Genomic DNA, 121,896 nt, shown 5'->3' with positions numbered 1-121,896 from the left:
TGTGAGAAGACACTTCAGTGCTTTGAGTTGGAAAAGAAGTGCGGTTATCCAGAAGATCTTACCAAGAAGAAAATGCGCAAATCAAAAAAGCTGCTGGTGTTCTCAGGAAAATGGACAGGCCAACCCAGAGCCCCAAATCACTGAATATGTTCTGATTATCTGGATCGTGAGAAGCAGGAAATGCAACCAACTTCTCAGACTGAACTTTGGAGGCGTAGAAATGTAGCTTTCTTTCTTCATCAGAAAAAAAAATTCTTTCTTTCTACTGTGAGAAAACTAGGGATCTGAAAGGATGTGCAACCAACTTCTAAGACTGAACTTTGGAGATTCAAAGCAAATGTCCTGCAAATAATGGACACCGCACTGGACAAACCGAATGCAAAAATTCTTTGTAATGTTTTTGCCTATTTTTGATGCTGAAAAATGTACTTAACAGCCATTTTACAAGAACATAAATAAATGAAGGGTGATCTCAGACATTGCACAGTACTGCTTGTGTTACTGAATAGCTATTTTCTTTCAGTATTTACTTGCCTATAAGATGATTTCATGGTTTTGTTAAAAGCAAAAGTGTTAACCTGTGTTTACAAGGACTGACAATGCAACAAAATTTTTAAATAAATGGACATTAACATTAATCTAAAGGTGGTACTGTCCAAAAAATCAGCTCTAGTACTTAAACGTGTGATTTGGTTCACCTTAAAATAAACCTGCTTAGTGTTTAATATGTTTTGTTTTAGGTTACTGAGCAAAGGTATATAAGGACTCTCTTTGTATAGTCCTTGTCCTTTGGTTACAATGCGCAATTATGCCAGATTAAACATGAACGGTGGTTAATGGCCTGCTGATGTCATAATCTGATGTTCTTTTCCAGTAAAACTGTATGTGCATAAATTCTATGTAAAAAAATACATCAAAATCTTTTCTGTCCATTTACTTACTTTTGGCAGTAACTGTTTGTGTAATGTATGTTCCAGTCATGTGGAACTCATGAACCCTATTTGAATAAAGCAAATGCAGCACCCAGTTTTGTTTGTGTGCTTCTCATGACTACAACCATTATAATGAAAGGCTGATTTGCGATTCTGCTGTAGGCACCTTTCCTTGTCGTCATAAGAACACAATCATACAGTGCTAATTAATCTAGCAGTCACGTTCATGGAAAAAAAAACACACACTATATTGCCAAATGTTTGGCTTGTCTGCCTTCACGTGCAGGTGAACTTGAGTGAAATATCACTCTTAATCCATAGGGTTTAATATGATGTTGACCCACCCTTTGCAGCTATAACAGCTTTAACTCTTCTGGGAAGGCTTTCCACAAGGTTTACAAGTGTGTTTACGGAAATGTTTGACCGTTCTTCCGGAAGCGCATTTGTGAGGTCAGACACTGATGTTGGACGAGAAGGCCTGGCTCGCAGTCTCCGCTCTAATTCCTCCCAAAGGTGTTCTATCGGGTTGAGGTCAGTCCAGTTAAATTCTTCCACACCAAACTCACTCATCCATGTCTTTATGGACCTGCTTTGTGCACGGGTGCGCAGTGATGTTGGAACAGGAAGGGGCCGTCCCCAAACTGTTCCCACAAAGTTGGGAGCATGAAATTGTCCAAAATCTCTTGGTCTGCTGAAACATTAAGAGTTCCTTTCACTGGAACTAAGGGGCCGAGCCCAACTCCTGAAAAACAACCCCACACCATGATCCCCCCTCCACCAAACTTTACACTTGGCACATTGCAGTCAGACAAGTACCATCTCCTGGCAACAGCCAAACCCAGACTCGTCCATCAGATTGCCAGATGGAGAAGCATGATTCCTCCCTCCAGAGAACACGTCTCCACTGCTCTAGAGTCAAGTGGAGGTGCTTTACACCACTGCATTCGCCTCCTCCACTTTGTTGTAATACCATTGACAGTTGACTATGGAATATTTAGTAACGAGGGAAATTCACGACTGGACTTGTTGCACAGGTGCAAGCCTAACCTCACGTTTCAGCACCAGTTTTAGCTAACCCTCTTCAACTTCAACTTCAAACTTTACTCATTTCCCCTCAAGGGAATCCCCAGCTCTGTTTTAAGGGCCGTTTATTTGCACTTACCAGAGTGCAAATAAAGTTTGGTGGAGGAGGGGTAATTGTCTGGGACTGTTTTTCAGGGTTTGGGCTCAGTCTCTTAGTTCCAGTGAAGGGTAAAGTTAATGCTATAACATGCAAAGACATTTTAGACAATTATATACTTCCAACTTTGTGCCAACAGTTTGGTGAAGGCCCTTTTCTGTTCCTAAAGAGAGATTCATAAAGACCAGAGAATGTGAGGGGTGTGGATTGGGACTGGAGTGACATGATTTTGCTTGGAGCATGGAGCGGCTTTTCAGAAACTTGCAGCATCAGTAATCTCTCTCACTTCAAAATCGCTCCAGGATTGCTCCAGTATTGCTTTTCTTGCAGGCCAGTCTTTTTTTTGTCTACAGTGACATCCCATAGACATTACACAGACTTAGTCTTGTGTCGTCCACTTTGCTGTGTAAATGATAAGGAAGATGGTGTGAAGAGCATGTGCATTTGTTTACCCTCACCGGGTTTCTAGCTTGTGAAGCCTATACCTTCTGAAAAAAGCCTGTGTGAATCCTTCTTCATACAGAAGAGTTTATACATTAACTCACAGTAACAGGCCCAAAAGACTACTGGCTCACCAGGAACCCTGTCTCTGCCAATAACCTGCTAAATTGCCTAGTCTGAGCTTGTGTCAGCCTGTTCATCAGCCTACTGTTGTAATATTGTGTTGCTCAAGACAGAAACAGCTGTTTTAGGAAATAACAGATGTTCATAGATTACAGTAACCTAATATTAGATCTTTCATTTTGACCTTTCAGTTTGGATGATGTGTGTGATTTTTAGAGAAGGACAGTGGAAGGAACAGTAGTTCCTATTTTAGAACAATTTCACCTTTAGCAGCATCAAATGCACATAAAATTGCATAAAATATGTTAAAATTACCAGTTAAAGCAGTAACTTGGTATCATTACTCATATATAAAGTTTGATTCTCAAATGCAATCATTAGGACTAGATGCTTCTATATCAATTTGCCCAACCAGTAAATAGTACTTGCCAAAAAAATTAGTACATTACATATATTTATTGCTAGAATGTAAGAAATATGTAACTCTTGCACTAAAAGGTAAACGTGTCTTGGAAAGACAGAAGACAACTGTTATTTGTTTAGATTTTTTTTTCTTCTCACAGCCACTAAAAGCTGGAAGTTGACATGGGATTTTGGGTGTGCTTTGTAGCAGGTAACCTATCTCCAGCAGCATCTACCTGATGCCCAAATTAGATATGATAAAAGAGCTAGAATAATCAGGTAATGGTTTGGCATCACTTGGTGAAAGCGATTTGCCTTAGGCTTTCCTCTTACCTTATGGTTGATTAGTGTAGTGGTTAACACCTTTGCCTTCTACGCTGTAGACTGGGGTTCAAGCACCCTACACTATACCAATAAGGGTCCTTGGGCAAGACTCCTAACACCACCTTGGCCTACCTGTGTAAAATGATCAAATTGTAAGTCGCTCTGGATAAGAGCGTCAGCCAAATGCCGTAAATGTAAATGTGTGAGTCATACCAAGTAACACCTTCTTTTACAGAACCCTTAAGCTCTAGGTATTAACCAGGAAAGTACTTAAGAATTTATTTCAAAGTGTCTATTGCCTGGGGTTTATTCATTTCCATTTAGGGCATTTAGCAGACGCTCTTATCCAGCTGACATGCAAGCGGAAACCTGAGCGTCAGGAGGTAGGAAGAATGAATTAGCTGCGTTTTATCAGCATAGCATTGATATAAAAACCATGAGAGGATTACATCTCCAAGAGAGTGAGTGTAAAAAGAAAATAGAAGAGGACCCAATATTAAGCCTTGGGGGACACCGGTAAAAAGTCTGCATGGAACGGATGTGGATCCTCTTTGTGTTACCTAATAACAGTGCTCCTCTAGGCAGAACTCCATGCACAGCCAGTGATACCAAGGTTACAGAGGATGGCAGGAGGGTCTCTCCTCTTCAACTTGTCCAACTTTATCCTTAAATTTAGTTCACTATGAAAATGTTACAATTCCACAAAACTTTAAGCAATAAGGACAGCTAGTTACATAAGTTTGTATTGGCTTTTTACTCTATATGACTAGTTGATACTCTACTGCTTGAGCCTGCAAACTTACAAACGTACATTTAGACAGAATTAAAGACAGAATGTTAATACCACAATAATTATTAATTTATGAGATATTTACCCTGTCCTTTTTGATCTTTATAGATAGAACATTTCAGTACTATTCAGCTACATTTACTTATCTTTAAGATATTTACTAGTGTTTTAGCTAAATAGTATCTATAAAAAACCTAATTGTAGTATAATGCATTAAATGCCTAGTATAGACATTACAGTGCAACTAGTTTTGCATTGGACATCTAAATTAGGGGGTCTCAGATTCTGCATGGAAGTGGTTTGAATTTTGCCTAGAGGGCTGGTCTTATTAGGTACCATGAAGAGAATGTAGATCCACTCCATGCAGACTTTTCACTGGTGTCCCACAAGGCTCAATGCTGGGCCCTTTTTTCTTTTTACACTCGCTTTCTTGGAAGTGTAACAGCTTTGTTGCATATCGCTGTGTAATTTAATTAGACTATTTTGGAACTTGCCATTATAGAAAACAAAATAATTGCTTATTACCTCACACATACCTCATTAATAGCTAGAACTTATGAAACTGTAAAAGAAAGCACCACCTCATAGTCTCAATCTTCACTGTCCGTCTTCAGCTGTTGTTTGGCATAGCATAAAAGGGCTGTATTCTGACCATTTACAGAAGCATCGTCTCTTGAAGCATGCATTCAAAAATGTTGATGCAGGTATTTTATTATTACATTAATCATTCCTTTTAATGAATTACATTATCCAAGGTAAAACCCATTCAGATTTCATTTGCTGTCACTGACATCCTGTTTAACAGTGAGTCTGTGCTGAGATTTGAGTGGATGATTCTCAAAGCTCTTTCTGATCTACAGAGCTTGTCATGGATTATGACTGCTGTCAGTTAAATCATGTTAGGGATCTGCATGTAGATATTCTGATATCACAGTGTAAACTAAATAAAGTCTACACTAGAGCTTTGATGTTGAACTGCAGCAAATTGCCACGGATTTCCTCCAGGCATTTCTAAAGCTGAGCTGTATGAGCTAAAAATACATGTATGTAATGATAAATTCCATCATCGTCAGCATTTCAGAATTTAGAAGTGAATATTTTAAGCCAGTTTAGGAAGTTCATTATGTGCAGTTGGAGGAAACGGGAGAAATGCTAATCCATATCTGTGCATGGGTTTATCGTTCACAGAATGATGAAGATTAAACCTGTAGGAAATGAATTAGAACAGCAGTTAGTTCCACCAGTCGAACCCACTATGCACTTTTAGTAAATATTAGAAAATCTGTTTAATTTAGTGTAGAATTAAATTCTACTATTCTCTCTGAATTTAAGATTTGTTTGTTGTGTCTATGTTGTCATCTGTGATTATTTTAATCATTTTCTCAATTATCATTTATTCTACTTCACTTATTGTCTTTTATTAATGTTACTGAACTTTATTACATATGTGAGCGGATGCCTGTATGAAAGTAATATATAAATAAAGTGTACTGTTATTGTTATTATTATCAGTAGTAGTAAAAACTGTAGTAGAAATAATTTTCTTTCATTTAGTGTGACGCCCCCAACCTGATGTAAAAAGCCCCCCTTCATCAATGTGTCATCGTTTTACAGAATGTATCATTTATATGTCATATGAGTACTGAATTCAATATTGAATATATGATATATATGCCATGAAAAAAAAAAAAAAAAAAAAAAAAAAAAAATATATATATATATATATATATAGATAGTGAAAAAATTCATTTAAGTAAGCTAGGACATTATTATTAGAATTATTATTAATATTATTATTAACAATAATAACAACAACAATACAAACAAAGTAGTGGCGTTCAATGCTTAACTGGTAAGATCAAATAATTATTTCTCACAATAAAACAGACGTGGGTGTAACTCTGCCGAGCTCTAAAACACAACTTAATCTCTATATAATTATAAGAAATGATCATTATAGCTAGTATATAATACTAATGCTAACAAATCAGTGATCAAATTTCAAACTTTATTCTGTATCGCCCCGTGTCTGGGGGATGTCTTACTCTGAAAGTCTCACTTTTCATGTTTGTTTGTTTCTCAAACCCAAATATACAGATATACAGGGGGCAGTCGTGGGCTGGAGGTTAGGGATCTGGCCCTGTGACCGGAAGGTTGCCGGTTCGATCCCCAGGGCCGACAGTCCATGACTGAGGTGTCCTTGAGCAAGACACCTAACCCCCAATTGCTCCCCGGGCGCCGTGGATAGGGCTGCCCACCGCTCCAGGCAAGTGTGCTCACTGCCCCCTAGTGTGTGTGTGTGCTCACTAGTGTGTTCACTAGTGTGTATGTGGTGTTTCACTTGCATGGATGGGTTAAATGCGGAGATGGAATTTCCCCGTTTGTGGGATCAAAACAGTATCAATTAAATTAACTTAAATATACAGATCTCTTGGTTTCTCTTAAACATTTCTGAATGTTTCAAAAGCACTGTGATATCAGATATTCAAGAGGGGACTCCCTATTCCACCCGTACTTTAACATGTCTGCAATATTAAACCACTGATCTGGCCAGCCGCTGAGTGGTTTAATGTAAAGTTCTCTATTGCAGAGAAACGTAGGCCCAATCCCATTTCTAATTTTCACCCCTACCCCTTGTTTTCGAGTGTCACCCTAACCCCTTGGACCTGAGTTACAAGGGGTAGTGGTTGAAATCTTGCCCTACAAAAAGGGACCCTCAAATAAAGAAGACCATTGCTGCATTACCAGCTACTAGCGGCGCTCTGTAGGCGACCCGGCCTGCTGGGCTTTAGTTACATTTAGGGCATCATATGCTTTCAGAGAGGGGATATAGGACAATTATTTACTGTCACCCACCACTAATTCTTTGGTGATATGAAGCTGAAGTCAGATATTCACCAGCTTCTTATTCGAATTTTCCTGTTCCACCTTAAATGCAGCAGCATTCTGGCGCTTCAGAATGGCAGTTAGCTAGCTAGCTATCAAGACATTAGCATGCTACTAGTGATTTTTTATGCATGTTATGAAGAAAACAACCATAATGCACTGAAATGACATTAAACTAAGGTAATACGGTCGTTATTGTTATTGAAAATATTCATATTTGCGGGTTTTTCTTTTCTGCTCATAACACTCCATTTGGAGTGAGTCTCTGAGAAATCTCAGTTTGGAGGACCGTGTAGCCCTAAAACGTCGCCCTACCCCTCCCTCTCAACAAAAAAATCCCCTAACCCTAGACATGAACAAAACAGAGGGCTAAGAGCTAAGCGGTAAGGCCAAGGGGTGAAATGGGCTTGGGCCTAAGTCATTGTTGTCAGTGATGGTGATAGGAACCAGACGTCTGAAGAGTTTAATGCTTCTAAAAGCTCCCTCACAAAAAAATGATGATATGAAATAGTTATGAATATGCAGTTTGACGTCTGAGGCATTGTTTTACGATTGTTTTGCGCTAAGGTTTTGGCCTAAAATCTCTTTTTTTTAATCTGTTCATGGTGGAGAGGTACATGCAGGGCATTGTTCCTGATAGCAAGACAACAGTGGACCCTCTGATGGCAAGGCTAGCAGCCTACTGGCATTTTGCTCAGCATTTTCTGTGCGGTCCACAGGTGTTGAAGCAGATTATCAGTCAAAATTCCTCATTTAGTCATATTTCCTCATTTTCCACTCACAGTCCAATTTCCTTCATTTCCCCTTCCTTCTTTTCTTGAGCTATACTATATGAAAAAAGTTCAGTGCATGAATTTAGTCTAGCACAGGGTCAGCGATATTTCCTATACAGTCATTTTATATGAGAGCAAGTCATTGTTCTTTTTAACTCTCAGTGGTTTGTAATGTTTTTCTTAGTTTATTTTCTTAAATAAAAGTTTTGTGGATTTAAAATCGGCTTGAGGAGATTAAAAACTAGTTAGAGCTTGTATGCAGGACAGTAATTTGGGTGGTCCAAGGGCGGACCAGCGGTGGCAACCAGTCGGTGGGGTGCTGACATTATCAAGCCAGTGGACAGATATAGGCTTGCGAACTGGGATATGTGAAAATAATCACAGTAAATCACTATTTTACCATCATCAGTATTACATATAAAAACTGGTGGTTTTGCATGATTAAAAAAACTGCAGACGTCTGGTTCCATTCACGACTATTACTAATGAATTGATACAGTGAACCATCATTTAACACACAGCATAGCAAGAAATGTCTTCTCATCTTAAAATGATGAGGATAGCTTTCCTGCCCAGTAACCAATGCTTTACATTTCCTATGGAAAAAGGCCTTTCTCTTACACACAGCTGGACGTGGCACAAGACCTGTATCTCGTCTAGCTGTCATCATGTTTGCACAGCTGCTTCTAGCATAAAACAGGGTGCCACGCACTCTGTCAGTCAAATCCTCCTCTATAGATAACAGCTACGTCATTCTTCCCCTCTAATGGGCTTCAGACTAGTACAAAACAACCATTACACGGTCTATTGTCTGTCATGTTTTGCACTACAGTTCTCTTAATAATGAACTCATATAAGTGCATAAGCAGCCGGATTCAATCCAAAAGCTGTCACTCAGTTCTGTCCTATCAGCGAATGAGGTTACGCACAAAAAAGTGGACCCAGAAGTGTCATCATTAAAGAACGACATGTTACGAGAGACCTAAAATTGGATGTTCTCAGTTGGATAAGGCTGTGCGGAAGTGAAGGGCTTAGATTATCTGAACAGAGAGCCTGTCAAGAGACTACAAGCGGCCAGCGGTGCTATTTCCATTCGGCTAGGCAAACTCTGCTGCCCCCTTGTGGTCAAAGTGGCAACTTACACCTTATACAGAAGTCCTCATCATTCATCAGAGTCAGCGATGATAGATTACACCACTAGTAACAGCATGTACTTTCAGATAATCCAACGATAATAGGAGCAGCGAGTTTAGGAAGGATGTGCATACAACATCTGGAATATAGCGTACCATATGAGGCTCATTTATCAATGCTTTGCTAGAGCTCCCAGTATGACCGATAAAAAATTCTTTGTATTGTCCATAAAATTTGCCCTCTGGGAAGTAGAAAGTAGGAAGTGTCCCACAGACTACCTAACTAGTTGTACAGGGATTGTACTAGGATTAACACTCCAGCATTTTGGGGGCCTTAAACGGGATTTCTTAAGAGATATATCCAGCTAGGCATTCCCCCAGATATGCATCTTGCAAACAACTTAAAATGGTAGAGAATCATTTTTCCCTGAGGCCTCAAGCTATTGTTTTGAAAGTTAGTTGATGTGTTCTATTTGTGCTTTAGCTGTGTAGCTACACATATAAATGTCCTTCACAAAAGGTATTCAGACCTGATGTTTACATCCATCCATCCATCCATGTTCTAATCCGCTTCTCCGTCAGGGTCGTGGGGGGGAGCTGGAGCCTATCCCAGCAGTCTTCGGGCGGAAGGCAGGATACACCCTGGACAGGTCGCCAGTCCATCGCAGGGCACTGATGTTTACAAGGCATATATTTAAAAAGGTTAACAGAGATAGTACTAAGCTAAATATATACAAAACTGTCATTTATAGGCTACTTTCTATTGGGAGGTGTCATTCCAAAACCTTAGCCCTTAAATTTATACTTTTTTTTTTCATTGATATTTTCAAATGATTTTAAAATGAAGTTGAAAGATTTGTCATGAGATTAACTTTTAAACAAAAAGCTTTATAAAATCCAGTTTTATCACTACTGAGAGTATTAGCATGTGGGTGGAGCCTGGGAATCCTAACTTTGTTTAAATAACATTAGCAAACCAGCTTGTTATCTGATGTACTTTGAAATTAGAAGCTAACAATGATCAACACTGACTGTGTTCACATGCAAAGATCTTTGCCAATCCAATTCCGTTTACAGTTGAAGACGGAGGTAAATCAACGATTGACTCACTACAAGTAATCCAGTCCAAATGATGCACGTGTGTGGAGAACTGCTTAGAGTAGACGTTACCATGACAGCGAACATCACGTGAGGTCCAGTCAGACTGAGATGAGTTCTCAGTAGGTCGCTTGTGTCTTTAATTACTTTAAAAAGACTCAGAAAAACGTGCTTAATACCTACTTATTAATGAAGGCTGAGAGGAGGACATTGTGTTCTGAGACACACAAGCTGGACGTCCGTCCCACCGCCGTCTTTTAAAGCTCAGAGCATAAACCTCGTCTCCTCTGCAGACCCGTTTCTGCTCCGCCGTGTTGAACGTTGTAAACTTTTGCCAGAGTCGGTTTATGAGTTCTCTGCTGTTGCTGTGATGCCATTGCACTTGCGCAGAACGTACTTACACGTTCCGATAGGGAATGTAATCGGATACAGGCGTTTACATGGCTATTATTCTTCTATCTATTCTAACAGGTTATTTACAGGATTACCCATCTCGTTCAATCAGATAGAAATCGCATTCTGAATGGCCTCAATCAGACAAGACTATTCCGACTTGGACGTATTCTATTCCGATTGAGCTATTAGTCGGATTACTAATGGATTATTATGCTGCATGTAAACATGGCTACTTACCTCCACAAGTAGTGGGAAAAAATGTGCATTGCTTGTGACTGGATAAGAGTATATGGGTGGCGCGGAGTGAGATCGGAGCGGGAATGGAGTGACATGATTTTGCTCGGTGTGTGGAACAGCTTTTCAGACAGCTGGAATGTCTGTTCTCTTTCACTCCGAAATCATTCCATCATGAGCCAGACAGTCCTTTTTTTTCCACACTGACTACCTCTTTGTGAAACGAGTGATGCAGTAGTGAAGGACCGCTGGATGGTCATAACAGTGCCTGCACTATGGAGCTGGTCAGCAGACCTGCACTTCAAATTCTAATAGTAACCAAGTTCTACAGATATTACACAGTCAGGCTCCTGTTGTGGGTTTTGCTGTGTGAATGATAAACAAGGCAGTTGTTTACCCTCGGCAGTTTTCTAGCTTGTGATTGGGTCTAATCAAATCAAATCAAATTTATTTGTATAGCGCTTTATACAATTGGTGTTGTCACAAAGCAGCTTCACAGAATTCCAGTAAAGACAGTTTTAACATGAATGTAAAAACCCCCAGATGAGCAAGCCAGTGGTGACGGTGGCAAGGAAAAACTCCCTCAGAGCTGAGAAAGAAACCTTGGGCGGAACCAAGGCTCACAAGGGGGTACACATCCTACTCTGGTCAAACTACCTACAAAGTTTTATACTACTAATATTAATAGTAGTAGTATTAGTAGTAGTAATAGCTAGGAGTCTATGAAAACTTCAATGTAGGATTGGGCAGCTAGTCCAAGGCAGGTGGCAGTAGCTGGGGCATGGGCAGCTGGTCTGAAGCGGGAGCTCTAGTTTGCCTAATTTATTGTAATGGCCACATATCATATAATTAAAGAAATAGTGTGCAGTTTCTTGGCCATTAAATATAAAAATGAAGCATATGTGGTGGACACAAAGCAGGGTTTCTCTGATGTGTGCGCGAGGAGCAGGAAACGGAAAACCCAGAGCAGAGCTGGACTGATTAGAGCGCTTTGAGCAAGGAGAGGAAATGTCTTTTGCTCTACTTACACAGTCTGGATTGGATGCTAATGAATGGCTGTCACTGGTGATTGGATGTTAATGAATGCCCATTTGGGGTTCTATTAAGTTATAATTCAATCACAGAAAGCCATCACATCATTCTCCGCCCAGAGTGACTTCTTCTTCTGGATTTTTCCCCTTCATTCCAGTATCTTATTTTGGCACAGGCATGGTCTAGAGGTTAGGGAACCAGCCTCGTGACCAGAAGGTCACCGGTTCCGTCCCCTTGGCTGACAGCATGTGAGTGAAGTGCCCTTGAGCAAGATACCTAACCTCCAACTGCTCCCTGGGCGCTGGTGTTTTGGGACTGATTCCTCATACATTTGATCATTTCCTAATGACCTCTAATGGCAATCATCAAGCCAATTCCCGTTGGGAAGCAAAACCATTAGGTTTTACTTCTAACGGCCCTGCATACACAGTTGTGACAACGTGCTGTTTTGGTGCCACAGCATCGTCTGCAGTGTAATTCCTAAGTTATGAATGTTGTCCGCCAACTTTCTAGGAGGTTGTGACAACGTCCTAGAATCCTTAATAACCCGACATTCATGTGTTAACGTTGTGGTAGGTTTTATTTTGAAAGTTTCTATATTTAATTACCTTATTAACAATATGGCAATGGTTAATATAAATTTAGGGTAGCTCGTTGCCCAGCAGTACATGGTTCAATGTGTTCCTCATAAAAACAACAAAAACACTGTCATGGCACAGCGTGCACTGATGTCACCAGTAGGCTGGAGGGCATGCCAGGCTCTGAGAGTACTCTATTGGATCTACCCTACCATTTTTTTCTATATATTTCATTCAAAGAAACTGACTGAACACAGGCATCACAGGGTTTGCAGTTGTTTTTATTTAGTCATTTTTGTACAAAAAGAGGTATGATATTACATAGCCAGCAAAGAATAGGCCACATCTTTACCATAAACAAACATAAAAAAGGAAAAAAAAAGAAAATAAAATTATCAAATGACATTACATTTGCAGATGTGATTGATTCATTAGTGCTGACCCAGTTCAACTGCATTAAGATGCCACCAAGAAACCTAAAGTAGTACCGATTTTCATTAACAGCAAAAATAAGATGCAGACATCAAACAAGAAGTATGCTTTTTGCACTATTGTCACAGAAAACTTCTGAATTTAGATGGTAACCCTTTTAAAAGCCTGCCATCGATCCCGCTGCATCTCTCCTAGACAACAGTAAGTGGAAAGATTTACCTCTAAGCAGTGTCTTTTATAAAATGCTGTTAAAAGTTCCTTTGCAATGCCATCCTTTCCCAGCTGGAAGGGTGTTCGCCAGCTGGTAATCTTGAGCACCATGTATGTTCACTTAATTGCGTATTGACACTTTTTTTTATACAATACAAACACATGTTAATTGTTATTTATATGGAATTATATAGTAATTAGTCAGTTTATAGTATATATTAGCTATTCATTACACATTAATTAAATAAATCCGTTTAAAACTGGTAACATTTTACTGTACGGCAGTGTTCATAACGCTGCACGACATTTGGTGACAGGACACTTTTGTGGGTAAATGGGAAATTATACATTGTCTATTGTCAAACAACACTGATGACAAATGATGCCCATTGGCATAAGTGTTTATGTAGATCTGTCAGTTATGTAGGTGTCATGTAGCCTTATGAACATGTCCTACAGTTAATCCTGTTAGCATGTAGTGTAGGCTCCAGTCATGCAACACTAACATGCATTAATCTTATTCAGAAGCACAGATTCTTTTAACGCCTGTTAATGCCAAGAGTGTCTTTTGCGAGGAGTCAATTGGTGATCATTACAGTACTCCACAATCTGGTTAGCAGCAAAGGAGGATGGGAGATGGCTCAGTTAGACCTGCACCTGCCTGTGCGTTTGTTAATACTGCTTAAAAAAACAAAACAAAACAAAAAACAAAACAAACAAACAAACAAAAAAAAAACACTGGTTTTTGGTGGATAGCAAGTTGAGACTCAAAATGGACTGAGCTAGTTATCTAGGACCACACTTCAGGGTTGCATATTGATGATATGACCAAGAAGAATTTTATTCTGCGGGTTGAAATGTGAAGCAAACTGAAGATGATGAGCTGAGAAGTTCAGCACCTTCAATATAGACTGACGCAAGTTCCCCAAGAGTTCTCGTATTAAAGGAATACTGCAGCATTTTTCAACTTCCCATACAGTCGATAAGCATGAAAATGAATTTGGACATGTTTTCTTCTTAAAACTTACATATAATAAAAGCTTTCTGGAATTTCTGGAAAATTCCCTTGATTTTTTTCTGATGTAAACAAATTTGTTATTTGTTGGTTTAATGGGAAATGAGTCAGAATTGTTCCCAGTGGTGGTGACAGGAACCAGACGTCTGCCTCTAAAAGCTACCTCACTGACTGTTATTACATGAAATCGTTAAGAATGTGCTGCTAGCTGTTACTTCACAATAATTTAGGAATAAAGTTAGTGTTATTTAATCGCCTGAGGTGTACACCTAGGGTGCAAGGCAATTTTATAGTATTCCAATTATTTCTTTTTTTCTTTACAGATTAAGCACAATCATCAAAATGACATATTAAAAATGAGAAGGAACGTGTAGGTCCACTTCTGGTGTAAATAAAATGGCTATATTTGGATTGCAGACCTCGCCACAAATGGTTCCCATCACCACCGGTGTAAAAAAATCTGATACGGCAAGTTTCTACAACCAATCATTTCACATCAAACCACTCCGAATGACTGTTTACATCTCAACAACTGAATTAAGCGGATATTTTGAAAAGTTGGTGGAATTAAAGTCCAAATCTATCACTGTTACTCTTACACAACACGTCTTATAATGAAAGCAGCTTCTATTCTATAAAGTATGGAGTCACAGACTCCATTTCTGCTGGTTTCTGCTGACCAAGCTAGGAAAATGTGTTAATGTTGTCAATTAACAGCTGCATGCTAAAGATGGAAAACACTACAGTATTCCTTCAGGATCATCCAAATGCCTCCTTGCACTCCTCAAACGTCCCTATGCTGAACTATACACACTCTGCAAGAACTCCTTCATATTACCAGGATGAGATATGGACGTGTAAACATATGGGGAAATGCAAACTCTGACATGTCACAGGTCATAAACGTTAACGTAGCATAACGAAGGCTCCATTTCAAGCCACAGCGAGTCCAAGGCCAGTACGCTAGATCATGAAGAAAAAAAAAAAACCCTAATTGTTTTAACAAACACAGGTGTCAAAACATTGAAATAGACCCGAAGATCTGATATGAAATGGTCAGATTTCTGTAACTGCAACCTACTGCATAATCATAGAACCTAAGTTATGAACACTGAATATTCGATATGCATACATACATATACATACTATATACACACATACAGGGTTGTCCTTCACTAGAAGTTTAGTACATTGATCTGTACAATAAACCCAAAAGGGAACTGCTGAGCAAAACACCGTCTTGCCTATACAGTAAATACTATGTTTTATAGTACAAGTTCAAAATAAAACAAAATAAAGAAAACAAAAACAAAAAAAAAAAAAATGTTGTGTGAACCTGGAAAGGCCACAAAGTGCATATATATGGTCAGAAGCCACTGTTTTGGGGTGGACCCACAAGGACACACCCCTTCTGTATATGGACTGCCACAACATGTTCATGACTGCCATTAAATCGCATGGTAAGTATATGGCGATACAACCTAGAGGCCTTCCTTGGATCCACTTTCCAGTCTTGGATATTTTTAATCCCTGGTAGTTTGACCTGTTGAAGCCATCCAGCGTCAGCGATTGCAAAATCCAGGACCGGAAACTGGGATCGAGATCTGGATTTGCAGACCTCTTGTATTCTGTTGTATTCCTACTGTATTAGCAGTGGACTTCTTTTGCCCAAAGAACAAAACTCAGTCCCAGCAAATGGACAATGACAAACCAGCGTCTCCTGCTATCTACCATCACATGGGCTATACTAGGAATATATTAGGAAACAGGGTCTGCTCATTACAAACACTCGAATGAGAAGAATGCTTAAAGATTAAAACAGAAAACAAACAAACAAACAAAAAAACCCACTTCATTTTGAAGTATGAGAAGGAACACCGATCAGATCATTTTGACCATGAATGAAAAACTCCAGCAAAAATGGACTCGTGTGCGTGGAGAGCCAACTAGCAACAGTGTGGGACTCTGCCCTCTAGAGGGGAATGTTTGAAATAACAGCTGACAAAAAGCAGAGCCATGTGAGAGATATTCTGGCTCGATTTTTGCGACACAGCCTCAGAGATATCTGAGATACTGAGGCATACAGCAGATCATGCCAGATGTCACAGGCAAATCTGAAAATTCTTTAAAATGTCGGTCACTTTTCAGATCAAACACGGTCTTTTCTGAGAAATGAGGAAAAACTAAAACTAGAAATGAAAACTGCTAGCAGCATGGAAAAAAAAAAACCTCTCATTGTGAATGAATTCAGTAATCGATATCGCTTGATATCCTTTGTTTTCAAGCATTCCCCCCTCGACAGTCCTTTAATAAAAGGACTTCTTCACATTAAAGATTCAGAAGAGAAATAGACAGACTGACTGGTCACTTTCCTTTCCTTTCCCCCTCTCTCTCCCTCTTCCTCTCTCTCTCCTTTTGATTGTTTAGTTTCAAAACAATCAAGTCTCAGCATCTCCTTACCAATTCCTTGCCAACAGCGCCTTCTGAAGGCCTGGGGCAAATAGTGCTTTTTCTGGCTCTCTCTGCTTCCTTTGGTCTCATAAATGGGACAATCTCTCTCTGTCTTGTCCATTCTCTGTCTATCTCCACCTCTCCTCTATCTCTCTCTCCTCCCCACCACCTCTTCCATAACCATGTTTAACCATTGAGCAGGTAGACTACCAGCTCATAGGTGCACATCATGATGGCGGTGTTGGGGATCTGTCGGACCAGGTGGGTAGTCAGGCCGCGGTACAGCGCCCTGTAGCCCTCCTCTCTGAACACCATGCTCAGCGTCTGGAAGAACGAGCGGTACTTGCTGCCCTCCTCCCGTAGCCTGGTACGGATCACCTCTGAAAGAACATCCGGAGCAAGATTTAGATTTAGTTGCAAAGCACGCTGCATTTACTTGCTGGTTTTCAAGTGAACAGCCAGTAAACTCCACTGGTTTACACTGCCTTGTTAAGTAAAACAATGAGGAAGATCATTTTCTCATTTACTTTAAGAGAACAGCTGAAATAAAGCAATAAGTGTTCGATGACTGAACACTTTTTTTGCCAATTTCTAATGGAAGCTGTTTCAAAATCCTACATGAACCTATTGAGAAGGATTAGATAAGTTTATCAGAGGAACATCTGTAATTTTTACTCTTCACTGATTAAACTCTTGTACCTGCACTTTAACAACATTACTGCGAGTTTCTAGTAGGAATGACTTTTTATTTATTTTATTTATTTATTTTTTTAAATAAAATGCAATTTTCAAATCTTAAGAACTGCAATTTCATAATATAGCAATATTATAAACTATATAGTGAAAAAACTGGCAATCTGGGGGGGGTGCTGGAGCCTATCCCAGCAGTCATCGGGCGGAAGGCGGGACACACCCTTGACAGGTCGCCTGTTTGTGTATAATCACCTGTAACTATGAATTGTGTTTTTGTTAGCTTAGAATGAGCCCTTCATATCTACATAGAGAGCGGGACCATTTCCAACAGAGGCCACAATGTAGCCCAGAATGGACAAACCAAACATTGGCTCTAGAGAGTGTCTGTGTTTTAACAGTGGAGCTGCTGCTGTTGTGGGCTAACCATTTTCCAATGTGATAAGCTTGAGAACCCTAATTTTGAGAAACAGAGGACCATACGAGAAAAAGTAAGGGAGGGGGAAATCCCTCATTGTCAAAGAAGCAAAAACATAAGGAAGCAAAACAAAATCGGGACAGGCAACGGCAGAAAACCTGAGGACCACCGTAGGTGCTACTACGCACTTTGAAAGGGAGGGGTATTTAGTTGTTTACAACTTTTAACATCACCGCTACTAAACCTTGCATACTGCACCTTTAATCTTGTCCAAATAGGGCTAATAATAAAAATGGTAGTAAAGGCAATTACAAAAAAAACAAACAAATAAATAAACAGTGGCTTACCGTGAGGATACGCAATGGATGTAGCGCAGGTTTTGGATGTTGCAGCGGCCAACATCATTCCAACAAAGTCAGAAGCGTCCTTAACTGATTCATCCTCATCGTCCATGTTGGCATTGGCTTTGGACTCCAGGAGCTTGCGTTTGATGCTCTCATAGATGACAAAGTGGATGACAGTCTCTGAAATGCCTGCGTAGGAGGCAGACATGCCCCTATAAAAGCCCCGCAGTCCGTCTGCCTGATAGACCCGCCGTACACACTCAAACGCACTCATACGTCTCTCACCACGGTTTCTGGGGGACAAAAGGAGAAAAATACTTCAGATAAAGTTCTTTGTTTTTAGCGTTTTTGTCTTTCAAATGTGATTACAGATTGAAATACATCTAAATAGAGGTTACAAAGTGCCAACAAACTATATGATATCTAGTTTAACTGATGAGATTTTCCCAGATCATTAGTTTTCTGTAAAGTACTCTTCATAGTCAAAGCCCTTCATGTTAACACGTTTTTAAATTCTTTACAAACTTCTAATTTAAAGGAGGATTACACAGGGAGGATTTACACCAAGTTTCTGTGTAATTCAATCATTTACATGTGAGCAAAGTTGTTCAAAGTGGTTTGATGTGAAATTGTAAACTGTAGGGAAACTTGGTGGTGACAGGAACCTGGGGTACAACACAAAGAGATATTTTATTTACCTTTAAAATAGCTTTTAGAATATAAAAAAATGATTACAGGTCCAAAAGTGAGAACACAATGAATATCTGGTATTTCTTCATTCAAACCTGTAACTACATAACAATTTAAGAGTAAAATGAAGAAGGAATATTTCTGTATTTCTGGGTCTCTATTCAAATTGAAGCAACTTTGTGAAACTGACCATGTCGAGGCCTTTGCAGTTCAGTCATGTTTAGTCTCATCATTTCCACAGAGGTTTGTCGTCAGATGACTTTCAGGTGGATTTGATTTACTGATCAGAGGACTTGTGCAAAAACTTGTAGAGTCTAAATTGATATTGATAGTTAAATTGATAGTTAAACTGATAATGCCATTTGTAATGAAAACCAAAAACAGATTTTGTTTTGTTAATTTAATTCAGCAGAAATCTGGACTTTTTTAATGTATCTAGGCCTAACCTGTATGAAAATGTCACAGATACTGATGATTTTATGTTTCAATTTTACTGACTCTCCAGGAGAATCAGCAGAAGCAACACAAGTTAAAGAGACACTCTGGGCAAAATGAGCAACGAGAAATCGCTCGCATGCTACAGAGACATGGCAGTAGCCCCTAGAGTGAGATTTACCCATTTAAAGACTAGAAAATGATGATGTAGCTTGAAGGTGGGAGGAACTATTGAAAAACTACAAGTGCTTTGGAACAGAACTTAGAAGTTTCGTTTAGTTTGTCTCGTTAGCTGGTGAATGTAGATAATCAAGGTTACTGCTAGAAAGCCACATATCTTTTAGCAGCCGAATAACTGTGGCAACTGTCTTCACATCATCACAGTGGAAAGAATGTATTACTCAAATGACAGAAATGACGACAACAAGCTAAAGTCAGCAAGGTAGCTACCTTGCAATGTAGACACCTTAACTTAGTTTGTCTCCTTTTATCTGGTTGAAAGGGTAAAAAGAAACTTGTCCCCAACACTTTGGTGCTGAAGACGGATGTAATTTCTGTTTTCTTTATGATTTTGTTATGTAAGAGTGCTAGCTAATGCTAGCTTGGTCGCATTGACATCAAAGGCTAGGCTAGCAGTCAGGACTGGATGACACTACTGGGATTCCCAATGACTATGACTCACTTATAATATAGTATAACATGTGAAACATGTGGTCTGCAGTTCGAGTTCACACAAACTTCTTAACCCCAAAACAGGCCAACTGAGAACGTCAAACAACTCTATTAAACAGTTGACATCCAGTGTCCAAGATGTAGTACATGGCTCCTGTGTTGCAATATGATTCTCTCTGGGCAAGAGGTGAATCAATGCTGTCTACTCACCAAACATTACTGGAACAAAATTAAGCAACACCCCTATAAATAGAGCAACACATATCAGCTTTGCTTACCTGGCATCCAGCTGCAGTCGAGTCTTTATGAGCCAGATAGGATTGGTCGCCGTGATCGCAGTGAACCCTGAGAAAAAGCAATGGCAGGGTAAGACAAGAAAGTGACACGGTCAAGCCACATAGGCAAGGATATAAGCAAACTTCTACACCTCCAAAAAAAAAAAAAAGTAAAAAAAAAAAAAGAATAAAGTAAATAAAATAAAAAAACAGACAAACTCGCCTACAGTCATTCACACTCCAGAGAAGCACTGTGGACTTCTGTAAGATGTGTTTATGGTCTGTTACTGTTTTTGAGAGCCAGATAAATCCTTATCTGCCATATTTGAAATCGGGCCATAGCGCACCCGTATCAGTGAGCATTTATTTGACATGGTTGAGTGGAAAACAGGACGATCAATAACAGCAAGTCGCGGTGAACTTTCCTTTAATATAGGCTAGATAAATAAGTTTATTCTTAATATAAGACAATCCCCCCCCCCTCCTCCCCCCAGAAAACATCTCTATTCAACACCACAAACACATCTTAGAGTAGTTGGCCACAAAAGCGAATAAGGCCTTGTAAATAAAGCAATAAAAAAGTGTGACCAATTCCAGCTAAACTATGATGTCTGTTCCTGTATTGCTGTTTCATTATATAAAAACCTCCCTTCAAATGGTCTCAAAAGTGTGATGTAAAAGTATGATAGAACTGAGATGAACGCACTCAAAGTTTGAACTATGTTCATTTGAATCAAAGGCTATGGTTATGTCATGGTGCAATGTGTAATTATATATTACTGACTTCTGTTTTTCCCACACAGTGGCATTCCCAAAAGTCATGCCATGTGACCTAAATGAAGCAAGGTGTGTGATATTAGTCACAAATATTGGCCCTGCAAAGTCTGCAAGGTGGGCCTATTTGGTATTAGACCATACACAGAGTTGTCAGCTTATTGAGTACACCCCCAAGTTTCATGCACATTTATGTTCCAGCAAGTCATTTGTGACTGTGGTTTAGTGTACAAGTCAGACAGGCTCCCAAACAGTTGATGTACTGGAGTAACTTATATCAGTTGTTTCAAGGGTTTACCAGCAGTGGTGCTGAAAGCAAAAAACGACAGAAGTTCAATAGTGCAGTTGACAAAAACGTGTCGATCAGAGGTCTCAAAAAAGAATGGATAGACCTGTGCAAGCAAAACCAGGCAAAAGGCATCTGAAATAAAACACTGCTTTGAAGGACAACATTTGAAAATGCATCACTGGACTGTCTTGAATGGCCTACAGCCAAAGACCATATCACTTGCTGAGGTCTTCAGTGAAGACCAAGAATAGCAACACCAAAACCGGACTGATGGGTGGGAAAAAAGAGGTTGGATGAATCCAGGTTACTTTCCCATCAATATGATGAAAGGATCAGAATTTGAAGCAGTATCATGGAGCCCTATTGTCTAATATCAATAGTACAGACTTATGGTGAGTTTTTCTGGACTATCTTGAGCCAAAGACCAAATCGTTTGCTGATGTCTTCAGTGAAGAACAAGAACAAAAGGTCACAGGACCACCAAAACTGGACTAATGGAGGGGGTGGCTTTAGGTGAATCCAAGTTTCTTTCTCATCATGATGATGAAAGGATCCGAATTTTTCTCAATTAACATTTCCAGGAACATGACAAGTTTTCATTGCTTCAGTGGCCTGTACAGTGGCAAATGCTAAACTTGGATCTTTATGGAACATCTTGAGGATGATGGCAAGGGCTGCTCATAGTAAGCCTGTGAGACGTCACTGCATCCTGTAGAATCCACGCTCAGGATAGTTTATACTGTTCTAAAGGCTCAAGAGGTTTGCAAGTAGTCAGGTGTAGCTTATAAACTGGCAACTCAGTGTATGACTACATACATGCAAGCTAAAAGTTCTGTAGTTCATGTAGCACTGTATGTGGTAAGGGCAACAGGTTCAGCTCCATGTGCTAAATATTATAGAAGATGGTGCCACAAACCATAAGGTGATTTTTTTCTGGAAGCTGCTAGAAATCCCCCCATTTAAGCGAATGAAAACAGTGTTACAGATGAATGTTGGATACTCATATTGACATACAGTGTAATACACAACTGTGGTAGAATCTAGTGGACTATATACTAAATGGAAAAACATTCTTAGATCTAGCAAACCAAAAAAGGAGGTCTACTGACCTACAGTAGGGGGGTGGGGGGCTCTAGACAGGGTAAGAAGCCTAGGGCAACTGGGTGAAGGAGGATGAGAGAGAGAGAGAGAGAGAGAGAGAGTGTGTCTCTTGGCGAGTACTCACAGGGGAGGGGCAAAGCTCCTCCTCACAGCTGCAGGACGAAGCCTGCAGATATGGGGGGGCGGAGCAGGCTGGCTCACAGACCCTCTCGCAGGGTGCAAAGCTACAGTACAGGCCTAAAATAGACACAGGCTTTTCTGTACCACAATCACAAGCAGCAGCAGTCCACGCACACCTCTGTGCCATGGCAGGCACATGAGGGGGTGGAGCACCCCAACAAACCCCGCCCCACATCCCCTACCCCAAGTCCCACCCTCAAATCACATGCCGTAACCCTCTACCCAATTTTCCCACCCTACAAGCATACAAACTTGTGCTTTTCAGTTCTTTTTTCCTTTCCATTTTATAAGACAAGAGATAGAGAGAGCGAGCGAGATAAAGAGAGACTGGAGGGGGCAGAGAGAGAGAGAGAGAGAGAGAGAGAGAGAGAGAGAGAGAGAGAGAGAGAGAGAGAGAGAGAATAGGAGAGTAAGGAGAATCTTAAAGAGAAGGAGGGGGAGAGAGACAGAGAGATTGACACACAGAGAGAGAGAGAGAGAGAGAGAGAGAGAGAGAGAGAGAGAGAGAGAGAGAGAGAGAGAGAGAGAAAATAGGAGAGTAAGGAGAATCTTAAAGAGAAGGAGGGGGAGAGAGACAGAGAGATTGACACAGAGAGAGAGAGAGAGAGAGAGAATAGGAGAGTAAGGAGAATCTTAAAGAGAAGGAGGGGGGGAGAGAGAGAGAGAGAGAGAGAGAGAGAGAGAGAGAGAGAGAGAGAGAGAGAGAGATTGACACAGAGAGAGAGAGAGAGAGAGAGAGAATAGGAGAGTAAGGAGAATCTTAAAGAGAAGGAGGGGAGAGAGAGAGAGAGAGAGAGAGAGAGAGAGAGAGAGAGAGAGAGAGAGAGAGAGAGAGATGTTTTGTCTCTTGAGTTTCAAAGGACATCATTAAACCAGTGCTTTTATTATGTCTGGAATACAAGAAGTCAGATGGGTACACAATAGCCTTGCTGGTTCTTACAGAGCAGCAAAACCATTAGCCCCATCGTTATTATCATAATGGGTTAACCATAATGTCAGTGATAAAGGGAGTCATCAAAATTAAACTGGGGACAAAGTCTACATAAACAACAGTAAAAGAAGGTCAAGCAGTGCAAGTAAGAAAATGCAAATGCTAACCTTGTCAAGCCTGTCAAAAATTCACTAGATAACAGAATGTACTGTCTACATGAAAACATTCCAAGAGAATCCAGAAGTACTTTGTTATATTGGTCAAGGTAGGACATTGGATCTGTGTGAAGGCATGCAAGTGTTACTACTGTGGCTCTTAAATGAGTAACTACTCTTGGAGAGCTTAATATGATTAGATTAGATTGACATTTGTATCAAATACTACTGTAGCGCAGACTTTCTCTGTACATCCAAAAAACAATCTGAGGGGGGCTACGCAGACGTCATGAAGGAACTTGAATCAATCACGAACTAATATACTAAAACAAGGCTAACGAGAGGATAACAACATGGTGACGAGAAACTTGCTTACAGCGACAGAACCAGAGCCTGTTTATGAGGAGCCTGGCCACTTCCTATTCCCCTTATTATATCAAAAACAGGACCGCTAAACAGCCCCCTGCTCGTCCTGTCAAATCAAGTGTGTGGAGCTTTTCTAGCGTTTTACTGTAGCTTCACATGCTACAACTTCATCACAGCACAAGTTCACTACAGCTCACTGCAGCCTCACTCGTGCAATTTTAGATCTAAAGCTGTGTATTTGTGTGGAGCTGTTAGCTTAAGCTATTTTTAATTCTGATCCTCCTAGCACAAGAGGTTAGTGCTAGTTTAGCAATAAGGTCTAGACTTTATATACAACCACACATGATCAATTCTAGCTTACTGAAGTCGGTGATCCAAGTTTAGAGACTAAAATTGGAGTATTTATTGTGTGTGGAGCTGTTAGCTTGAGCTTTGTTTAATTCATATCCTTGTTGCACAAGAGGCTAGAGCTAGCTTAGCAATAAAGCCAAAGCTTTATATACATCCAGCTCATTGAAGCCCCACTGAGGCACTTTAAAGAATAAAGATTGAGTGAGTGAACCTGTGTATTTGTGTGTGGAGCCGTTAGCTTAAGCTGCTTTTGCTTCAATGTCCTTGCTAGCGCTAAAAGCTGGTGCTAGCATAAGGAGAAGGACTAAAGAGCTTTACACACAACCCTACAGGTTCAATTCAAGCCTACTAAAGCCCCAGTGATGCAAGTTTAAAAAATAAAGACTCAAATCTGAGGGGTAAATCTGCATATTTATGAGCTGAGGCTAGTGCTAGCTTAGCAAGAAGGGCTAAGCTTTACACATAACCACACAGGTCAAACTACAGCTCGGTTAATCCCCACTGATGCACCTTTAGAGAAGGAACAGGGCATTTGTGTGTGGAGCCGGTAGGTTAAGCTGTGTTTAGATTATATCCATGTGGCACAAGAGGCCAGTGCTAGCTTAGGAATAAGGCCTAGGCTTTGTACACAACCACAGAGGTTCAATTTAGAGGATAAAAGATTTAAATCTGAGTGAGTAAACCTGTGTATTTGTACATGGAGCTGTTAGCTTAAACTGCTTTTGTTTCAATATCCTCGCTAGCACTAAAAGCTGGCATTAGCTTAGGAAACAGAAAGTTGCAAGATAGCCAGAGCAGCTACATTAATATTATAACCATGTGAGTCTATAGCACCAGCAATTCCGGCTCAGCGACATTAAACTGAGGCAAGTTTAGAAGACAAAGACTAAAACATGGTGGCAAGAGGCTTTACATTGGGCATAAGCATGCACATTAATAGATGCTCATAGACTTGAGATTAAATGGATATTCAAAAATTTTAAGATTTAGATTGTGGATGCTCCTATGACATTCGTAGTAGTTTCTTGGACATAATTGATAAAGACATTTAACAACTTATCATTCAACATAAACAGCTGTTTTGGGTCTTGTGCACAATTTTAGGCTCTTTCTGTAGAAGTAGCTCTTCTCTTTTTCGGGTAACTTTTGCAAATATTGCCATATGTTCTCACAATATAGTGCACTGGGCAGTCTAGAGGGCATTGATGAGTACTGTTTGTTCGAGTTTGTGGGGTCTGTCAGTAATTAGGATCTTCTGAGAACTGACCGCTAGAGAGTAAGATGGCTAATAGAGCGATTTAGACGCTTTAGATTTCTTTAATAATTCCACATAGTGTAAAAAAATAAAACCAATTATTTAGATAGATAGATAGATAGATAGATAGATAGATAGATGGATGGATAAATAGATAGATACTTTATTGATCCCGAAGGAAATTTAGGAAATTTATGTGGCAATTTATCGTCAGCTGAAATCTCATGACTGGCCTAATTATACGATTAAGGGCAATCCCTGCATTGTTCTTAACTGGTGCCACAATAATGCCCGCTTTGGAAAGTAGGCCAATGTAACATGCTCCATAGTCCAATGAGAGAGAGAGAGAGGGCGATCGACCTACATTTCCTCAGGAAGCATGGTTTAGATTTACACACAGCGTCTGTGGCCTGTGAACGTATCGCAGCTTTACACGTTTATGAGTGTGGCCAAGTTTTAAAAGGTAAAGGGCAAGGAAATGTAGGCAAGCGTGAAACAGAATTAAGAGTGAGTCTATAGAATCATTTTTCAGTGTATGTACATTATATGGCCAAAAGTATGTGGACACCCGACTATGGCACCCTTATGAGTTCGATGGACATCTCATCCCAAAACCATGAGCATTAATATGGAAATGCTTGCATTCTGGAGTATTAACATTACCCTTCACTGGAACTAAGGAGTCTAAACCAAACCCTGGAAAACAGCCAAAGACTATTATCCCTCCTCCACCAAACTTTACTGTTGGCGCTATGCATTCCAGTAGGTAGCATTCTGCCCAGCCATGGAAACACTTTCACAAAGCTTGTGACACAGTTCTCAAGCTGATGTTGCTTCGAATATGGTCTTGATGGAGTTGTTGATGCTTCCCTTTCACAATAACACTAACGGTTGTCAGGGGCAGATCAAGCAGCGAGGAAATTTCACAAAATGCCTCTTGGCAAAGGTGGAATGCTGTAACAGTGCTACATTTAAAGTCACTGAGCTCTACTGCCAATGTTTATTTAGTTCAGCTGCTTAGCCACACCCATAGCAAAGAGGTGTATAAAACCAAGCACATAGCCATACAATCTCAATAAACTACTAGGAACACACTTTTGGCCATATAGTGTATATAGGTTATGTAAGAAATACATGTTACAGATGAAATCCGTAGCATAGTTCATCATCTAAAACACTTCAGTCCCAGATTGTTTGACATGTGACTACCTACTGACAATGGCACTTGCAATAATTCAAGGCATATACACTATAGTTTAAAGACAAGGTTAGCATTTGCAGTGGCTGACTACATACAAAAAAAGATGCATGAGCTTTTTCTAGTTACCTTCCCATGGGTTACAGGCTGGTTAGAGGCCAAGTCTCAAGACTGTGCAAGTACAAGGAGGTTAAAAGGAAAAAAAAAAAAAAGCTGCAAGCTAGCTAGTGTAGCTACATCAATATTATAACCATTATCATCATTTATCATTAGGAGAATCGTAATCATACCAGTGAGATGAGATGTGACTACCTGAGGCGTCCCGATTCCGCCCGTGTCACTCGCGAGGACCGCTGCCCACCGCGCATGGCGCCCTATATGTTAGCGTAGCGCCCTGCTAGCGGCCGCTACTACACACAGCACAGACAGCGTGTGAAGCCAGACTGTTTAGTAGCACACTGGTATGTAATGATTTATGTCCTCCAGCCCTCAAAAGGTAGAAGAAGAAAACAAAAAGGAAAAAAAAGTGGGAAAGGAAAGCACAACCCAAACTTTGAGGACCTGTTCACTTTCATCTCTTTCCTACTTTTTCCTATTTGTGGATGCATTGCTTCATTATTACCGATTATTCCGAATGTTCTGTTTGCTCGTAGCAGTAGACTGCATATAAACAGCCTCATAAATACAGCCTGTCTTGTTTACATATAAACAAACGCTTTGGCCCTTATTCATCAAAGTTGAGTGCAGATTTAAATATTTCCAGTATTTAATGAAGTCTTCATTGCAGCTTCCATTCTTTTTAGAAAACTTGCTTTCAGTTTTTCCAAAGAAATCCGCAGGGATATTTTTCCAGACCTCCAAAGTTCAGTCTTAGAAGTTGGTTGCATTGTTTGTTTCTCATGAACCAATAATCAGTCAGTGATGTTGAGGTCAGTCCATTGTTCTCAGAGCAGCAGCAACATCTTTCATTTGCAAAGGTTCTTCTTTTATGCCCGTCTTCTTCGGTGCTTGACTTTCTGCCACAGATAAAAGCTTTTACTGCTTGATACTGTTTATCTGATGTTTTGGTGGTCTACCAAGTCTTAAAATCATTTTATGAACTCTTGACTTAGAAACCTAGGGAGTGCACTGCTGCCACTACTGGCTAGAGCTTAAACATTTCTCAGTAGCCATAAAATGCAACACCCTCCTCTTCTGAAGGTCCCTCAGTTGAAGTACATAATATTTATTTTCTTCAAGCAAACTTTTGTTTTCTTTGTGTGTTTAGATGCTATTTTACTGGGGCATTAGAAAAAAGCCACAGTTGAGCTGTCTAATCTCGGCACGGCAGTCCTCCTTGTTCACTAGCAGCTCAATGTAGTCTCAACATCTCACTCATAGGGAGCCAATAGTGCTCTATTTAATATGATAACAGTTACATGACAAATGTTTTATTTGACTATTTTAATTTTAAATATTAAAATAATATTTAAATATTAGTTCATAGTTCATTCAGGCCTGCAAAAATAGGTTAAAATAGCTTTATAGTGTCAAAGTTATGACTGAAAATAAACAAAACACAAAATAAACAACTTGTATTAGGTTTATGTGAGATGGTAGAATGATGCGATCATTATACTAAAACATTGGCTGCTTGAGCTTTTATTGCAAAACATACTGCAAGCTGTGTTTTGTGGTTTTTTGGGCAGTAGTTATTTACTGTATTAGTAATCGAAAGGAAAAGAATGTGCTGTGTGTCTTTAAATAGCATATTACATAAGTATATCCACTTTGTGTGCATAATTATTAGTATCAATAGCATTTTTCAGGTTGCTCAAATATTATACAAAGCTACTACCAGACGTGATCATACAAATACGCCAATGATGAACCTGTCAACCAACAAAACTGGCGTGCACTCATTGTACGGTCAGATTTGACCAGATTTGGTCAACTTGATGAATAAGGGCCATTGTGCTCAATTTTGGCCTTTTGCATCATCATCTTTCATGAAAAATCTTCATTTCCATGAATCAGATAAAGTAATTCTTTACCCCAAACCTGCCCATTGGCAGGTTGTGTACTGACCAATCATTACTTCTGATTCAATTGTGCTAACTCACTGTTTATAATGAGGCAAAAACTGCTGAATATTTGGCTTCACAAGCTGTGTATTTTTATTTTTTTATTTTTTTTAAATGGGTCCAGAAGTTAAGACATTTTGATCCTGAAAGTCTTCAATTGTGCTTTCGGACTAGATGCTAACAAAACGTCCAATACACGTGCCATATGCCTTAGGCTAACCATTCTCCATTTGTACAAGATGATGTTCAATGACACACCAAATGTAAGTAAGTAAATAAATAAACAAACAAACAACTAGCTCTCTAGACCGGAGTTGTCTACACTATGCTACTTTACTGTGCTTAACAACAAGAACCATTTTCAAAACACTGGTTATAAAACATCTCCCAAGATACTAATTTAGTACTGTGACTACTAAGAGGTGAGTACCATTTTAGTTCAAAGGGTGACACACAAACCAAAGAAACCAATGCAAAGGTTTAGTATCTAAAATCAAAATGCTTCTAAAAACCATTAAAAAAAAAATGAAAGTGTCGTGGCTGGGACCCTTACCCGCAAGGCCGGCAGACACCATGTGGACCTGCGTGGAGTCAGGCTCGAGCACGGCATTTAGCTTCTCTTTGGTTGTGGAGTAAGCCGCAAAGTAGATCGCTCTGTGGACAAAGATCAAGACAGCCGATAAATCCTGGCTTCTTATTTGAAACATCTGATGGGATTCAAGCAGCACCCATGTTAAGTTTGCTGTACAGAAATAACTATTTGTGTTTTGTTACAATTAAATACACTCACCAGCCACTTTATTAGGTACTAGTAAGAGGTTGGACCCCCTTTTGCCTTCAGAAGTGCCTTAATTTTTCGTGCCATATTTTCAACAAGGTGTTGGAAACGTTCCTCAGAGATTTTGGTTGGTTATTTGAGTTCCTGTTACCTTTCTATCATCTGGAACCAGTCTGCTCATTCTCCTCTGACCTCTCACATCAACAAGGCATTTTCGTCCACACAACTGACCGCTCACTGGATATTTCCTCTTTTTGGACCATTCTCTGTAAACCCTAGAGATGGTTCTGCGTGAAAATCCAAGTAGATCAGCGGTTTCTGAAATACTCAGACCAGCCCGTCTGGCACCAACAACCACGCCACGTTCAAAGTCACTTAAATCCTCTTTCTTCCCCCCATTCTGATGCTTGGCCTGCACTTCAGCAAGTTGTGTTGACCACCTCTACATGCCTAAATGCATTGTGGCCATGTGATTGGCTGATTAGCTATTTGTGTAGAGCAATTGAACAGGTGTACCTAATAGTGGCCAGTGAGTGCATACATAACATACAGTACAACAATGAACTGCATCGCTGCCAAAGAGGAATTCCATCAATTTTACAACATTTCTACATAATTAAATTGTCATTATGTAACCAAAGGCATTCAGACGGGTCTAATATGAAATGCAAGTCAGAACTCTTCACAGTGGTGCTGATGGGAATCAGACGTCTAAAGCGTTTAATGACACTAAAAACTCCCCCTCAGAGAGATAGAATATAAAATGGATATGACTAAACTGCCTGATGCCTGGGACATCATTTTGTAATTGTGTTACCAGTGTTTATAAATGATATAATTTTTTTTAAAATACATGCATGGCAGAGTTGTTAATGTGTGGCAAAGCGGTACCCAAAGAAATCATGTTTTCAAATTTTCCACCATTTTGGTTCCTATTAATAGTGGGCAGTATACTTTTTGAAGTCAGTCCTTAGTTATGTCAATTTTTATACCAGTAATAAGCACTTTTTACTGGTATAAAGGTTATGACAAAACTCATAACCCAACGTAGAAACCATGCTAAAGTGAGTCACTTTAACTGAATGGATGTTTTCAAGTTTACAATGAAAGTGAAAACGCAGCAGACCCTCCATCACCTCCCACTAGCTAGTCCTATTCATCTGGCATAGCCCACTTTACTTTAAAGACAGGAGGCATTAGCCTGAGTTAGCCTCAGCCTAACATGGACTCCAGAACGATGAGGTCTGGCTGAGGAGCGGTCAGCTGCATTAGATGGAGTTGTGGTCTCCAGACCTTGAAGCTATAGTCCCCCCACCCCCAAAACCTCCCATTCCACCTTAAATAGTGTCATGTCAGGGTCAAGTCAGTTACATTCAGGTACCTGTGCAGCTGCTAGAATGTAATGGCTCCTCAATTTAAGGTGGAACAGAAAATTTGAACAAAAAGCAGAAGAAGATGCATCTCGTAGGAATGGAGAAAAACATTTAGCACCATTTGAGTCTGCGGCGCAATGTTTGTTAGAAAGAAATTTTGACATGGTTTTACCTAAATATTGTTTAGTATTGGGTTTTTACGATTTTGCACAATAAAAATTATGATGTTTATATCGGCTGTTAAAAAGAAACTTGGCAAATCTAATTTCTTTACAACGTGCCATTTCACACCAAACCACTCATCTCAACACTGAATCAGAAAACGTGAAAAATCTTTATATTTTGGAAAAAAAACTGAAAATGATGCCACTGTTTCATCGCAGCTGTGTCACTTCTGTTTTGCAATGCAAATTGTGCTTCCCTTGTCTCAACACAAGCATGTGCCAGATGTTCAAACAAGGTGGAACAGCAGATCGACACGGTAGAATTCATGGACCTTCCAGATGCCAAAGATATTAAGTTGCTAAAGCCTCTTAAAACTACAGTGACTGTAGTGCGTGATGAAAAGATTCCCACTATGTCTTTCATCACAGCAATAAAAATCACACCCACTCCACTACTACAAGTACTTTGCTTGTAGGTGTAACATGTTACTGAACTGTGATCAAGTCTGTTTAAATGTCAAGTATATAACCACCTCTTTGCCAAACTCTCGAGCAAACAGCTAGATGAAAGTGCCTGTGATCTGACAATCTCTGCAAGAAATGGCAGCAACACTGGGCCTGAGAAAGCAACTTTTAAATCAACACAAAATACTGAGAATTACTCAAAACATCCGTGAGTGATCCCAAAGGCCGCACTGTTCCCAAAAGGCAAAGCAGGGTTCTTCCAGCAAGGCCAATCAAATCAATAAAACAAAGACTTAAATCAATATATCCCATGTGTTTCTGCCAGTGAAAACACCAAGTATCATTAGAATAAAGAAATCAACATAAACAGAATAAAAAAGTATTGAGAATTTACTCTGAGTAGTTGATATCTTGTAAACGTATGAGAAGAACCAGTTGGGTTCTGGATTTATCCATGTTGCCCCCAGCTATCACAAAGATTAGTTACATTTCATCACCAGCACATCTGATTAAACATAATGAAACACTGACTGATGATAACTAGTAAAACTAGATGAATAGTAGTGATGTTACTCCCATTTATTTTAATATTAACTTTTTTTCTGAGCATCTTCAATTCTAATGTACTGTATGTAATACATAGTAGTGTGTGGATACACAGTCACACACACACACACACACACACACACACACACACACACACACATATATATATATATATATATATATATATATATGAACATATGACAAGGCAGCAATGTCTAATGGAGTACAGTGGACAGCGAGTGGACACAACTCCAGTGGCACTGCTGTGTCTGATCCACTCAGACCAGCACAGCACACACCAACACACTACTACCACCACCACATCAGCGTTACTGCAGTGCTAAGAATGACGCTCTGTGAGGGTCCACGCATACATAGAATAGCAACATGTATAGAAACACACAATAATGTCAATAATAAAATCATCAGCAACAAAGCTCATCAGCTACTTTGCTTGAAAATGTTGGTGCTCTCCACCTGACAGAAAGGGTGGTTATACAGACAGCAGAGACTACAGTACAGGACCATTTCAAAAATATGGGAACACTTCACTTGACCCAATTAGCTGATTAAACGGAGTCATAATGAATGAAAGAACTGATCATGGAAATCATGTTCCAGGTCATATTAAGCATGATTCATCATACCTCATCATTTAAAAAGACATTTTTAGATGAATGCCTCTAAGATGTCTTGATTACAAGAAAAATCATATTAATCAGTAATATCATGTCTCACCTCCCCCTCCTACCATCAAGAGAAAATGCCAAGTTATCTCACAGACCCTCCAATAACACAATCACATACAGTGGCCTCATGGACCTTCTGTTGCCACGTTCATGCTGTGATATGAACCAAACTGTCTTGTGAATATAGTGATGCCAATTGTGAGCTAATGCAGGAAAAGCACCAGAGCCCTGATGCACAGTATTCCATTTTTAGAAGATAGTGTAAGTAAGGGTAAGCCTCGCCTCGACTGGATCACAAGTATTAGAACTGGTTTTTTTTCTCTGTACTAGGCAATTTAGCCCAGAGCCACCCACTCACAAAACAGGATTACGGCAAATCAAAATTTCCCTTCTAGCTTTAAGCCCCTGTGCCGCGTGTGTAGCCTCCTAGCTTACGTAACCATCACACACAGGCAGATTTTTACTTCTGCCATTCTGAACGTGTGCCAGATGAAGCGCCGACTGCCTGAGCAGCCATTAGATTACAGCAGAGATGCTTAATTCCACGGCTGAGGGAGCCAGTACATTTCCACAAGCTAAGCCACCTCCTTTTCCCCCCCGTGTGCAGCCAATCCGTGCCAATCATACGTCTGGCCAATCCCATGCCAGCTTCCACATCTGTCTCATTCCCACCAATCCGACGTGAGGAAGCCATCCCAGATTTCAGTCAGGGTTTATTTTAAGCAACTGGACAAAAAAAAAAAAAAAAAGATGAAGCCAGAGGAATTCAGAGCACTGCGGTAGCTCAGATTAAGACAGAATGAGTCGGGCTCATTCACAGCGTCGAGGCACACTGTCGTGTAAGTCAGCACTCTTGCAGACAGCACAGCATGCAAACCGGTGCATGTACGCCAGTTTTGGCTGCTTTCCAACAGATCTGAGAGAGGCCTTTACATAACAGTGCGCTGGTCATGAGGCAGCCGTTCCAGCTGTGAAACCCAAAAGAATTAAGGACAGTGATGCACAAAAATGTGGCTGTATGGTCACACGTCATATGCAAGTTAGCAGTAGGTATTACTAGCATAACTTAGCCAAATAAAGTTAGGCCATCAACAATTCACATTAAAAAAAATGTGAAAACCTGCTAAAGCACTCTAGCTTGTATAACATTATAGTGTTAGGGGCAGTGTCATGCTAAGGGTGGCTCCAGTGCATTTTTTAAACATGATGATTTCAGGCCCGCACAAAAAATGAACAAATAAAATCACAGAAAAAAAAGATAATTTAACAGTCAAACAGTTCAGCCTTCTAACGTTTTCAGCAATTATTAACTAACATGTATTAAGAGCGGTGTCCTCGAAAGCTCAAATGATGAGGATTCAGATTTAGAAAGAGGCCAGCCTAATTAATTGTAGCAGACTTTAATAACAGGCTATGGTGCCAAGTGCTAACATTAATACTATAGGCTTGTAAAACCGCTGTTTTTTTACATTGTCTAAAAAAATGTCTGGCACATTGCTCTACTGACACCAAATGCAATGACGGAGCAAATGAATAGATTACAGCCTAATGACATTATCAATTAATGGTTTAAAAAGGATGAGACTGAACTTATGCCCATCGTAAAAACTCTGCACTCCCCAATGGTCTAATTGCAAGACTTGTTATTGTCGCTGTGGTCTCCAGAAAAACTTTAGTAAATTCATGAGGGAACATTCTACTCACTGAGGTCAACAGAAGATTGTCGTAGGCAGTGGCAGAATTTGGTGACATTACTGCTGCACTGAAAACACTGGAATGTCTGGTTTGCTGTTGTCTCTCTACCACCAACACGTAAACACAGCATCGCTGTGCATGTTTCATAAGCAGATTCTTTACCAACTCAGTGAACTCACCTAGTTCTAGGAGTCTGATGTAATTATCATGGCCCAAGTGAAGGGTATTATGAAGACAAAGGTACTTAAGAGTTCATTTGTAATTTACTTAGGTTGTAAACATTCATAAACTGCCAATCAGAGAAGAGCACTGGGGTAAATTGCAACTCAGGGTGTATATATATGCTGTCGGACAGAAAACTTAGGCTTCAAGTCATTGACCCAGTTACATACATATCAGGTTCAGATAAGGAAATTATAGGCCTAGATGTATGGACCTGGGAAGACCCTCTCGGAGCAGAGCTGTCTAATCTTAATTACTACTCCATATCACACAAGTTGGAAAATGCTGAAAAACACTCAACAACTTGACCTCAATACATGAACTCAGCTCATTCATTTTGTTCAAGGAGAGTGACATAAACCAGAGGACACAAAGTCTACAACTCCAATACATCCATCCATCCATCATCTTCCGCTTCTCCGGGGTTCGGGTTGCGGGGGCAGCATCCTAAGCAATGAGGCCCAGACCTCCCTTTCCCCAGCCACTTCCACTAGCTCTGCAAGGGGGATTCTGAGGCGCTCCCAGGCCAGCTGGGCGATATAGTCACGCCAGCGTGTCCTGGGTCTTCCCCGGGGTCTCCTCCCAGGTGGACTTGCCTGTGACACCTCCCGAGGGAGGCAACCAGGAGGCATCCTAACCAGATGCCCGAACCACCTCAGCTGGCTCCTCTCGACGTGAAGAAGCAGCGGCTCTACTCCGAGTCCCTCCTGGATGACCGAACTTCTCACCCTATCTCTAAGGGAGAGTCCAGACACCCTGCGGAGGAAACTCATTTCGGCCGCTTGTATTCGCGATCTTATTCTTTCGGTCATTACCCAAAGCTCATGACCATAGGTGAGGGTGGGAACGTAGTTCAACCAGTAAATCGAGAGCCTTGCCTTATGGCTCAGCCCTTTCTTTACCACAACAGACCGGTAAAGAGCCCGCATCACTGCTGACCCAGCACCAATCCGCCTGTCTCCCGCTCCCTTTTACCATCACTCGTGAACAAGACCCCAAGATACTTGAACTCCTCCACTTGAAGCAAGAGCCTTTCCCCGACCCTGAGAGGGCTCTCCGCCCTTTTCCGCCTGAGAACCATGGTCTCGGATTTAGAGGTACTGATTCTCATCCCGGCCGCTTCACACTCGGCTGCAAACCTTCTCCAGATCCACAAAGCACATGTGGACTGGTTGGGCAAACTCCCATGAACCAATCCAGTGGCACCGCCCCTGATGTCCACACAATGTTGAAAAGGCGTGTGAGCCAAGACAGCCCCACAACATCCAGAGCCTTGAGGAACTCAGGGCGGATCTCATCCACCCCTGGAGCCTTGCCACCAAGGAGCTTCTTAACTACCTTAGCGACTACGGCCTCAGTAATGGACAAGCCTATTCCCATGTCCCCAGTCCTCCTCACTGGAGAACGTGTCGGTGGAATTGAGAAGGTCCTCAAAGTATTCCTTCCACCGCCCAATGACGTCTTCAGTCGAAGTCAGCAGGACACCACCTCCACTATATACAGTGCTAGTGGCACACTGCTTTCCCTTCCCGTCGCCTGACGGTTTGCCAGAATCTTTTTGGAACCGACTTAAAGTCACTTTCCAAGGCCTCACCAAACTCCTCCCACACATGGGTTTTTGCCTTGGTGACGACTGAAGCCGCAGATCGCTTAGCCTGTCGATACATGCCAGCTGCCTCTGGTGTCCCACAGGGCAACCATGCCCGGTAGGACTCCTTCTTCAGCTTGACGACATCTCTCACCTGGGGTGTCCACCACCGGGTTCGAGGATTACCGCCCCGACAGGCACCAACTACCTTACGGCCACAGCTACAGTCAGCCGCTTCAATAATGGAGGAGTGGAACATGGCCCATTCTGAGTCAATGTCCCCCACCTCCCCCAATATCTGGTCAAAGTTCTGACGGAGGTGTGAGTTGAAGATCAATCTGACAGGTTCTTCTGCCAGACGTTCCCAGCAAACCCTCACTATACGTTTGGGCTTGCCTGGTCTGAGCGGCATCTTCCCCCACCACCTGATCCAACTCACAAGGTGATGATCAGTTGACAGCTCAGCTCCTCTCTTTACCCGAGTGTCCAAAACGCATGGAAGCAAGATGACACGACTACAAAGTCAATCATTGAACTGCGGCCTAGAGTGTCCTGGTGCCATGTGCATTTATGGACATCCGTTTGTTCAAACATGGTGTTCGTGATGGACAAACTGTGGTTTGCACAGAAGTCCAAAAACTGAACAGCACTCTGGTTCAGATCAGAGAGGCCATTCCTCCCCATCACACCCCTCCAGGTCTCACTGTCATTGCCCACGTGAGCGTTAAAGTTCCCCAGTAGGACAATAGAGTCTCCAGGAGGAGGACTTTCAAGCACCCTTTCCAAGGGCTCTAAGAAGGCTGGGTACTCTGAACTGCTGTTCGGTGCATAAGCACAGACAGCAGTCAGGACCCGTTCCCCAACCCGAAGGCGTAGGAAAGCTACCCTCTCGTCCACCGGAGAAAACCCCAACATACAGGCATCGAGTCGAGGGGCTATGAGAAAGCCCACACCAGCCCGCCGCCTCTCACCATGGGCAACTCCAGAAAAGAATAAAGTCCAGCCCCTTTCAAGGAGATTGGACCCAGAGCCCAAGCTGTGTGTTGAGGTGAGCCCGACTATATCTAGCCGGTATCTCTCAACTTCGCGCACCAACTCAGGCTCCTTCCCTGCCAGTGAGGTAATGTTCCAAGTTCCAAAAGCCAGTTTCAGCAACCGAGGATCAGAACGCCAAGGCCCAAGCCTTCGGACACTGCCCGATCTACAAAGCACCGAACCCCTACTACTGCCCCTCCCATTGGTGGTGGGTCGATGGGAGGGGGGAACTCATGTAACTCCTTCGGGCTGGGCCCGGCCGGGCACCATGAGTAAATGCCCGGCCACCAGACGCTCGCTGGCGTGCCCGTCCCCCAGGCCTGGCTCCAGGATGGGGTCCCGGTAACCCTGTTCCGGGCAGGGTACACAAGTCCTGTTTTAGTCTTTTCATAGGGGTTATTAACACCAATACAACTTATCGTATTTACTATGTTTCCACATACGTATTTTTTATATATGCAATGACAAAGTGTTAAAAACAAAAAAAGTCTTCTTTCAACACTATTCTGTCCTGCATGTACCCGTGTGCCATAAATGATTTTACATCATTAGACAGCATGCTACTCTGATCAATCATCAACAGGGCATTTTTCTTTACATCTTACTCTTTTAATTATGTAAAAAGGTGAAAAATCTGTGGAATTCCCTTTCAAGGAAGTGAGATATGATTAATACGCAGTTATGCAATGGTTCAGAAAGGAAAATGTTTCATCTCTAGCTCCAGTAATGGAGAAAATCCCAGTAGAAAACACACTGCTAGATGGAATTATAAGACCTATTCATCACAGTACAGTTCACACAAGAAACCCATGAGTCTGCAGCAAAGTCAATCTGATATGATTAGAGAACTAGGTGCTGGGAAAAGGTGCAAAGTCTCTTTTTTTCGGACAGCGAAAATGCAGCACTATTTTATCTGCCCTCTGTACAATTTTTGCCAATTTTTGCTGTGACACGAACTTCCTGACCAAAGACAGTCTTCTTTGGTGTTGGCATGGCAACAACCAAGAGATTGAATTGGCTGTTTTAGCAATCGGAACGTTTTTTGCAAATGCTAAAAGGATCAGAATCTCCAAAAGCAGCTCAGCTGCAGTTGTTAGGAGACCCATTTACTTTTAATCATTTTCTGAACTCCACTGTTAGATACTGTTTTTTTCCCATTAACTGTTCCCTTCCTTGTGCAAGTGGGTTATCTTATATCTAATCTCCCCCATAACATTTCTTGAAATTGTTATGAGTCTGTTTCTTCAACATGATGCAATGCCAGCTAAAAGCACTTCTGAAGTTGTGGACTATGAAATGACTGCTGCTGCCAAATCGTTACAGTAAAGCCTTCCTTCAAAACAAGCTTTATAAGAGAGTTTTCATTGTTTATCCTAGTAAACATGAGCACTTCATTGCGTTTAGCACTGACATGTTAGCTTTTTTAAATGTAGTTGTTGTTGGGACCATAACAAACGGTATTGTCAGTATTTGGGTGGTCCTGAAAACTGTACCATTTATAAAGTGTGTTAAACACCAACGTCAACAAAAGACTGGAAATGTGCCAATAAATTCTAGACAATGTGGTAGATAGCAGTGCATAGAAGTTCACTTCTTTCAGGACAGTAATATCAAAGTGTGTGTCTGAATGTCATTTATCTACCCAGGAGACGTACCTTGATGGAGCCACTCCCACTAGGTTAGGTCCCAGTCCTCGAAAGAGTGAACGAGGACCTTCTCTCTCTAATATCAACCTAAGACAAACAGAGAGGACAGATAGATTAGCATCAGTGCAGCAAATTGAGGGCACAATTTAAATGGCTTGAATGGGGTGCTGAAAAGGAGCACACATACTATTGTATTTTAGTGTTTTATTGCACAGCGTAACCCAGAAGGATAAGCGGTTTAGAAAGTGTGTGTGTATACATACATACATACATATATACATATATAGAGATACATAAATAAACAAGAGTAAGACCAGAAATAGTGCAGAATCATAAATATTTCTCTCTCATTTCAATCCAAAGAGGTTTAGCTTAATTTTCTGCATTTGTATTGTTATTGGCCAATATGTACAGCCATTTAAGTATAATGGTGTAGAAGATCAGCCACAGCCACATTTCTACAAGCACATCATCCTTACAGTAAATATGTTACTGATACAGGAAACTCAGTATGTTTAAACTGTAAGATAAATTGTGATGAACACAATGTGTGGCATGGAAATAGCAGCAGTGTCTTGCAATAGTTTGCACAATGTCATTATAATAAATTAATGACTTCATTTGTTAACGCTCCAAGGACCTGTTACCATGTTTACTCGGTTAACTGAGACTGGCTACAGGTCTAATAAGCAGGGCTCAGAAAATGAAAATTAAAATCAATTAGTTTGCTCTGAGCTGAACCAATGCTTTGTTTCTATTCTTGCATTCTAACCCCAACACAGAGGCTCCTAAAATGGTATGAACAAAAAAATGATTGGTCACAGAATCATGGAATTTTACTGTTAATTTGCTCCAATATATAGCCATGAAATTTGCTCCAGTATAGCTATGAAACGACAATTCTAAACCTGCTGTAATAAAAAAGAAATCCATTCCTGCCAGCAGCCACCTGAACTTGAGTGCACTAAGAAATGGACCAAAACCTGTTTTTTGGGGGGACCAAGGTTCCACTGTTTGGAGGACGTCCAAGTCAAAATGGATTAGCTTAAAGAAAAGATCCACACAATTTTAGGCCAACTGACCAGTGCTAAGGAGAAGGTACTGTGCATCAGGCCTTTTTAAATTGAATTCATGGTGATTTTGATCAGATTCACATTGAATCCCAGAGCATGCAGACATCATAAGCTCCATGTCTAGTCTGGGAGGAAAAAAAAAGGACCCGCTGCTGAAATCTAGGAATGAAAGCTTGGTTCTATTAACAGCTGAACGGGATGACGCGAGCCAGCCATCAGCAAGACTTAATAATGGAAACACTGATGTGACTTCTTGTTGCCATGGCATCAGGCATTTGCTCTGCTGTCCTCAGTATGGCATCAATAGTCCAACTGAAGCACCTAAACCTACATGCAAGCATTCCTTGGAAATTCCTTATGAGGAATTTCTTGGAAAATTGACTGAAGGAGTATTGTTACATTCAAAAAACCCAAAGACTGCTTAAAACGGCTGTTCCAAGTGTACAGATACACCAAAAGCCAAGACAAATGTGGTTAAACACCCACTACAAAAGAATTTCTGGCATATAATATTGCATTTGGACAAACTGTGGCATTTCAGAAGGTCTCTCCATCTCCAGCTTGCTCTTAGACATCATGCTTTTGCTTCATGCTTCCTGCAGGCAGCACATTGACATTAATTATGTATATGGTTATAAAAAAAGGTCTGAGGGAGGGACACAAAAACACAAGCTACGTAAAGCCCTTTCCTCTTTCCCTCAAAAGCCTCCAAAATGTGCTGAGTCACAAGCACAGGCCCTCTGTGCACAACACTGACTTTCTGCTACTTCATCTGCCTCAGTTAGGAATTCTCTGCTGACCTACTTTTCCATGTTTTCCTTTTTTTTTCCCCTCAGATGTGATACAACGCATTTGGATTGCCACATTACTTCCCAGCAGACCAAAAAGAAAACCCAGTCAGAAAAAGTCTGCAGCAGCACATGGCTCTGCTAAATGTGGAAATACTCTAGCAGAGAGAAAGCCAAAGAGGAATGCCCATCTATCAACACAGAGGGGAGCCATGGAAGTGAATCACAATTTCAGCTGACAATCAAATAAGCTGGTCTGAAAAAGCAAACTTGGCCTTCATATTTATTTTCTTACAATCAAGTTGCAACACTACTACAGATTTGAGCTAAAACCATGAAAATTAAGTTAAGAATGTTTTTTTCTTCTCCTGTGAGTTTACTGGTCTGTGTTTTTTTTCCTGACAGCAGTGTTGCATAATAGCAACACCTAGCAGCACCTTAGCAACCACCTGGGATACCCCAGCAACAAATATTAGCTAAATGGATAGTAAATCTTTTTTTTCCACTTCAAGGTTTGATAAATTAGAACAGGAAAAAGTCAGTAGTGCCACACTGGAAAAATCCCCTCCAAAACTATGCATGTTTCGTGTTCCAGATCACAGGACGGTTCAACGGGATGACATAAGGCATTGGCTATCTGTTGATTTGCTCTACTGTGCTTAAAAAAAAATTTAGAGGTCAAAGTCTCATGTCTGGTGTGTGTGTAGATATTAGGCCGTTAGCAGTTAGCCACTCTTCTGCGTAGTTTTGTTCAATGTTTTCTGATTCTGATTTAGCAGCACAGCAGCAGAAACCATGAACGGTCTCACAAGTCAGCACCCGTGCGGAACGGCACGATACAGCCCTGGGAACCACTCGGCTTGTGTTGCTTTGTAACATTAAATATTCATATGGTAAACATTCCAATCTCCAACAATGACCTATTTAAGCATCACAGAGTGTGTTTAGATGCACTTAATCATCATCATCGTCATTAATTGATTTGGGTCTGGTTATTTAACGTCTTACATGAGATTAATAGAGCAATGTAGAGCGACAGTATGAAGGAGTTAAATATTCGTCATCTAGATAATATGCACTCACAATTTTTGCTAAGTCATTTGATAATTTATGTTATATTTACATCACAATTTCTTCTACGAGTTTATTGCTTGGCTGCAAAGCAGAAATCAGATTACTGCTTGACTCGTGACTCTGAACAGACAAAACCTCAGATCTTCTGCTATCATCAAACTATTAAGTGTATGTAAATGCACTCACTGAATCTCAAGATTACGGAGATATTTTCCGTACATTTACACTACATGTGCTACATGCCAGCATGTCCACTGGGTTCAAAACGAGAGGCGGTAACTATTAAGGCAGCCCAATGATATAACACCCTATTACTGTGGGCACATGCTGACAATGACAGTTATGAATCATCTGTGATTGGCATTTAACTGCAGGCAGGTAGAGGCAGTGGAACAGGGGCAAAGGCCATGGAGAACATTCTGTCCAATTACTAAGGAATGGAACCTGCCATCAAAACAAGCTCTACAGCCAAAATTACACAATGAACCAGCACCAGAAAAGAGGGTGTAAATATGAACTACTATTATCTGCACTCCAGTGGTTGTACAAAGAGTGCAGCTTTATCATCCTAAGGAAAAAAACAAAACAAAACAAGACATCTGCATACCTTAGGTCATTGTGGGCAGCACGGTCACTTTTTGCTTAAAGGGGCATATTGGCCTAAACTAGCAAAGCAAAGAAAGCAAAGATTTTGTATGCTTTTTGTGTCAGTGTTGTTTTACTACAGTACCCAGCATGCATTGAACAAATAGATCAACCCCACCTTCCATTACGTTGAAGAAATCCTGACAAGCCATTCAAGTACAGGCTAAAAAAATGCACATGATATTCCTAATATATTAACCTAGCAATTCCTAGTAATGTTCTCTGCACAAGCCATCAAGCAGAAAAAAAGCAAACATTCAAACAGCCCACCCTCACGTATCCCCCCGAACCGCTTCCTCCCACCTTCAAAATACACCATCAGCAGACTTTCAACCAGAAAACGAGGAGCAGTATCCATATATTTGAAATCACCACACAGTGTGAACTGGGACATAATGGAAGTACTCACTTGAGACAGTGCAGGGGTCCAGGAGGGGACATGCGGGCCACGCTGGCGCCATTGACGGTGCTCAACTGCACCTCAGAGATGTAGAGCGTTACCGAGGACGACTGCAGCCTTGTCTTCACCACCTCCAGTGGACACGTCAAAATGGCACCAACGGTGCCCCCACAGCTACACAGAAAGGCCAAGACAGAAAGAGAGGTTATGAGAGGAATTTCATAGCATGCTAACAAGAACATAAAGACCTGACGAGTGGGAAGAAAATCTATACAAAGCTATTCTGACCCTGAAAGCTTAATCTTCAAAAAAGAAAAAAACTGAAATTAGTGACGTACACAAATCCCGATGTTCAGTGCAAAAATCAGCGGAAACCCTTCATTTATTTAATTTCCTGTCAAAACGGGAAACGACACGCCAAAACTGTCACCACGAGATAAACAATAGCTAAAGCTTTCATCCCTTAGAGAGAGGAGAAAATCAAGCTCCACTCTCATTTAAACCCACAGGTGTTTTTGTCCATCCTACCACAGGAAGAAGACAACTCAACGCTGAAATGCTGAGTCTAAAAAATTGTCAAGATATTGTTTATTAGAGAAAGACAAAGATAATCTGCATATCAAATCAAACAAAGCAGCTGCTGATCTCAGAACAATGTCCTGACCAGCCCAGGGTCCAGACCTCAACATCACAATGTGTTTGGGACAGCTTGCACTGCAAGAAGCAGAAAATGCAACCAACTTCTAAGAGTGAACTTTCCTTTTTTTTAGCTGTGAGAAATATCCCTGCAGATTCTTTTGCAAACAAAAAGTCTCCTGAAAAGAATGGAAGCTGTAATAAAGGCAAAGTGTTGATATTATATTGAGTTGGTCAGGTGTCTGATAAATGTTAGGGAGCCTTTAAACGCATTAAACTCTTCAGACGTCTGGTTCCTATCACCACCACTGTGAGCAATTCTGACTCAGTAAGTTTCTCCAGAATGAAGAATGTCAATTCCAACCACTATAAGTGTATAAGAATAAGTGTTAGCTCCTTAGCAACTGAACTAAGCAGAAAATTGGAAAAATGTTATGGAATTCCCCTTCAATCAAAACGAGTGTACTGCTGTACACGCAGCTGTGTTTATCTTGGAATTGACAGCTAGTCAAGTGTACGTGAATACTATAGTCATACAGTCATGCTATTAGGTAAAAGGGACAGCTGGATGTGGGTCAAGTTCACCGAGAGCATGTGTTGCCCCCGTGTGTGCGCCAATGTGAGTATGCGGTGGGTACGAAGGTGAGCGTAGACGGCGTTATGGTGAACACGTGTACAGAACGCTGAGGCCTCCAGGCCACCTTCAGGGTCGTCTTGAAGCGAACCACATTACCTCATCTGTTTAAACGTACAGATTAAACTCAACCTCGACCGTATCTCACTTGTCCATCATCTGGACATTGTTAGTGGCTGAAGTTTGCTTCTTTAGTTCTGCACTGGAATTACAAGGCTAATTTAACAAGTAGTGATCTTACACATTAATTAGCACTGGGAAAACTGCCCGAATCATTACATACTTACCTCTGTGTTAATCTCAGACTTGCTTATGTGGTTTCAATACCGTGAGACAAAGTTATCTCTAAAAACCTCTGGTCACACTTTCAGAAACCACTTCTATTTGAGGTTAGTTACCTCGCTGTGGACTGAGGCAACCAGTTTGCATGATTCCCATCACTGTGCAAAAGCCACAGACCTCACTACACTGATTTAATCGCCAGTCAAAACAGCCAATAAGCGCCATATTCTTTTTTAGCATCAGGGAAAAAACAGAAAACAACAGAAAATGATTCAACTACTTTCTTTAACACATGATTCAGTATTTACTGTGTCCACCCTTTGCTTTTGCTCAATCTTCTATGCTTTTCAGGTTAGCAGCTTTCAGTTTTTCAAAGAAATCTGCAAATTTCCAAACCTCCAAAGTTCAGTCTTAGAACGTGGTTGCATTTTCTGACTAATAGCTCAATCGGAATAGAATACGTCCATGTAAACACCCCAATCGGAATAGACTAATCCGTTTGAGGCCAATTGGAATACAATTTCTATCCGATTGAACGAGGTGGATAATCCTCTGAATTAATACGTTAAATACGGCGGTGGGACGGACGTCCAGCTTCTGTGTCTTCCTTTATAAATACATGTGAAGGACATTTTTCTGAGCCTGACATCAGTTAAAACCATTAAAAACACAAGCGTGCCGACTGGACGTCACGTGAGGTTTGCCGTCATGGTAACGTTTACTCTAAGCGGCACTCCACGCATGAGCGTCATTTTGTATTGGATTATTTGTGGCAGGACGTAAACGAAGATTTTCATCAGATTGTTGAGCAGAGTGAGAAGCACCTCAGTCTGAATCCGTAATCCGATTGTTTTCAATCGGACTGGCAAAAATCTCTGCATGTAAACACAGCCAGAGATAGCCCCAGTCCCATTTTTTATATTTACCCCTAACCCTTGTTTTCAAGTATCTTGTTGCCCCTTGGAACAGATTTACAATGGGTGGGGTTTGAAATCTTCCCTACAAAATGGGGCCCTCAAATAATAAAGAGCAGAACTTAATTAACAGACCACTTGCACTGCACTGTAGGCGACCCTGCCAGGCTGCAGTGATAGCAGGAGGGTAAAGTTCAGCTCCTCACTGCTGGGCTTTAGGTAAATTTAGGGAATCATATGCTTTCAAAAAAGGGGGTCAATTATTTATTAAATCAACCACTCCAAATTCTTCAGTGATATAAAGCTGAAGTCAGCTATTTGCCCCGTTCCACCGTAAATGGAGCAGCAGCTCTGAAGCCTGAGGCCCCAGCATGGTGGAAATGGTGGAATTCAGCTAGTAAGCTACAGAGACATCAACACATTACTAGCAACGTTATGCTTGTTATGACAAAAAGGCCCATAATATATGGAAATGACATAAACCTGAGATAACACAATGCTTATCGCATTTTTAAACGGAGAAAATATTCACATTTGTGTGTTTCTTGGTCGCATGTGCAGCCGTCTTGAGTGGGCCTCTGAAAAACTGTAGCCCTAACACTTCACCCTACCCCTCTATCTCAAAAAGAATCAGGACACCCCACCCCTAAGACGTGAACGCGACGTCTTTTTCCTTTGATTTTCATTTCCTTATGCAAAGAGACTACCTTACATCTAATTTCCCCAGAAATATCTCCTAAAAAATCAGTAACAGGGACTCAACGGTGGCTTAGATTGGAAATTAAATAAAGGGCCGCCTCAGACTTCATAGCTTCATGGGTTCAGTGCAACAGTTACAAACGCAAACTATGAACTTCTCACGTTTCAGCTTTCACCGTCTACTCCCTTCATCGATCCCTCAACCTGGTGTCAGAGTTACCAAGACCCCATTTTTGATGACCTCACTGTTACATGCTTGCCAGCAAGCTGAGACCTTTTTACGTAACGTGCCAGACCGTGCCACCTTCGCTCTAATGTGGAAAACGGTGCGCGCTGATTAATGTGCCACTCGTCCTGACCGAAGCAGCAGACTGTGAATCGTCCTCTCTCTCTCTCTCCGAAAACCTATTTTTACCCCGCCTTTCAAAAAGGCCGACCCACATACAGGCAGCCGTGACCTTCGCCCCAGATACAGTGGCCTCCCGTTTGTTACTGCTGGAGTTTACTCACTCGCTCGTTCGCTGGCGGCTGTGTGTGGAAACGAGATCACATACAGATGCAGGAGCAAAACAAAGTTGCCTTTCGCTCGGCTCCCCCTACATTTCTGCAGAAACCGATGCCTTCTTGGACTTTCTTGGCAGCCAAGTTATGTTCTTTGGTAGAAAAGGGAAGTGCAGCAAATATTTAGTGCAAAATGGGAAGGAAAAAGGGGAAAAATCCAACAAAATGAAAGCAAGCTAGAATCATTCCCCAAACGGACTGGTTAATCATTCGTATTGCTGGAAAAAGACTATTACTATGCATTAGCATTTCATGTGCTGTGCTTAAAGAGACCACTCGAGAATAAAAGTAAGTGTCAAGGCCTAAACAGTGACCTAAAACAGCAAAAGCAAAGAAGGGAAAACCAGTTTTGACAAATGTTTGACTGCATTCAAGTAGGCAGTCTGATCTTTAGTTTATTCAGAGCTATTAATCAAAATCCACGTGTGCTAAGCTTGGACGTCTGGCGCTCAAAATCGCTCTGAAATCCGAAATCCAAAAAGCAACCTATGGGGTCAACCTGACCTTCCATTAGAGATAATGGAGGATTGCTTTTAGAAGCTCAGCCTTCCGGCTAAATCTCACTCCTAACATCCCACGGTGGCTAATTTCCTTCAGCTGTTATCAGACAAAAAACAGCTAATTTGTTCTGCACGGTTGCCTCCGATCTGAACCCCTACGCAGGAAGTCACCAGAAAACATCAATGACTTTTGTTGAGATAGTCTAAACCTTTTTTTTTACTAATAGACACACAACCATCCAGCAGATGTCTCCACAAGTCACTGAGTAGAAGAGTACAAAGTCAAATGTACTTTGATACACAAAGTTCTGCTTCGCTTTTAGTGTAACTTCACAAAAACTGTCCTAAATATGGGGCAAGAGGAAAGCGTGGCCACTGCATCTTACTATTCGGGACCTTGACGATCACGAGAATGCTATTTGGACACCAAGACAGGCCCTTTTAAAGCATGCGTACTCCCCTTTTGATAGACAGATACTGGCTACTGCGGCCATGTCCACGTTCACTCCCATTTCTGCATGCCCACCAACCCTGCCTTTCACATGTCCGTGCCAAGTTCTTGGTCACAGTAGCTCTTAAAGGGGACCTCCACTTTTTCTCTGCATAATATCATCAATAAAACAAGGTCCTTCAGAGTGGTTTGATATGAAATGAAGTATTAGAGCAAACACACGGACTCAAATTTCTTTACAGAGGTGACAGGAACTAGGAATCGGTCTATAACGCAAGTACAGCCATATTATTTACTATCCGCAATGGCCTGGGAAATTTGTCTTACAGTGCCCTGCATGTACCTCTTCACCATGAACAGACTATACATCTTTGTGCAAATCTTATCTCAAAGCGACTGCAATGCAATATCTTAGACTTAGGCAATATCTTAATATACGTCACAATTTTGTGTATTAATTTTCTGTGGAATTCTGTGTGAAGCAGTTGGGGGCAGTCGTGGGCTGGAGGTTAGGGAACTGGCCCTGTGACCGGAAGGTTGCTGGTTCAATCCCCAGAGCTGACAACACATGACTGAGGTGTCCTTGAGCGAGACACCTAACCCCCAATTGCTCCCCAGGCGCTGTGGACAGGGCTGCCCACCGCTCCGGGCAAGTGTGCTCACTGCCCCCTAGTGTGTGTGTATTCACTAGTGTGTATGTGGTGTTTCACTTCACGGATGGGTTAAATGCGGAGGTGGGATTGAAGAAGTATAACTTAAGACAAGCGCAACACGCCAAACACTTGTTACTTATACCTTTTGCTTCCACTTCTAACTCAACTAATTGCAAATGCTTGTTTATACCCACAATTCGGGTTTCTTTCTAAGAAATGATCCACCTAAGATGACCTGCCGTATAGCACAGCACCACGGCCAGTCGCCCCCGCAGTTTGACCTTTTGTTAGGCTGGTGCCAGCGTCCAACTTAGAGATTAGGACTTATTTTTGTCCTTCAGCGTACTGTCCAGTCATTCTAGAAACAGCGCGCATGCCCAAATAACTATGTTCTATGCGTATTTGATGCTGAAATGGTTCTCTGCATGGTGAAACGGTTCTTCAGACTGATGGAGAACGCGCTGCATATGGTTATACATGGAACCTTTTTGACAATGGTTCTATACAGCACCACTGAAAACGCTGTATGGACGCATTTTCTATCTCCATTCATCTGAAGCAGCATTTCATCATGCAATGAATCATTTAGACATGAAATAGGTCTACACAGAACCCGTGGTTCAAAATAGGACCACTGTCTTTACTAAAGAACCCCTGAAGAACCATCTTTTTTATAGGAGTATCTACAAGTCAGTGAGTGGTTGCTGTCAAAACATCTCGCCACAGACCGGCTGGCATAAATTAGCCTGATTTTGTGGACTTTTTTCGGATAAACGCAACATAAACCGCTCGTTTATTTAAAAACGTATCATTTTCTCGTTGTTTACTTCGATAAACGGGAATAACGTCCATGTGTGAAACACCTCGCCGTCTAGAATATTCCAGAAACAATAGCAGGAGGTTGTAGTGTTACATTACATGACACTGACAGTTAACCTACCGTTACCACTAGTGACGTTCGTCATAGAAACAAAGTTAGCTTCCAGCTAGCTCGCTGGTTGACTCACGTAGCTGTAAATATATACTAAGCTGTGTATTTTTACATTCGCAGCAACGTAATTATATAAAATAATGCGAGCTTCAAATTACCTTCGTGCTAAGCGAGCTAACGTTAGCCGTACGAGGCTGAAATTAGCTTCCCTTTCGAATTTGACCGTTCCACCTTAAATGATGCAGCGATTACATTGTGGCGCCTGAGCCGAGAACGTAACTGCTGCACCATTTAAGGTGGAACGGGTAAATTGGAACAAGACGCTGAGCTTCGTGTTAGGGGTAACGTTAGCAGGCCTAGGTGAGCTGGGGTAGGTGAGTACTGGCCATGACGGAGCGAGAAAGGCAGGTTCTTTGAATGAAGAGCCGAGCCCGCTGTAAAACACTGGCAGGCTTGTTTATATGCGGGTGAATGAGAGCCGATAACGTTACGTGCAGCAAAGACCTCTATGCAGTCATTACGGGGCTACTCACCCTCCAGCAAACAGATGAACCAGGGTGTCCCTCTGACTCATCCTTTAGCATTCGGCCAACGAGGCTGCGGCACTCGGCGAGGCGAAAGGCAGGCAGCCAGCCGCCCAAAACCCACCAGATCCCTCTGCTTCAAATGCCAAACGATGTCGATTTGTGGTGAGATTTCAGCCAAAAAAAAAGCTTGTCGGAGAGGCTGATTAGTGCGACTCGACTAGCCTGCTTACTGTGCTGTTTTTTTTTTTCGTCAGCGCTTGTATCTGCCACAAAAAGTGACGGTCACCACATTGAATTCCAGGCCGGATTCGATGTTTTATTTGAACAAAATCCCGCGCACGGTGTGCATGAGCGTCTCGCCTCTGTTGTGTCCTCCAGCTGCAGCCGCAGAGCAAAAGGAGACGGACAGCAGAGTCGGTATTTACAGTCGAATCAGAAGCCGCAAAACAGTGGCCGCGATTGGCCGACTCGCTGCGTGACGCCACTACGCCCCGCCCCCATCATGCCTCTTTCACATGATCACGCCGTTGACGACTCGAGAGGTCCTCGCTGGCTTCTGAGTGACTGAAGTCTTGTGTATTTGGGGCTACGCTCTAAGTGATGTTTCAGATGATTTCAAGATTGAGGAACCACATACACGCACGTTTTATACATGGAACGTCCTTCCAAGTCTTCCTGAACTGCTCGTGAATGTTAACGTATTGTTGGTAAGGTGTTTAAAAACAACACCATCTTGCTACATATTCCACAAGGAGCTAATGTAGTTACTACTGCAGACCTTGGAGTACATGAAAAGGAAAAGTGCCTGTTACTAAAAGTTACTATTAATTTATAAATCTTGTTTGATATAACAGCTCCCTCCGTGACCCAGAAAGATAAGCTAAGCAAATAAGATAAAAGACATCTGTGTATGTGTGTGTGTGTGTGTGTGTGTGTGTGTGTGTTTTTGATAGACAGACCCTAGAGAAATGTAATTGTCTCTGCCCTCACCATTTTATTTATTTATTTAGCTTTGTAATACTAGATATGTACTGAATTTGCTGACTGCACTCAGTTTGTGTTATGTAAATAATTGTACTGCAATTATTACTTGTACTTTGTGACATACTACTACTTCTACTACTACTGCTACTACTACTATTGCTTCTACTACTATTACTACTGCTTGTACTACTATTACTACTGCTACTGCTACTACTACTGCTACCACTACTGCTTCTACTACTACTACTACTCCTACTGCTACTACTACTATTGCTTCTACTACTATTACTACTACTACTGCTACTACTACTGCTTTTGCTACTACCACTACTTCTACTACTATTACTCCTATTACTGCTTCTACTACTATTACTACTACTGCTTCTACTACTATTACTGCTTCTACTACTATTACTAGTACTGCTACTACTACTACTACTACTGCTACTACTACTGCTTTTGCTACTACCACTACGTCTACTACTATTACTCCTATTACTGCTTCTACTACTATTACTACTACTGCTTCTACTACTATTACTGCTTCTACTACTATTACTAGTACTGCTACTACTACTGCTACTACTACTACTACTACTGCTACCACTACTGCTTCTACTACTACTACTACTGCTACTACTACTGCTACCACTACTGCTTCTACTACTACTACTACTCCTACTGCTACTACTACTATTGCTTCTACTACTATTACTACTACTACTACTCCTACTGCTACTACTACTATTGCTTCTACTACTATTACTACTACTACTACTGCTACTACTACTGCTTTTGCTACTACCACTACTTCTACTACCATTACTACTATTACTGCTTCTAGTACTGCTACTACTACTATTATTACTACTGCTTCTACTACTATTATTATTACTACTACTACTCCTGCTACTACTACTGCTACTACTATTTCTACTGCTACTACTCCTGCTACTACTACTGCTACTACTTCTACCCTATACTACTACTAAATACACTTATATATTTAATTTAAAAAGTCTGTTTAGTCAAGGTAGAATAGAAACATTTATTTCTTAGTTATTGCCATTTATTTTCTCCTTCTCTGGCAGAAGTATGTCAAATTAAAAATGTGAAATTCTTGAAATTATGACTTCTCAAAAATCCAATTATTATCTTGAAAGATTACTTCTTTTCTGAATATTTTGGGTTAGTATCTAGTATATAGTATATAGAATCTTCCCAGAGCGCACAACGCTAAAAGGCAGCTAACATATAGTGATGCAGGCCAACCCTCCTATGTTGATTATTGTTTTTATTGTGCTTATTTTTACGTCTTTGGCCTTATTTATCTCAATTTTTTTTTTTATTCATGGCATTGCTGTCATTTCTAGAGCTGCTAAATGGTTTTTCATTTTTAAACAATGATTTAATTGTTTTAAATCTGATTTAATCAGGCATGATGGTTGGTTGGTGGGGCATCGCTCCAGTAAATGACTTCCTGATGTCAGGCCTGAAAATAAGAAAATAAGTCATTATTTCAACATAGTAAGTCAAATTCTATAAGGAATGACTTATTGACTTCTATAAGTAAGTCATTACTTTTCTCCCTGGCCAGAATGGGCTTTTTAACCCTACCATATTTCTTTTAAACTACTGGCTGGTAAATGCATTCACCTCTTTATCTAGTCAAACATTTTTAAGCTTAGAATCCAAAGTGTTGTTTCTTTTGTAGCAATAAAAGCTCAGTTTCTGCATACAGACAAAATCACGTTGTGTTCCTAAGTCTAGACCCAGAGACAGAACATGTATGGACCTGTATGGTCAACAAGCTTTTCAAAGCTCAGTCTTTACACCTTTATTGTTTTAGTGCTTGTGTGTCTTGTGGTCACATATTTCAATCATTTATGGGGACCAAATGTCCCAAGGCTGAAAACTTTATATAAATTTATATAAAAATGAAAGAGGTTGGGTTGAGTTGGGTGCAGAACAAGAACTGCAATAAGTAGCTACAGTGTTAAAGCTGCTTTTAAAGTCAACCTAATAATTAAATGTTAAATGTTAAAATTCACTTTATTACCATGTTAGTTCAAGTCCATGATCACATTACGTGTCATAAAAAAAACATCATATTTTTTGCTCTTTCATTGAACTGTAGTAATTTCATCCCATTTCTAAACACCTTCGGATGTTTGCTTGCGTGAACATTTTAGGTTTTTCTGCCTCACTGAGAGGCTGTGATGCTGTGAGTGGGGTCAGCTAATGTTGAAGTGACCCACGCAGACGTATTCACAGTCTGTCTTTTGGTCAAGTGTTGGGTTATTACACTTGTGTGGGGGTTTATTTAACCAGATTTCTTTTTCTTGAAGTCTTGGCCTCTTGCTTTTGAGAGCAAAACAGACGCTAACAGGCTAGTCTGCTGAGCATTGGCTCGCCTCGTTTCTGTCTTAAAAAAAGAAACATACTCATTACAAGCATTAAAAAAGAATTAGGTTTCAGAAGCTACAGAATATGTTAGTACTTTATTTATTGGCAACATCTGGTTATTTTTATTTTTTCCTGGCTTTTCTACAAAATCCGGCAGATTCTGCTGACTGTCATGTTTGCTTGGAACGCCACCTTTTCACACTCCAATCAAATCATTTTTATGCATTTAAACTTTTTTTAAACTGAAAAATTTTCTACCCAAGTAGCTTGTTTCACACAGAAATGCATCATGGTAAGATGGAAAAATCCATTCTGATGATTTACGTTGACTTTAAAGAGGCGTTTTAGCCTAAAACTAGACAGTATTCTGTAGCGCAGCTTTATGTCTGTCAGCCTCATCAGTTTGAGAAAATCTGCAGTTTTATATCATTTTCATTTTTCATTTATCTTTTTTTTTTCACTACAATGCGCAGCAAACAGAAAACAGCAATTCTACCTTTATTCAGCACAAAATTAATAAACCCTTTAGCCCTTTCAGAAAGAAAGAAGAAGTCAAACTGAGCTAAAGCATCAAGACAGCTAGCTACTCCACTAACTTTAGCTTTTACTTTACTGTGCTACTTCCATTCTCTGCATAGAGGAGAGCATCACATCTGGGTGCTTTGCCCTTGTATAATGCCTCCACCCCTTTTTGGGTAAAAGCAGCCCCTCCAATTTGATTGGCGGTAAATACAAATTCTGAGGTCTTCGACAGTTTACATTTACATCATTTGGCTGACGCTCTTATCCAGAGCGACTTACAATTTGATCATTATACACAGGCTAAGGTGGTGTTAGGAGTCTTGCCCAAGGACCCTTATTGGTATAGTGTAGGGTGCTTGCCCTGGTGGGGGATTGAACCCTAGTCTACAGCGTAGAAGGCAAAGGTGTTAACCACTACACTAACCAACCACACAGTTTAATAGCATGAAGTAGAAACCCTACTGATTTATAGCTATTAGGAGTCCAAATCCTATGGCTAGTCAGACAAATTTGTGTCATGTCATTGCCAATGACCAGCATCATTATATAGAAAATAGAAATGAAATAGGGGTTTTTGAGTGGCTATTCAGTCTGTCTTCATTGAAGTGGGTGAATAACACTACCCAGTGGCTGCCATATTTACAATTCTTGGCATTAATGCAGCATTTAGACACACTTTGAATTTGGATTAGTATGCTGATCATCATGACAATCACTTTAGGGAACATACAGGTGACCCTGTTTTACCTGGTACCTGTGTAACCCCTTTGTTACAGGCTAACATTACACTGGGATTTCCTTGGCTTTTCAAGAGAAACAAGAGAAACATAAACTTTTTTTTTATTGTTAGACATGCAAAATGTGACACAGCCACTTTCAGGCATGGTGCCACTAGTATTTCCTATTTGGCACCAGCACTCTTACCTGTTTTTTTTTTTTTTTTTACCCAAAATGGGACATGGTGGTTCAGATGACAGGCAAGTGACGTATGCTGGCTCTCATCTATTGTAACAATGATTGAAGGCAGTTACTACAGTTGTACAACTGAAATCAAATATACAGATTCTTAGCAGCAATGCTAGCTATCCAGTTTGCTTCTGCATTCATTAGGTAATAAAAAAGAAATTAACAATGAAAACAGCCTGTCCTTGAGATCTCACCCAAAAAGATTTTCAAGAGTCCCTTTAACCTTCAAGATTCATTCTCAGAAGGGATTAAAATATAACATAATATAACCTGGAAAATCTCACTTCTGAGACCACTGTAGCACTGCTGCATGAATTAAGTAAGCATGTTTACAACAGATGTAGACCAGGGTTTATTTTTTATTTTGGCTGGAGTATTTAAAGTGAAACATGTTTAGCTGTCTTTTTCTCAAATATTAAACAAATCTGGGGCAGTACATTCGCACTATTCTACGTTTAAAGCAGAGGCTAGAAGATACCGTACTATACTGTATTGAACCGTTTCCAGAGTAATCTAAAGTTCTTGTGACAGTGCCTCCATCAGCTGACAATAGTTACAGCATTCCTCATGGGAAAATCTGGTTTCCTAATCCAATATCAGAATAAAATGCATACGCCTCTTGGTTTCACAATTAAACCTACAATTTAACAAGTAGACATCATGTGCGAGCTAATCGTATTTCTCAACTGTGCCCACTTAATGAGGGTTGAAGCTAAGGCTTGTGACCTACGCTAAGGACAAAAATGCTAAACAGTGCTGACCTAACATCTTCTCCACTTCTTCGGTCTAACCTATTTGAATGGCAAGAACATTGGTGAAAACCGCTCTTAGAGCAGTCTGGGTTTTTAGCCTCTTCAGCTTCTATGGCCTGATAGTGAATGACCGCTCTCATGTGAGTAACTGATGGGACTTAAAAAGAGTAAGGCAAAGGTTATTGTCACTCACTGCTGGTGTCCTTCAAAACACACATTAGATAACTGACCATACAGTAAATAGGTTTTTCCTAATAGTCAGTGGCTACTTGCTAAAATGCTAGGCCAAAGAAAGCTAATTCAGCAACATTTATACTGCAAAGATGAACTATAGCTAAACATGATAGACAAGAAAAGCCATCTTATATCTTCTTAAATGGCAATCAGATACATCCATTTGGCTTAACTTAGCATCTTGGATAAATATCCTCTGCCGTATTCATTCTAGGGTAAAGTTAGTGTCTCACGCTAGCATTCAAACCTAGTCACGAGAAAGCAGGAATAGAGTTATCGCATAATGCGTAGCATCTTGGACTCTATTAGATTGCATAACCTCATGGGGTAGCAATGGCACTGGAGCACGCTTTTAGAACTGAAGTGTACAGTAGTTTAGCTTTAAAGCATGTGCTGTGCATAGATTATGTCTAACAGAGGTTAAAGTACGGCTCTGTATAAGCATATATAAGTGCAGGGAGGGCTGGGAAAGTCTAATTACAGCCATAAAAGCAAATTATTTTCTAAAACAATTTTATATATTCAATTGTTTTTTGATTACGCAATGCGTCCCTTTGAAACATCAACATTTTGATCACCTAGCGCCAGAAAATTTGAGCAAGCAAAACTGTGATCGGTCTGTGCCTGTTTGCCGTAGATAAGATACCTAAAAGTAGGCGATAAAGGGTTTTAACCCCAGCAGAACAGGAAAGGACTGTGCGAAGGCAACAACAATTCAGTTCACAGTTTCCCTTGTATCCTTGTATCTTAGTCCATGGAATTGATTGTCTATGTTTCCCGAATTTGCATTGATTTATTTACTCTTCTCAAAGTGCTCCTGTCAATCCATGGCATCCAATCTATTCTTCTCCCATGTTCTATTGCAATATTACTACATTTCTTAAAAACAATGTGAATTGAATTGGAAATCAAAAATTAAAAATAGCGCTTTTTTCATATCATGATGTACAGTACTGTGTAAAAATCAGAGACCACCCTTCATTTACTTTATTAAGTTCTAATTTATTCATATTTCAGCATTTTTAAACATAGAAAAATGCATTTAATGTAAAATTACACAGGAGCCCCAACAACAGATTTTGATACTGATTTTTTGTGTCCACCCTTTGCTGCTAGTCCATTCTTTTGTTTTTCCACACCTTCAGTGTTAGAAACGAAGGCTCTGTGCAGGTACGTTTTTCATTCATCAAGGTATAAACAATGTAAGTGCGCCCATATTTGTACCTTTTCATAACCTAATGTTTTAAAACAGAACAATAAAATAAAAAGCCTGGAGATGAGACTGGGTGTGTGGAGTCAGTACAATTTAGAAAATCTAATTTCAATAGATTATTTAACAATTATCTTCCCTGGCTAAAGGTACTGAGATGTACCCTTGACGGTACCACCCCAGTGACAAGAGGGGTGCCGCCCCAGTGACAGTTTAGTACCTGTATTTCTGAGAGTGTTGAAAGTTCAGTCTTAGAAGTTGGTTGCATTTTCATCCCCTTTTCTCTTTAATTGTTAATTTATTGAACTCCAGGTTTGGAAGCTGCCAGTTTTCTCACCTATTTTCCTTGACTCCGTCCTTTCGTATGCGAGTGGATTGTCTTATTTCTCATCTTTTTAGGAATTTCCTCGAAAAACGAATAATGAATAAAAAATGCATGACTGAAAATGAAATACATCAAAAGCTGTCTTTGACATTTGCATAGTATTTCCATGTGAGGCATTTATCAAGGAGGGTCTCTGAGCTAGCAGAGCATCTTTGTCTCATTGATAGGTGGGGGTGGAGGAAGTGGGAGGTGATATTATTAATGAATATTATTTGTCTCCGCCCCCTGGTGCAAAGTGATGTGAGCAAACCTCAGAAGATGTTTCAGAAGCAGGAAACAATCACTATACTTCAGCCAAAGATTATGAAAAAACAAGATTGTTGCCTTATAATGTAACATGATATGGTAAATTGGGCTTAATATGAGCAAGCACCATCACCAACATCATAAAATAGGTCAGATTTGATTTCGGGTAGACTTGAACCAGCCAACTCCGAGTCAATGGCTCTTTGTTTGAACAGCATTACATACATGCTATAACATTCTCCACCATATAGGTCAGATTTTCCATAATGCTCTTCTTCAGCATAGGTGAATAGGCAGTTCTTCTCAACTGCTATGATGCAATTGTCAGAACATTAATGCAAGTCCCACAGCCTGGGCATTCATTGCTTACGCACATTACTAATTCAGCAAAGAATGGCAAAAGCAGTTTGCAGCCATCAGCAGCACTTGCAGGTAATGTACACTTGCAATTTATTCCCAGAAATGGACAAAAGTTATTCCCATTAACCTACAATCGATTTAGCTTTATTTGTGAATCATTGTTAACTATGTTTATGTGCCACATAGTTAGTCTGAGAACCTAACCAAAGCCAGTGAGTAATGAGTAATATATAAAATACTATAAAAGAGATTTAAGTTATATGAATGGATGTCATTCTGTCATGCTGTCACACACTCACTCGGGTTTGTTGACAGTGGAGTGGAGGGGTGCCAAAATCTCAGGGAGCCCTCATGTCTTGATTGGCTTCTGGCTGTCTTTTTTCAGTTAGTGTGTAATACCTAGGCCTACCAGAGTCGATGCTGCAGTCTGTTGACACTCTATATGGTTCTCAGACACCCCAAACAGAACTAACTGTGTGTTTGCTGAGCTGAACAACTGCCCATCCTTACTTAAAGTCATGTGTGCATGTAGGCCGGCTTAGCATGACTTTATAAAGGTAAGCACCCACCTTTTGCTGCATCTCTCTACACCTGAGTTTCCCACCGTTAAAAATTTGTCATCTTTGAAACTTTAGCTGTAGCTTTGAATTCACTCAATTCAAAAGGGTTCATGAAATCTTTCATCACAATTCTTGCCAAAAAGAAGTAAAGTGAATCACAGTGTGACATTTTCCAGAGCGTGCTGTTTTAAGGGCTTGAATATACTGCATGAGAGATTTCTAGAAATTCATTTTCAGACCTCAGACTACATCTACAAAAAAGTCTAAACATATAAAAATAAATAAACAACTGGTCAAGAGTCCAAGCTGCACAGCAAGCATGCTTTCTGTGCGTGTGGCTGATTGTACATTAACCCATCACCATATTTGGACTAGGATAAGACAGCTTTTTCTTTTTTTTAGGTTGTAAATCTGTCACTTACCCTTCTGCTGTTTGCATGTTGATGTAAGCTATGCACAATATAAGAGCATCTGCTAAATGATTAAATCATAAAATCATTATCTGATGACCAGACTGTAAAAATGCAGCTGGAATTTAGAGTTATCATGAAACATCTGCATTAATACCTTGATTATAAGAACATACCGTATGCAAAACTTAGCAAAAAATCTTTGTTGTTCCAGCTTCCAGGAAACGTCTATGCAGTAATCTGACTTGGATGTGGGTTTTGGATCATCATCATGTTGGAAGGTATAATACCTCTTCAGCTTTCTGACAGAGGCCAGGAGGTTTCATGCCAAAATATCTTGATATTTGGACCTTGACTAGAGCACTTGTTCCACTTGAAGTGAAACAACACCAAAGTGTGATACTCCCACCACCATGCTTCACAGGAGACATGATGTTCTTTAGTTGATGAGCTGCGTTCTCATTGCACCAAATGAATTCAAGCCAATCACATGATTGCGTATATTTTTCGCAAACCTCAGATGGGCTTGAATGATCATATTTTGTGAAAAATGGTGTGATAACCCTGGTATTAAAAGGGAGGGTGAACAGAGGAACTGGAATGATATATCCAGAGCTGATTCTTTTAATGGAGGAACTTTATTTAGGCTTGACTATTCAGCCACCAGCAAGACTTGGCTGTGTCATCGAAGCTTTCTTTTGGTCTCCAACCACCCACTGCAAGGCAGATGCAAGTAAATAGGCTGGCAGCAAACAACTAGGCTAAAAAGCATAGTTACCCTAACGGTTCACTCACTGTGACTGGCTTTCCGCCCCACACTGGCTTCTGTTTTTCTGCTATTTTCCTCTTTTTTTGCCCCCAAGACGATATTAGAAGGAGCGTTTTGTATTTACTCATTTTCTCTGTCACCTTTTACCATTCTGATGGATTGGCAAGGACCTTAGCAGTTTGATGGACAGTCTCTGCATCAAACATAACCACCCCATTAGTCCGTATGGTACAGGCTGGAAATCAGATCACATCAAGGCACCTTACCTGTATAAACCTGAAAGAGGGAGATTCTGAACAAGAACCTGGCCTTGAACCTGAAAAATCGGAGTCTTCTAGCAGCTTCTCAGTGGTACTGTTTACAGCTAGAGTTGTTTGTTAACCAGCTAATTGAAGGTTTTGCATTTCAACCTTCAAAATTCAACGCTATTGCTTCCATGAAGCTGAAGTCGAGCGAATGTCTCAATTTTCCCGTTGCACCTTAAATGGTGCAGCAGTTACATTCTATATTCTGGAAAGGGAAAATCTGAACATGAAGTTGGCGAATAGGAAGTCTAGGATAGGAACTCTAAAATGGACATGACCATTCTCCTTCTTGCATCCCAAAACTGAGCATTTGTTCATTCGCGCCATCTCCTAAAAGCTATAATATTACGTCAAGTCGAGGAACGTGGAGCATGTGCAGTGTGGGAGTGTCAGCTGATTTCACAGTTCATAAATATGCAATAGAAGGTACACTCTCAGAAACAAAACAGTCACTGGGGCAGTCCCCCTCTTGTACCCTTGAGGGTACCACCCCAGTGAAATCACAGTACCTTTAGTCAGGGAACATAATTGTACCATAATCCATTGAAACTGTAATGTAAGTTGTATTGACTCCACACACCCCGTCTCATCTCCAGGCTTTTTATTTTATTGTTCTGTTTTAAAATGTTAGTAATGAAAAGGTAAATATATACGTACTTTTAACCAGGGAAAAATGTATTTAGGGTTCACAATTGGACCTTAAACCACTGCTATACCTTCGAGGGTACATTTACTTTGTTTGTACCTTGATGAATGAAAAATGTACCTTTATTTCGAACAGTGTAGCTTATGATTTGCTTATCTGTGGCGTCTACGATCAGGCCAAATAAAGTGTTAACACCTAAACGGTGGTTAGGGGCAATGTTTTAAAAAGTTTAAAAAATGTAAATGTGATTTTTTTACCGTTTTACTTTACAGTGCCCAATAAATATCGGAAGCAGGCCTATGAAGATAATCGCTTGTTTCGTGTTAACATTACATTTTAAGTAAGGAAGAAAAATACTGGGCCTTATAACTGCTCCATCTGTTGTACATGACTACTGATACAACAGGCTTCTGGAATGCTAAAGGCGACACGGCGAACAAGAACATAAAAAAGGCATTTGACCATGTTTTTGACAAGTTTATAGCCAGACAAAGCAATGATTTTTCCTAAACAGGTGTCTTTATAATTGTTTGTAATGCACATTTTGCATGGCTTGCCAATTAGCTCACTATAGCAAACCTGGCCAAGGATTAGTTTGCTCCTTCTGAATAATCTGCACCTCAAGGTCACCTCCTCCCCTTCTGCCACAAGCAGCCACTTGTGTAACATACGTAAGTGTGGTGCACATCTGAGTGGTGAGTCAACGCAGATAAGGATTAAAAAAGAATTGAAATGGTGCTGTAGGTCCCAACTTTAGAGGGTTGGCAGTGTCCCTTTGCTGCATTTGTTTCACCTTGATGTGGGTCTTCACAGTAGCTTTGGGTGGTGTAATGATCATAAGGTGTTTAAAAATGATGGAGTATTTAAGCAATAGAGCACGAGAGAGTCGCGAAATAACATCACGGCTCTGCAGTAACACTGATGTGGTGGTGGTGTGTTAGTGTGTGTTCTGCTGGTCTGAGTGGGTCAAACACAGCACTGCTGCTGGACACCTCAGTGTCGCTGCTGGACTGAGAACAGTCCACCAACCAAAATATCCAGCCAACAGCATCCTGTGGGCAGCATCCAGTGACCACTGATGATGGACTAGAGGATGGCCAACACAAACTGTGCAGCAGCAGATGAGCTGTCGTCTCTGACTTTACATCTACAAGGTGGACTGACAAGGTAAGAGTGTCTAATAGAGTGGACAGTGAGTGGACAAACTCCAGCAGCACTGCTGTGTCTGCATAACACACAGTAACACCACCACCACATCAGTGTTATTGCTGTGCTGAGAATGATCCACCACCCAAATAGTACCTCCTCTGTGAGGGTCCATGGGGGTCCTGACCACTGAAGAACAGGGTAAAAGGGGGCTAACAAAATATGCAGGGAAACAGATGGACTGGTCAGTGTATGTACCTACTGTATTAGTAGTGTAGTGTTCAACACTTCACTACTTACAGCCACGGCCCAGAAAATGTCATAAGGAGGCGCATTCTTCTTCATATTCTTAGATCATTGGTGCCATCATGCAAGAAGGAGTGACCTTTAGTAAAGAAAAAGAAAAAATGCATGAAATGGTAATGAGAGAGCTGGTGTATTAGCCTAATTCAGATCTCGTGATTGTCGGCCTGCTGAAGGTTTCAGAGATAGTGCCTAACAGGAGGCACGTTTTAGAGTGAGCTCATATGACTTGGATCTACAACACGGCAGTGTCTTGTCCCATATTTTGATTAGACATCTGTTCCATTTCTGCGTGGCTCATGAGACAGACATGCTGTCAGACATTAGAACTGGACCCGGCTGGCGATTATGACTGTGTGTTAGCAGTTGACAAAAACCAACGACATTTCACATAGTATACCGAAAGCTTTTCCCCCTCATCCTCACTGCTTTGACAGAATGCATGATTTTGTATTTGTATTTATTTGTATTTATGCTTCTGTCCAACAGTTTTCATTCACCACAATATCTAGCATGACTTATGTTATACAAATACAACCCCAATTCCAATGAAGTTGGGACGTTGTGTAAAACATAAATAAAAACAGAATACGATGATTTGCTAATCTTTTTCAACCTGTATTCAATTGAATACACTACAAAGACGAGATATTTAATGTTCAAACGGATAAACTTTGTCTTTTTGCAAATATTCACTCATTTTGAATTTGATGCCTGCAACACGTTCCAAAGAAGCTGGGACAGGGGCAAGAAAAGACTGGGAAAGTTAAGGAATGCTCAAAAAACACCTGTTTGGAACATTCCACAGCTGAACAGGTTAAATGGAAACAGGTGAGTGTCATGATTGGGTATAAAGAGAGCATCCCTGAAAGGCTCAGTCGTTCACAAGCAAGGATGGGGTGAGGTTCACCACTTTGTGAACAACCGCATGAGCAAATAGTCCAACAGTTTAAGAACAACATTTCTCAACGTGCATTTCATCATCTACAGTCCATAATATCATCAAAAGATTCAGAGAATCTGGAGAAATCTCTGCAAGTAAGCAGCAAGGCAAAACCAACCACTGCATTAAAAACCATCATCATTCTGTAACGGATATTCCCACATGGGCTCAGGAACACTTCAGAAAACCACTGTCAGTGAACACAGTTCGTCGCTCCATCTACAAGTGCAAGTTAAAACTCTGCCATGCAAAACGAAAGCCACATATCAACAACACCCAGAAACGCCGCCAGCTTCTCTGGGCCTGAGCTCATCTGAGATGGACTGAGGGTCCTGTGGTCTGACGAGTCCACATTTCAAACTGTTTTTGGAAATCATGGACGTTGTGTCCTCCGGGCCAAAGAGGAAAAGGACTGTCCGGATTGTTATCAGTGCAAAGTTCAAAAGCCAGCATCTCTGATGGTGTGGGGGTGTGTTAGTGCCCATGGTGTGGGTAACTTGCCCATCTGTGAAGGCCCCATTAATGCTGAAAGGTACATACAGGTTTTGGAGCAACATCTGCTGCCATCCAAGCAACATCTTTTTCAGGGACATCCCTGCTTATTTCAGCAAGACGATGCCAAACCACATTCTGCACGTGTTACAACAGCGTGGCTTCGTAGTAAAAGAGTGCGGGTACTAGACTGGCCTGCCTGCAGTCCAGACCCGTCTCCCATTGAAAATGTGTGGCGCATTATGAAGCGCAAAATACGACAGCGGAGACCCCAGAATGTTGAGCAACTGAAGTTGTACATCAAGCAAGAATGGCAAAGAATTCCACCTACAAAGCTTCAACAATTAGTGTCCTCAGTTCCCAAACGCTTATTGAGTGTTGTTAAAAGGAAAGGTGATGTAACACAGTGGTAAACACGCCCCTGTCCCAACTTCTTTGGAACGTGTTGCAGACATGAAATTCAAAATGAGTGAATATTTGCAAAAAACAATAAAGTTTATCCATTTGAACATTAAATATCTCGTCTTTGTAGTGGATTCAATTTAATATAGATTGAAAAGGATTTGCAAATCATCGTATTATGTTTTTATTTATGTTTTACACAACGTCCCAACTTCATTGGAACTGGGGTTGTACATCATACAACAACTGGACATCCTTCCCTACAGCAATAAAGTTGCTCTCTTGTTCCTACTAGGGCCGCAGTGGGACTTGTTTTCTGACTGTGAGTTACATAATGCAGACCAGCCCAGCCCAAACTCTGTGTTTCTCCTGCTACACACACACACACACACACACACACACATATACATACAGAACACACAGTATTGCCTTCATGCAAAATAACTTTTTCTAAAATTTGTTCATTTGCATATTCTTTATTTCTTACTTGAATGTATTATTTAAATGCTACACAAGATGGCTTGGTAGGGATAAAATGGAATCTTCAATGTGACAATCACGAGAGTCAATTTGCTACAAACACACTTGTAAGTTAAGGTCAGCATTTCTCGTCGCCCACCTGCTCGGATATGTCCTCATCCTCCTAAAAGGGGAATTGAATTCTACCAATTTTTCAAAAGTTCTGCATAAATCAGTGATTGAGATATAATGTCATTCAACGAGTGGTTGGATGTGAAATGGTTCACTGTAGAGAAACTTTAGATTACTTCACAGCAGTGGTGAACCAGGGGTTGCAACATCTACAAAGTAAATATAGCCATTTAATTCACAATTCAACCACCAGTGAACCTGCATGTGTGTTCTGAGTGTTTCTGTAATGTTGATGATGGTAAAATATTAGAATATTTGAAAAAGTATGTTTTCTTTGGGAGATGCCCTTTATGTATCCTTTCACTGTGAATGGATTAAAATAAACTGATTCAAAGACATCCATCCCATCCATCCATCCATTTTCTAAGCTGCTTCTCCGTCAGGGTCGTGGGGGGGTGCTGGAGCCTATCCCAGCGGTCATTGGGCGGAAGGCAGGATACACCCTGGACAGGTCGCCAGTCCATCGCAGGGCAGACAGACAGACACAGACAGTCACTCACACCCAGGGGCAACGTAGCATGTCCAATTGGCCTGACTGCATGTCTTTGGACTGTGGGAGGAAACGGGAGAACCCGGAGGAAACCCACGCAGACACAGGGAGAACATGCAAACTCCACACAGAGAGGACCCTGGTCGCCCGGCCGGGGAATCGAACCCAGGCCCTCCTTGCTGTGAGGCGACCCACCACGCCACCGTGCCGCCCTGATTCAAAGACATAATATGCCAAAATGTTTCCTTCAAGGCCGACTTTAACTCCTTATTTAAGATTCCATTCTGCCTTAAATAATGTGGCAGTTGCAAGTTAGCTCGCATACTAGTGTCTGAATGCCCAACGATGCAATCAGCTCACCGGGAATTCCCCCCAACTCTTCCAGTACCCACAGGTTTCTACTGAGATAGAATCATTAGGCTAGTACAGTGCTAACTAAAGTGGGTGTTGTTGGGTTTGAGCTGCCCAGTATTAGCCATGTTTCTCATTGTGTTACAGAGTAGACAGCAAACAGACTGGACTGATTTTACTGATGTGGCTTAACTGTTGTAATGATTTATCCTTCTCCCAAATCTGATGTCACGTGACATGGTATTGTCTCAGTCCAGTGGGAAAAGCACATCATGGTCAATGAGCTTTATTCTGGACTTTGATCTGCAATGGTCGGATCAATAGGACAACAGGAAACGAATGAGAGGGGGCTCGAAATTTCCAGCCCAGCACGTCCAGTGAGTCAACCAGGTTCATCTCAGGACACTTCCAGTAATTCAGGAGTGTACAGCTAAACAAGGAATTGTAAGCATGTGGAGTTTGAAGTGATATTAAAAGTTAAAGTCGTTCTTTAGTTTGGTTAAATACATGAAGTAGCTGGGAGTCTAAGTTCTGAGAAATGCTACCAGGGCTTCTGGAACGCTGCACCATATAGAAATGATGATCAGTCATCTGTGATAACACATTACGATGTCACTATTTAAAGTAAAGACAGCTTTTAGGCTTAAGCTTCATTTTATTAGCTCCATCTACTTGTAGTTGTACAATTACAGACTGTAGTTCATCTCTTTCTATACTCAGTTAGCCCCCTTTCGTCCTGTTCTTCAATGGTCAGGACCCCCACAGGATCACTGCAGAGCAGATTTTGTTTGTGTGGTGGGATGTTGGTATGTGTTGCGCTGCTGGTACAAGTGGATCAGACGCAGCAGTACTGCTGGAACGTTACCTTAGCTAGCGGGCTACAGATCCAAACACTACTGTCTCTCACTCCAACACCAGCGGTTCAGCTTTGCTTTCTCAGATTTGAGTCATTTTCATTTAAACTTGCATCAACAGCTTCTGTTAGCCAGAATCAAACCTGTTTTGTGGTGGGCTGGACTGTGAGTTTGCTAAGCTAATGCTAACTGGCTCCCCTTTTGTAGTTAGCAACAATGGATGACATTTAACAGGTGCTAGCTTTGATATTTATTGAATGGATTAAAAACTGTAAACTAAATGATTTGAAATGATGTATTTGCACAACTTAACGTAAGTGTAGAACATTTAGAATAGTTAGCTAACTATGTAGTACACACACACACACACACACACGCACACACACACACACACACACACACACACACACACACACACACACACTATTAAGTTTTCCCTCGTCTGCCTTCACATGTATATGAACTTCAGTTCAACTCTCCTTTGCAACTCTTCTGGGAAGGCTTTCCACAAGGTGTAGGAGTGTGTTTATGGGAATTTTTGACCGTTCTACCAGAAGCACATTTGTGAGGTCAGACACTGATGCTGGACGAGAAGGCCTGGCTCGCAGTCTCCACTCTAATTCATCCCAGAGGTGTTCTGTCGGGTTGAGGTCAGGACTCTGTGCAGGCCAGTCAAGTTCTTCCACACCAAACTTGCTCATCCATGTCTTTATGGACCTGCTTTGTGCACTGGTGCGCAGTCATGTTGGAACAGGAAGGGAACATCCCCAAACTGCTCCCACAAAGCTGGGAGCATGATGGTTTTATATACAACCTATTTAAAAAGGGTAAAGGGTTCTTTAGCACCAAAAAGGGTTCTACTACTGTTATGATTTCAAGCTTGTAACAATAGAAGAACCTTTTTTGGAGCTATGTAGAATTTTTCTCCAAAAAGGTTCTGTATAGAACTTATTACATCAGACAGGCATACCATGAGCTCTACCAAATCAGAGGCCTGACTGGTGTAGATGAGGGAGGGAGCCTAAGACTTAAAAGAGGCCTTTAAGACCAGAGCCAGGATTGGTCACATGTGTCCTGTGTTTTTAATCTTGTGTTGGGACCTTTTGTTTTACAAGAGATTGATCATTTCTACCACTTGGGGTTTCAAACAGGTAAGCGGGGGTGTGCCTATATATTCGCACCACATAGTCTACTCGGTCTAGTTCCCTCAGTCAGAGGACAGGCACCCCCCCCATGTACTTCTGGTTATTGACCAGGCAGCTGTAGAGTAGTTGGGTTTTGTTTCCTTTTTGTAGGTTAAAAAAAGATACCATTTTTTTCAGTGCTTCAAGCGTCATTAGCTTTTTTTATCACAGTTCACAGTTCGACTTTTCCGGTGTGGCACTAGGTGTCATAGCACACCAGTGTTATTGTGGTTGTTCTTAATAAAGTGGCTTCAAAAGCTTTATTGGTCTGTTCCTCAAGCTTTTAGTCTATCGCCCGTTCAGTATTTTAATGCCACACGTTACTGATCCCACAGCGCCCTGGACAAAATGTGGGGTTGTAACCAACTTTTAATAGTGTACCTATTCAAGTGAACAGTGAGCTCCAAATGTTCACATGTGATATGGTCTTTAAAATAATCTGATTAGCCTTTAATATGCAAGTATTGCAAAACAAACATGCTCAAATGTGTATTCACAGCTAATAAGTGTCCCCAGACCATTTGCCCTGCATTTTTGGAAGGCCTATCCCAGAAAAATCCAGGGTTGAAGTAAGAGGAAGTCTGAGTACAGTGCGTTCAGGAATAGCAAGTCTTCATGCTGAGCAAGGAGGGGGCTGGCGTTCATGTGGCAGAAGCTAATAAGGAGCAGGTGTAGGCAATGATGGGCTGGGCAGTGCTAGTAATTAGAAGTCCTGGAGAGTGCTCATGGGAGTGAGCTGTGTTGCAGTGATTGTTCAGCTCAAATAGTGGCTGAAAAATGAATTGAAAAGAAGAGCATAGATGTCACACTCCATACAAATCATGTGATTTTGAAGCTCTTTAGACTGTCAGGACGTGCTTTGAGAGGTACTTTATCAGTTGATGAGTTTCATGATGGGGGTGATCATGTCTGGCTTTTATCTATTCTACAGGTTTTAATTTGACCTAATTCAATCATACCTGCCATTGTTTGCAAACATCAAGGGGGAAGAGGCTTTAATGAGGAAAGGATGCCCTTGACTTAATATTAGTTTACTTCTCAAGTTACTTCTCTTATTCATTTCATTGTTTTCTATCTAGTATTTGAACTAGAACTATGAAGCTTTAATTTGCCTAAATAGGATTAGTGCTTTGGGCTTTTGAGACCAATGGCATGTATGGTTTTCATAGACCACATGTTTAAACATTATTTTTTTGTGTAAATGTTTGCTGGAGCATATCCCAGCATTCATCAGGTGGAAGGCAGGAAGCACCCTGGACATCTTTGGGATATCTTTGGGATGGAGATGTTATTTTTGTAACACATTAGCAACTACCTGGAATACTGTAGCATCACTTTCTGGGATTACATAGCAATGGCCTAGCAACACTGCAGCAACTACCGGGATAACCTTAGCAATGGGGTCTACTAATAAACAGCCAACTTAAAGCTCGTTCAGAAACATTCCCCTTCTACTTTGCGCCTAAATTTCCGTGACGCACAACAACTCTTGATCTAATTCACTGCTCTGAAATAACAGTATGAAGCAAAGTGTAGCCACACAGGGCTAGAGGCGATTCCATAACAATCTTTTGGGGACAAACATGAGGAATTTTGCACTGCATTCGTTACCACATGGAAGTCGGAAACTTCCTAGTTTCAAGCTATTCCAGCTTGGAAAGTTGGAGTTCCTCAAGTTCCTCACTTCTGAATTGCGGTTTTGTGATCTCACCATCTTGGGAGTACCTGAAAAATAGTGTTTGGAGCTTTTTTTTTTTTTTAAGCAGTCTACCATATTTCTGTTTGTGAATAATCTGCTATTTGTGCATATTATCTCTTTAAAAAAAAGCATTATTTGGATAAACAACAGTTCATCAGAATGCTTTATTGATCCCAGAGGGAAATTGCAGTTATTACAGTTGCAACCATTTATGTAAAAGAATAAACGCTAATAATTTAAAACAAAACAGAGAAATTTGCAGTATGTAAATGAGATTTAAATTCTTACGAATACAGTAAAGTGACTGTGATAATGAATACAAACGAGTGATTGCACACAATTATTACACATATGAACATTACAATTTGGTATTGAATATTGCACAGATAAACCATAGTATCACACACTGAGGGCGGAGTTCTAGAGTTTGTTGGCCACCAAAGGTGAATTTCAGATTTTTCAAGTTTTCTGCACAATTAAATGGCTCGGATGTAAGATTCTTCCAGATGCGTCATTGAGTTGTTTGATGTGAAATGTTCCGTTCTAACAAAATTTGTGTGTGTAGGTCTGCCAGTCATTTTGGATAGTAAATAAAAATGCTATGTTTGCGTCACACATGACCTCTGGTTCCATTCACCACTGCTGTAAAAGAAAGCAGAGTTGTTGGGTTTCTCTAGAATGGAGTATTCCCCATCAAACCACTCTGGATGACTTTGTTTACATCTCGATGACTGAATTATGCAGGCATTCTCCTGGAAGTCAGCCTGGAAGATTTTTAATTAAACTGCATGGTATTGTGCAGTTGTTAGCCTGGATATTCACGCTGCATTTTCATATGTTTACACATTTTCATAGTGTATTGATGTGAAAAGTGAGGAATTGGCCAAAACACTTTAATTTCAGTGGAATAGTAAAAGTTGTAAAACTTAAGTGGTTAACATGCTAAAAAATGCTACAGTACTGCGAGCATCCATTTTTACACCAAGAGCTTGTAATAGAGGAGTTTGGGGTGAGTTTTAGAGGGTTGTACCCTTGTTAGTCTCGGATTTCACCTGAATGCAGCACCAAAAGGTTAACAAGTTGTATCCAGATGTGTATTTTCATTCCGAGATCGTATCTGGCATCACAAGACCACCAGCTCATTATCAAGGATGTAAATGTGATTTTATTGTCCAGTTTTTCCAGATTTGGACTGCAGATCACAGTTGCCTGTAATGCTGTTTGGATGGTAGCCTGGCTGTTTGAAAGGGAATAACTTCCAGTGCTTTAAGCATAGAGTCGTACTAAGCTTGGGGCTTTTCAGTCTCTGTGTTTGGTACTGTTTGTTTAGATGATAAATCATTGGCTATTAGATGAAGAAAAGGGATAAATATGTGCTTTGCACTTTGGATACTCCTCTGGAGCCTTCATTTCTCAAACTCTGAAAGGTCGGTTGAACAAAGGAGTCAACAATTCTGAGTATCTGTAGATCATCTCTTCCCCTCAAAGACTGTGGGTAGCCTGGGGTTCATGAACGTTTGTACAGTTAGAAGCCAGACCATAGAATTACTGTTCTATATGGAGTACCTATTAACTGGCAACGTCTATATTAAACAATGTTAAATGTTAAACAACCTGGCACCTTTTGTTTGAGCCCACCAAGTGAGAAAAAGTATTGGAACATGTGACTGGCAAGTGTTACATGTTACCCCGACATGCCCTATTCGATCGATTGTTTCAACAGTTAATAGCTCTAAATATCTACTCTTGGTTTGAGCCTCTATTTGTTAAAAAGGATCCACCAACACGAAGACCAGAGAGTTGTCTATGGGAGAAAAGCTGAGAAAGGAGGAAAAATGGATCAGAACCATTACAAGCACTGGGAATAGCCAATACAATGATTTAGAATTTCCTGAAAAAGAATGAAATCACTGTTGAACTAGCAACCAGGCATTGTGCAAGTCATCCAAGGAAAACAGCAGTTGATGACCGAAACTTTGTGAGAGCTGTGAGGAAAACCCACAAAACACTGAGAAACATTCCAAAATACCTCCACAGGGCAGAGATGGCGTATCACACTCCGGCTTCCCAAACAACTGGAAAAAGCTGTGGTAAACAGCTTGGTGATGTCAGAGGGTCACCGGCTTGATGCAGTGATTGAAAGCGAAAGATATGCAACCAAATATTAAGTCATTCCTCTTATATGGTGGCTATTGTGGGCTGAAAGTCAGGGAACCAGCCTTGTGACTGTAAGGTCACCGGTTCAATCCTCTCGGGCAAGAGTAGGTGACTGAAGTGCCCTTGAGCGAGGCACCTAACCCCCACCTGCTCCCTGAGCGCTGTGGATAGGTCTGCCCACTGCTCCGGGCAAGTGTACTCACTGCCCCCTAGTATGTGCATTCACTAGTGTGCATGTATGTGGGTGTTTCACTGCACAGATGAGTTAAAGGCAGCGGTCTAATTCCTGTGTGTGACTCATGGTGCTGAATTCTATTCTATTCTGAACTCAAACCCAAACTTCTTCAATGTATAGCAAAAATAAAAAGACTGTCCTTGCCGTTCCAGTACTTTCAGAGGAGACCGTACATACCTTATAAAAAAGGACACTACAGCATGAATACAGTATCATATACATCGCATTATTTACTTTTTTTGAGCTTTGAAGTTAGAACTGAGAAAAAAGGAGCAGCAGTGCCAAATACTATCAAAAGCTATGAGCACAATGTCTTTTATTTAGCATTGCACATACTGTACTGTGCTTCCAATTATAGGCCATATTACAATCTCATTGTAATGAAACATGAGATTTGAACCATATATTATTTAAAATTCATGTTATATATATATATATATATATATGTATAATATAAACACTTGTTTATAAGTCATTGAACCAGTGCTACACAGGCTTAAATTCTTTTGACCACTAGAGGCCTCTAGTGAGCACTTGAAACCAAGGCCATTACCAGGATTTGAATTTTTATTCGTCAGTACTGCAGAAATGTAACCTACTTGTGTTTTTCCCGCCATCCTTCTAAACTCAGTCCAATTAGACTAGTTTAGTAAACCATTTTACAATTTATATTCCACTTTATTTTAAACTTAACACATGTTGAGGCCTATGTATTTTAGCATGTTCAAGAAATGTGTGCATGTTAGTTTGGGCTATTAGTTCTTCAGAATTTTGTTCATAGGGTTATTCTGCTAAGGACTCTTATTGTGAAGGAGATGCCATATTTATTTAAAAACACTGAACTCTTCAGTATAACTTTTCATACTGCCAGTGTTTGTCTATGGAGATTGCAGGGCTATGTGCTTCATATTATGCACCTGTTAGTAATGTTAGTGGCTGAAACACCTGAATGTAATAATTAGGATGGGTGTATTATGAAGAGAGGTTGTATAAATGTTTGCGATGTCTCTCCTCTTCTGCCCGCTGATCCTTGCCCTGCTCTATTTTGAATTTTTGTGTTATTTCCATTTTTATTCATACTGATTTTAGCTTATCACCTACTAGAAAACAAAAAAAAATACGCTTTCAGGGCTCAGTAAAGTTTATTATTGTTATTTTTATTATTAGACTTTTGTGTAGAAGCCATAACAGACAATAACCTATAGCATCTCAAGTTGCCTTGAAAGTTCAATATGAACCTCCTTCTTGACAGTGACTGTAGCACTGAATGAAATGTGTATCTAGCTTTCTTACTTTCACTGACTTTTAAACAAAATGGATCTATCTTCTGTTTCTTCTTGTCTGTAGGAAATGAGAAGATCCCTTTTTCTGTGCACCAAATGTTCTACAGAGACCTGCTGGCAAGCAAGACCTGCTAAAAGGAATGGAAAGCAGAGACGAAAGTGAGTGGAGGAGGGTCTGTTGAGGGGGAGGCGTTCTTGTCTTAAGGTGACTTTAAATTGGAAGGTTTTTTTATGGCCTCATTGTGGATGCCAGTGTAATTGAATTTGTTCAGAGGAGTTTCTTTAATGCACTTCTGGAAAAGTCCTAGAGTACATTATAAAGAGAACATGGAAAAAACGTATCCCACTAGCTTATCGCCAGTGAAATGTCGCTTTAATTTCAATAGAATTCCTCCCAATGATCGGCCACATTGGAGGTCTTGGAGGTGCGCATAAAACTTCACATCAGAACTTCACACAAATTTGCGTAATGGACCAAAAGTCCTACGGCTTTGGCAGCACTGATCTCTGAGGGGGGGGGTGAGGTTTTGAACTGCATATCTAAAATAAAGGAAACCACTGGTGGCGCTAGGATTGTTTTGGGTAGGCATGACAAATTTGTGGGTGGGCTGGATTTGAATTTCACACTCATGACCAGAGGTATAAGCTTCAACAGAAGTATAACTGGGAAAAAAAGTGCCGTTGGAGAACTTCCATCCATCCATTTTCCAAGCCGCTTCTCCGTCAGGGTCGTGGGGGGTTGCTGGAGCCTATCCCAGCAGTCTTCGGGCGGAAGGCAGGATACACCCTGGACAGGTCGCCAGTCCATCGCAGGGCAGACAGACAGACACAGACAGTCACTCACACCAAGGGGCAATTTAGCATGTCCAATTGGCCTGACTGCATGTCTTTGGACTGTGGGAGGAAACCGGAGAACCCGGAGGAAACCCATGCAGACACGGGGAGAACATGCAAACTCCACACAGAGAGGACCCCGGTCACCCGGCCGGGGAATCGAACCCAGGCCCTCGTCGCTGTGAGGCGACAGCGCTACCCACCACGCCACCGTTATTCAATTATTCAATTATTAATATTCAACACAAGCCATGTTTCTGTGCTTCTGATCCTTTAATCCATCTAACAGCTTCTAAATGCATGAAAAGTGCAGTTCAAGTTATTGGTTAAATTGAGAATTTGAGAAGTCAGTGTCAGAAAGGGAATTTTAAACATTAGTGAATGCTTTTTGAATTCATCTACAGGTTTGTTTATTTATTGATATGAGTTTAACATTGAATGTGAAGTCATTTTGGGCCAGCTGGTGATAAACATAGGTGGGTCTAGGCCCACCACCTGAGTACACTTATCTTATCAGATTATCCTTTAAACCTTTCTTCTCCACTGGCTGTAGATAGGCAGAATATGCAGTCAGTAGACTGTATTAGATGGTATCTGTCTATATTTGGCAATGATCGGGGTCCAAGCACTATGTGCCATATATGGAGACTTATGAGATTAGCTTTTTAGTAAATAAACACACATAATGTGAAGTCAGATCACTGTTTATGAAGGGTCTTAAAAGAATAGTGTAAGGAAAAAAGTATTTGCCCTAATTTCCTCTATTTCTGCTTATCCTCATTCAAAAATAAATGTGAGACCAGGAGAACATGAGGAAATGGTTTTAAAGTAAACATTCCACTTATTATTGTTATTACTCAAATAGTTTTATTAGCTTTGTGAATGCAAAAAACATACAACACAAGACTGAGAAAAGGTTATGCATCTATTACAGAGATTTTGACAACACAAACATAGTTACTATATTTCAGTATCTCTAGCAGGGAACTTTTAGCAGTCTAAAAATGAAGCTAATGAACCTAAAAATAAAACCAATTGCACCAATTGTGGGCATGACCAGAATATATGATAAAGGGTGATTGAGGCCTGATCAGTTATTGAAGAAAAAAAAATTCTGTACCACCTCTGTGGAAAAAGTACTAGCCACTAAAATCAATAGCAATACCACCATTTACCAGTAAAAACTGCAACCAGACGCTTTTTATACCCAGATATCAGTCTCTCACATTGCCAGGGAGGAATTTTGGCCCACTCTACTATGCAGAGTTACTTTAATTTAGCCTCACTGGAAGACTTTTGAGCATGAATTGCCTCTTTAAGGTTTGAAACAGTATCTTAATGGGGTTCAAGTTAGAGCTTTGACTAGGCCAGTCCAAAACTTTAATTTAGTTTCTTTTGAGCCATTCAGAGATTGACTTGCTCTTGTGCTTTGAATTATTCTTTTCTTGCATAACCTAATTGCGCTTGAGCTTCAGTTCATGGACTGATGACTGGACATTCTCCTGCATGACTTTCTGAGAGCTGAATTTGTAGTTCAGTCAATTATGTTAGGTCGTCCAGGCCGTGAAGTGTCCCCACACCATCACCCTAGCATGTTTGACTGTTGGTATTGTGGAATGCTATGTTAGCTGCACACCAGATTTTGACTCATCTGACCACAGAACATTGTTCTAAAAGTCTTGTTTGTTAATGTGGGGCCTTTCTTTCTCTTGGTCAGCATTGTTTTTCACCTTGTAACTCAGCCATGGATACCATTTTGGCCTCTTTCTAACAGTAGAATCATGAATCCTGACCTTATCTGAGGTAAGCAAGGCCTGCATATCCATAAATGTGAATCTGGCTTCTTTTATGACTTCTTGAATGCCTTGTTACTGTTCTTTCAGATGGATTTTATTAGACCAGCTACTTCTGGGAGGATTCAGTGCTTCTGCTATTCAGTGATATGGGTGTCACTGTGCCAGAGCCTTAGAAGTGGCTTTGTAACTTTTTACAAGATTGATATGTTCAGTAACGTTGCTTCTCATCTTTTGTCTTACGTTATGTTTTGAATATCTGAAACATTGATTGGCAGTACAAGGATATAAAACAAGTGCATTTTCACAGCACTGTGGTGTCTGCCAAATTTGCTACAAACTATAAGATAAGGTAAGCAATTGATTTTAGCTAATTTAACCCAAGATACCAGGAAATCATCATTTCTGACACCAATCGTATTTTCCCATTTTGTAGTGTCAGTGCACAACAAAGCTTAGTTTTCATGTAAATCATTCACATGTTTTTCTGGGGGATGATGTCTGCTGTTGGTTGGTTTCCTAACCACCTTTTCATGTCTTTCTGAAGCTATGGCATGGCTGAAAGTGGTGGGGTATATTACCTTTTCATATTACCTAGAACATGAACTTAACAAATTGGCCCCAAATTATAGTAAAGAACTCTTTTGATGACCTTGAAATATTACGAAATCAAGGACCCAATCTTCCAAAAGATGTTAAAATGCTTAGAACAACCAAGCTGCAATGTAAGAAAAGAAATAAAAGAAGCGGTTAAGGTTCTTCTGGCATAACATATAGTCTGTTTTCAGGCCAATGCTATTGAAATAACTATAACAATCACTGTTGTGTTTAATCCATAAACGGTTACTCCAGTCTTCAAGTGGACTACATGGATCAAATATTTGCAGCAAGGAAATATCTATATTCTTCCACCACTGGGTGGCGCCATTGGATCAGTTGACATGCTCCTGCAGGAGATGCCAGTTTGGGCTTAGCAACAAAACGGCAAGACAAAGAAATGTCTCAATTATAGCAACCCTGCAGTGATTCTTCATTGCTTGCAAAAGGATTTAAAGCTTGTGAAAGCCAACAGAGGCAGTAATGCTAAAGGTAGCTTTAGCGTACAAGTGGATGGAGTTGTGATGTCTCTGTTCTGTCTTGTGTTCTGGGGTCCATTCTTATTTAACGGCTTTTTCAGTGGATTCATTCTGCAGCCGAGCTCTCATGTACTTTACATCACTGCTGGTCCTGATGCTCGCCTGTGATCTTCTTTGTTGCTGCTTTTTTATTTTGATCATGCTGAGCTATTGGTAATGTGTGTGTGTGTGTGTGTGTGTGTGTGTGTGTGTGTGTGTGTGTGTGTGTGTGTGTGTGTGTTTGTGGTTATGAGCCGATTGATCTTCAAAGAAGCGTGTGTGTGTGCTTGTGTGAGGTGACTGTAGATGGATGCAAGACCCCTTCTGCTGCTCCCTACCTTTCTAGTCCCATCTTTTACCTCTCTCTCTCTCTCTCTCTCTCTCTCTCTCTCTCTCTCTCTCCCTCCCTCTCTCCTGGTCCTCAATAAAGTGGGTCAGAATGGGTTCTCTCAGATCTCAGTGTCTCAGTGGGTAGCAACCCCCCCCCCCCCCCCCCCCCCAAGACCCATCCAGCACTGTAAGCAGAGGAGAGAGGGATTTCTGCATCAGGAGGAGGAGAGAGCCAGTTCACTCGAAGCCTTCCACTCCCACTTCTTCCTGTTTCTCACCAACATACAGCGTGTCTTTATCAACACTGAGTCAACCCTGTTCAAATGCTATGAATTCCTCACTAGGTTGATGTGAAGAAGCAAAATTATCTTATAGTAACTGCCCATATGCAGCTTTTCATGTCGTTTGTTTCTAAACGACATAAAATCTTTAATTCTGTAATGCAGGGGCACTCAAACACTGGCCAAAGGACCAGGCCTGTGTCCACTGATGCAAATTCAGGGGCGGGATAGCTGTCAGGTCTCAAGGTGAGCACCAGTACTGGAGAGCAGCTAGTGAATGAGGATTATTTGCAAGCGAGTAAGAGTAAGAAAGTGAATGAGAGTGAATACATTTCAGTTCGTTACTAGCAAATGATGATACACAGTATCTCACAATGTAAGTACACCCCTCACATTTCTGCAAATATTTTATTGTATCTTTTCATGGGGCAACACTATAGAAATGAAACTTGGAGAACTTAAAGTAGTCAGTGTGCAGCTTGTATAGCAGTGCAGATTTACTGTACTGTCCTCTGAAAAGAACTCAACACACAGCCGTTAATGTCTAAATAGCTGGCAACACAAGTGAGTACACCTCACAGTGAACATGTCCAAATTGTGCCCAATTGTGTTGTTGTACCTCCCTGGTGTCATGTGACTCATTAGAGCCACAAGGTTCCAGGTGTGAATGGGGAATTGGTGTTTTGGGTACAATTAGCTCATACTGATCACTGGATATTCAATATGGCACCTCATGGCAAAGAAAATTGTTGCTCTCCCCACAGATGGCCTAGGCTTGTACTATTGCCAACACCCTGAAACTAAGCTATAGCACGGTGGCCAAGGTCATACAGCGGTTTTCCAGGACAGGTTCCACTCAGAACAGGCCTCGCCAGGGTCGACCAAAGAAGTTGAGTCCATGTGTTCAACGTCATATCCAAAGATTGGCTTCAAAAAATAGACATGAGTGCTGTCAGCATTGCTGCAGAGGTTGAAAACGTGGGAGGTCAGCACAGACCACACGCCGCAGTCCGAAGACAAGCAGTCCAAGTGTATGGAATACTGGAACCATGTGTTGTGGTCTGACGAGTATATGTAGCGGCGCCCTGGTGAGGAGTACCAAGACAACTGTCTCTTGTCTACAGTCAAGCATGGTGTGGTAGCATCATGATCTGGAGCTGCATGAGTGCTGTACTCTGACATTCTGAAGCAGAGCACGATCCCCTCCCTTTGGAAACTCCGCCGCATGGCAGTTTTTCAACATGATAGTGACCCCCAAACACACCTCCTAGATGACAAATGCCTCACTGAAGGTAAAGGTGATGGACTGGTCAAGTATGTCTCTAGACCTACACCCAGTTGAGCACCTGTGGGGCATCCTCAAGCGGAAGAGGGAACATCTACCAGCTCCATGATGCCATGATGGAGGAGTGGAAGAGGATTGCAGTAGCAACCTGTGCAGCTCTGGTGAATTCCATGCCCAGGTGGTTTAAGGCAGTGGTAGATAATAATGGTGGTCACACAAAATACACTTTAAGCACAATTTGGACATTTTCACTGTGAGCTTTAGACATTAATGGCTGTGTTGAGTTCTTTTCAGAGGACAACAAAAAATTTGTATGCCTGGTAACAGGTTTGTGAATGACTCAGGCCAACACTAGTGGGGTGTAAATTCATGAGCCCTGAGGCTATGATTATGGCTGTGATGTGAACCTGTGTGAGGTGAAAAAGCCAAGCTTCCTCTCTTTGTCAAGCGGTTCCTGGATTAAATGAATACTTCACTTGCTTTAGTTGGCAGGTTCTATTAGGCCTGTGACGTTTCTCCCCCACTGCTATCACACTAGGGGTGCACATAATTGTGAGGTCTTTTGTCTGCTTTTGTGTGCTCTCTTGTATCAAGTTTATGCTGAAGTATTCTTGTCAGCTTAAGTCTGCATATTCACGGTTTTAACTCTTGGCTACATTTAACACACTTTGAGAGAATTCCAGATTCACATTTTTGAAGATCACAGCTTTTCTAACACTCATGTTTACTTTAGACCATCATGCTGCTTTCACCTCTTAAATAATTGATAACCTTCTGATGCATTCTTAATAAATGCTGTCTCAGATTGATCTTCTGTGACTGCAACAAACTCAAGGCATATCTTATGTACAGTAATGAATATAGTGTTCATGGTGTCCAAGTATCTCTAAGAGTTCATGAATGCATGTCCTGGCAAATTAACAACTGTAATAAATGAAGAACACATTTTGTTGCACATTAACATAACTTACAGTATATAGGTGACAGCACTGGTGTTGCAAACAAATGTAGCATCACATAAAGGAATTCAATTTTGAACATATTTTAAGATTTAAAAATGGTGAAATCAGACCATTCCAAGGGCTCCTGAAGAGACAGATACCTTTTATTTTTACAGTGCCAGTGACAATATGCCCTGCATTCAGTCACCCCTCCAGTTGGCCCCTCTGATTGAAAGTTCAATGGTTTAACCTAGTCTTTAAGAAGAGAGATTTTTTAAAATTTGGGAGGAAGGTATACAAAAAATGTGTAGATCACTACTACAAGATTAAAGGAATCTGGAGAAATGTCAGTGCATAAAGGACAAGACTGAAAAAAACGATACTGAATGTCCATGGCCATTGACCCCTTAGATGACACTGCATTAAAACATATGTTTCTGTAATGAATACAATTACATGGAAGGAAAATGCTTGTCAGTGAATGCAAATGGAAAGTTATGTACTCTACTGCGCAAAGCTGAAGCCATACACCAACATACAGAAACACTGCCCACTTCTCTGGGTTTAAGTTCATGTGAGATCAACTGGCGTGCTGTTTCCGTGACAAATTCAACTTCAAATTGTTTTTGTGAATACTAGATGTTATGTTCTCCAGGCCAAACAGGAAATAGGCCATCTTAGATTTTACCAATGCAAACTTCAAAAGCCGTTGCATGTTCATGGTATGGGGTTGTGTTAGCGGGTAACTTGTAAGGGCACCATTAATGTCAGGGGGTACATAAGCATTTTGGAGCAGCATATGCAAATGGTCTTTTTAAGGGACATCCCTTATTAAAACCACTAATAACTGATAACTCCATTACTGCATGACTGAATTTCATAATCTATAGCTGGATGAATGAGAATTTTTATTTTAGTAGGCTTTGAATAATACATCTATCCTGTACTTGTCAAAAATAGTTCATTATAGAGTTTTGCTTCGACAGCAAGGATGCAACACTTTTGAGAAGAAACGAACATTGCAGTTTCCACTGGTTCAAAACAATATTGATATGCAGTCATGTTGTATATGTTCATAATTACAGCTTGCTGCATGCTAAGTAAGAGGAATTATGAAGCTGTAAACAGTATTATGGAACAGGGTTATCTGCACTTAGATGATCCACAAATAACCTAACCTCTGATCTGCAGTGGAAGAACTCACTCTAAATATGGTAGATGCTCACAGAATCTGAATCCTGCCATAAGATTAAATGTCACTTTGGACCTATTATCAGAAGATCGTGAGTTTGATGTTACAGCCATCCATGCCGAGACGTCCAAGAGAGTGCAATTTGTCTCACCCTCTGGTGGGTTGTGTGGCCCTTCCTCTACGCCCATCGCCCATCATGATGCTAGTCAGTGCTGGCACTTAGCTGACGTAACAGATCTGGCCGTTGGCTCTTTCCTCCAAGCATGGTCAGCTGTCTGATGACATTGTGTGAGTGGTGTTGCTTCACAGGTGTTGGAGGACGCCTGTGCTAGCCTTCACCCTCCTAGCTCTGGTGGTATTGTGTGGGCCATCCTAGCTAGTGGGTAGAATTTAATCTGGGTAAATTGGGGGAGAAAACTGGGGGGGAGATGGCTTTTTGGATGGAATGCGCACCATCGTCCATGTTACTTTTTTGAGTGGTTAACTTGGGGAAAGTGAAGTTGTTTTCTGCTGTGGGAAACCTGTATCTCAATGGAAAAACAAATGGAGCCAGTCCCCTGCCATAGGATAAAATACTGCATTGAGTGGAATGCTTTTCCATCAGCTTGCCTATTTGATTGGTTAATTCATAAAAAGTGACACTTGATGAGTGATGATCCATAGCATTCCACACAGGCAAAACGAGTTTTGCCCCCCAAAAAAGTCTATGGAATCTGCCTCTCGCTCTACTACATAATGGCATTTTGGCTGGAATATACTCCATCTGAATGCAGCCTAAATGTTGTAACAGGCTCTGCTAAGGGGAAAGTGGTGAGGCAAGGGGTCCATGCATGAAATTTAAGGTGTCCAAAATGAATACTGGCACCTCTGCTACCTTCATGTAAATTGTCAATTTATATAAGAAGTAAATTTCAGTTTATATATTTTTTTATTAAGTAATTGTGGCATCTGCCCTGTGATGGATTGATGGCCTGTCCAGGGTATGTCCTGCCTTCCATCCAGTGGCTGCTGGGGTGGGCTCCAGCTGCCCCCGTGACCCAGAGGGATAAGCGGCTTAGAAGGTGTGTGTGTGTGTGTTAAGTTAAATGATACTTTTTTGATCCCACAACCGGGGAAATTCCACCTCCGCATTTTACCCATCCGTGAAGTGAAACACCACATACACACTAGTGAACACACACACTAGGGGGCAGTGAGCCCACTTGCCCGGAGTGGTGGGCAGCCCTATCCACGGCACCCGGGGAGCAGTTGGGGGTTAGGTGTCTTGCTCAAGGATACCTCAGTCATGGACTAGCGGCCCTGGGGATCGAACTGGCAACCTTCCGGTCACAGGGCCAGATCCCTAACCTCCAGCCCACGACTGCCCCTATAAAGTAAGTGTGTGTGTGTGTGTGTGTGTGTGTGTGTGCGTGCGCTGATCGTCAGTCTCATCTCTCTCTAATACTCTGATACAGCAGTAATGCCTTGTATTCACTCTCCACTGCTTTCCTCCATCCCCACAGAGATCTGCCCTTTTTCTGATTGTCCAAACACAACACAGACACACACACAGCCTCTCTTTCACGCTTGCACACACAAAAACACGCTAACACACGGAGGCCCCTGAAAACCTTGATCTCAGTCGGTAACACACACCCCCTCTATCCACATGAAAGGCTCCTCTGAGCTTTTTTTTTGATGCTGTGCATCTTGGCTGATGCATCGCTGAAATAAAACGTCTGCCCTCCAATCGATACGACTCAATCCAGAGCGCTGTTGCATCTACGGCAATACACACACAGATGCACAAACTGCGTACAAAAAAAAGGATGGAGAGAGACAGAGAGAGAGAAAGGGTGGGCGAGAGAGAGACACATTTCCTTTTCATTTTCTGGCTATGGGCTTTTTTCTTTCACCACCTTACATCTTTCTTTCACCACCTGTACACTGCTTAGAGTGTAGAGACTTGATAGAATAAGCAGAAGAATAAACAGAGCTGGAAAATACTTAAGTATAGCAGAAAAGTACAATTAAGTATGATTTGGCAGATGTATACTCAAGTATTATTGCATATATTTTATATATAATATATATATATATATATATATATATATATATATATATATATATATATATGTATAATCTCGCAATTCAACCAAATTCAGGAGCATAAAAACAAAGCAGTCTGTCTTCTGTGTTGCCCCAAAATGTGTATGTACAGTGTATCAGAAAAGTGAGTACACCCCTCACATTTCTGCAGATATTTAAGTATATATCTTTTCATGGGACAACACTGACAAAATGACACTTTGACACAATGAAAAGTCGTCTGTGTGCAGCTTATATAACAGTGTAAATTTATTCTTCCCTCAAAATTACTCAATATACAGCCATTAATGTCTAAACCACCGGCAATAAAAGTCAGTACACCCCTAAGAGACTACACCCCAAATTGAGCACTGCTTGTCATTTTCCCTCCAAAATGTCATGTGACTCGTTAGTGTTACTAGGTCTCAGGTGTGCATAGTGAGCAGGTGTGTTCATATCTGTAGTACAGCTCTCACACTCTCTCATACTGGTCACTGAAAGTTCCGACATGGCACCTCATGGCAAAGAACTCTCTGAGGATCTTAAAAGACGAATTGTTGCGCTACATGAAGATGGCCAAGGCTACAAGAAGATTGCCAACACCCTGAAACTGAGCTGCAGCACAGTGGCCAAGATCATCCAGCATTTTAAAAGAGCAGGGTCCACTCAGAACAGACCTCATGTTGGTCGTCCAAAGAAGCTGAGTGCACGTGCTCAGCGTCACATCCAAATGCTGTCTTTGAAAGATAGGCGCAGGAGTGCTGTCAGCATTGCTGCAGAGATTGAAGAGGTGGGGGGTCTGCCTGTCAGTGCTCAGACCATACGCCACACACTACATCAGATTAGTCTGCATGGCTGTCACCCCAGAAGGAAGCCTCTTCTGAAGTCTGTACACAAGAAAGCCCGCAAACAGTTTGCTGAAGACATATCAGCAAAGGACATGGATTATTGGAACCATGTCCTATGGTCTGATGAGACCAAGATACATTTTTGTTCAGATGGTCTCAAGCATGTGTGGTGGCAATCAGGTGAGGTGTACAAAGATAAGTGTGTCATGCCTACACTCAAGTATGGTGGTGGGAATGTCATGATCTGGGGCTGCATGAGTGCAGCAGGTGCTGGGGAGTTACATTTCATTGAGGGACACAAGAACTCCAATATGTACTGTGAAATACTGAAGCAGAGCATGATCCCCTCTCTCTGAAAACTGGGTCGCAGGGCAGTGTTTCAGCATGATAATGACCCCAAACACACCTCTAAGATGACCACTGCTTTATTGAAGAGGCTGAGGGTAAAGGTGATGGACTGGCCAAGCATGTCTCCAGACCTAAACCCAATAGAACATCCTTGGAGCATCCTCAAGCGGAAGGTGGAGGCGCGCAAAGTCTTGAATATCCACCAGCTCCGTGATGTCATCATGGAGGAGTGGAAAAGCATTCCAGCAGCAACCTGTGAAGCTCTGGTAAACTCCATGCCCAGGAGAGTTAAGGCAGTTCTGGAAAATAATGGTGGCCACACAAAATATTGACACTTCAGGAACTGTCTCTTAGGGGTGTACTCACTTTTGTTGCCGGTGGTTTAGACATTAATGGCTGTATATTGAGTAATTTTGAGGGAAGAATAAATTTACACTGTTATATAAGCTGCACAGAGACGACTTTTCATTGTGTCAAAGTGTCATTTTGTCAGTGTTGTCCCATGAAAAGATACACTTAAATATCTGCAGAAATGTGAGGGGTGTACTCACTTTTGTATCTTACACAAGATCTTACACTGTATCTTTCAGCATTAAGTGTCTTCACAGATGTGTGAGTGACCTATGCCAGCGGCATTAATACACACCCATGACAGACTCTGGATTTTGAACTTTATGCTGGTAACAATGTGGAGGTTCCTTTACTTCTTTGGCTGAGAGAACACAACATCCATTATTTCCATAAACAGTCTTTGACTCTGCAGAGCAAAACACATGTTTCCATTATGCATCAATCCATTACAAACAAACTTGACCCCAGAATAGTCAATAGCACAGAAGCAGTGTAGTGCCATCTGAGAGATTGACAGCAAGAGACATTCAGTTGTGCATTTTGGCCTTGCTCTTTATGCACAGAGATCTTTGCACTCATTCATTGAGGAATGTTGTTCCTTAATGATGTGATGAAGGTGAATATAAACCTCATAGCCCAAACTCCTAGAGAAGTGTGTGTTTATTTGGACTTGTTGGAGAGTTTGCTTTTTCTAAGCCTGAGCCAAGTACAGGATGAGTTCTGTTTCAGCACTGTTGGGCGGTTCTCATTTCAGCCCATAATGATCCAGAAGTTATGAGCATCGCCTGTCAGCTTTTGTAGTCCATCTAATGAAACCCTCATCCCCTGCTGTTCTGCTCAGGACCAGCTGTCATTCTTCTGTTTAGCCCTTCTGGGCCCACCATAGTGTATATGCCATTGTTGAATTTTCTCACTTATAGCTCATTGAAAGAAGTGGAGAAGTTGCATTGAAAGAAACTTGTCATTTTGCATGTAGTCTTTTTTTGTGGAAAAACAAAATACAAATCATCCATTTTATTACTTTTTTCTTGTTTTAATTTTGTGACATCAAAAGAAATAGAAAAAATGTGAGACTTGAACCTGTAAATATAGACTCTAAAAGAAATATCATATGATGTTAGTAACTATCTTCATTTTCTTTTATTTATTCTATTCTTGACATCCACTTATGAAGTTGAGTAGGTTTAGTAGGTACTTCTCTGCAAGAATTGTCATCTAAGATGTGCAAGTAACCCATGTCCTTGGTTCTATCAGACCTAAATGCCGTGCCCGACGCTGACCTTTCATCTTGGCATTAGTTGCAATCCTCTTTCTTTTTGGCTCAGAGAATATGACATACATTATTTCCAAAAACAATTTGAAAGGTGGACTCATAACGTACAGCACACATTTCCACTTTGCTTCAGTCCATCTCAGATGAGCTTTAGCCCAGAGAAGTTGGAGGTGTTTCTGGATGTTGGTGATAAATGGCTTCTGTTTGGCATAGTAGAGTTTTGATTTGCATTTGTTGCGACAAACTGATTCTTGCCAGTCCTGGCATATACTGACAAGGGTTGTCCTTAGTATTCCAAAGCTCATGTGGTTGTATTCATTACAAAATCCTATTTTTTTTTTTTGTCTGAAGGATCAAAAGTCACAGACATTCAATACTGCCTTTTCTTTTCAGAGATTTCTCCATATTCTCAGAATCTTTTAATAATATTAACCTCCCTAAATGTCATGCCATCAGTGATGCACTGAACCTTTCTATGGATGCTCCTTTTATACCCAATTATGATAACATCACACATCATCAACTGTTTACTCGTGGAAAGTTCCAAAGTAGGTGTTTTTGATCATTTCACAAACTTCCCATTCTTATATTGCTCCTGTCCCAGCTTTTTGGGGGCATGTTGCTGGTATCTAATTTGGAATTGGGCATATTTCTAGAAGTTAAGATAAAATATTAAATATTCCATTTTTACATTTTCAATTAAATACACATAAAAGACAGTTTACAAACCACTGCATTTTACCTGCTGTCCACTTTTTGGAACTGGAGTTGGATGACATACTTTATTTGCTTTATTTATTAGGGTATGTGTCTTGTGATAGCTGGTGTAAATCCTGTGATACTTGGAAAAACAGTTCAATCTGTTTTAATTGACTTAATTCACTTTGGCTGATTTAACTCTTTTTAGTTTTACATTTAAAATTGAGTCACTTCAAGTAACATCACCTTGATTTGTTTACTTCACACACAAGATTCAGTTCTATATTGTTATATAAGCATCTGACGCAATGGCTACAATTTTTATTGTCCCTTTAACAAGATTACAGTTGTGTCCAGAAAAGTTCATCTCTCATCATAGGAATTTTTACTTCATGATGAACTTTTCAGGAGAAGTTTGGAGCTGAAGTTGCTGAGGGCCCGAAAAACGAAACTGTCTCTGATTATACGGTCATTATTACACAGTAATCTAATGCTGACATGCTGACATCCTTGAAAAAGACATCATCTAGAAGGCAGCTTGTGTTTCCCCAAATTGTGTCAGCATTAATGGTGTCTTCACAGATGTGAGTTACCCATGCAGGGGCATTAATACACACCCATATCATGACAGACTCTAGATTTTGAACTTTACACTGGTAAAGTTCTGCTACTTTGGCTGAGAGAACACAATGTCCATTATATCCATAAACAATCTAAGATTTTGACTCTGTAGAACACAATACATTTTTCCACTTTCATCAGTCCATTACGAATAACCTTGACCCCAGAAAAGTTAACAGCGCAGAAGCAGTGCAGTACATTGTGATGGATCAAAGGCCACACTTCAACTAGTTAACTTCAATTAACATCACCTTGACTTTTTTGTCACACATAAAAGATTCTATGTTGTTTGATTGTACAGTAAGCATCTAAAGCAATGGCTACAATTTTCATTTTGTGCCCCATTAACAAGGTTACAGTAGTGTCCAGAAAAGTTAATCTCCCATTGTAGGAATTTTCACTTCACGCCAAACTTTTCAGGAGAAGTTTGGAGCCGAAGTTACTGAAGGCTCAAACGATGAAAGTGATTTTTGAATGAAAACGTAAGCGCTATAGTTTGAGAGAGAAGTATGTAGAGAGTAACTGGGAGATGTACAGCTGAAAATGATACAGACAAGAGGAAGTAATGAGAGAGAGGGACAGAGACAGAGTGGGAAAGAGACTGATGAGGGCTCGAGCGCTGGTCTGAGTCGCTTGCCCTCTGTCTGTGGGGGAATGCCATTCAGGCTGATAACTCAACCCTGACAAGCCGTGATGGAATTCATGATTGATAGGAGCTCAATAGCTGCCAGTTCAATTTTCTCCCGTAATGAAAACAAGATTCACCTTCTTCTCCCCGTCCAGGCCTGCTAGAATCTATGAGAAAAAAAAACATGCCGCCGGCCTGGTATGGCTTTCTCTCTGTGTTTGTCTTTTGGCTGCTCTCCTTCTCTTCGGAACAGGGGCAAGAGGAATAGGTGGTGGAGACTCAGATGAAGACCGATAGCGGGGAGGGGGTTGTTTCTGCTTGTCTGCAGTTATCGGAACACGGTGCAGAGCCTTAAGGAATGCACTACAAACTGTTCATGATATATTTCAGTTTAACAGGCTTACCTCCTACAAACACCTAACATGTGACGTATGCGAAGTGGTACGAAGCTGCACTACCTCAGCTGTTTAGTTATTAGATATACCTTCTGTTAGGCCTTACTGAAGCTGAAATTAGTGGTTACGGCACATTTGCACTTTGTACTTTTTGTTCCTTGTTGCACCGTGCTGTTCCTGGAGGAATGTAATTTCACTCCACTGTACTTGTACATAGATGGAATGACAATAAAAGCCTCTTGACTTGACTACGGCTGAAAGCCATGATTTAAATCCAGCCCGAAACGGCAGTCTAATGAATCCACATTTAGATCCTCAGCCTGTGATTTAATACAGGTTTAGATACTCAGGTTCTGGCATACAGATTTAGATGCTCAGGTTATGATCAACCCAGGTTTAGATACTCAGGCTGTTATTAATCCAGGTTTAGAGACTCAGGTTGTGATTAATCCAGATTTAGATGCTCAGGTTGTAATAAATCCAGGTTCAGATTCTCAGCCTGTGATTAATCCAGATTTAGATACTCAGACTGTAATTAATCCAGGTTTAGATAATAAGCCTGTGATTAATCCAGATTTTGATACTGAGTGTTATTAATCCAGATATTCAATTTTCAGCCTGTGATTTAATCCAGATTTAGATACTCAACCTGTGATGAATCCATACTTAGGTACCCAGGTACCCAGGCCATGATTAATTCAGATCTAGCTACTCGGGCTGTTATTAATCCAGGTTTAGAGACTCAGGTTGTGATTAATTCAGATTTAGATGCTCAGGTTGTAATAAATCCAGGTTCAGATACTCAGCCTGTGATTAATCCAGATTTAGATACTCAGGCTGTAATTAATCCGGGTTTTGGTGCCCAGACTGTGATTAATCCAGGTTGAGATGCTCAGGCTGTGATTGATTTAGGTTGTGATACTCAGCATGTTATAAATCCAGTTTTAGATACTCAGACTGTGACATCTATGACGAACAATTAATTGCAAAGAACAAGAGCTGCAGTCGCCGGAGAGGGAAAAAGAGAATATTACCTAAATATGTAGAAAGATGAAAAACAAAGCTGTCGCCAGTGCCTCCAGAGTAAGCTCAAAATAAGTTAGGTAAACAAGAAATACAGTGTTGAGACGACCACCTGGGTTGAGGATGCTGAGAAGGTTACCTGTAATTTAAATGATGATTTATTAGTTTCCCAGTGAGCATCCAATCGTCAGCAAAACACAAATTAGCCAGTTAGAAATGTGTAGTTTAGACAACTTGTGGTGGTCATTTAGCTCTCAATAGGGGGGGGGGGGGGGGGGGGGGGGGGGGGGGGGGGATGGGGGTGCAAAGATATCCCACTTAGGCCTCTAAAAGGCTGGAGCTGTCCCTGAATGAACAGAGCTTAAATTACTGGAAAAGCTGTTCTGGATTTATACCAAAAACAGTCCAAAGATTTACGCTTTGGAATTGAGCTTGTGCTTTTTTCACGTCCATTCCGTACTTCTCTGAAGCTTTGTAGCCATCTGAACATTTGCTTCACTAATGCTCACTGTATTTGTCCTCACTCCCTCCATCCAAGGGAATATCACATTCCCATGTTACACTCATAACTTTACAGCTTTATGCCTAAATGGATGGCGATGTGGTCAATTAATCTGTATTGTGGATGTGTAATCCCAGCTCCCTGAGGGCTACAAACCCCACGCTTGTCCCGACAGCATGGGAGCACCTCTTGTATCCACACACAGCCCCCCGTCGCCTGAATGCTCTGGACTATCTCACCCATTAAGTTGCCAGACAAAGCGTCCAGCCGCTGTATATTTCAGGGAAGGTCTCCTGTACCTGGCTAATGTTCTCCAGCTCTCCTCACCTCGTTAAAATGCAGGGTTTGGAAAAGAAAATGTGAGGCCGAGCCTGAAAATTTTAAGAGCTTTTTACTTTGATAACGATGAAACGGAGTAAAAAAATTTTTTTTTCCTTTTTCCCAGGACGGAATGATACTGTAACTGCCAGAGCCATATATAACTGCACCCATAGAGCATCTATGGCTTTCAGATGGCAGCAATTTGATGTGAAGCTTCTACAACAAAGTAAACACTCCAGTGTAGGAGGTGATTTATCAAAAGAGACGAGAGGAATATTACTTTTATGCCTCTGATGAAGGCCTAATGAAGGGAAATGAAACAATAGAGCAAAAGCAAACCAGAGAAACCTCTCTCATTAAAACCAAAGTTCAATTGCAGGCACAAACGCTGCTGAACTAAAATGCATGTTTAGATAGGCCTATGGCTTTCTACCACACCTTGTGTGGTTCCAGGAGCGCTTGCCCAGTGGAGAGTGCTGCAACGTGGCTTGTTCCTCTGGGGTCAGCAAATTCCTCTTGAAATTCATATTGATCCAAACATAACTTTGGCAGCATGAGCAGAGCCAAAAAAGCAGTGTGATGGATGGATGGGTGTTGAGCCAGAGACTGTTTTAAACGTACATCATTTAAAATAATACGTTAATGTAAGGCAGCTAAAAGAGGAATGAACATTAAACAGTCTCGCTGGTCTTCAGAATGCCTTTGCATAATAAATTCAAAGGGCTTTTATTTGTTAGCTTTTCAGTTTGTTCCTAATGGATGATTAAAAAAAAAAAGAAAAGGCACTCTGATAGGAGGCAGGATCAGGATGGGAGCTGGAGGCAGACCTCCTCTCATATATATATATATATATATATATATATATATATATATATATATTTATATATATATATATATATATATATATATATATAGTATGTATATATGCATGTGTGTGTGTATGTGTAACTGTTAATCAGTATGCAACTGATTTTCAATTACAAAATCAACAAAACTTTGAATATATATATATATATATCTCCATCCATCCATCCATTTTCTAAGCCGCTTCTCCGTCAGGGTTGCGGGGGGATGCTGGAGCCTATCCCAGCAGTCTTCGGGCGGAAGGCAGGATACACCCTGGACAGGTCGCCAGTCCATCGCAGGGCTATATATATATATATATATATATATATATATATATATATATATATATATATATATATATAACATTCAGTCAAGTTTTGTTGATTTTGTAATTGAGAATCAGTTAAAACTCCCCTCTCCCCTAATCCAGAATACAAAATAATCTTTTAATGCATAAAGTTTTATTTATTTATTTACTGGATTTAACATATATGGAAAAAGCATAACATATAATTAAATTTTTTTTTTGAATGGTCCTTTTAGATTAAACAAATACTCAACGGAGTCCCGGTAACAAATAAGGCATTATGATTAGGTTTTGGGTTGAGTTTAGGGTTAGGATTAATGTTTAGATCAGCATTACTTTGGGTTGAGGTTAAGTTTAGTGCTCAAATTACTACTTTATGTAAGTATTTACTACTTAATGTGTCAACAGAACGTCTAGATATTTACTTCAATGTATTCTGATGCGTCACTACTGCTGCTTCACTGATATGTTGTTGATGGGTTACTGATAATCTGCTAAAGAGAGCGAGTTAATCGTCTACAAAGGACCACTCTGGAAAACTGACCAAATAAACAGAAATTGTTCCGTCCAAATTTACAGAAAAGTTCCATTTCGGTTTGTCCCCATGCATTAAATTAGTTTCACAAAACGTGCAAGTTGACTGGTTGACAAACCTTTGCATATAGCAACGTATTCAGCGACAACGTTGGCCTGTGCTAGATATTGATAGTGATGGATCAAAAGTCCAGTAACTGCATTGTGATGTTGTTCCCTCCCAAATATTGGTCTTTTATGAATTAATTTTTTGTGTTCTTTGTGGGTTTCTGTCCACGGACAAACATTCTAAACTTATCAGCAATTCAGTTTGAATTTATGTTGGACCTCCGACACTTTTTCTACGTTTCTGCTGATTCAGTTGTTGAAAGAAGTCATGATGTGAAATGGTGCATTTTGAAGGAATGTCCAGACTACAGCTTTACTTAGAGTGGCGGCGGCAGGAACCGGGGGGTTACTATGTCTCCGATACAAATATAACCATTTAATGTACTATCCAAAATCTCAAGTGAACCTACATATGTGTTGTGTTTTTATGTAATGTTTTTACTCATGAAATACAAGTAAATGTGAACCACACCGTGTCTCCACTGTGAATGGAGTAGTATTTAAAAGATATAGGCTTATTTTGCGTTTTAGGCCAGAGATCCTCAACTATCGCAAACGCAATGTCTCCAGCATCAGGCATGTTCATAACCATTGTATCTAATGAAATGTGGGAGCTTTTAGAGGCATTAAACATTTCAGATGTCTGGCTCCTGTCACCACCACTGTGGACATCTCTGATAATGTGTCTCTATGAAAGAATGATTCTGAACGGCTTTGTTTACATCTCAGGAATCGAAAGACACACATTTTGGTCGAATTCCTCTTTCAGAATTACGCTGAGTCACAAACGTTCTGCAAGTCATGGAGCTGAGCGAGCATTTGGAATTTTCGTTGTGCAAATATTTTGCCATAAGTTATGAACGTTGCACAAAGGCCTCAAAAGACTTTATTTTGGAAGTGCTGCATCGATAAGTAAGAAATTCTCTGCTGTGCGTGATGTTGACCCTGAAGTCGGAGCAAAGGAGCTGAGACATCCATTTTGCACAAAGCTAAAAACCTGTAAACACAAAGCAGATGTGGGCAGGCGGCGGCTTCCTGAAAAATCGCACACGATCTCCGGGTCATGACGCTGAATGTCAATGAGTGGAGCGTTTGTTAGCGTCCCGCCATGGGCCTAAATGGATGAAGAGTGGGAACGGGCAGATATCGATCTGCTGGTTAAGAACGAAGGACAGGGAGAAACAGAGAGAAGGGAGATAGACTGAGAGGGAGAGAGAGAGAGTCTGTGGCAGGCAGAAGGAAGGCCGAGCCTGCGACTTCTGTACGGTTCCCAGCTCTCGCTAACCTTTATTGCTGCTTGTCACTTCCATTTGTCATGCCACTACATTACACATTTCTCTCTGCCAGTGTGAATTACTGTCCCTGAACTGTGGCATAAGTGCATTAACTGGAGAACACATGATGCTTTCAAAAGGCCAGGAAGCTCGGCCGCCAAAGCTGCCCACTGTTCCCTTCCCATTTGCACAAAGTCGCTAATTACTTAATCAGCCTTAATCAGCTCAATGCGCCAGTGCGTTTCAGCCCACAGTTCAAAAGTTCAGAATCACTTGCATTTTAATATTTACTGTCTTTATTATTTTGTTCCCTAAAGGACCATTGCTTTATAAAGAATCTTAACATGACGTAAGGGTCCTTTACCTACTCAAGGAGACGTCTTAAAACCTTTACGTTATGTGATGGTTCTTCAACCTTTCCAAAAGAAAGACAAACATGGTTTTCTAAAGCAGTGGTGAAGTTAGGTTGGAGCAAAATCTGGACTATCTGACGGACCTGGAGGACCACTGCCCCAAAAACCAAAGGTTCTTCAGGAAACCAGGAATAGTTCTTCTAAAGCATCATGCCAAAAAATGTTTTTGGCACCTTTTATTTTCCAGAATGTAACCACGTATTTATAGTAAATATTTGGTGCTATCTGCCTGGAAATTTGATCACCGATTTACAAATATGAGGAATTCTGGATATTCTTTTTATTGTAACTTTATTCTCAGTGTCTACAGCTTTTCCAGTCATTTTACAGTAATCTACAGCTCTAGACATCTTACTGTATTTCAGCTTCTACAACTTATTTGAAACCTGTGAAGTTGTTTTGCTATAGAATCTTAAAAGAATAATTCACACATGTACCTGCAATAAAACTGTCTTTCTTTATTACATCAAAACACTGAGTGTTAGTGTATATTATACAGTATAGATAGGTTCTACATATTAAAGTCCTACACATCAGAATTTTATTCAATATCAGTGTTTTGTTAAAAAAAGAATGATTAAATTATACCAGTAATTTACTGTAAATAGAGTAGTGTAATTTGATCAACACTTTCCAAATATAATTTTATTCATCATATTATAACTCTACACCATCTACAGCTCGGTTCATCATTCTTGTTCAAGGATCGGCAACCCAAACTATTTTGTCCTTCAAACCATCTTGGTAGCCACAGCATTTGATGTCCATTTTACCATCACGGCTGTAAATATATCTCAGTATGTGCTGATGTACTTATATAAAAATATATAATAATAAAAATGCAGGCTTAGTTTGCTCTGCTTTCAGTTTTAGCTCAGCTGTAGCTGCTTTTCTCGCATCTCTGGCAGGAAACATTTCAGCAGCAGTAGAACAGTTTCTTGTAAGATGTCTCTCAATGGGCGACTGTTTACGAGGCTGAAGTCGCTTCTATTCTCCAGCTTCTTGTTTGAACTTAAATGGCACCTGACATGCCTGGATGTTACTGCTGCACAATTTAAGGTGGAGCAGGAAAATTTGAACAGGAAGCCGACTTTTTGTGTTTGACGGTTTCTTGTTGCCGATTAAACGTGTCAGGAAACAAGCTGGACTGATTAAAAATGCAAATAAGTCAATTATCCAGCAAATTTTTGATGTTCATCATAAATTTTTCTCTGTCTTTTATTAGCTGTCATCATATTGGCATCATTTTGTACATGTTTCAGCATAAATATTGGATTAATATTAAAACTTCTTCTTCCTTCCTTCCTTCCTTCCTTCTATTTTGCTCTTTCCTTTTTCTGTGTCATACTTATAGCTTTTCTTTTCATTTTTCCTTTTTCTTTTTCATTTTTCAGTTTTCCTCATTTTCTTCTATTTGTTTTCCTTTTATTTCTCTGTTTCTATCTCTTTCTCTCTCTTTCTTTTTCTTCCTCTTTTCCTCCTTCTTTCTTGGAAGTTTTTCTACGTTTGTTCTCCTTTCTACCTTCCTTTGTACTTCGTCTTTCTCTTTCTTGCTTGCTTTTTTCTTTTCTCACCCCTTTCATTATTTTCCATTTTATTCCATTTTAATTCTGTGACTCATTTCTCAATAATATAATATATTATTTTGTATTTTCTTCCTTCAGTGAATGCAAATTTGCAGTTGCGGTTTCAAACGTTTAAGTTGAATTATGTAACAAGCTCAGGGCCTCTTGCACCAGTCATGTAATACAGTAGTGCTTTTGTATTTGTGTGTGTTCTCAAAGACATGTGTTGGCATGAATGTGTTGTTCTCTACAATTACCCTTCTCTCTCGTAGCTGCTGATAATGAGACTGTAAGCTTATGAATCTCATTCCATTTCTGCAGTGTGTGCATGGCCCTCCCTCCCCTACAGTGCTGTCTTGCTGGGCTGTCAGATCAGACTGTGCTCATTACTAAGGCTTAGCATAATATTCCTTCTCACCAGAATGCCTTCCCCACCATCACTATAACCCAGCAGCAGAGCTGGGGGCTTTAAGCTAGTGCTGAGTTCCCACTGTAACTGCTTAAACATGTTTATCTTCATTATATGGTCGAGTATGTGGACACTTGACCATCACACCTGTGTGAGCTTGTTGGACATTTCATTACAAGACCATGGACTTTACACCTCTCCAGTTGATGCTTGGCATTGGACATGATGATCTCAGGTTTGGGTGCAGCTGCTTGGTCATGGGAACATATTTAATGATGCACAGTTTTCGTGTTGATGTTGCTTTCAGAGGCAGTTTGGAGCGCTGTAGTGAGTGATGCTGGTCCTGGGTTATCCCTGGAAAAAAATTCCCCAAGTAAACTGAGCCTAAACTATGACCACCACTCATGAAAGTACTTGGAGTAGACATGTTGGATAAGGGATAAGTGGTCAGATGCCAAGACCTGAGCAACTTTGATAACGGCCAAATTGTTACAGCCAAATGATTGGCTCAGAACATCTCTGAAATGGCAAGGCTTGTGAGGTGCTTCCATTCAACAGTAGTAAATGAATATTGACAGTGGTCCGATGATGGACCAGTGACAGGGTGTTGGGCACCCAAGTCTTATTAATACACAAGGGCAAAGAAGGCTTTCCAGTGTGAGGGCTACTGTGGCTCAAGTCCCAGAAGGTTTTAATGATGTCGCAACAGATCACTGAGTGCCACATTAGCACTGTCCACTGTCGAAAGCATCTACAGTGGGCACATGGGCATCAGAATTGGACCTTGGAGCAATGAAAGAAGGTTACCTGGTCTGGGTAAAGGTACATGTGTGCTGTTTACCTGGGGAAGTGATGGCACCAGGATGCACTGTTGGAAGGAGGTGAAGGGAGTGTGATATTCTGGTTGTTATTCTGCTGGGAAACCCTGATGTGGACATCAATTTGATGTGCCACCTTCCTATGATGGACATACCAGGTGCATCCCTTCATGGCAATGGTATTTCCTGATGGCGGTGCCCTCTTCAGCAGGAAAATGGTCCCTGCCACACTTCATACACTGTTCAGGACTGGTTTAAGGAACATGCCGAAGAGTTCAAGGTGTTGCACTGGCCTCTAAATTCGTTTTAGTCCAATCTGTGGTGGTGCCACCTCACAACTTATAGGACTTACAGGATCTGTTGCTAATGCTTTGGTGCCAGACATCACAGGGCAACTTCAGAGATCTTGTAGAGTCCATGCTTTGGTGAGTCTGAGATCTTTTGGTGACATGTGATGGATCAACAGTGTATCAGGCAGGTGGTATAAAATTTTTGGCTCATCATTCTATGTTTCCATTTGGAAATGCTGGGGAATGTTTAAATCCCATTAACCTTTATAGCATTTCATGGAGCCAGTTACTACTCTCCCCATGAATAATCATATTACACAATGCTGTCTTTAGGTGAAAAAAGGCAACATGGGTGTATTTTATAAAATGTTTAATGTACATTAATGCATTTGTATCATGTCACAACACACCGAGTGGTAAGATCAGAATGCCATCCAGCTGAGGCGGATGTCGGTAGCAAACGACGTTCTGATGTGTTAGAACAATATTCCTGCAGCTAAGGCACAAACATTGTGACATGAGAAACAGTGGAGCAAAACAATAGCAGCTGGGAGTGAAACCGAAGCTGCACTGTTTAACTCGCTCCACATGGCTCTCTGCCGCTCGGTCGCCTAATGGAATACCAAACATTGCTGGTGGGGGGCTCGGCCAAGTCACATTAGTTAGTTTGGATTTTTTATTTATTTATTTATTTTTTATGGCACTAGTTTCTTTGACAGCTGCAGTTTTTCAAGACACATTCAAATGATTTCTACACTAGAAAGAGCAACATTTTTTTATTGTGCTCAAAATAATAAGCTTAATATTAATGGTCTCAATGAATTGAACAGTTGCCACAATACTACCATTTCAAGATATAGATTGAGGTCATTTTAGGTTGTTTGACTTTGGCTTGTCAGAACGTGAACAGCTGGACGGTGACGTTTTTAGGAAAAGCGAAATTTCAGTGTTCTAAGCACTTTATTAAAAAATGCAGTTTGTTTTCAATACTGTGTAAAAAAGTGTATTTGATGTCTGAGAGGAATGCATTAGGGAAAAATCAGATGTACACAGTGTACAAATAACATTTAGAATAAAACAGAAAAATAAGATCTTAAGAATTCTTTTTTTTTTCTTAACTAGAGAATAATTCTAAGTGTTATTCTTGAGATCTTCTTAAATGTTTTCTTAACCTTACGACAGTCTCACACGATCTTAGGCTGTAAGAATTGACAAGGTGAGCATCTTGGTTTCAGTTCATCTACTCCTGCACATCCTTGTATCTTGCCTTCTGCCATCATCCCACAGTTACTGTATTTTCCAAGGTTTTTTCCTGTTGGCCGTTTCGTCCACCACCAGTTCTAGTTCTGGTTTCCTAATTTTTGGTTAGATGTTTTTCCTCCATTTTGCTGTCCTTTAAATAAGAAATAAGAATTTATGCAAAATGGAAATGTATCTTGCATCTTTTGTGGCATGTGCATTAAAGCCCACATAAGAAAACAAAGAAGATTTTAAGAAAATCTTAAGAAAATAATTAAGATTATCTCAAGAGATTATTTGAGAACTTTTTTTTTTTTTTTTTTTGGAGAATTGCATTCAAGAACATTCTTATTAATTTGTCAGTGTTTGTCTTAAGAACCTTTGCAAGTTTTTTTTTTTTTTTTAAATTCCCAAGTATTGGAAGTGAAAGCGGCATCAGTGCATACCTAAATAAATAAATAAATAAATAAAATAAAATACTATGAGCACAGTTTTTTATTCAATAAGCAATTTGTATCCTTTAAGGATGGACGATTAACAATATCCATGATATGCTCAGAATAGTGTATTGTGAAGTATTATGGTGAGATTTGTTACATTGTAATAAAATGACATTGTTCTAATCAATTTAGCCATGGATCTGTTTATGACTACACTGAATGTTAGACGTAAAAAAAATAAAAAAATAAATAAATACATTTGCTTAAAATCTGCTGGACGATTTCTGACCATAAACTTTGTGTTCAACTACATGTTCAGTGTTTTTGTCTCAATCTGTGTCCAAAACCAGCTCAGACTTGTAAGGAATAAAAGCTATTATAAGCCTGTTAGCATTATCCTAATAAAAGTCTGCTTTCTTCATGAACTCTGAACCCAAAAAGCATTTTTTTTACTTGAAGTATGCCTTTAATGTGACACCCTGACCCCTCTCTCCTTGCTCTTACTCCATCTCTCTCTCTCTCTCACTCTCTCTCTCTCAATCTCTCACTCTCTCTCAAACAAAGCCACCACTTGTTCATCAGCTCCATCGGTGGGGTAAAGTGGGCCAGCAGCACATTTCAACACTGGGACCTGCAGGCATCCCGGGGCTTGGATTACATCGCCATTGTTCTTTATGGCTATCTCAGGCACTCCACGGGCTGGAATGAAAAGCATCGGTACGGTCAATTAATTCGGCTCTAAGCAAAGATCTCCCGATCATTCCATTTGCAGTGTTGTCGCCTGAAGGACAGTATGGAGAAGTCTCATTATCTGCACAGCCCTGTGCCTTGAATTTTTGAAGTTTATGATAACATTTTTCTTGTTTTACTGAGCTGGAGATGGGAGAAAAGTGGTGCTGCTCCCTTCATAAGCACCTGAACCTGCTGAAGTCTGGAGTTATTGTTATTTTGCTATAGGACAGTCAAACAGTTGATTGCGATTGATCACATTGTAGCTCATTTATACTCCCTTTATGCTTGAAAAAGAATACATCAGTTTTAAACAATGTATCAATCACTGCGTCCTTGATGTTGGAATGGATGCTAAGCAATATGTCCACTAGAGGGCAGTCCAGAGTAAAAAGTTTCTGGCAACAACAAACATAGTGATGGTGGAAGAGGTTGTGATATGGACCCAACTACAAAAGAGGCACTAGTGTAGACTGTGATGAAGTAGGGAGATAAGACTCCAACCATATCTGTATCTATATTTAATGGCAAACATGAATGAGTGCACAAATAAGCTTAATCAGAATATATTTATTACTTACTATAATCCAGTAACATGCACACAGGGTTCACATCCATCTGGACATGGAAAACCCAGTGATTTCCATAGAGTTACTGCAGTTTCTAATGTTTTTCACTGTCCAGTGAGAGCAATAGTGGCTGCACGTTCCGGCCAATGATTAAGTATATGTAGGTCATTCTATCATGTGTTTACTCAGTAGTTCCAACTCTTCTATGATTGTAGCATCTCATTCTCATTCATACAGCTCATGGATTCTTCATGAGCAGAGCTGTATAACTACAGGCCTCCTGCAAGTAATGTCCATATACATTGGTAATAAGCAAGTAATAACATGCTAATATTATGGTTAAGTATCACTTTCAACTACAAATTACATACTAATGATTAACTTGCTACTAAATTACCAATTAGTCATTGCAGTGATAAGTTGGTCATAAAATGGAAAAAAATATTTTTAAATATTAAACCCAAAAATTCTTGCTAATTTTCTGGTTGCTAATAAGTAATGAGATAGAAATGAGTGATCATTGGTTGGTGGTGAAATGGAAAAGCCAAATATTTACTTAGTCAGTATATCGGCTCTTTTAAATTCTTAAAAGGGTTTATAATATCAACCATAAGATCTGCTGATATGATGTGGTATTATTGCTGCCAAATACTAATTCATTTCTTTCTTACCGGTTTTATCTTTAAAGGTTAGGCACAGTATAGTGTACAAACATAGGAGATAATACCAGTCATTGTTCTAATGCTTTTACATGTAGGCCCACCTCCACAAAAGAGTTCTTAGCCAGGAATAGACGAGGTAAATATACTGATATACAGAATCCAGGCTAAAAAATCATGTGTTCATTTTGTGTTGTGTACTCAATACTTTTAAAATGGTCTTTTAGGGTTCTTTGAAACACATGAACAACTAAAAAAAAACAACCTTTGCATCATGTAAGGGATCTTCATAGTGTGTTGTAGATGATTCTGTATAGAACCTTTTTGAAAGAGGTTCTATATAGCACCCAAAAGCACTCTTCTATTGTTAGATATCAAGCTTTTGGGTGCTATTTAGAACCCTTTTAAAAAATCCAAAAATTTGAAACGCCCTTTCATAATGCAAAGAACTCTTAAATCATTCACGGTTCTTTATAGAACTTTTTTTTTACTAAAAAAAAAAAACTAAAACTAAAACTAAAGAACCCTTGAAGACCCATCTTAGAGTGTATTATACATCATAGATCTGTCAAATGCTCAGAGATGTTGGTATAGTAATAACAAAAAATGTGTAAGCAATCTTACAACAGTCTTAGCATATTTATTAACAACTAAAAAATTTGCATATTTTAGGTAGGCACATCTTAACATTGTATAACCAATTCTATTACTGACTTGTTGCTGCTACAGTTCCTAACTTAGTAACAATTTGAAAATTGACATTTTTTTTTTGATAAGCACAACATGTTACATAATATTACCTTGGCAAAAAAATGCTTTAAAGGCAGCTTATTAGGCTATTACCAGGTCATTAATTCATTATTAATGCATTATTAAATGCCTTAACTGTGACATCCCTTGTAATTACATTATTCCATTGCTATTTACTGACCGTTGTTGGAATTGACACTTTCAGCACTCATTTTGACATCTAATGATGATAAACATGGCTTTTTCCTTCTGCAAAGCAAATGGGCACAATACCTTTATCAAATTCCAATGTTAATGAAATATATTCTACTAAATAAGAAATATGAAATGACAGCATTCTTTCATGGCTGGTGCTAAGTCTGACATGTAAGGTTATGCAAAACGGAAAGTACTGTCCACTTCGTTATTTGTGCTGCAGTCACGCATTGAACTTTCAGGTATGTTGGGCATAGCACTGGCCCACTGCACCACTCAGCAAATCCAAATATAATAAACTCACAAAGGTATGAATTGCAATGTCTTGTAATATTTATGTCCCGTTTTCAAGTCAGGGAGAGGGCAGGCTAGGCAGGATAGCAGGTGCTGGAGGAGCACTGGAGTGAACAGATGACGGTAATGAGACCTGTTCCCCGAGAGCGGTGGAAGCCCACTGGGGAGTCTACGACGGACGAGGTGTATATTTTCCCAATCCGGGGTAGAGGAGAGGCGGTAAACAAAGCTGGGGGATTTTTGGGAGATCTGAGGGGGGCCTTCCCTCTCTAGCTTAAATGGGATCCTGTTCCAGTCTCTCTCTCCCTCTCTCTCTCTCTCTCTCTCTCTCTCTCTCTCTCTCTCTCTCTCTCTCTCTCTCTCTCTGTTCAAACCCCAGTGGAGCATGGCTCAGTCCCTGCTCTGGTATTTATTTCCCTCTGTCCTGAATGAAGAGGGGGTAGCCTGGGCTCACGTGTGCTAGATTTATTTAAGTTCGTTCAGGGCTGGGGGGGTTTGTGGTTGAAAGAGCTACTTGTGTATGGCTGGATGCTGGCATGGGAGACAGACACAAAGGTGCCTGAGACAGACTCTGTGTGCAAGGCTAGTGTCTTGGCACAGGCTGGTGGAAGAACTCGACAAAGTTTTATGGTGATAAGGGCGCAATAAGCACATTAGAGGAATCAGTGCTACCACTCAATGTCTAAAAAGTACAGTAGCATATTGCCATATATGCTTCAGAAAAGTCCTTGAAGAATCTTTGCATTCACATGCTTTGCAGTATTAAACATGGAGAATAGCAGGTTGGGAAAACTTGCATTGACTGCTAACACTGGCTAATTAGCTAGCCTGATCTCTTTGGCTATCTTCCTAACATTATACATAACATTACCGACAGTTACAGATTTACAGTTACAGTTACAGCTTGGGTAATTCTAATGGCTTATGAAGCCTGCAATGCTTGAAGGGACATGCTAGAGGGATGTTCATGTACTTGTTTACAATAATTCTAATAGCATACAAAGTCTGCATTAGCTTATGCTAACTGCTGGGGTCCATTGTACCTATAGGGTAGCTGGGGTACCTACACCAATGAGCCAAAACATTATGGCTCCTAATATTCCTAATATGCTGTTGGTCCTCTGCACAACTCCAAAAGATCTCCGGTCTACCCAGGAATAGGCTGGATCCAGAAACTTTTGCTACCCCTCATGTCCTCCCTCTCCCTTGCTATGACTTGTATCCTGCCCTGGAAGAACATGGAGGAATTGAGGAGAGGAAGGAATAGGAGGAATGGAGTGAATGAGCAGAAATTGGGGAAAGAAGGACAGATGACTTTTTGAATGTCTTTAAATTTGTTCTTGACTATAGATGAACTGAGCTAATCGCAATGTTGGCTTGAAAGATTCAGTAACAGCTGCTACAAAGACAGCCAACTCACACTTGTTTGGTTTTGTAGCCCATGTTTGTTTACTTTATTTAGACCAAATACTGCAAAATATGCAAGGCAGAGAATATATACACTCAAACAAAACACAGAACATACAGTATTATTTAGTATGGAAGTCTTCTTGGATCGCATACACTTGTGTACCCTCCGTTTGAAGCCTCTTCGGCATCCGTTTGAAGTGGCTTCTCTTGTTTCCACCAGTATTCGGGCGGCTAAGCTAAGCTATCACAAAATCAGTTTCCAGGTCTCAAGGGAGAGGAAGAGGATTGGTAGGTTAAAAGCAATAACTTTGAGGATGCAGCCATTGACTCAAAACCTTTGAAGGTGCCTTATGGTATCTGGCATCAAGACATTAAGTCCCATAAGACTTTCAGTCCCAAGGTGAAGCCGCCACAGATGTTGTTTCAGAACATCCCACAAATGCTTGATCGAATGGAGATGTGGGGAATTTGAAGGCCAGCCCACGTGATGTAAAAGAAAATGTAACTCATTGGACCAGGTGAACTACTTCCATTGCTTCATGGTCCATTTCAAATCTTGTATGCCCATTGTAAGTGCTTTCAACATTGGACAAGAGTTAACATGCACAATCTGACTGCTCTGTGGCTACATACCAGAGTGCAATGCATTGTGTATTGAGACCTGTTCCTTCTGTGACATCATTAAGAATTTGTACGACTTGTGTCTCAGTAGCCCTTCTGTCAGTTGAGACCAGATGGCATAGCCTTTGTAACCCCCCATGCATGGATGATCCTTGGGCGCCCAACACACTGTCACTGGTTCATGGTTTGTCCCTGTAGGTACTCACCATTGCTGACAGGGGGAACCCCACAAGCCTTGTTGTTTTGGAGATGCTCCAACCCAGTTTTCTGGCCATAAAGACTTGGCCCTTGTCAAAGTGTCTTAGGTCTTCACACCTTTCATTTTTTCTTGCAACCAACACATTGACTTTGAGAGCCAACTCCGCCTATGCTCCAGAAGCTCGATGTTCGCAGGGCTCTATGTTGAGTTCTTTATATAATGCATGAAAGGGTTCCCAAGTTCATGGTTTACAAAATGGGGCAATCCAAGGTCATGCAGAGAACAAGGAAGAAAAGATTTTTCAATAGGAGCACACTTTTCCAGGTAGTAGGTAGACAGTAGTGCATGGCCCCAAGAGTTCCCCACTGCATGTGGTATATCAAGGTTCCTCAAATCCAGTCATGGAGGACTGGTGTCCAGCATAGTTTGGTATGTGATCAATCAGCTCAATCACACTCATCTGTTAATTGCCAGGTTTAGTGGGGGTGTTTGAGAAGGGAAATCACCAAATAGTGCTGGACACCAGCCCTTCATGTCCGGATTGAGGAATCCTATATTGTACTATTCCTGGTGACTGTAGATGCATCAGAAGACAGTTAACAGACTTCTCCTGTGCTTCTGCTTTAGCAAGATTTAATGTAGTTACTATACCAGCACTTACAGTGTAACTAATGGCTTTCTTTCTTTCTGTCAGTCTCAGTCTCTCACACTCTCAAGAGTTTAGTGACGCAAGCAACTGGTCGTGCAGGAACTACGATACTTTCTGTCCAGCTTCATTTCCAAGAATATTAATTTCATTACGTTCCCTACCACTTTACAAGGGCTTTCATTTGAACCTAATTCCAAAATGCACTTTTTATAGAGCGGAGAGGGATGCCGGTTCGAGTTTCAAGGACACTGCCTTTTCCTTTCCAGATCGGTGCGTCATCCCAATCCCTATTCTGTTTATGCGGAAAAGCCTTAAGCCCAGATTTGAGCAGCAAGAGACGAAAAGTTGTCCCCCAGCCACATAATCTCCCTCAAGCCCCACTCCCCTCCTGCTCTCTGCATCACTGGGTAAGCTGGGGTCATGGACCTTACAGCAAATATCAAATTTAGGGATTTGGGATGTTTCTGAAGTGGGGGGACTGAGAAATGTGTCCAGGTTCTTGAGAACTCTATTAGGATTCTGCAAATGAGTCAGCTGCGGGGATATGTTCAAGGGCTGCATGAGCATCAAAGAGTCTGGAGAGGGCAAGAGGGAGAGAGAACGAGAGAGAGAGGGAGGGGAATTGAGGATGAGGTGAGGGTAAATAAAACTAATAAAGATGTTCCTTGTCTTATACATACAAAAGCCCCACATACGAAGCTAAAATCTCAGCATTTGCAGGTTTGGGGATATGTAGCTTGTGCATCTTAATTAGAATCATGCAATCACTGGCTACTTTGCATATGCAAATGCACACTCACTGGCCACTTTACTAGGTACAACTTGTATCTACACTCATTCATCCATTTTGTCAGGTTCACTTAACTATATGAAGCAAAGTCAGAGGCAACCCTTCATTCATTTAATTTCCAAGCAAACAGTGGAAAAGTCATTAGGTATTATTCATTATGTAGGTCACTCATTTTTTAGGAGATATTTCAAAGGATATTATATACAAGACACTCAGATTGTATAAGGAAGGAAAAGATTTGCATAATATGCAGAAACTACAACCAACTTTTAAGACTTTAGAGATGTGGGAAAATACGCCTGCAGATTTCTTGCAAAAACTGCCTCCTGAAAAGAATGTAATAAAGACGAAGTGTGGACACACTGAAAAAAGTTTATATTGTATTTACTTGATGAGGCTTTTGTTTAATTTTTGGTTAAATAAATGCTTTTGTTTTGACTCTGACATTGAAAATTAAATCATTTTAAAAGTGAATAATAGGTGGTCTCTGACTTTTGTGACTTTTGTACATTACTGTATATGTTAAGTGGACAAAAAGAGTAGATACAAGGTAGTGAAGTGTTACATTATTTATATTAAGTTTTACATTAAGAAAATAAACATAGTTAAGATAAAGGGTTACTCAAAGCAAAAGTACTTTAGTCTAAAGTCTTAAATCTTAACAAAGTTAAAAGTCCTGTGTGTGTGTGTGTGTGTATATATATATATATATATATATATATATATATAAATTCCACTAACTTAAAGAAAGTGATAGTCAGCAGATTAGCTGATCTAAGCTGAGTCAAAACTCTCAGATAGTGAATTTCTGCAAGAGCAACAGTGACACTCCTTCTGTAAACAATGGCCAACAGGGGGCGCTGAATCCCACGGTTAATCTCTGGTCTCTCACAATTGCTTGCTCATGAAACAAAAGTCTTACCAACTTTTTTTCCCTCTCATGTTTCACACTTTGTCTCGCATTTGGCTTGAGTGCCTACTGTGTCGTGCATGAGAGAGAGGTATTCCCCTTTGCTGTGGAAAGTTGGGAGCAAAACAATCAGCCAATTGTGTCTCCAGCTTGGTGAGCTTGAGAAAATGCATCTCTCTGCTCGCCCATATAGTTTTGAAATGGTAAAGCAAACTGCAAATGGCAGGAGGCTGTGAAAATAGCGAGACAAGTTAACACTTTCCTAAGCGCTTGTGTAGGTGCATTTCCATGCAGAGTGCAGGAAAAGAGAGGAGAGGGAGGAAGGCTGAAAAATGAGAACTGTATTTTTGCTGGAGCAATCGGAAGCAACCAGGAGTTCTGTGCCAATGCTTAAGGTCAGGTCTGCATATCGTCAGGATGCTTGGCTGCTGGACCCAATGCTAGGCCGTGCCAGTTACAGTCCGTGAACACCCCCCCCCTTCATTAAGTTTAGGTGACCTCTTGGAGGACTAACTCCATCAGCCCGCGCCAACAATACATCACAGTAGAAAGATACTGTGACATTTTCGCCACTGCCGAAGAAAAACTGTGACCATGCATGTAGGTCAGAACAGTCCATGGTCTGTAGACTGAGTACATGAACAAGCATTGTAGCCATGGGAGGACTGGGTATGTTTATGTCCATTAACCTTAATGCTTTTATGATAGTTAATGGACATAAACATAGCAGAGATAAAGCAAAGCTGATTGTCTTTATACACTATCTGCCCAAAGTATGTGTACAGCCCCCCTAATTATGCAAGTGTTTCAGCCACACCTATTGCTAACAGGTGTATGAAATCAAGCACATATCTATGCAGTCTCAGTAACATTCAATGTGGCACTGTCTTAGGATGCCACCTTCGCCACAACTCAGTTTGTAAAATTTCTGCTTGGCTAGATCTGCCCCTGTCGACTGTAAGTGCTATTACTGTAAAATGTAAGCATCTAGGAGAAACAACAGCTCAACCAAGAAGCAGTGGATGTAAACTCATCAGTCGCCGTCGAGTGCTGAAGTGCCTCTAGCAGCAACGTCTGCACAAAAACTGTACATCCAGGGCTTCAGTAAATGTTTCCATGGTTCAGCAGCTGCACCCAAGACTAAAATCACTGTGCAAAGCCAGGCATCAGCTAGAGTGGTGTAAAGCACATCATCCTTGGACTCTGGAGCAGTGGAAACATGTTCTCTGCAGAGATATATTATGCTTTACTACCTTGCCATCTGATGGACGAATCTCAATTTTGGTGGATTCCAGGAGAACACTATGTATTGGAATGCATAATGCCAACAGTAAAGTTTGGTGGAGGAGGGATAATGGGCTGGGGCTGTAAATTACACTATTATGGTATAAAAGCCCTTAAACTAAAATGATGAATTTTGTTGTTTGAAGCTATTACAAAGCTTTATTTGCAAGTAATGGAATTCAGGACTAGCTAAGTCTGCCATGTAGCAGGTTTATATATAACTTTTTACATTTATATATGCAAAAGTCTACCTTTTGTAGAAAGACAGACAGACAACTGCTCAATGTGCTCAAGTACAGATACATATATTCACATGTATGGGAAATTAAGCACAACTTCATATTATAAGGTAACTTATTGCATAGTTTTTTTTCTAACAGTCACAAATAATTTAAAATGGAAAACTTCTAAATAAATTTGCAAAATGTTGATATTTAAGTTTAAGGAAGTAGCTAATTGATTCATCATTCTTCATCATGAACCGCTTAATCCAGATAGGGTAGCAGTTGGGAGAGCAGAGAATCCCAAATGATCTTGTCCCCTGCAACTTCCTCCATCTCATTCCCGGGGACCCCCAGCCATTCCCAGGCCAACTTGGGGAGAGAATCCCTCCAGCAGGTCCTAGGACAACCACAGGGTCTCGTCCCAGTAGGCCATGCCTGGTACGCCCTGGTATCACCGGGAGGCATGCAGGGGGTATCCTGATCAGATGCCCGAACCACCTCAACTGGCCAAGTCCAAATGATGTCAAGACAGACGAGACCAAGTCCAAATGACATTGAGACGGAGATGAGACCATGTCCAAATGACATAGAGATGGAGATAGGACCAGGTCCAAATGATGTCGAGACAGAGACGAGACCAAGTCCAAATGACGTTGAGATGGAGATGAGACCAAGTCCAAATGACGTTGAGATGGAGACGAGACCAGATCCAAATGACGTTGAGGTGGAAACAAAACCAGGTCCAAATGACGTAGAGATGGAGAAGAGACCAAGTCCAAACGACGTTGAGACGGAGACGAGACCAGGTCCAAATTACATTGAGATTGATTAATGCATCACTTTTTTAAAATTTCATGTTAACCCTGTTCTGCATGCTCTTGCATGAAGTGGTCCTTGATTTGTTTTTTGGATGAAATTATGTTTTGGGGAATAAATGGTAAAGAGCCATGTTCCCCTTAAGTGGTGAGAACTGGCTTCCGACTGGCTAAATCCATTCCGCTGTCACACAAAGTTGCTTCTACTCAACAAACCTATTTCTGCAAATTCTTATAACAAAACATATTTCTACTGAATGTTAAAAGAGAGGTTTAAAAGTGCCCACTAAGAGACTGTATGACTAAGTTCATGCTTTTTACTGACTTTCCCAAACTCTTCCCTCTGTTGTTAACCCTGTTGTTGTCTTTAAATATGTGTAACGCTATTGATAAGTGAGGAAAAGGTGTTTGACAAAATTGCTAAAGATGCTGGGAAACGTTTTGGACAAAACATTCTTGAGTCTGTAGGAATAGTCAAAATGAATTGATCTCAGCAAGATTTAAGCAATGCATTATACAACAAATAGGTGTTACTAGATTTGCACCAGTAGGTTTAACAGATGAGTAAAATAAATCAAATAAATGAAGTGCCATTGAGATGTTTTACAGAACATACAACCATATGCAGTACAAGCTAAGTGAAAACCATCACTTTTATAGAAGACAGGCGCTCCTTGTAGCCAACATGTTGGATGTATTTGTGCCGCTGGTGGAAAGCGGTTGATAACGGTCTAATAATAATCAGGTCTGTGTATCGTCAGCCTGAAAAAGAGCAGCCATGAGTTGCGGCTAGACTGCTGCATATGCGCACAGTAGATATGCAGTAGGTCTCCAATCCTGTCTGTCGTCGATGGCACAACGTGTTTATTTTCCCTCAAATGGAACCGGCTGCTCTAGCATAAAAAGTAGTCAGCCCAGGCCTCGCTGACACATCCATATGCACTCTCGTACACTCTCACGGCACTTATACGTACGGTCCATGTGGGTCTCCTCATTTTTATCATAGGCTGTCTGACTGGAGAACTCTTAGGCTTCCACTGTTAATGGACCAGACTGGAAGGCATGACAGCATAGCCACCCACTCACATTCAGTGTTATCTACAGTACCAGTCATATACCTGCACCTGCACTCTATACATATGTACCAATCAGGCATAATATTATGACTACCTCCTTGTTTCTATAGCTGCACTTTGTAGTTCTACAGTTACAGACTGTACTCCATCTGCTTCTCTGATACATTGTTAGCCCCTTTTTACCTTGTTCTTCAGTGGTCAGGACCCCCATGGACCCTGACAGAGCAGGTACTTTTTGGGTGGTGGATCATTCTCAGCCCTGCAGTATCACTGACGTGGTGGTGGTGCATTAGTGTGTGTTGCGCTGGTACAAGTGGATCAGACAGCAGTGCTGCTGGAGTGTCCACTCACTGTCCACTCTATTAGACACTCCTACCTTGTCAGTCCACCATGTAGAAGTAAAGTCAAAGGTGATAGCTCGTCTGCAGCTGCACAGTTTGCGTTGGTCATCCTCTAGTCCTTCATCAGTGCCCACAGGATACTGTTGGCTGGATATTTTTGGGTGGTGGACTGTTCTCAGTCCAGCAGTGACGATGAGGTGTTTAGAAACTTTTCAGTAATGTAATCTTTTACAGCCCCTAAGTTCTAGGTATAACCAGGTAACTTTAAGGTACAAACTCCAAAGTAAACACAGTAAAACCAATAGTTTGTCCTTCCTGTCTTTGTGTAATAGACAGGTATGTACAATGTAATTACTATGTAATTACACAATATTATGGTCTTTATACCTTAAATGTATTTTAATACAAGGAACTTGTTGGGCATTAGGAAGAACTTGCCGTCATGTTATCCAGATTTAGATCATGATGTCTTTGTGTGTTCAACCTTTGAAGAAAGGCCTTTGTGTCCTACACAAATATATTTACAAATCCCATTACTACATAGTGGGTCATACATAAATAGCTTCCAATAACTTTCTTCACTCCTCGTTCTGTGATTTCATTTCTACTAGAGTGGGAAGTGCAAGGGTTATTAATGACTATGAAAAATGTCACTTTTTTCCAATAGGGGAGGTAACTGAAGCAGTTTTCACTGATTATGTAACACGCTTTATGTTCTGCTCATTCCCTTTCATTCAGAAGAGCTATTTCCTACTTCAACCACCCCCCCCCCCAACAAACTTTCCCCAACACAATCAAATGAATGCCCTCTCGAATCTAAAGCCGGGCAGAATTGAGCCCAGCCCTTGTCTGGTTCTGCGTGTGTGGAAATGTGAGAGAGCAGAAAATGAGCGTACATTCAAATGGACATCAAAATCAATGTGCGCAGGACAGCGAAAGATTAATGTGTCACACGGTAATTATCTCTGCTAATGTCAAATTTAGCCGCTCCCAGAGCGCACTGTAAGAGGAATGGTGAAAAGAGGCTGGCAGGCCTGTTTAATACTGCAGCCCCTTGTGCAGAGCCAGCTTTAAGCAGGCCAGAGGAGCCCCAGCTGGGCCGTCGAGGTCCGCCCTTCGCAGGCCGCAGGCACCTCAGGCTAGCACGCTGTGACAAAAAACACACTTCGCATTGTTCTGGCTTTGTTTGTCTTTCCCTATTTTTACAACCCAAGCCCTCTACACTAAGCCACAGCAGGCACCAGGGCCTCCGAGCTACAGTAGCCCGAGAGGACATCACACCCACACTATCACATCACTGCAACAGAAGCACTGATGTGTTGGAGATGTAGGGGAAATGAACAGCGGATATGCAGCGGCAGCAGATAACCATGACTATTCATTCGGACCATATCTTTCAAAACATGGTCAAAAACAAGGCCTACATTGATTTCTTATTTCTACTAGCACCTCTATGGGATACTCGTAGCAGGCATAGAGATGGGCTGGAATGCACTGGAACTCAGTAACAGTCAAGATGGAACATCGTCCCGGCTCAGAAAACCTAGGTCACTAACTCTGTCCTGAAGAGTGTGTATGAATCCTGGTGTCTGTTGCACTCACCTCAAGTTCAACCTACAGCCCTTTAAGCCAAGGGGAAGTCCAGGTGCTGCAGCAGAGCCCACCCACCCATGACCAAGGTGACAAGTGACGGTATGCCATGTTCTTGGAACATGAAGACAGCCAAGAAACTCCCTAAATGGGAATAAAAGCTACGTATCACCTTCTAATTTTCTTCAAAGCTTGGCAGCAAATTAAGATCATTTGATGACTCACTATTGCTGCATTTAAGTCAGTGGGCTGATGCACAGCTAACTAGCTTGCTAAAGTAGCACTGGCCACTGAACTTTTTGACAGTCATAGAGAATAAAAGAGGTAGTTTATTATTTCTGATGCAATGGTAGTTGTTTAGCAAGCGTTTGACATTTTCTTTATAGTTTTGTTTGACTGCTTGCTTGGATTCCTGCATGTTATGTGCCTAGTTACTGGTAGTTTTGATGAAAGTGCTAAGCTAACAACAATTCCCATGAACATGTTTGGCAGTTCTGGATTAAGCTTGGATGTGTAAGCTTGTAAACGGCATTGCATGTTTTGTTTGAAGCTTGTGACACACATTAACATGTATTTTAACTCGTAAGTAGCAGTTTTACAGAGTCTTTTAGTTAAGAGGCCTGATATTTCCATTTCTACCAACTGAACAAACCTGGAAAGACTACTGCTTGTATTCACAGACAGTGATGTATGTAGGACCACTGAAAGCCTAGAGGGACATTTTTTCCCCACACAATTGGTCCCACCCATTGGAAATCTGTATTATTGGTTGATTCCACTGTCACTTCCTAATTGTAATTCGTTAATCTGACACATTAAAAATTCTGATTGGACAGTTTTTCATTAGATATTTCAAGACACTGAGAAGGGCAATCCCATCATAATCAAGTTAGAGGAGAATGGGACAAGATAAAATCTTTCAGGCTAATCTAGCCACGACACTTTGGCCTAATCCCATTTCACCCCTTGCCCCTACCACTTAGCCCTTAAGTGATGCTTTTTTTAATCCCACAAATGGGGAAATTCCACCTCCGCATTTAACCCATTCGTGAAGTGAAACACCACATACACACTAGTGAACACACACACAATACTACAGCACACTTGCCCGGAGCGGTGGGCAGCCCTATCCACGGCGCCCGGGGAGCAGTTGGGGGTTAGGTGTCTTGCTCAAGGACACCTCAGTCATGGACTGTCGGCACTGGGGATTGAACCGGCAACCTTCCGGTCACAGGGCCAGATCCCTAACCTTCTGCCCACGACTCTGTTTTATGCGTTCACGGCTAGGGTTATGGTGTCTTGAATTTTGTTGAGATGGAGGGGTAGGGCAAAGTGTTAGAAGAAGAAGCTGGTGAATATCTGACTTCAGCTTCATATCACCAAAGAATTAGTGGTGGGCCATAATAAATAATTGTCTTATAGCCCCTCTTTGAAAGCATTTGATGCCCTAAATGTAACTAAAGCCAAACGGCGAGGAGCTGAACTTTTCCCTTCTCTGCTATCACTGAAGACGAGCCGGGTCGCCTAGTTTGAAGGTTGTCCCATTTAATAGGGCAAGATTTCAACCACTGCTCAACCCAGTTCCAAGGGGTTTGGGTGGCACTCGACAACAAGGGGTAGGGGTAAAGAGAAGAAATGGGATTGGGCCTTTGCGTTATTGAGAATAGACATTTTTCTGACAGTTAATTCCAAGTTTTCTGTGAAGATTCCAAAAAAAAAAAGAAAAAAGAATCACTACTTTATTTGTTTGGTGTGAGATGGAGACATTATGCTTGACAGACCCTGTTGAGGATGGAAAAAACAACAAATCAATGTTGAGAAGCAAAACCGCTTTGAAATGTGTCTGTCCTAAAGATTTAAGCATCGCTTACTCTTTATGTTGTCACTTACTGTGAGAAGGCATTATTTTCATGGCTATATAACTTGTGATCTTGCAAGAACAGATGAACTATTATATTTCATTAAAATACATTTTTAAATTAATGTTTTATGTTAATGTGGAAGCAGATTTCCATTGAGTGTGGCAAACATTATTTTCAGTAATGCACATCATCCAGCCACTTCATCAAGTGCTCCTTTATCTACACTCATTTTCCATTACATCAGCTCCACTTACCGTACAGGTGCACTTTGTAGTTCTACAGTTACAGACTGTAGTCCATCTGTTTCTCTGATACTTTGTTACCTTGTTCTTTAGTGGTCAGGAACCCTGTGGACCCTCACAGAGCAGGTACTTTTTTGGTGGTGGACCATTCTCAGCACTTTTAGGCAATGCTTTACTTTCTAGAAAAGGGTGTATAATACAATACTGTGCAACATTCACCATAAATGACTTTTAGAGAGAGGCCTACTGACAATAAATGAAGTGAAAACATCCAGTAGCGTCAAGAGTATAACAATGTAACAGGTTAACAAGATTGACAGAAAGGCTAGAGTAACTTAGATAACCACTCTGTGCATTTGTGCTGAGCAGAAAAGCATCAACACATCAAACTTGGAGGTGCATGGGCTACAACAGCAGAAGACCACACTGGGTTCCAGTTATGTCAGCCAAGAACAAAGTTTAGGCTGCATTTGGCACCAAGAGTGGAAAAACATAGCCTGATCTGCTGAGCTTGACTTCTGCTGAGGCACATAGAAGGTAGGATCAGATTTTGGTGCCAGTGGTGGGAATCTATAGACCTAACATGACTTGTGTTAGCAGTTGGGGCTGGTGGAGGTGGTGTAATGGTGTGGCGAATGTTTTCTTGGCACATTTTGGGCCCATTAATACCAATAAATCATTGCTTGAATGCCACTGCCACATTTGGGTATTGTTACTGACCATGTCCAGAATTTACAATCTTCCACCAGCTACTTCCAACATGATCCTGCACCATGTCACAAAGCAAAAGTTGTCTCAAACTGGTTCCATGTATGTGAGTTCAGTGTTTTTCTATGGCCTTCCTAGTCGCCAGATCGGAATCGAACAAAAAGTTTGGGATGTGGGAGAACGGGGGTCTCAAAGGAATGTTTCCAACATCTTGTGGAATCATCTTGAGGCTGCTTTGAGAGGCCTTACTCAGTATAGTGTTTCTAATCATGCGCTCTGTGAATGTATTTCAGAACGACATCAACACACGTGCAGTATATCTGATTCGTTTTTTCATCGGGCCTTTGGCTCAAGGGGTCCTAGACAGCTCCCTACCGTTGCCTAATCCAAGGGCCGCCCATGTTGAGGTTGATTTCTGCTGAACTGTCATTTTGCTGGCTCAACTGTATGTAAGCTGATATTTGTGTATCAAGTCCAAACAGTCCGGATGGACGGCTGGCCTGGCCATCTGTGTCTACAAGTTGTGTCACAATCGGCTGCTTTCTCACCCCATTAAAAGCGCTCAGGGGGCATTACTTAATGCCTTCGCAAACACTCCCACATGCCCCTCTAACACTTTAGCACTCAGGGGCGCAGCGTCCAGCCAACAGCTTGCCGTGAGTAAACTGAGCGTTTTGGCGTCCAAGCTCGGCTTCATTTTGTCCGAGCGAGGACGTGTTTAACGCCTCGCCGTCTCCCACACCTGAAAGCTCCTGGATCTATTTCACACTCCGCTGGCTCAGGGTGTCTCCTCACACACAGGCAGAGCGATAGAGGCTGTTTACAGCGTGTCCTCAACCTCGTCTACAGGAGGAAATTTGACAGGCTCTGTGGACCAATCTGCCCACATCTCAGCACTTTACTGAACACACACACACACACACACACACACGCACACACACACAGAGTCCTCTAAAACTTCCTTGTGGGGTAATTTTATTCACGTTGTTATACTGTAACTCAGTATTGCTGCTCCCACACCTAAATCATATCCTAATTCTTTAAAGAGCCCACATCATTAAAGAGCTAACGTCATGACTTTTTAAAAGTTTGATGAAGTACATAAACATTGAGAAAGCTTCAAAATGTATCCTTCAGTCCACAGTCCATACAGTCCATACAGTCCATACAGTCCATACAGTTCATACACGAAAATTAGACTAAGCAGTCCAGTCTCATTTCCCTATTCACATATATCAGTTTTGAAGGCACAGAATCAACAGCCGTTTTAATTGTAAGAGATTATAAAAGGGAAATAAAGTAGAACAAAGGAATGTGTGTACTGTGGCACTTTTAACTTCGTTTATTTATTTTCAATCTTTTAAATAATAGACGTCTTTTGAAACGAACAACAACAATAATAATAACAATAATTCCTTCTTTAAAGGACTCAAGTGTACTTTGCATAGATACTTTTCTTTCTTTTAAATCATGATAAGAATATGAACTATAATGTTATGTATAAACAAAAAAGAAAAGAAAATGCATTATTAAATAAGAAAAAAATACTATCATAAATAATTTTTTAAATGAATTCAATAATAATAATTTCTAATCATTTTATTTTTCTCTTAATCGTTCTCATTTTATTTCATCTTTCTCTTCCTCTCTCTCGTCCTCTCTTTCTCTTCCTCTCTGTTTTTCTCTTCCTCTCTGTTTTTCTCTCTGTCTTTCTCTTACTCTCTCTCTTCCCCTCTTTCTCTTCCTCTTCCTCTCTCTGTTTTTCTGTCTTTCTCTTCCTCTCTCTCTGTTTCTCTCTGCCTTTCTCTTCCTCTCTCTGTTTTTCTCTGTCTTTCTCTTCCTCTCTCTCTTCCCCTCTTTCTCTTCCTCTTCCTCTCTCTGTTTTTCTGTCTTTCTCTTCCTCTCTCTCTGTTTCTCTCTGCCTTTCTCTTCCTCTCTCTGTTTTTCTCTGTCTTTCTCTTCCTCTCTCTCTTCCCCTCTTTCTCTTCCTCTTCCTCTCTCTGTTTTTCTGTCTTTCTCTTCCTCTCTCTGTTTTTCTCTTCTTCTCTCTCTCTTCCTCTCTCTCTGTTTCTCTCTGCCTTTCTCTTCCTCTCTCTGTTTTTCTCTGTCTTTCTCTTACTCTCTCTCTTCCCCTCTTTCTCTTCCTCTTCCTCTCTCTGTTTTTCTGTCTTTCTCTTCCTCTCTCTGTTTTTCTCTTCTTCTCTCTCTCTTCCTCTCTCTCTGTTTCTCTCTGCCTTTCTCTTCCTCTCTCTGTTTTTCTCTGTCTTTCTCTTACTCTCTCTCTCTTCCCCTCTTTCTCTTCCTCTTCCTCTCTGTTTTTCTCTGTCTTTCTCTTCCTCTCTGTTTTTCTCTGTCTTTCTCTTCCTCTGTTTTTCTCCGTCTTTCTCTTCCTCTGTTTCTCTCTGTCTTTCTCTTCCTCTCTGTTTCTCTCTGTCTTTCTCTTCCTCTCTCTCTCTTCCTCTCTTTCTCTTCCTCTTCCTCTCTGTGTTTCTATGTTTCTCATCCTCTCTCTCTGTTTTTCTCTGTCTTTCTCTTCCTCAGTCTCTCTGTTTCTCTCTCTTTCTCTTACTCTGCCTCTCTCTGTTTTTCTGTCTTTCACTTCCTCTCTCTCTTCCTCTCTCTCTCTCTTACTCTTCCTCTCTCTGTTTTTCTGTCTTTCTCTTCCTCTCTCTCTTCCTCTCTCTCTCTCTTACTCTTCCTCTCTCTGTTTTTCTGTCTTTCTCTTCCTCTCTGTTTTTTCTCTTTGTCTTTCTCTTCCTCTCTCTCTTCCTCTCTTTCTCTCTTCCTCTTCCTCTCTGTTTTTCTCTGTCTTTCTCTTCCTCTTCCTCTGTTTCTCTCTGTCTTTCTCTTCCTCTGTTTCTCTCTGTCTTTCTCTTCCTCGCTCTCTTCCTCTCTCTCTTCCTCTCTTACTCTTCCTCTCTGTTTTTCTCTGTCTTCCTCTTCATCTCTCTCTCTGTCTGTCTCACATGAACTGTTTCATTCTCAAACCTTTCCTTTGTCCTCATCTATCTTTTTAGTTAATCTCTCGCTTTCCTTATTCGTCTCTCCCTTTCCTTTTCATCTCTCTACCTCGCTCTCTCTGCTTTGACACTCCCTCCCTCTCCCTCTCTCTCTCTCTCTCTCTCTCTCTCTCTCTCTCTTTGTCTTCTTATCTGTCACAGCTTCTTCCTGTCTCGTGTTTCCGCCCATATGCGCGCTGTCATCACTCAGCAGCATCTTTCAGTGGGTGGAGGAGGGCCCTGGCTGGGGAAGAAAAAGCCCGTTATCTCTGTTTTTCTCCTCAAAGTGTTCGCTTACACCTTGTAACACTCTTTTGGCAGATATGCTGCACTTTGTAGGAAAAAAAAGAAGCATCGTTATATGAATTTCAGCAGCTGAGAGAAAGAAAAGCAGCGTGTTCAATCGAGCGCTGCCGCAGTGTGCTTGCTAGGGGTGGTAGAAAAATATCAATACAACACTGTATCACAATACCCTGGGTGGAAAATGATATTGATACATGGAAATCCAAGTAGATGCTTTATTATTTGAATATGATTTTTACTGTGTAATATTAAGCCTGGGGGTTGGACTTATAACAGCAGCCAACTGTGACTATTAGATGTAGGCCTTCAATTTGGTAAACAACATGGTCAAAACAAGAGATAAACCCTCCTCTATGAAGATGCTAACGTCTACTAGCGTCCCAATAGGATTTAACCTTCATGTCAGTGCTAAGCTAACAGTACACACACACACACACACACACACACACACACACACACACACACACACACACACACACACACACTTTCTAAGCCACTTCTCCCTCAGGGTCGCTGGGGGTGCTGGAGCCTATCCCAGTGGTCATTGGGCAGAAGGCAGGATACAACCTGGACAGGATGCCAGTCCATCGCAGGGCAAGCTAACAGTAATTTACATTAATCTAGAAGTGGCAAAAAGTTAAACATAGACGTTTACATTTCTGGCATTGGCTGACGCTCTTATCCAGAGCGACTTACAATTTGGTAATTTTACACAGGGAGGCCAAGGTGGTGTTAGGAGTCTTGCCCAAGGACTCTTATTGGTATAGTGTAGGGTGTTTGCCCAGGTGGGGATTGAACCCCAGTCTGCAGTGTAGAAGGCAGAGGTGTTAACCACTACACTGACCAACCACTGTTTGAAACCCATAAACGACATTGCATTTTCTTTCATTAAGCTTGTGACATACAAGACCCCCTGGACTAGACCCCCTAAAGCTACATTTACCTCATACTGTAAATCAATCTGAATATGCCAAATGGTTCATTCACCATTTGGCGAGGGAATTCGGGTGGATAATTTTTAAAGAATCTATTCCGTTCATCCCAAAGCTAAATAATCTTTCATATATGCAGAAAGCAAAACGGAGGGCAATGGGCTAGGTGGTAGGGGTGAGGGGTGAAATGGGATTGGGCAATAGTATACAAAACCAGGTTTTAATTAGTGTGTGACCACCTGTGACTATGAAACATTGCGTTATTGTTAGCTTAGAACAAGTCCTTCATATCTACTTAGACCACCATGTTCACCACGACCACCTTTAATCCAAATGGATTGTTTTATATCGAATCTTCTCAGAAATATCTCCTGAAAAATGAATAGCTGTGTAAGGGGGAGCGAGGAGGCGGACGCACACACTGAGATAAGCGAGATTTATCATGGGCAAATCCAGGGTCGTGGTCAAAACATTCCAGGGTCAATGAGCCAACACGTACAGATTTCGGGTATGACATAACAAAGACCAGAACCAACACAAACAAAGACCAGGTACAAAGATACAAAAGATACAATGACTGGCAAACGCAAGGGGCAAACACAGGGCTTAAATACACGTAACAATGAGGGACAGGTGAACACAATCAGGGGCGGAGTTACAAAACAGGGGGCAGGACTGAAACCAAAACAAAGGAGCACATGGACAGGACTGGGAGGGGCCAATCGTGACAAGCTGTAACTAAATAACCGGTAATTAAATAAATAAAGATGTGGTCTCTGACTTTTGCACAGTACTGTATAACATAAAGAGCAGATTACTGGGGCTGAAACGTTACATTGAAAGCTTTCCTGGAGCATTCTTTCGCTGCCTAGCGTTACATTACTGAGGTTTATCTGTAACTGTACAGCTAATAACAATGTGTGTTGGTTATTGTGGCTCATAATTGGACCAACATGTCTTCTTTGGTCTCTGCAGACATGGTCGAATGCAAATTAAGCATGAAATACACAGACTCAAACGTCTCTTGCTTAGCTGTAGGTGTCTTCAGAAGTGGTTGTACATCGTATACCTGTGTATATGCACCGCTACACTAATGGGTTGACCTTCTGCCCCTGAATTAGGCCTCCTGTTCAGACAGGTGCTGACAGCCGCTGGGGCGAGGCAGACGCTTGTCATCTTTTGAAACGCACTGCATTAAAGTGAAAGCGGCAGAAGCGGCAGTGTGACGGTGATCACTTCTGTTCTGACATGTTGAAACATGGTGGGAAGCTTTCAAAGTCTGAGGGCCTGAATTCCTGCTTTGTTCCAGATGAAGTGAAAAAGCCTCTTATCAACAAGTCCATCCTTTCCGACAGTTAGTTGGTTTTTGCTTTCATGAACTGTCCTTTACAGATTTTTCAAACAGACTGGACACAGTGGGTACCCCAGCGAATCTGCCCTTCAGTCCAGGAATGTCAGTTATAATGACAGTTATTGTTGCAGTTTGGTGACAGAAATGTAATTTGATATTAATTGCGTCTCACAGCTCATTGACGTGAAGGGAGAACATCTGATGAAAGTGTGATCTAAACTAGTCTAAACTTTCAATTGAGTTTGTAAATAGAAGACTTACTGCGACACTATATGGCCAAAAGTACGTAGACACACCTCCTAATTGTTGAGGTCAGGTATTTTCTGCCCATTGCATAGAGCCATGCAATCGCCATAGACAAACACTGGCAGAAGAATGGGTTGCCCTGAAGATCTCTATGACTTTAAATGTGGCACTACCACAGGATGACACCTATGCTACAAGTCACTTCATGAAATTCCTGCTCTGCTAGGTCTGCCCTGGTCAACTGTAAGTTATATTATTGTGAAATGGAGGCGTCTGGGATTGCTTCTGTCGCAGCACTCATTACAGAGTTCCAAACTGCCTCTAAAACAACATCAGCACAAGAACTGTGTGCCAGGAGCTTCATAAAATGGGTTTCCATGGCCGAGCAGGTGCACACAGCCCTGAGATCACTATGCGCAATACCAAGTGTCAGCTGGGGAGGAGTAAAGCACACCACTGCTGGCAGTCTGATAGATGAACCTCAGTTTGGCAGATGCCAGGAAAGCACTACCTACTGGAATGCATAGCGTCAACAGTAGTTTGGAGGAGCAGGGTGAATGGTCTGGGGCTGCTTTCAGTGTTTAGGTCCCTTAGCTCCAGTGAAGGGTGATGTTAATGCTACAGCATACAAAGACAGTGTAGACAATAATATGCTTTCAACTTTGTTGCAACAGTTTGTGGAAGACCCTTTCCTGTTCCAGCATGACTGAGCCCCTGTGCTCAAAGTGAGCTCCATAAAGACATGATTTGAGGAGTTTGTTGTGGAGGAATTCCATTGGCCTTCACATTGCCCTGACCTCAACCCAAATGAACACCTTTACGATGAATTGGAATGCTGATTATGAGTCAGGCCTTCTTGTCCAACATCAGTGTCTGACTTCCCAAATGCTCTTTTGACAGAGTGGGCCCAGATTCCCACAAACACACTCCAAAATCTTGTGGAAAGTCTTTCCAGAAGAGTGGAGCCTGTTATAGCTGCAGAGGCAGTGGCCAGATCTATCTGGTTTTGAAATGGTATGTTCAAAAAGCTCATATAGGTGTGAAGTCAGGTGTTTACATGCTTTTGGCCATATAGTGTATTTACATTCTTGTGTTGTGGAAAAGCCATTCTTTAGATTTTCGCTCAGGTTGTATTTATTATATGACACTAAAACTAATATATGTTTCCTGCCTTGCACCCATTGACCACTGGGATATGGTCCCCTTGTGAAATGTGTGTGTGTGTGTGTACACTGATCAGCCATAACATTAAAACCACCATTTTATCAGCTCCACTTACCATATGGGTGCAGTATAGTTCTACAATTTACAGACTGTAGTCCACTGTAGTAGACCCTGTTCTTCAATGGTCAGGACCCCTATAGGACCACCACAGAGCAGGTATGATTTGGGTGGTGGATCATTCTCAGAACTTTAGTGACACTGACATGGTGGTGTGTTAGTGTGTACTGTGCTGGTATGAGGGGATCAGGCACAGCAGGGTCCACTCACCTACCTTTTTGGTCCACCTTGTAGATATAAAGTCAGAGATGATAACTCCCCTGTTGCTGCACAGTTTGTTTAGGTCATCCTCTAGTCCTGGTCACATGGCACTGCCCACAAGATGTTGTTGGCTGGATATTTTTGGTTTGTGGACTATTCTCAGTCTGGCACCACATCAGTGTCCCTACATTGCTGAGAATCGTCCACCACACAAATAATACCTGCTGTGATGGTCCTATGGGGTTCTTGATCTTTGAAGAATAGGCTAACAAAATAACCTGATCAGATCAATTACAGTCTGTAATTGTAGAACTACAAAGTGGACCTATATGTTCAGGGGAGCTGATAAAGTGGACAGTGGGTGTAGAAACATTGGTGGTTTTAATGTTATGGTTGATCAGCAAATGAGGGGTTTCATATTTCATGGGCTTTGTAGAGGATGATGATCATCATGATCATCTCTATCAAAATTCACATCACATTTTCTTGAATGAAATGCCTCGACTCTAATCACAACCCCCATTAACTCTGTACACGGCCCCGACAGGCACAGCAGGGGCTGATGGGAGTTGCAGTACTGAGCAGCTAGCATCTCACACCTCAGCAACGTGAAGGTCAGGGATGCGGCATGAACAGTGATGCTAGCTAATTGGGCAGCAGGAGGGTAATGATGAGCAGAGGCCTGGACCTTAGCGAGCAAGTGAGCGAGCAAGAGTGAGAGAGACTGATCATTAGTACAGCTCCACTGATCGCTCTGTCGGTCAGGCAGATGGACAGCAGAGAATGTTTCCCATTAACTTCTGCTGTATAGGGCCTGATGGGCTGTGTGGAGCTCAACCTCTGCTGGGCCTCTGCATGGTGGCTGTGGAAATTACTACTGTAGGGAAAAAAAAACTGACCACACAACCAAAATAAACCTGTCTGTATGTGTTTAGGAAAACTCGAGGAATTGTAAGCAACTCGTGTTTTCTCTGTGACAACAGCAATGTGCTGGTTATCATATGGACTCTACTCAGAATGCACTTTTAATGTAAGGTGTAGTCAA

At 41.0% G+C, this 121,896-nt stretch overlaps 1 protein-coding gene across 1 annotated transcript; it reads right to left on the bottom strand.

The window, feature by feature from the left end:
- Positions 1–12,582: 12,582 nt before the first annotated feature.
- On the bottom strand, positions 12,583–49,965 carry slc25a36a (solute carrier family 25 member 36a). Its single transcript, XM_017719588.2, has 7 exons — positions 49,593–49,965; positions 42,808–42,972; positions 38,828–38,905; positions 29,171–29,271; positions 19,958–20,024; positions 17,886–18,175; positions 12,583–16,810 (listed from the first exon to the last, which is right to left on the bottom strand). The coding sequence occupies exons 1-7, from the start codon at positions 49,631–49,633 to the stop codon at positions 16,617–16,619; spliced, it is 936 nt and encodes a 311-aa protein (XP_017575077.1). The 5' UTR covers positions 49,634–49,965; the 3' UTR covers positions 12,583–16,616.
- Between the last annotated feature and the right edge of the window lie 71,931 nt (positions 49,966–121,896).

Source organism: Pygocentrus nattereri, chromosome 2 (assembly GCF_015220715.1).
Source record: "Pygocentrus nattereri isolate fPygNat1 chromosome 2, fPygNat1.pri, whole genome shotgun sequence".
NCBI classification, from domain to species: Eukaryota; Metazoa; Chordata; class Actinopteri; order Characiformes; family Serrasalmidae; genus Pygocentrus; species Pygocentrus nattereri.
This window is presented reverse-complemented; position numbering and strand designations above follow the sequence as displayed.

What these genes read in the sequence shown, in the direction of transcription:
- slc25a36a (XM_017719588.2), bottom strand. Translation starts at nt 49,633, where the DNA reads ATGAGTCAGAGGGACACCCTGGTTCATCTGTTTGCTGGAGG. An exon ending in GGACCCCTGCACTGTCTCAA is followed by an intron (nt 38,906 to 42,807) that starts GTGAGTACTTCC and finishes TGTTTGTCTTAG; the next exon opens with GTTGATATTAGAGAGAGAAG. An exon ending in CGACTGCAGCTGGATGCCAG is followed by an intron (nt 18,176 to 19,957) that starts GTAAGCAAAGCT and finishes TTTGTCCCCCAG; the next exon opens with AAACCGTGGTGAGAGACGTA.